General features: G+C 46.3%; 3 protein-coding genes across 3 annotated transcripts; 2 read left to right on the forward strand and 1 right to left on the reverse strand.

Moving 5' to 3' along the window:
- Positions 1 to 16592: 16592 nt before the first annotated feature.
- LOC119406985 (uncharacterized) lies at positions 16593 to 27451 on the reverse strand. Its single transcript, XM_037673804.2, has 3 exons — positions 27194 to 27451; positions 20682 to 20765; positions 16593 to 17180 (listed from the first exon to the last, which is right to left on the reverse strand). Exons 1-3 carry the CDS (start codon positions 27197 to 27199, stop codon positions 16884 to 16886), a joined length of 387 nt encoding a protein of 128 aa, XP_037529732.1. The 5' UTR covers positions 27200 to 27451; the 3' UTR covers positions 16593 to 16883.
- Positions 27452 to 27567: 116 nt separating this feature from the next.
- On the forward strand, positions 27568 to 56410 carry LOC119406984 (F-box/LRR-repeat protein 5). The gene is made up of 9 exons (XM_037673803.2): positions 27568 to 27894; positions 28874 to 29011; positions 34934 to 35131; positions 38614 to 38755; positions 40131 to 40325; positions 44146 to 44405; positions 46389 to 46471; positions 52322 to 52819; positions 54883 to 56410. The coding sequence occupies exons 1-9, from the start codon at positions 27811 to 27813 to the stop codon at positions 55109 to 55111; spliced, it is 1827 nt and encodes a 608-aa protein (XP_037529731.1). The 5' UTR covers positions 27568 to 27810; the 3' UTR covers positions 55112 to 56410.
- A 12766-nt stretch (positions 56411 to 69176) lies between these two features.
- On the forward strand, positions 69177 to 104504 carry LOC119372331 (uncharacterized). Its single transcript, XM_049419848.1, has 2 exons — positions 69177 to 70159; positions 103940 to 104504. The coding sequence occupies exons 1-2, from the start codon at positions 69177 to 69179 to the stop codon at positions 104502 to 104504; spliced, it is 1548 nt and encodes a 515-aa protein (XP_049275805.1).
- Positions 104505 to 116560: the final 12056 nt, after the last annotated feature.

Genomic DNA, 116560 nt, shown 5'->3' on the forward strand with positions numbered 1-116560 from the left:
ACAATGCAATCCATTCTTATCGACAATGGATCACGCAGACACCAAATGAGTCTATTAATATAAACCTATGACATCACAGCGAGTAGGCGAGGGAACTTCGAGGAGTCATCGGCAGCTGTGTTTTTCGTTTTGCCCATTTTTGCTCCTACCAAGTGGCGTAAATAAAAAAAAAATATGACAAATGGGGGGGGGGGGGGGCATACATCTTCCTATGACGGCCATTTTGTTTATAAACATAGCTTTCATTTTTATTTATGTAAAAATAAAAAAAAATCATGCTTGAAAATAAAATTTGCTCAGAAGCCGGTCGAACGGCAGTTGCGACTTCAATACGCTCTCGCACAGAATAGATGTGTTGAACTCAGGTGCACTTTAAAAGATAAACAGGCGTGGAAATAGTTGAATGCGCTATACTTTACTGTCAAGCAATTCGAATATGACGTTTGGAAGATAAATGTGACGGCTGGACACCCCCAAAGCTTGAACACAAAGGGGGTCGGACCCCCTGACCTCCCCGTGACTTACGCCAGTGCTCCTACAAGAAGTGTTCTAGCGGTACTCGCGGCAAGCGTGGTGTATTTGGCACTATGAAATGATGGGTTACCAAGCCGTGAAAAATCGTTGTTCTCTCTTAATGTGCATAAGCAAGAACAAAATAACAATCAACACAGTAAAAATTATTTATATAATCCAGTATCGCTGCAAAACAAAACACGGGAAAGGAACGCAATGTTAAGGTGTGTGCATTCGATGGTGTTCTTTTTTTTTTTTTCGATTTCTAGGAGCGCCTTTAACAAGACGAACGAAAGCTAACCAGCGGCAGCATTACCCGTGGCAGCAACGCTGAACAAAAGTACTAGGACGTGGCGGCACCTAGCGACGGCTAAGTCAACGAAACGCCGCCGGTTTCTTGCGGCGGCGGTGAGGTGGCAGTAGCCGTAAATGGCCACCTGAATAGAGACTTGGGCGCTGGGCTTCATCTACAATACAGTCCCAAGAAGAACTCTAAATAACCGTCAAAAATGCGTTATCTTTGTTGGAAATACGCAGTCACACACATAATCCACTGTACTCACCTTCTGCTATTCCGTACGCCACCAAAATATCCACAGCACAAAACAATAAACGAAGGAGAACTTAACTAAAAAGCAGACGCAGAAAAAGACATTAGATTCACGCTAATGCTTTTTCTACAAACTACATACATTCTATTTTAACAAATGAATCTTTACCACAACACAGCAGCGTATTGCGGTGAAGCAATTTATTCCAATCGTGCGTTGCGGTCAGACTGTCACGCAGTCGATTACACGTACGTTATGTAGTCACTTTTTTTCGTTTGCATTCTGTAATTGTTCGATTACTCCTTTTGCTTGATAACGATCACTTTAATTCAGTCTCTTTCCTCTATAAGGTGTTACATGTAATCAGTTAGTTCGTTCGCAAGACAAGCTAGCTGTGAAATAAGATGAAGCTGCTAGTATATGCAGCTGGCGCGAACTACTGCAGCACGCTCGCAGTCGTGAAATGCGGCAACCTCACAGATGCGCATGCTTTGACAGGTAAACCTGAGAGCTCTGCGTGTGTTTGCTTATATTACGCGCAGTTCGCGAGGCATGTATTGTCGGTACCACATCTGGCTTCTAGCTGTGGTTGCTGTTTTCTGTTGCCATTCGAATCAGTCAGTCAGGCGAACTTTATTAGTGTCCTGAGGAGGGGCTCGTAGGAGTCCACCGAGGGCCTCGCCTGCGACAAGTACGGGAGCCAGAGGCTCCCGACCGCTTCACAGGCCCCCTGGACGGCCCTGAGTTGGTCGACCGAGGCAGTGCCAGAGATGCATTGGTAAACGCCTGCCTCGGTGACGCCGTGTCTTCTTCTTTTGTCGCGTAAGCGAGGACTTCGCCACATAGGGTGATGGAATGTAGCCACTTATTAAGGCGAAAGCCTTAGATGCCCCATCAAACGCGAAATAGACCGTCGGCGTCCAGCGGCGTCGGGGACGAGTGATGCAAAAAATCATGATCATGTGATGGCGTCACCTTATGACGTCATTACATGACCCCCCCCCCCCCCCGGAAGCTTTCTGCACCTCAAGTAGTGTTGCACTACCTGCGGCATTGGCTCGCCTTTGACCAAACGACGACACCGTGTGATGACGTCATCATGTGACAATTTTATGAGGTCGAAGTGGCGTCACTAATTATGGCAGTCTGTGACGTCTTCTGCGATCACGTGATACTTTTTGGACCACTCATTTTGACACCGACAGTCCCTTTTCGTGCTTCACGAGGCACCCAAAGCTTCCGCCTTAATGCAAAGTTGATTTTATTCTTGTTTGTTTTTATTTATTGCTCCGCCCAATCTGGACCCAAGCAGAGACGTTCCGTACGTTCCGCACAAGAATTAACGTAATAAGCGTTCCTATAACTGTACATAGTGCCCACCTGCGATGGTCTCAGTAGACACTGGCAGTATTGTAAATAAATAATAAATAACATTCAGCTTAGTGCACATATGCGCACATGGTCGCGGGGAGACGCTGCAAGCGTTCACGTGCGCAATGCGCGGCTCGAAAGTGTGCACGAACGACATCTCATTCGAGCGTTTCAACACGCGCACGTCTTGCTAAGCCATGGCCGCGCAGGACGGAACGCTGCTTTGCGTTCCTCTAGCGCGGCCGTGGCCGCTTGCTCTATGGCCAAGCGTGGTTTTGGAGTTCCGATTTCAAAAAAAGAAACTTCGCGCACACGCACGATTTGACACCACGATTTTGCAATCATAAACGAAGCCAGGGGCGTAGCCAAAGGGGGGGTTGGGGGGGGTTCAAACCCTCCCCCCCCCGAAATTTTTCAGTTTTGCTTGCGTATATTATACACGCACACATACAAACGCACGCACGAACGTACATAAAGTATGGTTGAACCCCCCCCCCCCCGAAAAAAATTTCTGGCTACGCCCCTGAACGGAGCAAAACGGGCGTTTCCAGTGGCCCGAACAAGTTCATCGCCGGCGTTACGGGTTCGGCTGCTTCACATCATTGCGTCAATAGGCAGTTTTAGAATAGCGTACGCAAAGCTTTGCGTTGGCTTTTCGCGCAACTGCGCATGCGTCGTACGCTAGCCGCTTGCGGGCTCCCGTTAAGTGACGGAAATAGCGGGCCGAAAACGCTAACTTAGCGTACGCTATTCTAAAACTGCCTAATCGGGAGCTTTCGAATAGCGTACGCAAAGCTTTGCGTTGGCTTTTCACGCAACTGCGCATGCGTCGTACGCTAACCGCTTGCGGGCTCCCGTTAAGTGACGGAAATAGCGGGCGGCAAACGCTAACGCTAACTTAGCGTACGCTATTCGAAAACTGCCTAATGCTAAGCGTAGTGGTTAGGTAACGTCGACTACAACAAGATTATGATGCCTTTTCCAACCCCGACTCACCTGAACCAACAGATGCTCGGGAACGCCTATACTTGGGGACAACTTTCTGTGACAATGAAGAGAAAGCTACAGAGCCACAATGCACGTATTTATATCGCTAATGAATGTAGTCCCACAATTGCGTCCGTATTTTCTGCGTGAGATATATAAAATACTCCTTCATTTTCTATCTAATACATGCTTTTTGAGACGGAACGCAGCGCACACAAGCGAGATATTTGTATTTCCTTTACTTTATACGTTGTCACTTTGCGTTTTCGCGTGCTTGAAAAAGTCGCGCCTTTTTAGACGCTAAACAGTGTTTGCGTTGAAATGCAACACTAGCCATCACTTTCCACGGCGTTACGAGACGCGCACCAAGCCGGACTACTTCGCGTAGCAGTACATGTGCAGACGCGACGCCCCCATAGCTTTCCCTTCATTGCCACAGAAAGTTCTCCCTTGCTGCCTGGAAGAGAACGTGGTGTTTTGTAACTGAACATTCTTCAAACAGCGCAACGACGACGAGGACGAAGAGAAAAGAACCACAAACAACAGCGATGGTTCTTTTCTCTTCGTCCTCGTCGTCGTTGCGCTGTCTGAAGAATGTTCAAGTACGGTCACCAACTAGCCCAGCTTTCAATCCTTCTACAGTGATGTTTTATGCCTTTTGACGTCAGCCTTGCCTTCCATTCAATCAGCTGTCAAACATATAGTGTGCCATGCTCTTTTAGCCACCGTCACTACACTTGCACACTCACAGCATTTAATACGATTGTTTTAGTGCATCGGGGTTTTCACCAATGAAGCATGGGCATGGACACTTCACTGATTCTAAATGTCGGTTATATTACGGTGAGCTAGAAAGGTATGGTCACGTGTATAGAACCAGTACAGAGCGCGGCGATGCGGCTGTCGCAATGTGCGCCAGTATACATCAACGCCGCTTATTTACTCCTCATATACAAATAATACCATCTTGCCTTGTTCATTACTAAGAACCAACAAGTTTACGCCACGGGCACCATGCCAGCTACGCAGCAAAGCACTACCGGCGACTTTTCAATGTACAAATACGGTCCTCGAAGCAACAGTATTCAACAGAGACAACAGCTAGACACGCTTTCGTGACTACATGCAGACTACATGCATCTGACATCACGGCGAGCTCACGAGGGAACCATGACAGTCAAACAAAGCGGAATCAAGCGCTCGCCGCGAACTGAAATAACGCTCAAACGACCAAACGACGCAGACAACTGGCGATTGGTTACAACGCGTTTCGAACACTCACCGTTAGGCTTGAAGACGCTTCGGACGCTTGTCGAATTCGTTTAATCCGCTACAAGCAACTGCTTGCGCGGATTGCTTTCAAATCTTGAGAACACTACGATGACTACGACACTGCCGAAGGCTTCCCTAATTACATGCCTAGAACGTCGCTCTCTCGGCTCTGCCACCGCGCAATCTCGGAGGCCATGCTTCCTGCCGCGTGTCGTGACCAGGCGCCGTGGGAGAGCGCTCGCCACCATCCCGCTTAACCACGTGACCTAACTTCTGGCAGCTGCTCGGAGGCAGTTGTGAGCGTTGTGAGAGCTGCGTGTTTACATGAAGCAACCGCCAGAGGCACTCGCTTACGTACCAGAGGGCTGGGGAATAGGAGATGGTTAGCGAAGGTGTTCCGGTAATTGCGATGGATGGATGGTGGAACTTTATTAAATATAGTCCTGAGAGACGCGACTAGCGCGCAGTGGGCTTCTCCCACGTTGACTCAGGACAATTTTATGTGGCAATGAAGGGAAAGCTACGGGGCTGAGCGTCTGCACATGTACTGCTACGCGAAGTAGTCCGGTTTGGCGCGCGTCTCGTAACGCCGTGTAAAGTGATGGCTAGCGTTGCATTTCGACGCAAACGCTGCTTATAGCGTCTAAGGTGCGGGCGAAAGGCGCGACTTTTTCAAGCACGCAAAAACGCAAAGTGACAACGTATAAAGTAAAAGAAATACAAATATCATGCTTATTTGCGCTGCGTTCCGTCTCAAAAAGCTACATGTAGAAAATGAAGGAGTATTTTATATATCTCACGCAGAAAATACGGACGCAATTGTAGGACTACATTCATTAGCGGTAGCATACGTGCATTGTGGCAGTGTAGCTTTCCCTTCATTGCCACAGAAAGTTGTCCCCGAGTATAGGAGCTTCACCAGCAAGTACACGGCTGGCAGTGTAAGCTATATGGCAACAAAGAGCGTTAAGCGACAAGTCAGAGAGGCGGAGAGAATTTATTGTATAGTAGCGATGGGGAAAAAAAAAACCGGCTCTGAGTAACTACGGAGAAGGCAAAAAAGAAATTAGGAGAGATGCATTTTATGATTGTTCAAAAGGAAGCGTTTTACAGTTTGAAGCGAGGTCGGGTTGCCTTAGAACGCGTAGTTATAAGGCGAGATTCAGCAAAGAAGAAAAATGCACATGCTGTGGGGAAGCTAACGAAACGACGGAGCATGTTCTCCATGAATGTGGAGATATCCACCCAGGTGTATGTTTGGGCACGAGCCAACGTGAAGCCGAGGGACAACAATGGAAAGCTGAACACGTCCGCGATAGAAATAAGTAAGAGACGGTTGAAGTATTGGTTGTAGAAAAGTATAGAGAAATGACAAAAATAAATAGTGGGGCAAATAAGGGCGTTCTGTCGTAAGGGTGCAAACAGCGGGGCTGTGAACTTTTTGATGTGAAGCATCTTATAGCGGAGTTCAATCCGGTGGTGGTGGTGGTGGTGGTGTGCGGCGTGACCACCCTTACTGCGCATGCGCAAACCCTCTGCGCAAACCCGGTGGTGTTACTCGGAGATCGGTGGTACATCAGCGTGTTTTCGTTATCACTAGTGTTGGCTAGTGTGCCTCGATGTGTGCGACAAAACGCGCAACAAAACGCACATCAAGGCACCCTAGTGTTGGCACATCGCTAGCGCCTCTATGAGAAGCGCGCGTGCTGGTATGCAGTCGAAGAAGAAGACGACGTTGATGAGTGAAACTCTCGTGCTGTTCGCCTGTGTGGCGTCGTGTAGCCTGTGGGGCATGCGAGTTTTATTGTGTTTACAGTAAATTACATTTCTTTATTAGAACTTCTCGTGACTTCTACGACACCCGAAGACAACATTTCAGAAGTGGGATTACCATCCAGTCACCACCGAAAGTGTAAACGTGAGTTCAGTGCACCGAACTGGTTAACTCTAAATGGAACCGGCCGAAAGAACAGCCAACCCGACCGGCGGTGGAGCCACTGACTCTGGCCATGGAGATACGATCACGACTCGCGACCTCCTTCAAGTCCTCCAAGAAAAGGACCGACTCCTGTCCACACTGCTCGAACAACTGACTGTAGCCGGCGCGGCGCGGCCTCAACCGGCGCCAACGTTCCAGGTGATCCCGGACTTAAGCCAAAACATCAGTGCCTTCGACGACTCCGAGGACGCTTCTTCGGCGCGTGAATGGATCGACAACATTCGCCGAACTTCGATCCTTCACGGTTGGCCTGCTGCCCACACGCTGGAAGCTGCCAAGGCCCGATTGGTTGGAGCTGCCAGGGACTGGTATCGTTCGAGGAGCTCCCAAATCACGTCTTGGGAAGAGTTCGAGGTACGTTTCCGTCGGACCTTCGTGAGCCAAACTCGCGTTTCGGAACGATGGCGCAGAATGCAAGAGCGCGTGCAGCAGCGTAACGAGAGCACGACCGCCTACTTCCATTCCAAGGTGCGTCTTTGCCATGAAGTTAACCTCGATTTCAACGATACGCGAGAACAAGTTCTCACGGGGTTAAGGTCTCGCGAACTCTGCACCATGCTCTTGGGAAAGACGCATGACGATGACGACGACCTCCTCACGACATCCTGGAGTTCGAGCGCATCGACCGAGAACGGCGGGAGGTTTTTTGGTCCACGCAACCAAGGCCTTGCGTCATCACCAGGTTCGGAGCGCAGCCTACCAATGACAATTAAGAGAATTGACCAGCGACGAAACCCAGGGAACAGACCGACGCCTGGGACTGCCACCCTTTGGGAGGGATATATGGCTCTGGGTAGGATTAGGCCCCCGCAGCAGACGCAATCAAAGCGAGCCGACCAATAGCATAGCGCTTGCCTGACCAGGGCGCGACCTGGTCAGGCAAGTGCTATGATGAACGTGACCAGGGTCTATTTCTTTCTTCAATTTTACATGACTAGGCTTCAAATTGCCACGTGACGCTCACTCCTAGTGTTTCCTTCCTCCGTGCCAGTGGGGTTGCTCCGGGCGGCTTACGTCCGTTTCTGCCTTGACGGGGGCACGGCGCGTGGACAGGGATGGAGACGGGTAGGGGAGAGGGCGGAAAGAGTGTGGCGGATGCGCTCGAGTCGGCTTAGTGTGGTGGCGCTGCTGCAGTATGACGTCGACCACTGCGAGAAATCAGAAATGTCGAGACTTCACGGCGCGCTTACGCCAGAAGAATAAGTGGAGAGGCGTCTCCACCGAAAACGCTCCAGGAAAAGATGTTTGATCTTCTCCCGCCACCCTCCGACAGCTTTCTGCACCTAATGTGGTTTTCCATTGCCTCCAGGATCGGAGGCATTGCAAGCTCTCTGCACCGCACCTGTTTTTTTTTTTTGACAAAGCGACGATTTCATGTGATGGCGTCATCATGTGACGTCATAGTGGCATCATGATGACGTGACAAACTTTGGTGATATGTGGCGTCATGACGTCATATGGTGACGTCATCACGTGATGATTTCTTGCATCATTGTGTTGACGCCTACTGTCAATTTTAGGGGCGAAGCTCCTCTAAGTCTAACCTTGTCACGTCTCCGTTGTCCGGCGTAACCACCTTTGCAAACTGCCTACTACTTCGTCTTTGCAAACATCCCACTACGACCCATCACCGATCCTTTGCAAACTGCCCACTACTTCGTCTTTGCAAACATCCCACTACGATCCATCACCGATCCATTACTTCACCGACCATAAAGCCGTTATAATGAAGGGGGAACGGAAGCCACCTTTGCAAACTGCCCACTACTTCGTCTTTGCAAACATCCCACTACGACCCATCACCGATCCATCACTTCACCGACCATAAGGCCGTTATAATGAAGGGGGAACGGAAGCCACGTCTAGCTACCACTTACGATTAATAAAATTTCTTGTATAAATATATACAGTGTTTGTCACGTCTTTGATGATGTACTGGGCTATCGCTTTGATTACTGCTGGGCGAAACCACTGAAGATTTCACGGTGTAACCATGATTGCTTCAGGAGCTTCGCCCAAGCTCTTCATCAGTCACCCGTGGATATGCTGTGAATTTTTTTTTTGCGTTTGATGTTTCATGAGGCAGGCATCCAAGGCTTTCGCCTTAATACGGCTTCACTGGTGGTGCGTCCTATGTAAATGTTGCGGTTCCATGAATTTTTTTTTTCTCTTGAAAGACATCTTTCGATATCTTCCGTCGTGTTACCGAAGTAAAGCAAGTCGATGCACCCACAGAAAAGAATTTCATTCTTAATCACGTCATTTTATTTCCACTGAGTCCATCACAACACATTAACAACCGCAAGTGAACACAAGTGACACATACTGTATGAGTGCTGTAACCATGTTTGTAACGTTAATTATATCGGATCACAAAAATATATATCATGAAAACATTATAAGAACACTGCACTTTTTTTTTTCTCAATGACTTCAGATATCGAAAAGGAAACCTATGCTTTTACAAAATCATGTTCTCATGACTGTACATCCTAATCTCAAGTGCATCTTCATCATTCGAAGTGGTACGTATTATTCTTCGCAAAGAAATTGGTTCTGCGAGCCGAATCCGGTTTCTTTTTATCACTTCACTTTGAGCTCGTTCAAACCTATCACGTTTTTGTTCCTTTTTCTCGTTTTTAAAAGTAGCCGTTTTATTTTCCTTTAAACGTTTCACATAAATTTCAAATTTACTGTGTAATCTTCACAGAATCGTCTCTATTGAGGTACTCTATTGAGGTACTGATTACGTCAGCACCTTTAGACAGTGACTGAATATCGTCTCACTGTTCAAAGCGAAGGGAACCTTCCTCGCTATGCGGATTCCAAATGCTCCTCAAAATGAAGCAGTAAAACAAATAAGGTGCAGGGAAAAATAATTAGGAGTTGTAAGACAATGAAATAACTAGGTTCCATTCCCTTTGTCTACATTAGTCCACCTAAGCGCTTTTCATACGCAAGTCAAAAGTAAACAAGTGCGTTTGTTTCTTATTATGTTTCCTATCTTTTCTTCTACGTTGTCTCTATGTTGGACGTAACACTGTTTGGCTGTACAAGAAAGGGGGAGAAAGGCGACGGAAAGGCAGGGATGTGAACCAGCTATAGTATTGAACACTCTTTATTAGGTCCTGGCTAAATGCTGGCTATATCCAGGAAACTAGACGAAAAATGTCCGGTTTCCTGACTATTGGCCGCGAGGCCCACCACTGGAAACGGCGGCGCCACTGTCGGCGTGACGTGCTTGGCAGGATCACGTGGTCTCAGCGGCCGCATCGGCTGCTTGTGGAGCGCTGCAGCGTGCTTTGAAAACGAGTTTCAAATCCCACATGCGCTGCGGTCTGTTCAAATACGGAAGTTTTCTCGCATTTTCTACTCAATCGAAACCGTTGAAATAGAGTGGCTGCCTCCGAAGGCGACGAACATGGGGCTCTACCGCTCGGTGCCGCAGTGCCAGGCTTACGCAACGGAGCCCAGTCAGGCTGCACCGTTAACTGCGGGACAAGAAACTGCGTGAAGCATGGATTCTAAAGCTAAGAACGGCAAGTAGCCATCGGCTGCGAGTCTTGTGTACAACAAGCACTTCCGCGACGAAGACTTTCGTTACTGCGTCGGGCCAGCGACGTTCGTAGCAGACAGCGCGCACTGAGACGATGGCTCGTGCGCGCTTCCCGCCGGCAAATGATGCTTATCTGCCACAGGATGGAAAAGCCGCTACCTTTTACCACGTGCGATACCATCTCAGAACCCTCCCGCGCGACCTCTTGATCGTCGGCCTCATGCTCAGCGTCCACAAAATCGGCTGCAGAAGCGCAAGTCATTGTTTAGATACGTTGAATTAAAAAAAAAAAAGGTCCCTTATGCATTCGCCAAAGATGACTAGAAGGCGAAAGCCATCTTCTCGTCAATCGATGTATTTATTCTCCTCCCCCCCTCCAAAAGCGTTCTGCACCTAACGCGGTTTTTGCACGGCCACGGAGGCAACGCAAAGCGACCATGTCATGTGAATACGTCATCATGTGACATCACGTTATGTCACGTCATGGTGATGTCATAATGAAGTTACAAATTTAGGAGATCTGTGACGTCATGATGGCGTCTTGTGGTGACGTCATCACCTGACGATTATTTTTTGTTTCACTCGTCTTGACGACGCCGCCGGTCAATCTTCCCGTTTGAAGAGGCATCTAAGGCTTTCGTCTTCATAAGCTACGCGACGTTTGCTGGTGGACGTACTATCGCGCTCAGTATGAGCTACATCGTGCGAGCGCGTGGCCGAGCGCTTGGCAAGGTTGTACAGTGGCGACGATCGAGGCATATTTTCGAGTTATCGGGAGAGAGTTTGGCTGCTCGAGCAAGCGCGCATCGCCCCAACTTGCTTGCTTTCACCCTTCAAGCTATCATTTTCGAAGCTGATATCACGGCAGGGAAAAACTAGGGCGAGGGTGAAAGCAAGAGGAGGCGATGCGCGCTCGCAGGAACAGCCAGACTCTCTCCCGATAACTCGAAAATATGCCATAATCGGCGTCACTGTACAACCTTGCAGAGCGCTCGGCCACGCGCTCGCGGGATGTAGCTCATACTGAGCGCGATAGTACATAGCGAGAGAGTCAAATGCTGCGGCTGTGTGCTGCATTTATGTCGGCAATAACATTTTTTCAGTTAAGCTTGCATTCCTATGACGCAAACTCTATGTACTTTGCCCAAATTTATATGTGCCGCTCTCAAACTCACGTTGGGCCTCTCCAACCCCATGTATTTTCTTGGAGCCTCATTTATTTACGGGGGAAAGATGCCGCCCTATTTGCGTTAGACATGACACTGCTGCCAAAATTGCTGGGGTACTCGCCAAATAGTTGCTATCCTGTTTTGCGGCTGCTGGTTGCTGCAATAACTACTATTTTATTCACCGCTATTTCAAGTTCATGTGGGTTCTAGTTCACAGCGACGTTTGCAGAACAAGTACGGCAAACGTTACTGTATTTTCTTTCTTTTCCTTGGCGTTGCATGCTACTACATGCTAGGTCTCGTAGACTGCTTCTTCTTCCACCAGCAATCTCGAAGTGGTGAAGCTTTGGTCTATGAATTTGTTGATGACAGAGAGCGAGAAGTTCACTGGAATGCAAACGGAACGATAATTAAGGAGCATTAAAAAAAAGGCGTCGCATTTGCTCACGTTTTGTGTGAGCACCAAACGAAACGAATGCACTGAATAAAGAAACAGAAGCAGCGGCATTTGCCCGCTGAGAACACCCATCAATCTGAGAACACCCATCAATACGGAGTCCACTAGGAAGAGGTCATCATCATCATCATCATCATCATCATACGCAGTGCAAGACAACTTGTCAAATGACATTGAAACGTACACGAACTTAGACCGAAAAAAAAAAAAACACTAAATCGTCGGGACGGCACATCACAAAGTTGCCATGCGCACCGAAGCCGTAGTTGTAACGAAATTGTTTTTGAACTGCTCTGATAGCGTCCGCGCAACAGTAGTTGTTTGTGTACTCACAAATTCCCATATTTTGCGGCCTAAAGTTCACAGCGCGGCGCCAAAACGCGCTCGTAGCAAAAGCGAAACAATTAGTACGAACATACATGCAGACGCCCATACATGCAGAGTCACCGTCAGTCGTCGCGAACCCGTGAGACCACTGGCTTGAGGCTTCTTTCTGTTATTCTCCGTTTGGTTACACAGGCAGTCTACTCTAACGAGATATTTCACATAGTTTGCACTGAGCGAGTGACTACCTTTCACGCAAGAAGCCGGTTGAGAGGTCTCCAACGCGGTGACCGCGTGAAGCGGGTGCTCGGTTTTCCGCAAAGAGACAGCGACTGTAGACTATCTTGTGCTTTCAGGTCGTCGAAAATGATTATTTTGACAGTAAAGAACACATTTCTTTTCGCAAGTACTTACAGAAATGCCCTGGAGGGCTTCCGCGAGGTGTTTTTGTAGAGCGCCGACAGCAAAACCTATGGCGAGCGCGCCGGCGGTATCCTACTTAGCACGCAATCGAGGCGCGTCCGATAGAGGGCGACTCCGTAACTCCTCGCCGCCAATATCTAGCACTTTAAGCGGGACCCGATTAAGGGTGTTGTGTAGTGTACTGTGGTGCAGTATATAGCACAGAGTGTGAAATATGAAAGGAAAACGCCAATATGTAAGGAAACACGGGAGTTGTGTTCAAAGCCTTCGATTTTCCTTCGATATGCTCGTAATTTAAAAAGATAATCATTAGCGAGGGACTTCAACAGGAAAACGACGTAAGAAATAGTGGTGAGCGAGGACCTCAGATACTACTCGCACGTTTGCAAGAATATCTGTTTGACCAAAGCTGAAGTGCTTCCTCTCACGACGACGGGGAGTGTGAACGTAGCTTATCGCACCACAATGCGCGGTGCAAACTTTAGTGATAAAAAATTACAAGCAAACGGCAATCCGACGATGGACTATACAGAGTTATGAATGGTTGCTTGCTAGGCCAGTTGGTTCATTGCAACTCATGTAACAGCGCAGAGAAGTGGAAAGGACAACGACAGAGACAGAGTGTAAAGAGCGCTGATAAATGTAGTTATCACTACTACTTTTTCGCCACTCAGTGAATACACGCGGAGTATGTATATATGTTGACTCAAAGTGACTGGAGGCTCGCGCGCAGCACTGAGTCTTCTGTTTGTGGACGGATGGCCTGTTTACCTGACAAGGGCTACCACTTCCCTTTTCTAGAGAAGTCACGTGCACGCCGGACGGCTGCTATACAGATGCGCTCGGTTACAGCAGCCTCACACTATGCTTACATGGATCGTGAAACTGCTTCCTTTTGAAATTATGTGAGCGGTTAAGCTACACTGGAGCTAATCATCAGTACCATAGCTTAAGTGAAGAACTTCGTGTCAAGGCAGCTGCGGGCGATTAAAGGTTAATTTCCCCCCAAGCCGTGCTTTTCCCCCTACTTCTTCTCCTAGCGGACGGGATTAAAAACATCGGCTTTTGGTTGATCTCTGCGCCGCCAGGTGACGCCACATGCCCGGTCGCTGACGCTTTCTTCGGTGTAAACGCTAAAAAGCCAATCAGATCGGTAGCATGGACGGCTAAGAATTCGAATAACTGATGCTATCGGTTCAATGGACTTGTTCACAATCGTCCAAGGCATTTAAGGGCCGTTCTCATAAGCGACAGAAACGTTTCGGGCATTGAAGGTGCTTTATCACAGGTTAGCTCACAGCCTAAACCTTCATGTCACATTGCAAGAGGACTGATAAAGTGAGTTGAAAGGTCAATAAGTTAGGGAGTAATGTGACAAAGACAAGGCAGTCGACAGTTCACAAGAAACTTTGTAAACAAAGTGCTGCAGGGCTCGCTTGCTTAGATTTTCTATAAGTTATTTTTCTTGCACGATGTACAGACGGGTCCATTGTTAAAGGGAACACTTGCGTGCGGGGCATGTTTGGATTTCACTCTCTTGCAAAAACATAGTGGCTAAGATTTCCATAAAACTACTGGTGGTTGACAGTCCTGCCTCTTTTTGACAGACTCGTGCAGCGCATGAGCAATGTTTCCCTGTCCACTTGCTGCTTGAGGGCCAGCAAAATGAAAGGTGCTCATTAGAGTGTTCCCTTTAACAGTGGACCCCACTGTAGATATGATGTTTCTTCAGCAGTACGAGATGCGATGAAACGTGGAACAAAGTTTAGAAATTGTGCTGCTTTGTATAAGGATACAGTTGGTGCATACGACATCTATCTTACGAAAGCATTAACTGTCGACGTGAGGCTATATATTAAAGGGTTTATGACACAACCACGACATTACGACTGCAGGCATTGCGTTAATTCTCGCCAGCTCGTGAAACTTTGACTAGGCACGTCAGCTGTGTGGAGGCTCGGTATAAGCCCGTGACATCGCTGTGACTGTATACAAGGACGCTATAGGTGAACACGTGACATGTGTATCGTTCGAAAAAGGGGGGTGTACTTGTTGTGGATATGCGAAAAGCGACTCATTGCTACCGGTTACACTTTCGCACGGAACAGAAAAGCTGCGAAGGACATGAGACACGGACGGATATGTTTTTGGTCGCGCAGTACGGCACGCGATAAGATAAGGGTGAACAAAGAGGTCAACACCCCGATTACGTAAGCGACACGTACGTGAACCCTACGATGCTAAAATCACCATAGTGTGGACAGGAAATATAGTGTGTGGTGCTGTGAACGTGCGACTCGAACATGCAATTATGGGTCCATGCAATTATATGTGAGTTGTACAATAAAAAAAGACGAAACGTTTCCGTGACAGAGCTCTGTAGGGAGCAAGGACAGACAGTGGGGTTGCTTCAGCTTTCAGATTTATGCCGTCTGGACCAACATCGGCTCTCTGTGAAGCACGAAGCACGTTTGACTTGTGATAACAGCCTAAACTGGCATCCGGTGGTTTAGGGTACCTTCAGCGTAAGTTGCTTTCGTGTAGTAAACAACTAACCCTATCCAAAACTAATTTCGTTAGGATTTGCGGGAAAACGCTGCAGTAAACTAGCGACACCAAGCATTTGCCTACAGCATGCCCCATATTCTATGCTCTCTAGTCTTTTTATAAGCAGTCAGAGCTTTTTCACACCATTGTACAAAGAGCAGCACACTTGATAGGAATTTTATCACTAGATTCCTTCCTTCCCCGTATTCCTCTTGTTCTTATGTACTCCTTCCTCGCTCACAGAGGCGCGGGCAGCCATAGCTTCCTTGACGTGATAGTAGAATCTGTCACGCTCCGTCACAAGGCGTCACGCAAGGGCGCATCGCTGCACAAAGCGACACTCAAAGCGCCACGCGACAGCCTGTCACTACATAAAGTAAATATCGGTGGAAATGACACTAGATGAACTCGAAGCTCCGCGCACTCTGCCGCGAACGTTTAGGAGCTGTTCGTCATTGAAGCGTAGCATCCGAGATCGCACCGACAAAGAGGTCTTTGTCTGTTTTTGGAGTAGCCGCTCCCACAATTTTTTTTTTTCAACTTCGCTGCCCATCCAGGACCTAAGCTTTTGCACTGATTCCCTTTCGAGGTGCACAGAAGAACCGCGAATGTTGCACGAGGAAGTGTGTCGCATTCTTGTCACTTTTGTGCGAGAGGCTGGACTAAGTGACACGTGGTGAAATGTGCGACGTGGAAAGAGACTCTCACGCTGCGTAATGCAGCTTTTTCATTTTCCTGTGCTGCCCTCTGCCATTTTGACAGAGTGGCGGAGCTTTGCCCGGTGATCCGGGACAACCGGGATCGCCAGAACAAAAGCCTCCGAGATAAAGGGGTGTTTCGCGACCTTTCGCGACAAAGGCGGATTGCCGGCCAGTTCTACCAGGATAACGCAGCCGGTATCATCATACCCACCACCCCCACCACCACCATCATCATAAAAACAACACTTATATATATTTGCACAAACCAGACGCCCACATACGCACGACACGAAAAATGCGGACGAAAGGCTCAATCTGTCGTTATGTACAAGCCACAGGAAAGCTAGCCGCATTCTAACTGTTTGTTTCTATCGGCTCAACGCTACGGGTCGGGATGGCCGCCAGCTGTTTCCGGGTCACTTGCCAGATCAGCGGCGACACGCACCCTTGGATATGGCATATTCCTGAGAATTCACGTCTCTCCTCTCTATCGGAGTTGTGTACACGTGAACATCGCGTGAAAAGAAAAGACATTGCCCGGGTGAGGCGGCTCGGGAGACATAGCACCTGAGATGTGTCGAAGTAGCGATATGTGCACAGAAGTTGACGTGAGAATATTACAGGGTGTGATCGCCTCTAATAACGAACGCCGATACCGAGAATGCTAAAGAAAAGAAATGAAGGGAGAGGGGGGGGGGGGGTTCAGGCTGAAACAGCTTAGGTTGTTGTCTATGTTATATGCGAGAGCATCGTTGATGTGAGATTTGATAACAGCGGATACCCACTGGCCAGTATTACCGAACACTTGCACTTACGAAAACAAATGTACCACTAGAAATATTTATAGTCGTCAGCCAGAATTAGCAATCATTAAACCAAATTAGCCAACAATAACCAACACGTTCTCCGATGTTAGCCAACGCTAACCAGTGCTGGTGTGTTCCAAGAAAACGCGTGGCGAGTATAAGGGATCATTGGCACGCTTGCCGAACCGACGTACACCTGCAGAACCCTCAGGCACTGTCACCGGACTTCTCTGTAGTAGATATCGTAGGAAACTCGGTAGACGCTTTTGAACAGACGCTACCATCGTTGCACTGTCGTGGCTCGATGGCAGAGCAGATTGAACAGGCGACGTGTTTCCGCACATCGGTGCGTGATGGACAGTGGACATCGCGGGACATCGGGAATCCTCTGAGACCGGAGGTGAGGTGCCGCAGCGTGGGCCTGAGGTGGGTCATGCGCTGGGAGGCAGCTGTGCGGTGGACGGCCTCCACGTGTTGACGGGTATGAGCCGTGTGCTGTGGATCCTGCGTGCCAAACAAAGAAAACGAAATTAAAGGACCCCTAAACCACTCCGAGTCCAAAGACGAGAGAGTGATTTCTTTAGGGGCTCGAGTGGACAGTAGTTATTGTCGTAAGTTAAAAGTGCGGGTGTAAGCCCAAGTTTTAATATTTGCGGATACTCAGAACTTATTGGCAACAACGAAGGCCAGAAAGAGTGCTCGTCGTAGTGAAGCAACATGCGTCATTGTTCTATCTGTGCAATCGCTTACCTTTGCGAATATTTGCGCACATACAACTTTGAACAGTGTCACTGTTCATGAGTGTTTCCTCGCGTTTCTTGGACTTCCTTTTCCCTTAATGTATGAAAGCCACCTTGCGCGAATAACCTTTCAGTTGGCAATCAGTACTTCGTCCAGTCTTCTTCATTCTTAGGCCTCATTCCCAACGCTGTTCCATTCCCGGTTAAAAACGGGTCACGGCGCCTGACAGCTTGTTATGACGCCGTTCATATTGACAACGTTCCTCCATTGTCTTTCAGCCGCGGTTTCTTAGCAATGATAATGCCCTACTGTTAAGCACGAAGGTGCGGTTTCAATTCCAGGCCACGGCGGCCGCATTATGATGGAAGCCAAGTGCAAAAGCGGTCTTGTACTCACATTTAAGTGCGTGCACGCTAAAGAACCTCATGCTGTCAGAATTAGCCCTGAGTCCTCTGCTATGGCGTGCTTTGTAAACATGTAGTAGTTTTGACGCGTGCAAACCCACGCTTTCACTTTAATTCCTCGTCTGTAAAGATCGTAGCGCTTACGGTGCTCGGCTGCTGACCCACAGGTCGCGGGTTCGATTCCCGGCCGCGGCGGTCGCGTTTCGAAGGAGGCGAAATGCTAGAGGCCCGCGTGCTGTGCGACGTCATTGCACGTTAAAGAACACCAGATGATCAAAATTTCCGGAGCCCTCCACCAAGGCGTGCCTCATAATCACATCGTGGTTTTGGCCCTTAAAACCCCAGATATTACTATTACTGTCTGTAAAGATGGACGTTCTATATTCAAAAGGAAAGTTGCTATTTCGGCGCACGTTTCAAGAAATAAGTCTGGTCTTGACTTGCTAGAATATCGTAGTAAACTTGCATCATGAAAATAACGGAGTTAAGTTATACTAAGAAATATTTTATCAGTCTAGACTGCTTTAGTATTTTCCTTCGGTGTACCCTTTAGCTTACATTACGTTTAACTGAAGCTTATCGTCCTTCTCGTTGTACAAAAATGAAATCGCTCTATTTTATTATTGAGAGAGGCAGCGTGGAGAAATACACGCGAGAAAGGAACGCGGACGCAGCGCTACGCCCGCCTTCCTTTCTGCCGCATTGAGATTTATTGCCACTGCTTGCCCCTCGAGAATGAAATAGCATTGCAACTCGCCAACCAAACCATCCTTCTAGTGTTCTTTTCCGTTCTCTCTCTGGCAAGCAGAAGGAATAGCGATCGCCATGTATCACATGTACTGCAGTCTCCTCGAGAAAAAGCGATGTAAGCTGTCTGCTGTGTTCGACTATGTGCTTGCATTTCTCAGGTCTTTCGGATCATTAACTGAATGACTAGGCATGCTATGATAAATATTGGCATAGCCAGGAGGAGTGCGGGATGGAGGGGGCTCTATCCCCCCCCCCCCCCCCCCGGCCCCCCGAATTTTTAAAATTTTGCATGGGTATATACACACTCACACGATCAAATACACGCACAAACATACAGGGTGATTCCCACTCCCACTTGGCATCAATAAAGCTTATTCTGTTAGCAGTGATTAAACAGCACAAGAGACAACGGGCGGATAACAACTTCGTACAATCCCGTATGAGGCTGAAGTGATGAGCCACAGGGGTAGGACTTGGCTTCATCCGCACAGCAGCTGCTTTCCGCAGCAGCGTTTTTATGCAAGCCTAGCTTATTCTCCGATGCTACAATAAAGGCGAGGGAAGAGAATAAAACTCTCACGCTTCCTCTTCCCACCTTTTCCTATTTTATTAATTTTTGAGGACACAGAATTGAGTTACCCTTCTATGCCCACAAGTATAGACTCCTCCTCATTTACTTAAGATGAGGAGGAAGAGGAGCGAACTTAGCGAAGTGGTATAAAAATACTGGACGGAGCATCCGCATGCCGACAAATCACGTAATGTTACACATTCACCTTGAAAACAGCGCAGCAACACGAGGACGAAGAAAGAAACAACGGGACGGGCGCTGACTCGTAGCTAAGGGGTTTATTAGAAAGAACACATACTTTTGTGGCGACACACTGCGCACAAACCGGCGCAGACACCGCCTCGTCATTAGCCAGCTCGGCGTGACATGGTCGCATGCTGCACCACGCCTCCGATAAGGGACAGCGCCACCGCAGCGTCACCGGAGGCTTACGTCACCGACGGCGGTTATAAACCCGAGCTGCTAAGCTCGGAGGTTATCATTCCTTCGCCACCCGACTAAGCGCAGCGTCGCTATGCTCGCCCCGCTGCTACTACTACGTTAAATAAACAGTCGTTATGTTTTATGTTGGGATGCGTCCTTCCATCGACACGGCATCCCACACTTTTATACATGAACATGTCACGTGGACACCAATACCGCTAAGCAAAAACAAGGGTGAAAACCAAACATGTGCATGAATCCCGCATGGGCGTCAACACCATGTGCGCGTGAACGCCTAATCACCAAAAGATGCCTGAAGATAACTCAGCTTGCTCTGTGGCGACGACACTGATGGGTGACTAATTCACAAATCTTTTTCTTCACAAATGTGATACCTCGATGATTTTTCTTATTAGTTGATTCTTATGACGGTGAATGATAGTGATTGTGATGAGGGGCGCAGCCAGAAATATTTTGCGGGAGGGGGGGGGGGAGTTCAACCATACTTTATGTATGTTCGTGCGTGCATTTGTATGTGTGCGCGTATATATTCGCAAGCAAAATTGAAAATTTTCGGGGGGCGGGGGGGTTGAACCCCCCCCCCCCCCCCCAACCACCCAACTCCCTGGGCTACGCCCCTGGTCGCCGCTCTGATTGTGATTCGTCCTCGTGTTGCTGCGCTGTTTTCAAGATGAATCCCAACCAACTTGCCCAAATATCTGTTCTACTAAATGTTACTCATTATTCTCTCAGATTAGGCCAAGAAAACTATGGGTTCTGCATAACAAGAACTGTAACAAGGCCGTGAAAATGTGATATATCGAAGCTCCTTTATTTACTGGACGTTCAGTTTATGCTCTGCACCAGCTGTGCGCACAAAATGTACGTAGTCGCTGGCCAAACATTACGTTTTCTTCGTGTCTTCTGTAATTGACACCCTGTCCATATGCAGTACCGAAGCGTTTTATGCACCATCATACAGCTTCAGTTGCACCATACGTTTCCTGTCAATCGTAGTGTGACACACAACGCATACTCCTCAGAACAAACGTGACTCATACTAGATCGCACAGGTGCTGTTTTGCTCAGAACAGTCTAAACGAATTTAATACTCACTCGTGATGGCGTAGCAGGTGCTTTCTCTTGGTCAGAGCCGACGCCTTCGATTCCCGGATCCCAAGGCAGGCAGACGATGTCAATCTGAAAGCATGCGTGTCAGACAAAGTTCGTCACTGTGCATCGTTATTTTAGCGCATACTTTACGAACTGTTTTGAAGCAGCCGTCTGTGATGTCTGAGCAGTAGCCAGACCACGCAGTCTCGTACACTTTGTTAATTCCATCATTAATTAAAGCGAACATCCTGCACTACACACATTCGTCTTGAAAATTTGCGCCAAATGCTTAATGTCCTCAGAGTGTAATAGCCTAACACAGCTCTCGCAGGTTCATACTGCCATTATTAAGCAGAAATAAAAGCACTAAATAAAATAAAATAACAGGAGCACGTGATACGAAGCCTTGCTCACTATAACACACGAAGTCACATCAGGTATAAGGTAGTAGGAGCATGCACAAGCATAATGTATAAACGCTCGCATTTCAGCAAAGAAATTTGAATGCTTAAAGTTGTCTCCACAGCTCCCAATTTTGCAGACCGGCGAGTCGTAATACGACAGATAGCCTCACATAACACTATAGAACATGGAATGTAATATACCTATCTTAAGCTTTTGTGACGCATATAAGTCTTATATCCTCTTCAGCGTAACGCTTTTGTCTGGTTGTCCATTATATGTATGCATTACACACAACGCGTTACGCGATCCTAGCGTGTCTACTTTTACATTTGGCACTGTTCACCATCTCACGTTTGCCCGCACATTCACTCGTGCTCATTTTACGCGCGAGGAATATTCGATCGCGAATTCTTTGGTATCGGATTTTCTACGTTCTAGCCTGTCTGTTGAAACGTGACAACCCGGACATTCTTCAGTGCCCGAACCGCTTCAAGCAAGAACGAGGAAAACTAAAAGTGCAGCCTGCTGCATTTGGATGCACTGATTGGTTGATTCATTGATTAATTAGCTTACTGACTGAGTAATTTGAGCGAGTTTTCATTTGTCCTCATACTATATAAGCATCTTCATTACAACCAACAAGTTTAGTTTAGTTAATGAATGGACTGATGAGTGAGTCATTCATTCACTGCTATGAGCGCAGTTACTGTTGTCCATATGTAGAGGCATGGATGTTAGTGCTCATAAATTCGAGTGTAAAGCTACATGCAGCGATAGCCATGGTTGGTACGTGGTCTTTAGTTCTGACGCAAACTTGTAGGCTTTGTTTCAGTGGTTGGATGGCGTTGATTAAGCACGGTCTAAGTAACTTCCGGCTAAAAAAAAAAAGAAAAAGTTAATTAATTATAAAATCTGTTTTAAAATTTAAAAAAAAAAAAAACTTCGAGGACGCTTGAACTTCGCCTTCAAGAGTAGAACGCGATAGCGTAATCGGGCCTCGTGCGCAGGCCTTCTCAATTCCTAGTCTGGCTTCGGTTCTCGGTGGATGCCTCAACCGCGCCTCAAGGAAACGAGCGTCTGTGCACGTAACGTTGGCCGTTTCAAACTATCCTAGAATGCCTACTGCAAGTACGCGTCAGTTGCGCAGTGCCCACTACGCTTTAATTCTTCCTTTTGCGAAACAGAGAATGACCCACTAATCGTCCGTAAGGCGACACGTGAACCTACGCATCTGCTCACTTTATTGATGCTTTTGCTGATGATGATTAATTATGTCTAAGAGCTTTGTCAATGGCTAGGCCTTTAAAATACCCACTCGTCGCGCCATTCACATGTTTTGACGCCTGGCGCGATTCTACGCTTCTGCCACGCAATTTCATATAGCTTCTGCCACGCAATGATATTCATATAGTGTTTTTTCCGGAAGAAGTTTCAAGCGAGCAGAATGAACATATTAGCTCTATGTCTGTATTGAATTGCCCTCAAGTGCCATGTCTATGTTGAATAAATACCGTGAAAGAAAGGAGCAAACAAAAAGATCAATGGCGTGGCTCTTTGGTAAAACACCTGCTCGCCACGCAGAAGGCCTGGGTTCGGTCCTCGTGCACTCAAACTTAAGATATTTATTTTATTTACATCTTTCTTGATTTTCGCTAACGGACAACGCTGATTTTTCGCTCACAACCAACGACGCCGACACCGACAACGACGCCGACACCGGAATTTCTGCGAAACGAGCTCTTTAATCGCGTTAAAATATTGGTTTGCTGCCAGACACTGCAAAGCAAGGCAGTGAACTCAAAAAGATGTTAAACCTCCGTGAATCATTGGACGAGAATTCACCATTCCGAGCGTGCGGGCGCAAGCGTTGTGTTCTAGCTGTGATAACAGTTGATGTGTGCAGATCGAAGATTAGAAGGACATAACAAGAAACGCGTCTATGCTGATTACATGAGGCAATTTTCGCCGTCATCGAAAGAACGCCCCGACATAAAATTTAGGCTCGCAAATATATTGAACTCCCGGGAACTGTGTGGCCACCTACCCCAGAACTCAACTTTTTGTTTCAAAACTGCCTATTTACGATAAACGGTGATTCCATAAAATTGGAAGTGTCATGGTGTCCTTCTCTACTTCGTCCGTGTATTCTTGTACGCTGGAAGGTGCACCATAATGCAATTCACATCCAAGTCGCCGACGCTTAACTACGCCTTAACATTTTTCATGGAAGCTGCGTCTCGTAAACTTCTGGGCAACTGTGACGCTTAACTACGCCTTAACATTTTTCATGGAAGCTGCGTCTCGTAAACTTCTGGGCAACTGTAAATATTCGCCCTTCTTGTGCGTACTTGTAAGCTCCTCGAAGAAGGAAAAAAACGAAAGAAAGAACCCCGTCTCTTGGCCACGACCTCTCGATTTCAACAACGAGCTACCGGATTTTGTGGTGTACTTATGGCTCGTAGGCATATTTAGTCTTTCTTACAAGAGGCTCTGTAGCAGTTGGTGAAGTGGGGTGAGGCTTGTGTTTTGAAGTGAGGCGATAGCTCTAACGCGAGAGATAAGCGAGTTCCGATTGACACGACGGTCGGCAACCTCAAAAAGAGAGCGGCGGCGACAAACAGGACATGGCGGTTATCTTGCTGCAATCATGCAGTCCCCTCATTGCGAGTCGGGTGGGACCTCAGCTGCTATAATCAGCAAGCGTTGGCCAACAGCTTCCGCATATGCGTGCTGTGAGATAGCGCGCGCGGCGTCTTCTTCCTTCGGAAGGAGGTCAGAACATGCAGAGTACGGCACACGACGCGATAAGGGCCTGGTTAACGCTTGTCGTTTCGCAGCCTGCTGATAAAGTAAACCAGTGCAGCAACTCCTGTACCTTGAGTACAGACTTTTGGGCTAGTTGGTTCGGTACATCCAATGAGGCCGTAACGCTGAAAAGCGCACGTCCTGTCGCCTTCTTTTGTCCCCATAGGCGTGCGCATGGCAGTGGGGAAGGGAGAGAGAGAGAGGGGGGGGGGGGGTTACGACGTACAGGTACTCAGGCAGACCTGTCCCGCCATTGTGTTTATAAAGAGCAGGGTTATGGCCCCGCAGGTTTTTGCCGATAATGGCGGCCCAAAAGGCCACTGGTATTGCCTTCCAAGAACTGTTTACATCCCATATCATTACTTCCGCAACCCAGGGACCAAAGGCAGGCTATTTTGAGAAGCACGTCACCGCTTAATTTTCATTTTTTTCATCCATTGTGAAGCATGCATGTCGTCCTTTGGACTCGACCAGAAGAGGGGCGCCGCGATGCGACTTAGTCCCTTCTTATTGGGAACGCTGCGCACGCCTTTGTTTGTCCCTGTCTTTGCAGCGCTATGATCTCATTTCTGCAACACATTTCTTGGAGGGGGGGGGGGTGTAGGTCCAGAGAAGCGTCGAATTGTAGTCTATACTCGCATGTTCGCACTTTCGCTGTTGCCTCCAGAGTCGATTGTGGAGGCGCTTTCCACATGTGATTGTCTTTTGCTTTAAATGAAGGTCTACGCACTACGCACTCTAAATTTTAGGGGAACTGCCGATTGCGCCGAAGCGCCCTATAGATAGATACGTATAGATAAATGACGTACCAGAGATAGATGACGCCCTATAGATAGATGACGTACCATTAGGCTCATTACGTCATAGTACGTGACCTCATGAGTCTCTCTGGTACGTCACAGAAATCAGATATATGTCATATACCTTGAATAGCATAAGTGAATATGGCCGCATTTAATAACGCATGTACATCCAGGAGAAAGTCCGTCAAAACAAAACTTGGTGGTGGTGGTGGCGGTTGTGATGTTGCAGCAGGTGGGGTTAGTCTGGCCTACATGGCCGGCAATTCTTCCGCCTGAGCATCGGGCTTTTGAAGATGTCATTTTTCCTGAAGGGCCCGCGGCAACTAGGAGGAGCGTGAAACGAATTTTGATGGCCTTCCTGCGAGACACTGGGCTGTTCAAAACAAAAATTGTTTTTGAAGTTTGATTGAGGTTTCTGTTTCACTGTTTGGTTTGTGGAAAGGCACCATACCAGTTTGCATATAACAAAATCAAACGCATAACTTAATTATGATGCTACTATAAACGTCGGGGAAGAATTATCTTCAAAAGTCACCAATATTAGATGAATATATATAATGGGAGTATGAGAATGAGACTGGGATTTATTCCGCTGCGTTAAAAGACTGTTAAAATAAAGCGCGTCGTAAAAGTATGTTGGGATTGTACAGTCCTCGTCGTGTAAAACATTTGGATCAAAGAAATAAGTACGTGTACCTCGTTTTATTTCTCATTTCTTTCATGTCGCTCTTTGTTTTCTTTTGCCATTTTGCGAAGGAAAAAAAAAAACACTGGGTATTCACTACATTCGAAGCACGCATGCTCTTCAAATATAAGCGTTTCATTGGAAACTTCCAGTATTTCAGCGCACGAGAAGAAGAAAATAAAAAAGAAGGTCTTCAAAACAAAATAGAATTACACGAATGTTCTCACTAATGCAAACTCCCTCTACACATAGTGCAAAAAAGCCTGGAATGAGGGTTGTAAAGCCCTCTTCCCTCTTAAGCCTCGTGAAATCCATACCAGTTGCACGCGCCCAAGGCAACAAACGTCGCCATGACAACGACGGAGACTCTAGCCCCCCGCTCTTTAATGAGACGTGACCACCTTTGACGGGCGAGCGAGTCAGCGCCCTTATATCGAATGCGACCTCTTACATATATGCCGTGGAAAGAATTTCCGAGAAACCCGTCCGACGCACGGTGGCTTCTTTTTGTGCCCGTGGAAGCGCTCGCGAGGAACTAATCAATGCGGCAAGTGATGTATGCAGAGCGGTTTCACTTAGCTGAAGGCAGACCGACTTTGGTAGAATGGTGACAAAGAGAACAGGCAAACTTGGACGAGCAAAATGTCAAAACGCGGTTTCGTATCACCGTCGGAAGAATCTTTTTTTTTTTTTTTGCTGCACAAAGAGTGGGTAAATAAAACAACAACATCAAACAAATAGGGTTGCGCTATCAAATATATGGGAACAAAGGCAACATAAGATTGTCCTTTTTGTATACATCTCCACGCTCATAGATTTTGGTGTAATCGAAACATTAATTTTCTTTTTTTTTCAAAAGATATCACAGCACTAGCAGACATGGGCGAGAAAGACACAACAGTCTTCGTGTCTCCTAACGATATGATACCTTTTCATATATCTAACAAACTAGCCCAAAAAGCTACTTCGTGAATTTTTTTGTTGCGTTTATTTCATTAGTGCGCTGATTACCGCTCACGTGCTGTAAGATTTTGTACTTATCAGCCGGTTTGGAAACATTCAGCATCACGTCCGCGATCACCTTTCGAAGTGCGTTCATACCTCCTGCAACAAAACATCTTTGGCAATGACTTTAGTTAGTAGACTTGTATTAGTTTTACTTTTCGAGTTCGTGTTATTATGGACGTGGCACGTAGAAGCGATAGGCCTTTCTCAGATGGGTGGCGCCATTAGGGAGGTTGAACCATCTTTCTCATGGTATTTGCACCTGCCAGGAGAATAATTATTGACGCCGCCCCCTGCTATCTCAACACATCAACGTAAGTTAAGAAAGAGATAACCGTTTGCTTTCTTTATCAGGTATTATTCATTCTGTTTGAGTTTAACTATTTTTAGCGATGTCGACACAGACTCACACGATATGAAAGAGCACGATAAACACGAGCATTACTTTCAGGTGAGCAGTATGCTATCTCAAAGACACCATGCAAATTTACGTATACATGGGTGATGTCCGTAAAGCTACGTTGCAATGCAGGTGAATTGTGAACACTGATAATGCGGTACAAATTGTGAAGGTCAGCTTCATTTATACTCACAGTCAATAATCAGAGGAATAAAAAAGAAGCCTCGTAAGTCGTATGTTAGGTTTTTATAGATGTTTCTCGGCCTCTGAACGAACGTCACAAAATGCAGCTGTATAGACCGTGGCTAACGATGCCCGCATTTTGCCTGCGTGCACCCAATATATTTTAAGCGAGAATTGTAGTACAAGCCTTGCGAACGTATCCACCATTATTCGCTGAGAAATAACTTACCTGCATGGCTCTTTCCGGTCCTTAATTCACCGTGCGATGTCGATTTCGAACGGAGAAATCGGTCGCGACTTGGGGATCTTCGATATCGAACTAGTAGGTCGTCCTTGGACCCAAATAGCCTCTCGTACAGCGGTGACCAGTCAATGAAACCACGCAGCTCATCAATATCCGCACGAATGTTTTCTGCTACGCTTAACGTGTTCTGGAAACGGCACAATGAAATCGTCAAAACCGGGGCAGGCAACGCGCGCAGCGCGCGCGCGCGTTGCCGAAACAGAAACTGCCTGTCTGTTGCCATGGCGACCGCTTTGTGCCGGTGCCGCCATCCCTCGACGAATCGCGGCAAATCGAAAGTGCGTGTGTGCATCGCGGCTGCTTCAATGAAAACTGCCAGCAGCTGTCGTCTCTCCAGGCCCCTGCGCTCATTTCTTCCGCTGCACTGCACTGTCTGGAGCACGGCTCTAGAAATCTGACCTCTTCGAGGACTGTAACCTCTCCGCGACATCCATCTGCGATTCCGGCGGCAGTCGGCCAGCCTGTCGCGACGCGAATCGGCATCAAGGTTGTCTAGTTGGGCGCGCATCGAAACCCCGCCGCATCTTCTGCCGACGGTCAAGATGGCGCCTTTCCCCGAAGAAGTGGATGTGTTTTCGGTGCCGCATTCGAGGATGAAGCGGCTCGTCGAAGTGTACAACGAAAAGGTAGGATGCATACACCCGCACGCGACGTGACGCTAGTTCTCGCCTGTCACGCCAGCGAGCTTCGCGATCCGCCACTTGCCGAAGCGCGCACTGTGGTCGCCTCGTCGGTGCGCCAAACGCAAATCGCGCCTGAAAACTGTCACAGTCGGAGCTAATTCCTTGAAAACTCGGTTTGTGCACTTGAATACGTATACACTGCCGCTAACGAGTGATCCCTCACTGCGTCGTCCTTCGTAGCGTGTCCAGCAGATCGTCGCCCAAGCGCATGTTTAGCTCTGCAACGGATGCTAGTTTTCGAAAGCGCGTCGCCGAACGTCATTACTGCATTCTACGTAACTTTAATTGCCCTGACACCCAGTAACGATACGCACTGCTTGGCGAGCACGCTTCGACTACACCGGCCGCTTGCTCCGCACGGAAGAATTGTGCCGGTGCTCAACAGTCCTCACCTTGCATTCGATCACAACATCTGAATACACCGTACCATATGCAGCCTGTTCATAGTTGTGTATACGTGCAACCTTGAGTTGAGGTGGGAAGCCTGCATATTCCAGCATTCACGGTCTGAAATTTGCGCATTCCGACGTTGACGGCGCCGTGCGCATGTTTGATAGCGGTACCGTTATCGTGAAACAGTTTACGATACGTAGCCGACATAATTCTGTCTTTCCGCTTGGGATTTGTGCAATGTTTGGGCCACGGTTCGAGGAAGCGAGGTGTTGTGCAATTGCCTAAATTACCCCTCAGTTCCTGGCAACGCGACCTGCGTAGGCGTGTCGACTTGGCAGCAATATAGGCAAGCGCAGTTCGAACATGCGTGCGAGGCTTTTTTTTGTTTTTTCTTGCTTTCCCTCCATCCTCTTTTTTTCAGTGAGCGTGCGCTGAGGCACGTACTCCAGTTCAGCAGTCGCGAGTTCTTTTCTTTTTATCGCTCGGATGTGTCTTTGCACGTTTTTTTTAACGACGTCTTTCTCTGCAGCTGGGCTGCACGGATTTCGCCGACTACGGTGCACTGGAGTCCCTCTTGCACGAGTTGTACCAGACCTTCCGCGAATTCCGGTGCCACGAGCAGATCGAGAACCAACTCATCATGACCAAGTTGAAGAAAAAATTGAAGGTGCGGTTTGGTGTTATGATCATGCCAGTAGTAGTCGCACACTTTATTTTTGTTCGTTTTGTTTGTGAAGTCCCAGAGGGTGGAGCTCTCAGTCACAGGGACCCATTTGCTGCTGCTATCCGACTTAGTCGTCGCTGGTCGTCCAGGGCTGGGAAAGAGTGGCTTCCCATTGAGAGGGGAAGGGATTGGATATTCTAGGCAGGGCCGGGCGGTTTGAGGCATTCCCACACGGTATGGTACAAGTTTGAGTGTCCTGCACAGAAAGGACATCGATCAGGATACTGTGTAGGGTAAAAGTGTGGCGGAATGCAAGGTTGTGGAACGTATTAGTTTGGAGCATGCGCCAAGCAGCAGCATCTGCACGGGTTAGCTTTGCGTGTGGTAGAGCAAAGGTTCTACGGGATAGTTTGTAGTGCTGAAATATGTGTGCATATGTGAGTGGTATCGTTTCCACCATGTATGGATTGGGCTGGCCTTCTGCCAGTGCCTGGACAGGAGCCACGTCAGTTTATGACCCATTTCCTACTGTGGGATTGTGCCATTGACATATTAACTGCAACAACAGGAACATGTATTTATGTCACCTGGATTTTTGTCCAGTTTCTCTAATGTGAGGATGTGCCGTGATGAAATGAAGGTAGCACGAAACAACTGAGACAAAGTTACACAAGACACCACAAGAGTTTCCGTGGTGAAGCCGTACCTACTAGTCCAAATTTCAACATTGCTGATAATGTGCCATCTCCACAGAGGAGTCCAGTCATCTACATAGGCGTGCCTAGGGGCTCCCCCCTAGGTTGACTGGGGGGGGGGGCATGTTCTACTGCAGGGCCCCCCATCCCATCTGTCGAATCCTAAAGAAGGAAGAAGCTTTGCAACGAGTGCAAAAATGAAAATTTTTGCACTTGTTGTGCAATCAATGAGTTCAAAACGGCGGGCCTTTGGTACCCAGCTTTCGAGGGGTAAATATATACACAGTTCTGCAAATGCAGCATCAGGGGCTCTTGGCCACCATTGTTGCCAAAAACTTGCGAGGTCATAACCCTAGACATTAAACAATGGCGGGACAGGTTCAACCGAGTAAAAGTATGGGGCAGACTTGTCATCCTACTTTGATGGCTAGGGTAGGCCGCCTCCCCCCCCCCCTGCACCCTCCTCTCTTGCGCGTGCCTATGCTCATCTATGCACTGCATACAGAGTGCAACCTGATTCTTGGTCAATTTCCTATAATCGTATTGTTTAATGTCTGTGAAGGCAGTAGTAACAAGAATGTAGTGGTGTAAGCGTGCTACCTGGTGCAGCTGTTAACAGTTGCGTTTTGCTGTTCATAAGGTCGTGAGGTCTGACTGTATGACGAAACTTGAGGTTATGAAAATGCAACCATAGTACATGTGGGAAAGGAACAACCGCTCTGAGATAAGGTACCAGACTGCAGGCCGAGACAATTGGACCAGCTTTATTTCACTTATGAAACAGTCTCTCAATAGACAGTGTCCATTACTGTGCTCACACACCCAGCCTAATGTTTACATAGCAGACTTAGGTGTCACACTGAGGAATCTTTTGTTTTTCTCTTCATGCATTATGCGAGCAGCTTTGGTAACTTGTAATCTACAATAAATTGAATTAACTCTTACTGCTAACAAAATTTTTGTCGATGAAGATTGGCAGTCTTGTGTGTCGACGAAACAAAGATTAATATGATAAAACATCACTGTAACAAAGATAAGTGGGTAGTGGCATTTTATTGTGCCCGTTAATTAGTTGAATGAATGCCTGCCATCACAGGCGACAGTGAATTCTAAAAAGGGCAGGGATGTGATGTTAGTTACTAATGATATAAAAGCCCTCCATGCACAGCGAAGGGCAGCAGGATATTATTTTCTACCATGCCTTCATCAGGGTAGTGACTGTTGCTTTAAAACAGTTGTCAGTGCTAATTCCGCCTTGTCATTGCGTTCATGCTTAAGTGGTAGTGTAACGGGCTTTAATGTTTCATCAATGCGCAAATGAAGCACTGCAATGCTTTGATTTCTTACAATCCTGGTCACTGAATGCTGGTGAAATCTTATCTCTTTGTGCTTGAGCTGGTTGATAGGTACAGTTCTTGCTAGGAACCAGTGGCTTGAAATGTAGCTCATCAACATGAATTATGTTAATGAGCTAAGTGATCACTGAGAACATGAGTAGTTATAGTTTGTAATGCCTTACGTGTAACTGCTGATTTAGTTACGTTGCAAGCAACATCGCAATTATCTGTAAGAACAGCTAAAGAAGCCTGTACAGGAAACAGCCGTAAAAAACGACACATACAGCTTGTACATGTGCACTACTTATGATAGTTTATTCTTGTCACTATGTAGCAACCAATGTACACCCTAGTTATCAGTGCTAACCAAGCATGTTGGTGCACATTACGAGAAAGGCTGACAGTATTTACAAGAGACCAAATCAGTGTAACAAATGCTGATGCTCCAAAAAAGTAAAGTTGTTTTGCTATTAGCATAATAGAAAGTATGCTTACGCAAAATTCATCAAGTCTTGCTACTATCTTTCCCGCTTAAAGAATCTCTTTAGTGAGCTCATTACTGCTTTAGCCAGAAGTTTAGCAAGTGTCAAGCATATGATGACAGCTGTACGTGTTTCAGTGCTTTGCAGAAAAACCAATAGCAAGGTTACTTTTACATTGTCTGCATTGTTGTATCGATCAAACCGGCCATTGTCTGAGAGAGAGCACTACTATTACAATGACTCATTGCTCTGTGCACAACTGGATGCAGGATAAAATTTTTGTTCTTTCTAGGGAAGCTTTGTTCTACAATTTGCGCTGTGAAACTTCATATGTTGCCGTTGTGAGGATTCCTGCCAGCTTTGGAAACCAGCCTCTCTAAGCATTTTCATCTTCACATTTGTATGAACTTTTGCTTTTGTGAGCTGCACATTTATTCCAGCTCTGTGAATACTTACACAAATGAACAGAAGGTCTACTAGTCATTTTTGTCTGAATTGGCAGAATATTCGCAAATTTAATAAATTGTGTGCTCCAAGGCAGAAGGTTTAACCATTTGTGCAAGCACAGATGTTCAGAGAGAGTATATTTTTGTGATTTATTGTACTGGACACAAAATAAAGCCTGATATGTGTGCATAAAGGCAACGAGCTTATTGCAGAATAAATTTTTATTCTGCAGCCATCACATTTTAACACAGATAGGCATAGGCCACAGCCTCTTTCTGCTTTCTCTGTGCTAAGATTTGAAGTTACTCGCATGTCTGCTTCAGACATTATGCATAATATTCTTGCAAAAGCATTCAAACTTTGACTCATTTTTATGACACATTGTATGTATGCAGGAATCTTTTTCTGGCAAGGCTCCACCTATAGTTAATCAGTAGGGCCCCAAAATTTATTTCATTAACACTCTCCAATGCAAATTTTCGTGTTCTCACTTATTTTAATTTTGCATGAAGCAAACATATAGAAGGTAACTCGAAAGGCTGTCTCGCTCAAAAATCTAGCCTGTATGTCTTGCCTTTTATGTTTATATTTATTTGGCTTGTCATTTGGTACAGGAACATGTTAGCTGCTCTTGTGTACTGCATAAGCCAGAGATAGGATTCTTAAAATTCATTAGTCGCTTAGCTTATTTCAGCTTCAATGAGTAGTGTTGATCTTTCTGCTGTGATTGCTGCGTGGGTGTTTTGACAGCGGTCTAGCACTGGTGTGTGTTTTTGACTAGATATTGTTTACAGTGTCAGGTTTTGTTTACTTCTAGCTGCATTAACCTGCCCTTTTATTAATATCTCTGGGTGACCTTTCAAGTTATCACATCATGGATGGTACCACGTTGTTTAACTAAGAAACTGTTCCTTGGTAGTCGTCTATGAAATTACATGTTGACCGTTTTAGATCTGCCTATATTTTTGACATAATGATATAAAAACCGGCTGTGGTATATTGATATAAACTACGAAGAAATAGTATAAAACAGCTTTCATCAAAATCAAGCCAGTAGTGTACTGAAAAAAAGTGGGACGCATATCTCCCACTGACTCATGAGAGTGTTTTCAAAAAGTGGGAAAACATTGTCCCACTGTCTCACGAAGGCACCATCTCGCAATTTCATCAATGGGTATTTGGGATGAAACAGCCGAAGCAGGTGGCCTAGAGTATCACTTTTCAAATTCTGCTGAGGAAAGTTGTGGGGATCTCAATCCAGCAGTAGAACACCACCTGCACCTGCGCCTCTTGTGAGATTTCATAGCGTTATGGTCGGTTCCTGTAAAGCTTACTTCGCCGCATGCACCAACCATTTTTTTTGTATATTTTCCTGTCCTTGCTTTGGCTGTCGAAATTGCCGAGTACGGCTGTTGGGCCTGAATAAGTACCTACTTTCCAAGAGGTATATGATATGAAGAAAAATATTTCCACGCACCAATATCCGCAATTACGCTGAGGGATGAATGTGGTAATTTTGCAGGGGATTGTGTTTTGATGCGTCTATCGCTCAAGTTATTGCGCAAATGTACGAAAACACGTGATGACTGGAAGCTTAAATCACCGCTCTGAAAAACCAGAAAAAGAGGAAATTATCTGGCATTTTGAATGGTAGGTTCTTTCTATCTGAAGAAGAGGAAAATTCAGAAGCTATCATGAAAACTTGATCGAAATTCAACGCCATTGTAACACTACTTGCGCTCTTCAGAAGTGTGGTAAAAGAATTTTCCTCGGGATCGCCAAGGCTTAGGTAAGATACGAGTGACTTGGTGTTGCGCTAATTGCAACAGGTGATGTGGGAGAACATTTTTTCTGCAGACGGAAAAGTGGGACGTATGTGTCCCACTGTCACACGAAAGGTTAAAAATCAGTATTGGTAACTTTATGATATGGCTGCAGAATTTAGTGAGCTTTGGTGACATCGCTGACATCTTCACCTTTTTGGGTCACAATGTCCGCCTTTGGGGTGCACTGGTTGCGGTGCTCGGCTGCCGACTCGAACGTCTCAGGTTCTATCCCGTCCGCGACGGTCGCATTTTGATGGAGGTGAAATGCTAGAGGCCCGGGTACTGTGCGATCTCAGTGGACATTAAGGAACACCAGATGATCAAAATTTCCGGAGCTCTCCTCTACGGCGTCTCTCATAATCATATCGTAATTTTGGAACTTAAAGCCCTAGATATTGTTATTAGTCTTGGGTTTCAACCTAGTAGCACTGTCCAAGAGAAAATTTTTTAACACTGCTTAAAATGTGCAAGAGTACAAAATATGTATACATAGGTCAATTACCTACAGGGGAGCCTAGTAACGAAAAAAAAAATTATCTGAAGAATAAGGATGGGCTGGAGTGCATACGGCGGGCTCTCCCACATGGTGACAGGCAATCTGCCGCTGTCCTTAAAGCGAAAAGTATACAACCACTGCATACTGCCAGTTCTAACATATGGGGCTGAAACTTAGAGGATAACAAGAAAACTAGAGAAAAAATTAAGGATGACACAGCGTACAATGAAATGGAAAATGATAGGCGAACCATTAAGAGATTGGAAGACAGCAGAATGGGTCAGAGAACAAACAGTGGTAGCCGATATTCTGTTGGCTTTAAGTGAAAAAAATAGACATTGGCCGGCCATGTAAGCCATAGGACAGACAACAGGTGGTCAGTTAGAGCAACAGAATGGTCATCAAGGGACAGGAAATGCACTTGAGTAAGGCAGAAAGTTAGATCTTGTGATGTAATCATGAAGTTCGCAGGGATAAGAGGTAATCTGCTTGCTCGGGATAGGGTAAGTTGGAGATAATTGGGGGAAGCCTTCATCCTTCTGTCAAAATAATACATATATGCTGATAATGGTGACGATAATGAATGAAAGCATTATCTACAACTTTAATTTTTGGACCTGTAGATATTTTTCTTTGTCCCAGGCGCTTTCTATTCACGATTCGGCTGTCTGCAACTGCCACAGCGACAACCGTCTGTCAGATATGCTGGCCTTGGTTCGTGACGGTTACTCTTGCACCAACAAGTCGGCAACGGAACGTGTCAACTATGGCCTCAAGCTTCAGCACGCCCTCATTGAGTTCACCGAGAAGTTCTTGCCTCACATGAAAGAAGAGGAGGAGGTGAGTATCCATTTTACAAAACACACACAAAGATTCAGTGCTTGCAAAATGTAATCGAAGTACTAGGTGTTTAGTGATGCTCAGTGCTCATGGATGGAAACGTGACATTTTTTTAGTATAATGACTGCTGTAAGCAATTGCTCATGATAACCGCATCATGTCACTGCAAACCTAGCTGCTATAAAGGTAATGTTGCCTCTCATGTAAGTGTTTGAGTCAAAATAGTACCCAATATGACACGAACTGTAGATACTGGAAACGAAAGTATGTGTATTACTTAGCCCTAAATTTTCATGTTTCAATCCGTGAGTACTGTACATTAATGGTCAAGATAGGATGCTTCAGAATGTTCTGCATTGATGTCAAACTGTTAGGTGGAACACAAAGCATTCCATGAGATTGCATCATGAAAGTGCAACTCTGTAAAGCTCTTGACGGTGTAGTAATAACATGAATGTAGGCATTAAAGGAACTCATGGTACTGAAAAGCAGGCGCGCAAATATGAGCACAAATTCGTGGTGCCCATTTTGTTCCTACTTCTGTTTGTATTTGCGCTGGAAAATTTTGTACCATGAATCCTTGCAATCATGCTCAACTTTCAGTCATTAAAGTAAATGTTAGTGTAATATTGATGTAACATTAGGCTGGTTGAACATTCTTGGACCATGATCGCTCTCCCATGAGTTCTCGGCTGGTACTGAAGCGTGCATGAGACTGTCATAATTGGCAGGCAGTTTCCAGATCCTCCATCACAAAATCTTGCGCTTACTAAAGGCGCGATCTTGACACGTTCCATAATAGAGTGTTCGTCCTCGATGCATGCGATTGGTTGCTCATGAGTGCATCTCCCATTCCTCGTTTATGTACGTCCCCTGTTTATGTGAGCCTCAAATAGTCATGTGCGACGAACGTCCTATTATGGAACAAGGTCAAGATCTCATTCCATTTGTGCGGTTTGATTGCAGTGACCTTGAGCAGGTTGTGGCACTGCACTGTCTAGCTATGTACATTCATAAGTACGAATTTATACCTTGTATAAAGTGAAGTAATACTTTTTCAGTCTTTCTCATGAGTGCTGGAGTCGCAGACTTTGCTGGTCCTACACAACCACATCGACATAAATAATCAAGCTGGCATAGCTGACATTAAAGCTTACACTTTATTTCGAACAACGTTGGTGATACTGTGACCATGTTATTATTTTTTTGGAATAAGATTTCGCTTTTCTTCTACAGAGGTGCAAGTGCTCAAGCCTCATGGAGCTAAATGTTTGGAAGTTGAAGAAGGCGACATCAAAAAAGTAACATTAGTTCATTTGCCTCCACTGCTGCGTTCTGCATAGAGTCGAGAACTTATGGGATGACCCTCATGGAAAGTTTTGCAGCCTTTAAATGAGGCCTCGGTGTCAAGAGGACTATTGTAAACATTAAAAAAGGGCAGGAAAGGATGCTAAATATGAATGTTGACAGATTAAAGCAGTAATAATTATGGAAGGGCTCTTTCCATTTTGGATTGGTGGAGGCATAATTGTAAGTGACGAAGATCATTAGATGAAACGAAAACCCAACAAACAAAATATTCTTTTCACTGTGTTTGTTCACATGAGGGCTCACCTGTTGTCTGCGTTACTCCTGCGTTGGGCCCTCTTGTATTACACGGTTATGTTAATGATAATAATTTGCATGAAGCAGTGCATATATTTCCTTGTAAATCCAATGTAATACGATAGCAGTGTTATAGTAGTTTTTTATATCTGTAGAACTGCTGGTATCTTTCAGAAAGTGAATGACATGAAGTGCTGTGTTACCATATGGAGTGGTTCCTTTTGGCACTTTTCACTTCAGTAGAGCCATTTTTCTTCATTGATATGATGCAAGGAGTTGTCGGTGCACGAATAAGGCACTGGCTGCTCCTTAGCTCATGAAGGGATCGAACATACAAGACACAAATTTTTTACAGAGATAAATTGGCGAACATGGGATGTCGCTGGAACCGACGTTCTGACAAGTGGACGTGTCTTCTTCAAGGCTGCAGAAACGTCGGCTCCATTGACACCCTGTGTTCACGAATTTTTCATCTGTTCAAGCTTCCATCCTCCCCTAAATTTCTTACAGTGGCAGAAGAACCAACAGAACATGGCGCTATGTATGTCCTAGTTATTATGATGTGTTGTTTGTTCTGTTATGTTGCTCGCATATGAATATTTACGTCCATAATGACTAGAGATATTATTAGGGACATTATTAATTGCATTTAGAGCCACCTTGATTGATTGTGATTGCTGCTTACACAGACTAACATTTAGACATTCCGTCTCACTTCTGTCACTAATGATGTGACGATTGCGTTCATCTGCTACATATCATAATGTAGTGCATCATGTCTCTGTCCAAAATCTCTAAATCCACCACTTCACTGTACATTTGAACCCCTCAATAACGAAATCGCTGGAGAAGAGATCTTTGTTCGTTCTCATGAGTATTTTGGTGTCACGAAAATAGAAAAATACGTACACCGATTACTTTGCACAACCAAAATTTATTTAAAGAAGTCGCTGATCTTGCTCTGTTTCAAGTTGCTTTGAAGGAGCTTGACGACTCGAGTCTTGCAGCTTAATAAGTTTTCGAATGATGTCAAAAGCATCAAGAACTTCGCACGAACTTACTTGCCTTTCCTGCATTTTCTTGCTATCCTCACTCTCGTCGTCGCTCTCATATTCTTTGCGCTTACTTTCGATGACAGTGTTGTTGCTGAATTTTTCGTGCACGATCAGTTCGGCGTTAGCACACAAAAAGTTGCGCAGTTCCACAGCGTCTGGTATCGCTCCATCAACACGATCCCATGCTTCAGGTAGTGGCTGCAGGTCATCGATGCTTGCAGAAGAAACGCCCACTTCCATCTCCGACAAGGCTGCCGAGGCGTGCAGACAAGTCACAAAACCGCCGTGCTTGAAGCACTTTTGGGTGACGGTGGAGGAAGTGACAGTCCATGCCGCGGCAAGCATTTTCAGGGCCATAAATCTGACTGAACGTAAACAGCAATGATCGCACCAATGCTTGTTGGCGGAGGCGTATCCGCTCGTCTTGTCGAGTGAGCTGTGCTGCAACTTTTGAGCTTCTAGGTTCCGAACTAGCTCATGGGTTGAAAAAAAATTTTACGGATCACTACATGGAACTTTCGTTATTGCAGGCGTGCTTTTTAATATTTCTTTGCTGTCGAGAGGGGGCAAATACACTGAACTCTGTGGACGTTCGGCGGGCATGCTAAATTTCTTTGTTGTCGCGAGAATTTCATTCTTGAGGGTTTCAACTGTATCACCTTTACAATCAAAGTGAACTTTACTTGCACCTTCTATGTTACGTTGTCTCCATCTGGATTCAGACTTGCTGAGTCATGGCCAACAGCAACCGTGGAACTGCAGGTTGTATTTCTTTGCCTTCTTGCATGGCACTGTGAATGGCATGCCTTCTCTGTGTCTCAGGTCTTTCAGCCCATGCTGATCCAGTACTTTGGGTATGAAGAGCTCAAATTGCTGAAGGAACGAGTGATTCGGGAGCACACCAAGTGGCAGCAGCAGTGTTCCCAGGAGAAATGCCACATAGAGCTTGAGAATGTTGACCAGAGTGAGTTATTATAAGCTTATCTATATTGCTGCAAACAGCATTGAGTGATAAAATTGAAGGGACCTCAAGAATGTTTTATAAATCATAGCTTCTTTGAGAAGTAGAAAGCATGCTATCAATAGGGGATGTTTCTACGACAGTTGCGCCAAAAACATCGGAGGCAAGGAAGGAACACGAAACAAATGCAGTCTTGTGTTGCACCATTCCCGTGTTCCTTGCTTGTCTGCAGCGGTTTTTTTTTTCCGTGCAATTTTCTTAAGAATGGAATTCCAACTCGTCCAGCACTCAAGTCTTCCAAGAGATTTTGTGAAAGCTTGTTGAGCTGGGATACTAATTGAGATAATGTATTTATTTCATTTATAAGGATCTTGAGTTAGTCAAAGTTATTATGACATGGCATACAAAGCACAGTAGGTGTTGTTTTGTTCACGTATACACACAATATAATTTTACATATACTAGTCGATAAGCGAAGGTGCAGTCACTGCTGAACCTTACTGCTGGAAGGGTAAGTCACACACATGTGTCCTATCAGAGATGCAGGTTTGCAAGCGTGTCATTTCACAGCTCTTAGCATTGGTGCTCGTTAACATTTATAGCATCATGTGCAATAACATTTATGGCAGTGGTTCTCAGACATGAATATTTCGGGGGCCCCTTGTGAACCAGTGGAAGTGATGGGGGCCCTTGTGAACCAGTGGAAGTGATGGGGGACACCTTGCAGCTAGAGAATGGGGGGGGGTGTCATAAATTAACACAACGTGCAGAGGGAAATAGGTGCCTTTTATTTCCCCCTGGCAAAGAATGCTCAAACTAAAATGCCACGCCATTTCGATCTCAACAGCTTGTCAGTAGGATGTGTGGCCTGCAGCCGCACTAAACCTGTTTCTAGCTATGTTTGCTCTTCAAATATGCAAGCCTGGAAAAAGTATGCTCGAGTGCATATGTTGTACAAAACTGCAACAAAAGCTTTACAGCCATCTCATGGAGAAGGGGAAACATTAGTCAGCTCCATCGCAATGCAAAAGTAGTATGCGGTGAAGCATACAAAAGATGGAAAGGTGTCGCTGTCACGGCACACAGTGTTCCGTGACATGTCTTCGCAGAGCCTCTGGGGTCCGTGGGCCCCCATCGAACCACTGATTTATAGCATCATCTGAGAAAAACCATCGAGGTGAGGGGAAATGGAGAATATGGACATCGCTGTATGTCTGCTCATTTTAGGCAATTATAAAATATTTATATGGGAACATATGCCTTGAAGGGCTTCATACTCACTCCTGCATATTAGTCTGCTTTCAATAAAAAGTGTTTCATGACCCATTAAACACCAGCAATCAAAAGCTATGAAACACGTTTTGTGTCTTGTACCCAGAGGCAGACAGTGATGAAGATGACACTGATGAGCTGCCATCGTGGGCTGACATGCCTCAGGAGATTTTGTTCGACATCTTCTCGCGTCTGAATGCCCGCGACCTTTCGATCTGCGGCGGTGTGTGCAAGAGTTGGTATGGCGTCTCTCGCGAGCCGGCCCTCTGGAAGGAGCTGATGCCCGTACACTGGGCTCTGGGTAAGCCGGGCTACAAGCACCAAAGTTTTGCATTTGTTCTGCACTACTGATCATGTTGGCAGGTATTCATCTAAGAGTAAGTGTGCTAGACGATGATGATAAAACACTGGTCTGGAGCAAGTACAGTCGCCGACGGATTTTTCGGGCTCCAAAAATTTGGGCTTGATGGATATTTCAGACTTCATAAATGCACTGTCAAGGTTCCCATAGAACTAATGCATTTTCGCGACTGATTTTTCGGATGAATTTACGCCCTAGAGTTTGATTTTCCGGACTAAATCGCTCGTTTCAAGCTACGCTGCTCGATTTTGAAAGCCACCATGTGGTATTTTCTGCTGGCTTGGTCAAGTTAACTTCCAGTGGCCAGTTGTGTAGCCTTAGAGGCTAAGAGGGTGCGCAATCTTGCAGTTTCGGAGGCCATGTCTGCTCTTGGCTGAAAAAATGCCTTTGGGGTGCCACTTTTTCTTTTTTTTTTTTAATCAGCTTTATCGTCATCATTACTATGGCGGTAGCTGTTTTTTGCCTTTTTTCTGTGTGTTTGTTTTGCTGGTTGTCGTTCCGCATGTGGTCATATTGGTGGTGTGTGAAGTGTGTTTTTGAGATGTTGTGTGCGTCAGATTTTCACTGCCATTGTGTTTTCTCGGTGGTTACGGTGTTCGGCTGCTGGTCTGAAACACGCGGGTTCGATCGTGGCTGCAGCGGTCGCATTTCGATGGAGGCGAAATTCTGGAAGCCCATGTACTGTCAATGTCAGTGCAGGTTAAAGAGCCCCAGCCTTTGACTACTGCACCGAACCGAGACACTGTGTGCATCTTTCTGTGTCTGGCTTCAAATTTTGTGTGCTTGGTGCCATGGGGTCACCAACTGTGCTGCCTGCAACGGTCAACGGCAGTGATCGCCAACGCGCTGACGACATCACTGTAGCCCAAATGCAACGAAATCTTTTCGTCCCCAAGTGTATCATGCTGCAGGGCATTATTAGAGATTTTTTGAGGCTGCTCTAATCCAAATAAACTGTATTTTGAAGTCCTAACAACTTTTTCGGACTGTTAGATTTTTCGGACTATTTCGCGGTCCGTGCCAGTTCTGACAGATTGGTCGACAACTGTAAATTGTCTTTTCTGGGCAGCCTTCTAATTTCGTGAATCTGTGGGGTTTAGCCACTGGCTGAGTCCTGCTCACCAGAGCTAGCTGGTCCTCAGGGCTTGAACTGAACAGCAGGCCTACTGGTGCTCTTAGGTTGTTATGTGCTTTAAGGGTATTGCAGGGCCTGTTGCTATTATTATTATTATTATTATTATTATTATTATTATTATTATTATTATTATTATTATTATTATTAAGGCTTAAGCCTTACATCTCTCTTGAGTTGAAATATTGGGTGTAGTAGGCATCAACACAGAAGAGTCACAAAGAACAAAATGTCACACGGCATCATCAGGGGCATCATCTGATGAATCGTCACACATCTTCTCCTGGCCAAACGTGGGCTGATGACAGAGGTAGTGCAACACTGGGAGAGGTGCACAAGGCTGCGTGGGTGGGGCAAGAGGATGATGCAACAGAGTGAGAACGTGCAGGTAATTTATTGAGTGTCTCGTGAAAGCATATGCTGTCGGCTGCGCTCTTCATAGAGTTGCCTAAAGGGGCTGTCACACTGTATTGTTATGTGTGCTACAGTCACGCATCCCAGCGTTTCACATTTTTTAAACAAAAGATGGTAAGGAAAGGATCAGGACACGGACTGACTTGCAGCTAAGGTTTTTCCAGCGAAAGCTGTTATGAGATCGCAACAACGGCTGTTTTTGGCGCAGTAGTTGTCTCCCGCTGCCGCCGCCGGTGTCCGTAACTGCTAGTGCGTGAAATAAGAGAAAATATCCAGGAAGGAACGGTGTCCAAACCTGGGCCCTTTGCGTGGGAGCCCAGTATTCTACCTCAGAGCCATGCCGGTAAGACCCTATACAGGCTTCATGTCGGGAAGGAGCCACATTAACATATGTGATATAGCGTGGTAGAAGAGTAAAATAACAACCAGGCGTCACACAACGCGAGCTTGGTTGTGTGACCGCTGCGGTGGCTACATGGTTGAGCGTCCGCTTCCAATGCGGGAGGTACCGGGTTCGATTCCCAGTGCCGACCGGGAACCTACCGGTTTTTCCAAAGGGGTAGAGGAGTACACCTACCTGGCGCTCGGTTGTTTCTGGGTACTCATCTCGAAAGGTGGCCCCATAAGGTTCTGCAAGGACCCCTGGGCGCACCTTAACCCACCGCAGCCTTGGTGAAATAGTTGAGCATCCGCCTCTGCTGTGGGAGGCAGAGAATTGCTGCCGCCGGGTACCTACCAGTAAAATAGGGACAAGCGCACTTCCGGCCTGGTGCTCGGCAGAACGAAGTTCAAAGTCGCTTGGGAGGGCACCCACCCTGTGGGAAATTGGCGGCACGGGACCGCCAGACCTAAAAATAAGGTCACCCTCTTTTACCGCTGCGGTGGCTACATGGTTGAGCGTCCGCTTCCAATGCGGGAGGTACCGGGTTCGATTCCCAGTGCCGACCGGGAACCCACCGGTTTTTCCTAATGGGTAGAGGAGTACACCGACCTGATGCTCGGTTGTTTCTGGGTACTCATCTCGAAAGGTGGCCCCATAAGGTTCTGCAAGGACCCCTGGGCGCACCTTAACCCACCACAGCCTTGGTGAAATAGTTGAGCATCGACCTCTGCTGTGGGAGGCAGAGAATTGCTGCCGCCGGGTACCTACCGGTAAAATAGGGACAAGCGCACTTCCGGCCTGGTGCTCGGCAGAACGAAGTTCAAAGTCGCTTGGGAGGGCACCCACCCTGTGGGAGATTGGCGGCATGGGACCGCCAGACCTAAAAATAAGGTCACCCTCTTTTTTTTTTTCTTGCGAATTGCGCAATGAGTGCGTTGTTGAATGCTTCCAACCTATTGCAAAGGGCTCTGCCATAATTCTTCATTGTCATCAGGCACTGCATCAAGAAAGTGCACATAATGCTTTACAAGTGTTTAGCAGGTACCACAGTTCTCCGCAGAATGATGAAAAATGGCATAGCGGCTGCTTCCCTACTTCACAAAAATGATTTATAGCATAGTGGATTTCTTGCAAGTGCACTTCTATTCATTGCCAAGGAAGCCCCGCAAGGCCCTCATAATCCATTTCCTCAGGGTCTCAAGTTATTTCGCTCTGTCTCTCTTTCTTTCTCACGTTAACATATGTTATATAGTGTGGCGGGAGAGTGAAATAACGACCAGGAGTCACACAATGCGAATTACGTAACTAGTGGGTATTTTAAAGCATCCAACCCATTACAAAGGGCTCAGCCATAATTCTTCGTCATCGGCCGTCACATCAACAAAGTGCAAATAATGCCTTACAGATGTGTAGCTGATACCTCGCTTCTCCGCAGAATGACGAATAATGGCGTAGTGGGTGCTTCCCAACTTCACAAAAATTATGATTTATGGCGCAATGGGTACCTTGCTAGTGTACTTGTATTAGTAGCCCCAAGCGAGTTTATAACCAGCTCTAGAAATGCCGCTCTTCCAGCTTCTGCTGTGACTGTGCTGCGCTTTCCGCGCAGCACAGTTTTATTGGAGAGCGGTAACATTGATAAAATTGTTTGAACTGTAATGGGATAAGATCGTTTGATGTTGTGCACCGATAAGTCTTGGTAGGTATTGTTACTCGTGAATTTACTGGTGGAAACACTGCCTAGTAGTTAGTGTCAGCACTGTTGCCGATAACACTCACATAGTGTGAGCATTTGCTGATTACTGAAAGACTTACCTGATGGTTAATTACAGGGTTATGGGACCACGTTCCACTATGGCCAGACCCTTATTACGAAAGCAAGAAAGGCAAAGGGCATGCTGATGAAGACGCAGATTTCGATGAATCCAGCGGGAGCTCCTCGGACGAAGATTCACCTTCAAGTCCTTCCGCAGACACCTTGAGAAAGGAGGCGACTGTGTTGAATTGCCTTGTCAAATATCTCCTGCCCGTCGTTGGCAACGGAGTCCGAAAAGTTGTGCTTGCCACATCTCATGCCCTCAATAGCCGCTTGGTAGGTGGTCCCTGAATTTAGCAGTCAAGGACCGATTTTTTGGGCATGCATGATAGTTTGGACGCCTTTTTGGCGCAGCCACGTTCCATAGACCCTGTGTACAGTCATGCGCAATATGAGTTGCAATGTGCCGTCTGTGGTCAAAGCGGCAGCAACACTGCACAGTGGCGCCGGCATAGAAACAGTGATGTAAACACTGTTTCGATTGCTGGTATTTGCAAAAGAAATATGTTTACCGATGTTACAGTGTAGGCTTAGGGCCCTTTCAACCATGTCAGCCGCGTTGCAACTCGTATTGAGTGCCACTGTACAACCTTGCTATTTATTGTAATTACGCGCGAGCGTTGACCCCTGGACATGGTAGCACCTAATATAGGCAAGAAGTAACGAGATTTCTTACATGATGCGCAAGCACAGAGAGCATACTCGTGTTGCTACGCTGTTTGCTTAGATACGCATGCACATCATCAGCTTCAACTATGTGATCATGTGTTCAGAAAGCCAGTGTGATGCTGATTGTCGTAGCGCTGATCTCGTTGCTTCTCGCCGATATTAGAAGCCACTGTATCCTGGTGGTAGCACTCGTGCAATATTATTAAAAAATTGCTAGGGTGTTCACCTGCAGAGGACAAAGGTTAGCACAAGTTCCAAGTAGTGGTGCAGGAACACTGTGACACTCAGCATCACTTGCTTGAGGGTGCCAGAATGCGAGTCGCAGGCGCGATACATTTATTAAAGTGGGAGTGGCAGTCGTAAAGTAGCCCTTCCAAACTACGGGTAAACAACGCTACAATGGGACAAAGAAAGAAGGGACAGGACCAAGCTCTGTGTTGTAGCGCTGTTTACTCGTAGTTCAGTATGTACCAACAAACCCGCATTAACACTCTGTATTAGCCCTTCCAAAAGCCCCAATTTTGAATGCTAGTTACTGTTTTGATTCTCCAGTCATCAGTCACTTGTGGTAATCTTTATAGCGGCAGTAGCTATAAGGATGTCTGAAGTTTCAGATTCTGATAGACTTGGCCGTTGAAATCCATTGGCTCCAGCCAGCACCTTCGTGTGCTGATCAGCTGGCAGCCGTATCAATTCCCAAAAGTAAACCTTGCGATGATGTAGAGGTGTTAAGCAGTCAAGAATATACAACGTAAAAAAAAGATTGCAGTTAGCTTACCTGGAAAGATACCACTGTGATGGGACGTAATTAGGGATGTGCAAATAGTAAATTTCAGATTCGAATTGAATAGTGATTTTAATGAATAATTTCGAATTGAATAGTTCAAATAGTATATATCACATATTATAAAGAAAAATGAGCATATTTGTCATGACCCAACTAACCTGCACAATATTTTTTTTTAATTGGAACAAGGCATATGTGAATTTTATTCATTTTGGTTTGGAAGTGAAGTGGGAGCAACTTTGAATACATGCAGGACTTGAATTTGAGTAGGATGCAAGTGATAACCAGTAAAATACGTTAAGTTTTAAAATTCACTATACTTACAGCATATGAGCCTGTACAAAAAGCCTTTAAACCTAAAGAAATGGGTAATCTATGTGAGGGTAATGTGTTCATTTAACCTCGTAGTAGGGCTTTGCCGCATGGCGGATTTTTCTTGGATAGGTGTTTTCACAGCACAGTACTCCTATGCTGCAATGAAACCACCTTTACAGGGGGTTACATGAGGTCTAATATACGCTTACTCGTTCATTTCGAATACTTCAAAATTTCGAATAATTTAAATTCGTGTCGAAGCGAATTCGAATACTGTAATATTCGTCTGAATCTTCGAAGTGCTCGAATATTCGCACATGCCTAGACGTAATGTGTGCCTTAATTATACACGTACACTCCCATTATCTCCTGTTTATTTTTGTAGGTTGTCGTGTTTTGGTAGAAAGGGATGCTTGTGTTGCTGAGTCATACTGTTCTAACCAGGTGTTCTTGCTTGTTAAGAAACGATGCTGATTCTACATTTGCAGCTAAGATCCATTCTGAAGCTTTGCCCCAAAGTTTGTCACCTGGACATCTCGTACACTGGCATTGGGGACACATCATTCAAAGGGTAAGCTGCTTATGTACTGTTTCAATGTAGAGTAAAACCTCGTTCATTCGGATTTCACAGGACTGCAAAAACTGTCAGAAATAACCAAATATCAAGTGATCGAATGTATCAAGAAAACAATAATAAGTGCCTACTTCAGCAACATACGTTTATTTACTGAATGAATCTGCGAATTCTGTTCTTTTGTAGAATAGCAGTGTGGAAGCCAGAATTTTCATCACCTGGCGACTTCATTCACAACATGGCTGCAGTGCTAGGCCTATGTTAGAATGTCAGCAGATTGTCCAGTAATCGTGATTTATCCTCTGAGTTTTAATGCCTCTCTAGAGGCCACAGTAGAATTAATCTCCGTTCTTGACAGCTTTCGCCATGTTTATGGCATCGCACGCTTGTCACACTGAGACAAAAACAACTTGAAGCTGCATCGGTTGCAGATGAAACTGCGGTTGCTATTCATGCCATAATATACAGTAGACTCGTTAAACGGAACCTGAAGGGACCAGGAAAGTCTGTTTTGATTAACAGGAGTTACGTTTACAGAGAGATGACCTGGAGTGCAGAATTCAAGTATGAAACCAATAATATCAGAGGCAGTTGTTTCATTTAAGCAGCAGTTCTGTTTAAGAGATTTCCATTTACTGAGCATCTACTGTATTGCACGCACGCAGTTCAGAGCTCCCTTGAAATTGTCTACGGATGTGTAGTGTGGTGGAGGCTTGTACTCTATAGGGCCACGAATCTTAAAGGGGTACTGACACCTTTTTTCGAAGGCGAGTTTACTCTGCCATACCAACCTACTGCATGCAGAGACGGCTCTGAGCAAGTGTGAAGCTCAGCAAATGCTGATAAGATATTTTAATTTGATATTAAAGTCAATTTTTCCATGGCGCATCTACTGACATCGACACTAGCTTGACGTCAGGCTACAGTACAAATTCTGGTGACTTCACGCAGTAGTCTGTCTAGTTGTGAAGACTTCAGGTACCAAAACTTCCAAGATGGCCGCTTGTGCGTCATGAAAACTTCCAAAATGGCCGCTTTTGCGTCACCAACGGAGCCACGGCGCGGAGCGGCCGTGGCAACGTCATTATGTATTGTGCGAGCACGTGACGAGAAGCTCATACCGTGTTGTGACGTCAGGGAACAGTAGGAACCGAAACTAGCTTTTAAAAACATACTGTAATTACTATTCCAGGGCGCAGCCGCGCTTAGCACTACCTTTTCCAGGCTCTTGGGGGCTTGACCTTTCATTTGACGCAAAATAACAACTGAAAATATTCGTGTCAGTACCCCTTTAACACCCAAGCTGACTGATGCATTTACTTTTAGAAACATTGTATACCACTGGAATAAACCTTCTATAAATAAACTTCCATGTTTTGGTCACAATGACAGACTTATTTTGTGTGCCTCTCAATGTACAATTAATTTATCTTTCCCATTCTTCTTAAAAAAATGGGGAAGCTACAGCTCTGTTTAAATATATTTATTTCCAATATCGTCACATAAGACTAGACGTTACACGTTTGTCAGATATACAGTCGAACCCGTTTATAACGAACTCGAAAGTGTCGCGAAAGTGGTCGTTATATCAGTAGTTCGTTGTATATGGACTCGCCCTTAAAAACGTGCGCTTAACGGCCAAGTCGTTTTTTTTTTCTTCGTGCACTTTTATTAAAGTTCTATCAACCCCTTCGGTGACAAGCTAAGCCTTTTCGCGTCGTGAAGCGACGCCCGCTGCGTGCTCACGAGTGAATTAACCGCCTCTGCAATGAGCTGACACAGTTTCACCGAAGCGCGGTACCGCGACGTGGAGCCGATCATCCCTGGCTAGTTGCGTGCAGCGCGTCGCCTACTCGGGTCGCGGAGTCACTGCCGGGCCGCTTGCTGTATGCCGTATGCGCGCGTTTGTACGTTCTTCGTGCTTGCTTCACTCCGGACCGTGCACGGGTGCGGCGACTAGCCTCTTCGTTCAACGCGGCGAAAACAAGCATTTTCCAAGCAACGCGTACTCTACGTCTCCGCGATGCTCTCGCGGCCCTGCACGACGATGCGCGGCGCACTTCAGTTGTCACCAAGTCAAACACGCAGTATACGCTCGCTGTCAGTGCATCGACGTTTCTCGGTGCCCGCGCCGCTCAACAACAGCTAATTTCCTTTCTACAAAGCAACGCGCACTTTAAAGCGGTCTCGCACGACGCGGCGACGCCGAACTTGCGAACGGCAGCATGGCTAAGCATGATGCGCTCGTACCCAACGTTTATAGAACTTGTTTCAGTTGCCAAACTCCCCGCCTCCGCCGTACTCTGAAAGCGGCGCGCAACCGACTTCCGGTGCAGGTGGCGCTACTGCAGCAACAGGCTCTACGTAGCAGACGGCAAAGCGCGAGTGAAGGCGGCGGACAGCTGCGATTGTCCGCGCAAATACTGAATTGCTTATCAACACAGTTGCGAAAACGACTTATTTTTCCGTTAAGGTAATCGTGTTAAATGGTACCGTTTAGCAACAATATCTGAGACCGGGTCTGCTCGTGTTCTGTGTTACGCGAATGACAGTAGACACCGTGAGCATGACCGTCGCTGCTGCTCTCGTCATGTTCATTGATATACATACATTAGCGTTGCTCACTGGCTAAGTGCAATAGTGAAATACCAGAAGAGCTGATTTCACTAACCTTTTTTTTTTTTTTTGCCTGGCTATTAGTAGAGTCTGTAAAGGTTCTTGTAGGTACTATTTGGAAACAAATACCTCATTGCATAATTTCGTCGGAAGCTCGTAGGAATAATAACATTTATTGCTTTCCCTTCATGCAATCCCTCCTCTGACAGCCTTCACTTTGCCCAATTACAGGTTTTATTGCAATTCGAATTACTGATCATGTGAAGTGCCCAAAGAACGGCAAGAATACCGGGAAACGTCACTGCACATTGCCGTTATTCATATCAGTATAAAGGAATGTAGTAGCCACCGTAATTGTATAGGGCGCAATTGCAGAATTTCAGTCCCGCCAGCGCGTGATACGGAAAGTTATTGACGTGCCACTCAATGAAATGTGATCGCGGTGAAACGGGATCAAGATCAAAGCTGTCAGTCATGACTGACTCGATCATTTGTGCAAGTTGCGGAAAAGAGCTAGTCGCGCTCGATGAACTAAGTTCGGACCGGCGCGACTAGTTAAAATGCTCGGTGCCCGTACTTCGCTACTTCGTTGCTCGTTAAACAACCCCAGGTTTCCGAATTAAATTGTCCGCGGCCCTCCACTACGGCGTCTCTTATATATGCCTGAGTAGCTTTGGGACGTTAAACCCCATAATCAAATGAATAAACGTTTCCTGCAATTATTACTCGCATGTTACCTTGACTGTGAATCAGTGGCGTAACCAGGGGGTGTGCTCGGTATTTCTATGCCGCCCTCTCCCCGGGAATTCAACTTCTCACCAAGCCCATGCTTTCAATACATCAGTCTCTCCGAACTCTGTGCTTTAGAATTAGCCGAACACTATCATTAAAATTCAATTAATGAAAGTGAGAGGTGGTAGATTTATAGATTACATTACGTTATGTCAAAAAATGCGCATGAATCACATGTTTATTTGAAATGTTTGCGAGGTTGCTTCAGTATTTACGATAATTACACACCTACCTCTGAAGATTTTCAGGAAAAACGAGCCATTTCCTGGATTTCATGACTTGCTTATTAATGATACTTGACAAAGCCAGCGAAAAAAGACGCATACACGAAGGAAGGAATAGACAACACCACGCTGGATTTACACTGACATATGATTGAAAACCGCACTCCATAGGCGTGCTCAGAGGGCGGGGGGGGGGGGGGGGGTGAACGCCCCCCCCCCTCCCTAGTCACCTAAGAAGAGGGAGGCGCAAAATCTGCCCCATACATTGGTTTATATCATATTTTTCATATTTATTTCAGACAACCAGTATACATAGTTGTCTAGGGGATCCGCGTAAAGGCAAAGAAAGCCTGACAAAGCACCGATCACCAGCGTACACACACGAATAACCAGTCATACATGACATAACAAAACTGAACAAAGGGTGCAATCAAACATCGCGTTTTTCCCAGAATTCAAGTTAGACTCAAAGATATGTAAATAATTATGAATAACACACAGAAACATAAAAAACGAGAGCAACTTATACACAACAATAACCACGAAAAAAAAAAAAAACAGGCACGTGCAGCATATGCAAGTTACGTAACATAAGAAGAGGAATCGAAAGTGGTGTAAGTCTGTTTGGATTTTTAGAAGGAAGGCGTGTATCTTTTTTTTTTTGAAGACATGAACGGAGGAGCTTTCTTCAATTAATGCCATCACGGTGGGGTGCTCGTTAAGGAAGTGGAGAAAACATGCACCATGCTCTCAGCAAAAGTACAAAAAAAAGGATATAAAACATCAAGTTTGCCCTAACTTAACGTCTCCTTCTCTTTTCACGGTTTTCTCAAGTTCAGTATGAAGAACTGGCTCAGCAAGCTGCACTGCTACAGTACATTTGCTTATTAAGTTGCGATTTGTCTGGCCGCCTTTTATCCCGCCTGGTCATGCTGAGCCCAAGAGTGCCGCGGTCATTTGTTTGTCCTATTGCCGCTGTGCAGCCCGGCACAGAACATGTCGACATTGTGGATGTGTAACGTGTAATCTATTTTGCTGCGTATTACAAAATCTGGACTATCTGTTCGTCGACACAACGCAGTGACGCATCTGATCCGGCGTGCCGATACGATAGCAGCCGTAGCAGCGGCCGCATCGGCGCACCTCGCTGAAGCCTGACGCGACTACAGCGCCACTCGCCGCCTCCGCTTGCGGCGGAGCCGCGCAACAGTGCCGAGTTTTCAAACTGAAGTAGTTCTAGAAACGTTGCTCGTACCGCCGTCAACCCGCAGTGTACGGCGTAGTACGCCACACGCGCAGCCGAGCAGATATCTACGGATGACTGTGATATAAGGTTGTCGGCTATAAGTCATAATGGCACGCTCATCGACGGCCGCCACCTCGCCTTCGCTCTTTTCTGATGCTTATCCGCGAAAGCATCGCCGCAATCGCGCGGAAGTCGTAATCACCGATCGACCGGTCTCTGCCGTTACCGAAAAGACGGACGACCTTTTGCGGCACATTGTGGCGTCGACAAGTTTAGGGACGCAGTGAACCTTTTTGCGATGGAAAGTTATCGCGGTTATCACTTCTTGCATTCATGCCTTCTTGCGTTCCAAGGCATTGTTTGGTTCATCGCAGGCGGTCGTAGCTGCAGAGAACAGCGTCAGGAAAGGTTACTGTGCGAAAGCTGACCGCAAGGCTTCATGCTGCCTACTATTTTTTTTTTCCTCACTGCCATTGTACCACTGAAGAAACGCCTGAAAAGTGAGCGACCTCGCTCGCAGCGTCCGAAATCTGCGTGCGGTGCTCGCCGATCTGGGTATCTTAGTCGCGAGGATCGCGAGTAAACTGGAGCGGGCCACGCGCGAGCGCGCGCCCCTCTCACTCAATTTAGGAGGAATGTTTTAACTCTTTTTCGCTTCGTATGCGCCATATTTTTACCGCGACCGTGTCTGAAGTGTTCGTTGTAAAAGTAGGAGGCTTTCAAAAATGTTCGCTATATGTGGACGCAGCTTCAATGGTTAGCATAGGAAAATCGTAAGTGCACCCAAATATGGTCGTTATAACCGATAGATCGTTATATGTGGGATCGTTGTAAGTGGGTTCGACTGTATATTCTATTTTGATGTTGTGTGCAAGTTAATTGTAGTGAGAGCCGATTGTACGATGCGCTACAATTCTTATGAAAGCAAATGTTGAGGTGCTGGTGTTTTTGTGCATGCCCTTGTTGCAGGCTCGAAGAACATGGCGCATGCTCCCAGCTTGAGCACGTTGACTTGTCCGGTTGCTCCATGCTGACGGATGTTGGCCTCTCTCGGCTGGCACAGTGTCTGCTCCAGCGGCGGAGAGCCTCGACAAACGTTTGCCCTGCGAGTTTGTGGCAAGACGCCCTTACGTGGCATTGCGACCGGTACAACATCGGCAGTTCACCGTCCTCAAATCTGTCTTTTAACTCCCTGGATGCATGGGACACTCCCGCAGAGGCCGTGAGCCAGTCCACATCTGTCGTTGTACATGGCAGGAGCCGATTTTGCGATGGTTGTCCATTCAGAAGCCGTTGCAATGGCATTGTTAACGTCTTGTCGGAGTTGGACCTCTCCGACTCTGATGGTGCAGCGTCCCTCAACCTGTCAACGAAGCAGGATCCAACGCAGGAAGGCTCAAGCAGTCTCGGTGGATTGAGACACCTGAATCTTTCAGGGTGCTTCAACATCGCAGACAGTGGGCTCTTGTAAGTTTTTATTCTTTAGTTTTTTCTCCAAATGAAAGTAAATATTAACTGCGTGCTCTTTTGAAAGGAACAGCCAAGGTGTGAACAAGAATAAGGTTAATGCATAACTGGAAAATATCGGCATTGTCCCTAATTTCTGATTTACTTATTGTCTCCTCTGTAATGTTTGAATCCATCTGCCGAGCTTTTTGTTTTGTGTTTTGGTCATACAATAAGATAGATTTTCTTTGTTTTTTATGAATCCTGAAGTAACTTATAAAGTGCATCATAGTAGCAGCGCCAGTCTATGTCGTTTGTGTGTCTTCTCTTGTCTACGTTTCATTGCGCTGCACATAGTATATATCAATAGCATCACATGGCACTTGCCAAGCAATCAAGTATGTGTGCAGCATTAAAGAAAGATTTTGTTTAGCTGGAAAAGTTGGCTACAGGAGAAAATGGGTGCCTGTTAGACAATACGCTGCACTCAAGTGCCTACGTACTGTTCATAAGGTGCTCTGTCATTACATTTGAGTTTGGACGTTCAGAGTAGCAGTGGTGCTGGAGAATGTGACTCAGCTCGGTGGTAGGCAATGGCTATGGTGGCTGCGAGCACTCTTCCTGCACTAAACTGCAGCTGGGCCTTCCATGCTTGCAGTGATGATCATAGCAGCTGAGTGCATTGGCTGCCAGCACTTGCCATCTTGCAAATAACCTGCAGTGGAATCTTAGTGTGCGCTGTCTTCCGGAATGTCTGGTATTGGCGGTCACCTTTTCTCAAAACTTTTGGAGACACGTTTAAATGAGGGAATGCAACATTTTCTCAAATGCGTTAGGAGCGAGAAATTTTGATCGCAATTCCCGCAGTTCGAATTTTCAAAAGTTTCTTCGTATACAAATATAAACTCTGCCCAGACAAGCCATGCAGCTTGAATTACCAATGAATTTAAACGAATAAACTTCAAATTATCGAGAATATACTTAGTTACTTTGTGAATATTGTTGTTTGAAGTGATGAACAGCAGGTAAAAACCCGGCATTGATATAGCCGACTGAGTTGTTCATTTTTCGCCAGCACTGCATCACTCTTTTTCTGCAAACATGTGTCTCGCTTATATTCATTCTTTTTAGGAACAAAATTTAATTTTAGGGTAAGCATTTGTGTTTTTCTTGTTTCGTTAAACCCTCTATATTCCTTCTATGCTTTGGAGTTTTTTCTTTGACGCCTCTCGAAGTCAGCCATACTTGCGACATTTATGCTCATGGTATGTGCTTTTTTTTTTTTTACTTGCCATAAGTATGTAATATAACTTTGCTACCTCGTTGCTGCCTGGTTTCATGGTGTGGTATAGCCATAAAAAGCTGGCATTATGCAGCTTTTATCACGTCATCTCCTCGACTACATGTTTACACCAGTAGTGTACTTACGGGGCCAAATAAACTACTTATTGCAAATTATTTCTGCAGAAGTCAGCATGAGTAGCACTAGTTGTCAACCAGTTTTCAGCACAAAGCTACAAAGGAAGTCCTATCAGATTTCTCAAAGAAAGCGCAGAAGTTGGCAAAAAATCTCAGTGTCCCTTATTGCATCCTAAGAGTGCGTGGCCATGAAAGCCGTTACTACTTAGTCGGCCATCATTTTTTTTTGCTAATTCGTCACCTTTTTTATTTGCATTGTTTTTCTGTAGCCATGCATAATTTTTTTTTGCTTAGCTAAATACATTTTATTTTATTTTTGCTGAGTCATTCACTTTTGTATTTTAGTTAATTTACTTCCAGTTCACTCCTAATTACTCCTAACTACTTTCATTTACTCCCTTTTCCGGGATTCAAACCCTGGACCAGTAACTTTCTGGGGGGATCGTTCTACTATCAGGGCTGACGAGGATGCTAGCAAGTTGCAGCCGAGACCGAATTGATGACTCAAAGCACATGGGCACTGAACATGGCAGATATAGCTACTTGCGCATTAGCAAAATATTCTGCTTGTGTGTTGCGATTGCTTGTGGTGTTCTTACTCTTTTCATGCATAGACCTGCTTACACTTTTTGAATGCTTTTGAACATTTGGCACTGGCGGTGCAGATATCTGGCCAACTGGGACCTGCTGAGTCACCTTGAGTACCTTGACGTTTCGGGATGTTTCCAGCTGACTGGTGAGGGCCTAAGGGAACTCATGCTGGGCACCCCGCGCCTGCAACCTACGAATCTCTTCTACTGCGACTACGTTGACAACGGCCCATTCCAGGACACCGCGAATGGTTGCCAGAACCTGCAATGCTTTTCGCGAGCTTGCTGTCAGTCAGGAGAGTAGGTCGCTGTGGGAGGGGATCCACGGGAAGTGGTAATCTGTTTTAGCCAAAGCTTTAAATGTGTTGTGAAGAAAAACCAAGAAATTGGCAGATGCGATACAACTTTCAAGTGGCACTGCGCAGGCAGCCAGAGCCGGTGAACAACTTTGGGAGCTTAAGAAGAGCAGTAAAGTTGTAGAATTTGTGTATATTGGCTTTAAGAAATGATTAGCAAGCAAAAAATATGTTCAAATATGGAGATGCTGAACATGTGACAAATGACAGTTAAGCATAAAAGCAGTATTGCTTCCAAGTGCTATCCAAGCATCACTTCTTCCTCTGCACCCTTATAAAAAAAAAAAGACGAATTTGACGATTTCATGATTGTTAATGCCATTACATGACAGATAATTTAAGTTGTTAGGCGCACTAGCATTCGACAGTTGCGTAAACATTAATTGACGAAAATTTTATTGCGCATATGAACACTAGGCGCCCAGTTGATACATGCTCGCGCTTTTATGTGCCGCTCCTATGGCTACCTGCATATTTTAGTGAACCTGCAGTTGTTATACAGAATATGTTTTCTATATTCCTTCTCCAATTTATCATTTGTTCATGTCGCATTTCCAGACTGAACTGGAATGCTTAGGTGCGAGGTGATGACAAGGTGGTAACGGAACTGAAAAGTTGCGCTAGATGGGGCAAGTTTGTTGTGCGAAAAGTCCACGTTAAATTCAGCAACCTATAAGGACAGTAGAAAAGTGCTAACCTTTGCCAGAGAATTGTACAGTTTGACTAGAGTGGTAAACAGAACAGTTCAAATCAGTCTGTTGGAAGTGGGATGCAAGAAGGATGACACTGTATATTGGAGAGTATTTTGTATGCCTATGGATGGAACATGGAGACAGGTGTAGCTTCTCCGCAAAGCTTTCTGGTCATGAAGGATGTCATTCAGCATTACTGAATCTTAAAGATACGGCAATTCTTTGAAACTCTCCTCTTCTGTACAAATCACTTATTTATGCTTTGCTGCAACCTTGCTAGACAAGTTGCAGAGCGAAAAGGGATAGTTTACAGTAGTGAAAGCATTTCAAGGCTATTCATACATTGGCACGTCGCATGGGATAGCTATGCGTAACATGCTGATGGAAGGAATGAAAATGTACATTTTTGAATTGTTGTGCACTGTCCAAGGAAAAGTTATTGGGATTATAGGGCTTAAGTGACATCGAGAAGAAAGACAACGAGGATTTGCTCTAACATTGAACTCAAAGTTAGCTGCCATTCTTGTCTTTTCCAAGTCACTTCAGTGCTTTTAACCATCTAGCCCGAAGAGTTCTCCTGGATTCCAAATACACAAATGGCGACAAATGTTTACCGCACAAAGTCCAAATAAAGATTGAATTGTTGATCTTCCCATTGCTACCGCTGCATTCAGTCATAATCAAAGAGGCATTCATGGCATGTTCATGACTGTTTGCTAGTACCGTATTTACTCGAATCTAACGCGCACCTTTTTTCCGGAAAAACGAGTCCAAAAATCGCATGCGCGTTAGAATCGAGTACCGAAAAAAAAAAAAGAAACTCGGTTATCGTATTGCCATCGACATTTCAAAATGGCCGCCTCCTACGCGCCTTGCTTGGCCTTGGCCGTTTCTGCCATTTGTTCAGTTCGTACGTGTGCTGAGGAGATTGTCATCCCGTTCTGCGTTCGCATCAACGGCATGGAAGTGCCGACTCCAAATACTCGACGAGTGTACCACAATGCCGCATTTAAAAGAATAGTTATTACATGTGCAGAGAGACGGACGGAAATCTGGCCGCATCGCGGTCGTTCGGATATAGTTCGGAGTTCCCGAAACGTGCGTGCGAGACTGGCGCGAACAGCAGATGATTTTTTACAACAAAGCTTCACGAAAAGGTTTCAGTGGACCAAAGCAGGGCCGGTTTCCCGAAATCGAAGAGTGTTGACAGCGACAAGGAGTTGTCCGACAGCGACGAGGACTGATCCATTACGCGACTCGTATCGCCGCCGTAGTGGTGACAGTTTTAGCGGCAAGGCCCGCTTTTTGACTGTGTTTTACTTTTTTGAAACTTCAGTTCTTTAAAACCCAAATACTTGTTCTTCTGAATGTGCGAAGTTTGACTCCTACGGGCTTTTTTTGTTCTCTTCTCTCAGGAAAAATGGGTGCGCGTTACAATCGATGTATTACTTTTTTTTTTTTTTTTGGTCGCGGAAAACGGGTGCGCGTTACAATCGAGGGCGCGGTAGAATCGAGTAAATACGGTAAACAAATTTCATAACCGGGTTGATACCGTGACTCAGTGGGCGATCGTGCGGCGACGACCATTTTTCTTGGCTTCCTTTCCAATTGTTGCCACCCCATCTGACTCATTCCTAGTCTCTACCGATGTGTTGCTTTCGTGTCTGGTCATTACCTGTAATTATTTGTGCTATGGATGGTGCCTGAGTGTGATGGTATAGCCGGAGTTTTGGGGTGCGAACCTCAGAAGTGGGCACCAAGTCAAAAAATTTTAGGGCAGTGTTCAACTTAGATGACATTGCTGTACTTTGGCTACATGGTGCTCAACTGACATTGTACTCTCTGGAGAGGTGTAAATTAGTTTTTGGTGTATTTTGCAAACCTATGGAGTTATCTTTTATTTGGTATTGGAGGGAAGAAGCAAATATTGTTCATATTGCATCAGTGCGACGGTGGAGTAGTAGGATTTTGGAGTAGTCATCCGAAAAGTGTAATGGCTACCTTGCTGTTCATGTGCCATAAGCTACTCTATTGTCTTAGCTGGTATTTGTAAGAAAATGTGTTGCACATACGTTTTTATGCTTCAAAGCTCAAGTGGGCCTTGAAATATCATTCATCACAGCCTTAGCTTCTTCGTCTCTGCAACATTCCTCTTGACTCATATTGCTTTATCATGGTGCGCACCTGAAATGCAAGGACAGACAAAGACTGGGGATAACACTAAGTATGTGTGTCATGTGTCCTTTATTCATGTCTTTCAGCATTAAAATATATTCGAAATTGTTAACCAAGCGATCCAAGTTCCCACCTCGACCTGTTCAGTGTGTCTTCACGGATACAAATTTTAGCGCGCTGTAATCTTGTTACAAAAAAGTTGCTATTAGTGGCTGTTCAGTTTACCGGTAGAGCAGAGAAGACAAAATATTATGAAAGATGGAAGCAGTGGACAGTGTTGGTTATGGAACACCTACATATACAGGCTGCATCGCATTTAAGGCTTCATTCACTCTTATCGCAGCATTTGCGTGTCTTTGTTTAAGTGATACTTGCCAGAGATGCAAGTTTTCTCAAATCACTTGGAAGAATGGAATATTCTGAACCAAGAAAATGAACATGGCTTCATATCTCGTAATCTAATCCGCTTCATATCTCCTAATCTGATCTCTCAACAACACAGGCTTTTTTAAACTAGCTAGGCGATACACCTAGATTTTGTCATTCTGGACAGTAGTATTGCACACAACTCGTGTGTAGTGTTGCAAGGCAATCATTAATCATTTTTCTCAGCAATAAAGACATACCTTAGTGCAGGATGTCAACAGTTTTTTTCTAGAGCTCCAAATGTCCACACAGTGTAAGATGAACTCATTGAGCAACCACTCTTGCAGTGTTTTTCACTGTTTCTGATTCACTTGATGGCAAATGGGACACGCATTGCTCTGTATGCACTTTTGTAGTGTAGATTTTTTTTAGCACAGTTAACTTTGTCGACATGCAGTTCACTGCAGGCTGCTGATAACTCAAAGTAAATGAGACTCATTAGTTTATAATGTGGCCCACATTAGGTATTTCTTGGCAAGTTTCATATTTCAGCATGCTTCATATATTGACACAAAAAAAAAGCAAACAGGTCAAAGGTAGTACAAGTGATCGTAACTGCTATAACTTTGCCTTTTTGTTTTGTGAATGTAAGCATGAATATTTGCCACACTGAATAGTAAAGTATTGCATCAATTGACCGTCTTTCAAGTCGGATTCGAGGCTTATTAGCCGCCTGCAAGGATTTTCACGTTTTGTTGCTTGTACAGTGTTAGTAACATGGAACGTTCCGGCATTTACAGAAATGTTGCCCTAGTCTATGCTAGTGAGAAGTTTCTCTGTGGAAGTCTGTCTCATAGAAAGCCCAAGACCAAACTTTTCTAAACTTTCCATACTGATCTTAAGTCTCTTTTTGCTGTACATAGTGTACATAGCAGCGCTAACATGTTATGCGCTTTCTCGGTAGTCTTTGTGTGGCACACGTTTTGTTGAGTATGTTCTGTGATCTGTTAGCGTAATTCTCACAATAAGTATCTGCTGTGCATTCGCTCTCTCTCCCGATCCCTCTCTTTTAAGAATTCGGCTTGATTTAGAATGCTCTTTCGTACATGCCATTCGTGATACTTACTTGTACATGTGTAATGTGAGTACTTGTAATTAGGGCCAGCATTGTAAAGCACCTAGCACCTTTTTGAACTACGCTATTGTTACAGTGCGACAGTTTCTCTTTAGTTCTGTGCAGTAGGCCGAGCCACGAGGAAACTACATTCGACGGAAAAGCCAACCTCGCAATAGAAGGTGAATATTGCGGGCCGAACGAAAGGGAATGTGTTTGTATGGTGTGGAGGATTCTAGCTGTGAAGAAAAAAAGCTTTTCTGGGGATATATGAGCAGTGTGATGAAACGTCAGTGGTACACACCTTCAATGTTTTGTATGCAAATGCAGCTATATCAGTGCATACTCTTGCGAAGAGGGATTTGCACTTTTGGGGGCTATCTTAGCTCACTGATCTATTACTGCATTGGCTGGAGCAGCAGCACATGCATAGTAACGAATCACAGTAATCGATTCCATATCGTCTATTGTAGCAGGTGCTTTTAAAAGCTGTTACGGCTGCATTGTGCTTCATTGTTCAGTATTTTATTCTTAATTGTTTCTTCTTTCTGTTAGCAGGCAGGAGTTCTTGCTTCTCATTGTATTCTTGGTATGCTCTATTTGGACAAATATACTAGTGCTTTGCTGTTCAGTACTCGGAACAAAATACTTTACCCTGCTGCGTCCCATACGATTGGCCAATAAATGGAACCTTATATAACCCGCTGGTTAGGGGTCACATTGAACCCTTGCACTCTATTGATGGATGGATCGACATGGCTTTAATTGTACTACAGGGAGATATAACCACCAAATGCGACTAATGTCTCGCTATAGTTGCAAAGAGCCTTGTAGATTGTTGGATTTTTTGGCAGTGTGGCTTTATCTTTTGGCTACCAGTGTTTCTTACAGATTGCCTGAATTGCTGTTGAACACTGATCTGTTATGTGACCACGGTCACCATTTATTTGGCCTCTCAAGACCTGTCTTCACCTCAGCCTGATTTGTGCTAGACCTATGGTGAAAGAAATGTCTTACAGGAATTGATAAATAGGCAGTTTGACATGTGACAAGACTTATAGCATTGGAAATCATCATAGATAGGGATGACAGTGATAGCTTGACATGGATGTGGCCACTGTCAGGGTACAGTTATGGCAAGATGTACCAGCAGCCTTGGTGCCATAGCCAACACATGATGCTGTCCTCATCTAAATGGAGTGACAAGCTTATTGTGGCACAAAATTGCGGACCTGTACCATACCACGAAATGTGGAATACTATTCTGTGTTGGTTCTTCCTGATTAGCCATTATGGAATATTTCACGATCCCCCTGTATAGGCAGTGCCAGTGGCACAAAGCACGATGTGAAATATACGGAATAGTATTCCGTATTTAGTGGTACGGTATGGGCCCGATGATCTGCTTAGTAAGAAAAGTAAATGGCTTGGCAAGCGAGTCATTGCTGTGTAGTTACTCTCGCTAGTTTCCACTCGAGAGCAGTTGTGCAACACCACTATTTACACAATATGGTTGAACATAGGCATCCAGTATATTTATCACCACAGTACTTTTGCTTTAATTTAAAGCACTGCTTACATGGTTATGCGCATTTATTGAGGTACAGTACGTTGTTTTATTAAAATCTTTTATGATGCTTATCAGGAGAACCCTATCACTTGGGCAGCTCAATTTGTGTTGCCATTGGCTTTTTTTTGCTGTATGAGGCTTTGGTCGTAACTTAGCTGCAGCTCATGGGCCATTGTTTTATTTATTGATTGAATGGGGTTGTTTCTGTCCAAAGCTTGTGATGGCCAGCAAGCTCCTGACTGGATTATTGTTACTCAGTTGGTTCATTAAAGGCCATATGCAACCTTGTATCTCTTTTGTTGAATTGGTTATAAATGTACAGTACGTACACCTGAACTGATATTGCTAAACAGCAGGGAGAGTAATTATATAAATTCATTATTAACTACTTTTGAATACTAGCATCCAACTCTACAACATGTGCACATGATGGTTAGTGCCTATGACATAAGTTGCACATTCTAATTTGTGCGTCGCTTTTTACGAGCAGTAATGGTGATGCAAATTTTTTTTAGTATTGTTATCAAAAGAAGGTATTTTTTGTGGCCGTTCATGGGCATGAAACTTCACGCAGAGGCTTCGCTAAATCTGCATTATCTTAAAATATTTTTACATAGGCCAAAATTTTGTTGCAGTTAGCCTCTAAAAAAAAATTGTTATAGTTTAGCAGCAGCTATTTTCTTGCATCCCCTTGTGTAAGTTGCTGTTGGGTGCCAGAAAAAGGCGCAATATTTTCATCTTTGTATTCGGGGCACTTTAGTTTGAACACATTGCTGGCATGCAGCTGGGTTGTACTTTGTATCTTTCACTGCTTCAGTTTTACAATTCCATTGTTTCTGTGTGTTGTGTATGCACCACTTAGTTATTCATTATCCAAATAGACTACGGTGTTAGTAATGTACCTCGTGTTTTACAGATGGCTCTGTTTCTTTTTTTCACTCTGTGGAAGGTCTTTGTTATGCCCCCTCAGTGACGGTCTTCCAGACTGTATTGGATGTGCCTCTCTGCTTGCTGTTCCAGGAAGAGAAGCATGGTTTTTAGGGAAGCACGCTGGATTACTTTCACATTCTGGTGTCTGTTTTCATGTCCTGAAGCCAAGGATTCTTGATGTGCTGTGGAGAAGGTGTGATATCATTACATGAGACACGGTTGCCCTGAAACACATAGAGAAATGTGTTGTGCAACTTGCGCTGTAGAATGGAGACATTGACAACTTGAAATGAAGCAGGGCATTCGGTTGTGCATTTGCTGTCTGGCAACACCGACTGCTACTGAAGCTTGCCAGACAGTGTGTGCAGAAACGCTTGGTCATGGCACAGAGTTTGATGCTGGTTATTGCGTGTTGTTGGTGTAAGTTACAGAGGGCTTTGTTGTGATGCTTTTGTGAGACCTTGTAACCTTTTATGAGTTTCTTCAACTGTTGGAATAAAATCAAAATTGATGAGCAAAAACTGGTCCCTTGTTGTGAAGTGAATGCGGTCCGGAAGTTGCCACAGATGGCTTCTCACGTGATGAGACACCGCTACCTTCAATATAGCAAATGGTGCAGCTTATGCACATACGCTTATCCATACGACATCATGATCACTTTTGCGTCATTTGAAATATTCATACAGACGAAACAGCACTGCTTTGGCAAGTGTGATAAAACAAGACATTGAGTCTGATGACATGCATGACATGATATTCATGTCGTGACCTGTCATTTATTTTTCTTCATACACTCATGTCATGCCATACCAGTTTTGGTAAACGTCAAGCTGATGGAACGGCCAAAGGAACACCATGACCTTGCCATATTGTACATAACATATGATATTCATGACTTGTCGATCATGTTATACACTCGTATCATGCCGCGCCAGTTTTGGTATATATCAAGTTATGAAGTGGCCGCTAAATCACCAAGACCGTGTCATGACATACTTGACGTGATATTCATGACTCGTCATTTGTTTGTCGTACACTCATGTCATGCTAATTTTGGCATATGCCAAAAACTACACATACTAAACCTTGACCGTAACCTTCCAAAATGGATTGAGTCGTTCCTTGTTAATCGTTCCCAGTTCGTAACAGCTAATGATCACAACTCACCCCTTAGTATCGTTCAATCCGGAGTGCCACAAGGCTCGGTTCTGGGACTGCTTTTATTCCTTATTTATATCAATGACTTGACTTCGGCGGTAACTTCTAATATACACTTGTTTGCCGATGACTGTGTAATTTTCAAAGAAATAACTACCCCACAAGATATCACTACTCTTCAGGCCGATCTTAACATCTGCAAGTGGTGTCAACAGTGGCGTATGGAGCTTAACATTAACAAATGTAAATTTATGAGAATATCTAGATCGAATAGCTGTTTGCCCCCATATATCATCTTAATAACATTTCTTTGGAAGCTACAAATTCATATAAATACTTGGGCGTACATATAACATCTAACCTAACATGGAACAAACATATTGAGTACATAACTAACCAAGGCAACCGTTTCCTTGGTTATTTGCACCGTAACTTTTCTCGCGCTCCATCGCCATTAAAATGACTACTTTATAAAACATTGCTAAGGCCGAAGCTAGAGTATGCATCAGCTATATGGGACCCCTATCGCGACAACCTCACTCATTCCATCGAAGTAATCCAAAACAACTCTTGTCGTTTTATTCTTTGGAATTACAACCGAATGGCAAGTGCATCCTCAATGAAATCACATCTCGGTCTTGAGTCACTGGCTACACGCCGTAAAATTTCTCGTTTATCATTTTTTCATAAACTTTATCACCATCCTACTCTACACCCGGAATTCACGTCACGACCATATTACTTATCTCACCGCATTGATCATCAGCACAAAGTTAGAATTTGTGCTTGCAGGGGCGTAGCCAGAAATTTTTTTCGGGGGGGTTCAACCATACTTTATGTATGTTCGTGCGTGCGTTTGTATGTGTGCGTGTATATATACGCAAGCAAAACTGAAAAATTTCGGGGGGGGGGGTTGAACCCCCCTTGGCTACGCCCCTGTGTGCTTGTAACGCAACATGCTTTTCAGAATCATTCCTCCCTTGTACGTCACGTGAATGGAATGACCTTCCGGCTGATATTGTATCTATTGTTAACAACGAAAAGTTTCGTAAAGCATTAGCTAACATTGTATAGTAACAATCACTTGTATCAACTAATGTTACCTGCCCGTTTATATGGTGCGTTATTATTGCTACATCTGTCAGTCTCATTATGTCTTAAATAAAAAGAAGCACCTACAGTCTTGTTTTCCAGGCTGTATTTTACATGTCCAGCTAATATTGTATAATAATCAAATAAGACTCACTTTATTTTTTCATCTTATTTATTTCTTTTTCTTCATTTCCTCGTACAATATATCGACATACTCAGCTGGTATTGTATAATTAACAAATATTGTATTAATCGCGGTGTTTTGTTACCATTGTTATTATTTGCTCCTTTCCAAGTATTTCCTCTGTAACCCACTCCCCTCTGTAACGCCGAAAGGCCCTGAGGGTAAATAAATAAATAAATAAATAATGAAACGCCCGCGAGATCAGGAAGACGTAGACGTAATACGTCAGTGCAAGAAAACTACTTTCAGTTACGCAAAAAGAAAAGAAACTTTTTTTTTTTTTTTAACCTGAGATCCGGCGACCGTGGCTTGATGCTGCGCCACCAAAGTTCTCTTCGAGGCGGCCGAATGGCACGCGTGAACAAAAAAAAAAAAAAAAAAAAAAAGGGAGTCCTACGAACTGTCGTAATATATATGATAAGCGTTCGCAAAAAAACGCGTGCAACTCGACCATAATTCCACTGGCCCCAGCAGAAGTTTAAAATTTATCGCCTCGGGCCGCGCTGAAACTTCGTTATATCGAGATCAACACGATTCGTTATATTGAGATTCAAAACACATGGTGTTATATGACCCGCCACGGTGGTCTAGTGGTTATGGTGCTCGACTGCTGATCCGAGGTCGCGTGATCGGATCCCGGCCATCCTGGCCGCGTTTCTACAGAGGCGAAAAGCTTGAGGCCCATAGATTTAGGTGCATTTTAAAGAACACCACATGGTCGAAATTTCCGGAGCCCTTCACTACGGCATCCCTCATAATCATATCGTGGTTTTGGGAATTAAGTCCCCAACAATTATTATTGGTGTTCTACGGACATGAAGTTGTGAAAAGTGACATACATTGTCATGTCAAGAATTTCGTTATATCGAGGTTTAACTGTATGAAATCAAAAATTTTTGAGCATAAAGAGGATGTCCAAATGTCCTGAGTCTTCCCGCTTTAAAATTTGCGTGCGTCGCACCCGCGCACGACGGCTGACAAGCTCACGAGGTACTTCCGGGCTGTTATTTTGCTTTGGAAAAACAAGAACAGTTTGCTTACATTTAAAGAGAATCTTATGAAGTACTGGTCCTCCATATCGTAGCACACCAAGCAGACCTGCATATTTTACCCTCAAAATATTTCTTTCATTCCTTTTGTGTCTAACCAAAACTGAGAGTGCTCGGTTATTGGTCTCCGTATGCCTCAAGGAAATCAATTGTACGGAGCTCAATACAGAATGAAGTACATAGTTTGCTTAATTGAATGTAAATGCTTTGTATCAAGCGAAGCTTCTTATGCCTCATAATTCGGTGGCGGCCTCGTTCGCGAAAAAGCAGGCGCCGTCGAGCTTACATAAACGCGGCCCTCCAAGGTGCCCCGCGGTGACACGCGTATTCGTATGCGTCGTTTTCCGATAATTGATGCTCTCTCGATCGTGGGTTTGTGGGCAATCAGTCGTTTCTGACATTGCGATCTGACCTTTTATCGAGGTCACGTGTCACTTCACGTTGCCACATTTCATTGTTTCCTGGATATGAACGTATGACCGTCGTTGTTACCAATAACAACTGAAGTGTGGCGTTGCTAAGCACGTGGATGAAATTCAAATTCCCGGCATTGAGGAAGGGAAAATGTTAGGATGAAGCATTGCACAATGCTATAAAAGAAAGAAAGAAAGAAAAGTGTCAGGCGCATGCACACACGCGAAGTTATTATTATTTATGTAAGTATCCTGCACTCATCATTAAAGGCCGGACTTTTAGGCATTAAAAAGGCGTGGTTTAGGCGCCAAAAATAGGCAAAACAACGTTTTAGGCCTCCAACAATAAATTTATACATAATGCCAATATCTCCAAAACAAAGATGTTCGCGACCTGTATCTACGCAGGAAAGCAAGAAATGTTATTTTTTTATGATAGCACAAAGGCGCCAACAGTTGAACATAGCCGTGCAATAGTCTTTTTCCCGCACGGTTCGCAGAACACGATCTCTCCTTTTATTCTGTAGCATATGGTGAGTCAAGTGTCCACTGTCGAATCAAGACACTCCTGGGTATCTTTCTTTTTGACGTGGCTGGGAAGGGCAGGACAGCAGCAGATAGCCAGACCGCTAAAAGACCACATTGGAAGGATGCCTCGTATTGGCCGGGTCGAATCGCGTAGGGACGATCAGGGCCGTAACTAAGGGAGGGAGGGGGTGAGGGGTTCTGACCCTCTCCCCCTTTTTTTTTCATACTTTAGCTTTTCGGGTGATACTACATTAGCTGTTCGGGAGTTGTCACAGTCAGCCGTTCTAGACACAACCCCCCCCCCCCTCCCCGAAAAAAATTCCTGGATACGGCCCTGGGGACGATTTCTCCCCCGTCGTTGAACACCTTAAAAATTGAATTAAAAACAAAACAAAAAGGTGCGTGCAAACTACGTATTTCTTTCTTCCATTGCTCTCTTTGCGGTTTCGCATTCGCCAACCGATCGAAGTGTATCGGTTGAGGTGTCCTCACTTGAGAGACAGTTATCGTGCACTCCACACCCAATTTCCATTTTCATTTCCTTCTTCCTTTTAAGAATCACCTCACCCCCCCATATCAGCGCCGCGGCGTACGCTGGCCGGCGCGTCCCATTTTTACTGCTGCTAGCGGTTGTTTTTCCGGAAGTTGGTTGAACTAGAGGACTAGGTTGAACACCACAGAGTTCCGAACAGTCAGTGTTGCCCCGTAACATGAATAACGGTCTCAAACTGCACTCGGAAGCGAAACTTGAGGCTAAATAGTGTTCATATAGGCCCCGATTTTGAAAATAGCCATTTATAGGCACTTACGGGCATTTAGGCACAAACGCCAAAAATATAGGCACCTATAGGCGCTATAAAAACAATGTAAAATCCCTTCTTAACAAAGTGGCGCGATAGGAGCGAAAGGAACAAAATAGGCATTTGCCTAAAATCTGGTCCCTATTCATCTTCAATCGCCAACTCAGTCAGACACCCCGCTTTTGGGAATGTTCCCTAAGCGAATATTTTTGCAAGCGTGTTTGAGTCGTCGGTATGTATAACAGAGCGGGTGGTTATTGAGCGTCCAATGATGTGAAGTGAGCGTCCAATGACTGTAATGATTGCTGTGAGCCCGGCCCAGTGTGTTTATCTAGCTAGAACACCTAGCTGCCAAACTTCATAATTTCGGCTTTGAAGAAACTCACCAGGGAGGTTCAGGAGCTGAGAGCCCTGAAAGCCCAACCATTTTTCTCAGTGTTTTCTCTGTTTCTGAAATTAATCCGTTCACGAGTAGGATTTGTTAAATTACTAGGACTTGTTAAGTACTTTGAACTGTTTGGCGTACAAAATATGGGCTTGACTACTGGGGATGATGCAGGAGAAAGTTAAGTAAAATTTAAATATTTATAGGCATAGAGCTGGTCTGGCTCTATCCCCTCTGTGTTCATACTGTAGTCAGGACGAGTCATTAAAACACATTTTCTTTTAACACGCAGTCGCTTCCGTTTACTCAGCGGAAACAGCATTAAAGTAGCATCTAATCGAAATGGATTGGATCTCACTATACTTCAAATATTCTGTCCTTAGAAGCCTTCTCATAAGGCCATTGTCTCAGGAATGTGTGCACCGCTCTAGAAGAATACTAAATTGAATCAGGGCGGTTTTAACCCTAAAATTGTAAATTACCATAATTAATTTATATTGATTATTTTCAACTGTCTCAATATTCATGCAATTCAATTTTCCACATTTAAAAAATTCGTTTCTTGGTCAACTATCCAGGGTGGGTGGGTGTGAGGCAGTAACGTAGGACATCATCAGCACCATTAAAACGCGCTTTCTCTACCTCAAAATGAGTACGTGCCACTAGACCTGTGGATATATATATATATATATATATATATATATATATATATATATATATATATATATATATATATATATATATATATATATATATATATTTCTTCATCTTGCTTTTTCGAACACCTTGAAGTCATTGTAGCTTTACAGCTTGGCCGCAACCACAGGAGAAATTGCGATGCTATCATCGAGCATTTTATCCCCAGCGTTACTAGATTAGGTTCAATCTAGTCTAGTACCGTTGGATTATCCCTACGTGCTTTATCTCAAATCTTCTTCAGTTGTTACCTTTAGTTTTCTTGTGAATGAGCACAGACTGCCTTTTCTTTTTGAAAAATTATGTTCAAATTCTTGACACCACTATTGCCGCTGATATATGTGTCGGGTTTAAAGAAGTCCACATCGTCATCATCATCATCAACAGGCTCGCGCCTCGAAGAGAATGACGGGGGCCTAAAAGATTTTTACGGGTCTGGTCTACTAGCGAAATAGCATGTAATGTAATTGCAGTATTTATTTGATATGTTACCTAATATTTCCTCTTTATTAATCTTTTTTATTATTCCATATTGTTCAAATTAACTTCTAAATATTAAACTGGGATTTCTTGGCCAATTCACAGAGTGGGTATGTGCCATAGTGCTGAAGGAAAAACAAACAAACAAGATTGGTGACTTCTTGGCCAATCCCCCAGAGTGGGTATGAGCCATGCAGTAGAGGCTACTACTACTATTACTGTTACGGAATACAGGAGGGGCCACGCTCGGGAGGCCCCGCGTTAGATTGCTGCTGACCATTTCAAATTTCGTGTGGACACTACGTGGTAAGTAAAAGCGCGACACGCATCGCCCGGGCAAAGTGTCGGAACTTTCTCGACAGCTGTCGAATCGAGTTAGCCATGGCTTACGACCCGTCGCGACGCGAGGATATCGGCCGCCTGGAGGGTCAGATCAGTTGCCAGTCTCTTCAGCTCAGGGACATCGTCGACAACATCTACCTGCGCGGCCAGAGCCACGCGAGGCCTCCCTCGGCTATCCCGAGCAGTCCTCCGGGATTCGCGGTGCATCAGTCGGTGTCTGGAGGCAAGGGTGGCGGTGGCCGAAGGGTCTCGGCCGCACCTCAGATGGGCAAGGACTTCTCCGTGAACGCCAAGGTGACGACCGGTTGGTTGGTACGCAAGGGCTTGACAAGCCAGTTCCTGACGGTCCAGGTGCCCGTCTCGATGGCGTCGCAGTTCATGGCCACGCAGAAGCTGGACGTTGGCGAGCTCAGCGCTCACCAGTCAGTGTCCTCGGTGAACACCGACGATGGCCCCAAGATTCCCACGACGAGTCACATATCTCGGAGGCTCAAGCCTCGGCCGCCTCCCAAGCCGAAGGCGGAGGAACCGGAGCCCGCGCATCCGCGGCCATACGAGGACGACCCCATTTGGGAGATGTGGGAGAGTAACACGCTGCGCTTGACCCAACTGCGGAAGATGCTGTTCCAGGAACTGCGCTCATTCTCCGAGTATACCAAGATCGACGAGCCGACGCTGATGGCGGCCGCCGGCGTGGTCGGGAGCGGCGTGCCTCTGACTGAGGTATCGGCGGCGGACGCGTTCGCCACTAAGGTGGCGGCCATCAACATCATCGGTGGGTTATGCAACCGGGAGAATGTGAGCAACGCGCTGCACAACCTGGCGCCCTTCCAGCAGCTTTACGCGCCGCGGCCTCAGCTGAAGGAACGGTCGTCGACGGATCATCTATCGTCGGAACCGGTCCTCGAACACACAGACCTGAGCATTTACTTCAACACGCTGGCCTCCCAGATGGAGGCGCTGACGCAGGCACTTAAGCCTAACCCCTTCCCGCCGCACACCGGAGCTCCCATGGCGAATAGGTACGATTTCCTATAATATTGTCAATATAGACACCTTTTTTGCGAGTATCTTTTTCGATTACACCCTCTTCAGTCACCTGTACTAAGTTCGTTCATATTGTCCCCTGAACATTGCGCCCTTGTGATGCCTTCTATTGTAGTCCATTTCCTGCCGCAATGTGGGTTTGGTGACGAGCAGACTGTACCGTAATTACGGAGTAAGCACAAATTGATCTATCGTGCAGTCAACTGCAGTATTTCTTCAAGTAAAACATCGAGTCGCTGGCTAAAAGCCAATGCACAACTTCATGCCTGGCTGCAGGAATTACTTGATAGGGAAAAATAGACTCGTTATTGTTAAAGGAACAAGCCATGTTGAACACCCCAGCACTGCGGTACGCGAGGCACTAGGGATATACGAGCCCAGATGCTCCCAAGCATCATACAGGCAACTCTTGATATGTAACATATTGCGACGTACGGGTTTTTATGCGATTGTCGTATGTGTCTAGTGGAATTATTGAATACGGGGCATTCGGCCTTTTGGCGAGCTAAGGTTATCCCTTTCTTAAAAAAGGCCATATCCGGAAAGACTGTGTAACGTAGAGAGGTGGGTGAGTTTCCAGTCGATGCGTACTTAAAAAACCACCGCGAAAACGTCGGAGAACAAAGAGAAAAAGGACACAAGACGAGTACCGTCCTGTGTCAGCGCTCGTCCGGTGCTTTTGTGTGTTTTCCGTCTTTCTCGCATTGGTTTTTCAAGTATTCTGGAAAAGCCACTGCGCAGATGAGGAGGAGGAATTCGCGGTATATACGCGACTCACGTGTGCACTGTCTAAAATGTTTATGCCCCTCATTTTATTTATTTCCTTCGCCCTTGCTCCGTAGGCTGATCCCCCTCGAGGAATATGTCGGCCCGCTCGCGCACAATCTCGCGGATGTCTCGCGGGCCATCACAAGACCCGTTGACCCACTCGATGCCCTGATGTCGCCTAGGATCGGAAGCCCGGCCAGCCAGCCGATGCAAGTCCTTGCCGAGGCGCAGGTGGACAACGACGAGGGCGTCAGCATGGCGAACTGGGTCAACATGAGCTTCCAGATCGACAGGTCCACGTCTTCACACCCGTCCTCCTGGCATCCGTCGTCTTCGGCTGCCAGCGGCGGCAAGGGCGCTGGAGGACTGGTACAGTCCGACACTATTTCGTCACTCGTGGCGAACGTCAACCAACTGTCGAATCACATGACCCAGGTGCAGGACCTCTTCCGGCGTGCCGCGGGCGCCAGACCGGTGCCCAAGAGGAAAGAAGGCCTGTCCATCTCGGAGGAAGAGGACCTGTGCTGCTGCGTCCCCAATCACACGGACAACATGGCGAAGATATCTCGCGATCTGAAGAAGACCCTTGACGAGCACGCCGTATATAGTGCCCCTGAGCCGGCTCGTCGACGATTTGGATGAAGAGACGGAAGATTGCTGAGGGAAGAAATCTCCGGGCTTTATGGACCCGAGTATTGCATAGTGTAGCGCCGAAACTGCTCGCTGACCTGAACAGCCTTTGTTGTTCTAAGCGCTGAAGCTGAAGCCTCGAAATTGACAAGATGGGCTCCGATATCTCAGGCTGAGTGTTCGGCTGCTGTCCCGCGGACCTCCGTAGAGTATACCCCCCAGCAACGAGTGCTTTGCGGCGCGATTATGTCGATTAAAATATTTCGCGGCTGAGATCTTCATAATTAAATAAGCTTCGTTGTGCAATTAGCAAAGATTGATCGCTTAATGTGTAAGTTGTACAGTAGCGGGGTTTCTTACGTGTGCAACGCTATTTACCGTGTGAGTACAGCTTATAATGCTTGTATTTAAAAATGTTCAATTATGATAAATGCTGCATAACGCAGCTTTTCGGGCCCTACCTACCCGCTAAATTTGAGAATAAAGCAGGGTGGCACAGCTATATTATGTATAAAAATTCCTAGGAATGCAAAAAAGGTATATATTCCAACTTGGAAAGGCGAACACAAGAAAAAGCTTTAGAGGCAACAGGAAGCATTTACAAAATGAGTTTTCACTTACGAAAAATTTTTGTAACGCTTCTCTCTGGGCTGCCCTACTCCCAATGTGTGAAATAAGGCACGTTCGCTTAGCGCACTATGCAAGTTTCTTTATTACAAACTTATCGCGAAACATTTTGGTATGCGTACGATGGACGCCAGAAGATGTAACTTTAAAGAGAGTGACAACTAAACAACCATCGCTGTAGAAAAAAAAAGCCGCCAGATCCCACGCATTGTGGGAATCGATGTAATGCGAAGCAGCCAGCAAAGAGCTGCATACATCGTCTTGTCTGTTATTGAGGAAAATGCGTGCCACTCATGTTATTTATGTTCGTTACACAGTCACGTCGCGCAATATTACCGAATTCGGGGTAGACCAAGCTAGCGAAACGGCCGCCAGCGCACCATGAGCGTGGCACGTAAGTCATGCTGTACATGACATGGTTTCATGATTGTCATGTTAAGTCGTGTTAATTATGTTCGTCACACAGTCACATCGCGCAATACCGATTTCGGGGTAGATCAAGCTAGCGATACGGCCGCCAGCGCACCATGAGCGTGGCACGTAAGTCATGCTGTACATGACATGCTTGTCATGATATTCATGTTAAGTCTTGTTATTTATGTTCGTCATACAGTCATGTCACAAGATACCAATTTCGGTATATATCAAATTAGCTAAACGGCCGTAAGAGCACCAAGACTGTGGCATGTATATCATGTCGTTCATGACATGCATGTCATGATTTTCATGTTATGACTCGTCATTCATGTTCGTAATACAATCATGTTAAGCCATACCAATTTTGGTGTACATTCGATTAACGAAACGAGCAGGAGAGCACTAAGTCGTAGGCGGCTAGATAGATAGATAGATAGATACGCTCAAAGTCGCAGAAGTTCGCTAAGAAATGCTTCGCATTTAAAAAAGATTGCTGATAGTTTGCACTAAGTCGTGCAAAGCTTGGCACAGCGAAGCACGGGCCCGTCGCCGCTCGTACACACCATCGACCGACACGTCTAGCATTGCGATGCGCGGCCTCCTCGGGAGTGCGCAGCCATGCTATGCACTATAGAGCGGAAGCTGCGCGCGATGTCTCCGTCGATGGGTGTGCCTTAGCTACTGCGCATGCGCGGCTTGGGTAAATGGTACGGCATCTGGTCGCTAGACGATGCGATGCTTGCTTCCTCTTTTCTATCTTTTTTTAAAGAGCGAAGCTGTTCTAGCTCGGGGTAAAATGTGTGACAGTGCCCGAAAGCTATCATTATCATGAACGGGTATTTGCCACAGGATTTGGGCAGATCCCACTACTCACCGCTACGGCGTGGCCTGCGATAACCCTGAGAACGAGTACAGAGAGAGAGAGAAAGAAAGAAAGAAAGAAAGGAAGGAAGAAAGAGAGAAAGAAAGAGAGAAACAAAGAGGGAGACGGAAAGAAAGATATAAAGAAAGAAACATTCTTGTTTCTCTTTCTTTAGAGAAAGAGATGTGCCTGCAGCAAATGTGTCAAATCAGAATCTAAAGTTAGAATATGATGAGATTATCCCTTCTAAGCCTAAATTTCAATCATACAGGGTCTTAAATAGCCGGCTGCAAGATTATCTTGCACACGTGGAAACAAATAATATAGTTGCCACAGACGCTTCAGTAATACACGGAAAGGCAGGCGTAGGCATTTACGCCCCTTCGCTTGGCTGGTCATTTTCATTAAGACTACCGAACTTCAGCCCCGTTTTTGAAGCTGAACTCTTAGCAATTATTCGAGCACTGCGGAAGCTAACTTTGTACGACCACAGAGCAATAATAATAGCGGACTCCCCGTCAGTATGTACGTCGCTTACAGCTTCATCAAAATCGATTGCCTTAAAGGAGTACTGGCACGATTTTGAGACATCGCAAAAGGGACATTTTTCGTTTCCTTGGTAGGCAGTGTCAACGCTGTCCAACCACCGGAGTCGGAGAACAGGTATAAAATATTTTATTTGACTTTGAAGTTTTCGTCGCTGAGCATCTGCAAGCCAACCCCACTACAATGGACATTATACTGACGAGTCAAGACAGTTCCCCCGAGTTGGCGAGTTCTGCGTCCTGCATGCAGCCTAAATCGTAGAAATCACTGTCAGTGTCACTGGACGACAATTCACTCATCGTTGTTTATGTGCACCACGAGCAGATGACGGATTTGCCGCTAGTACGTCGCGAGTTTCTGTATCCCCCTGACGTCACACTACTATGAAACGTCACTGAAATGCCGCCCCCTCGGTATCGAAACCGAAAGTGTCTTTTTAAGGTAGCGGTAATTAAAATATATACGATGCAATCCCGGGCACCACAATACTCGTTTTAGGTTTCTCGACACCAGTACTTTTATTTAGAGCAACAATCCGAAAATTTTTAAAATTCGTGTCAGTACTTCTTTGAAGATGTTCCTTACGCTAGTTCCGCCACAACTGATGCTCTTAAAATTATTATGGTTACCTGGTCACTGTGGATTAGAATTAAACGAAATGGCTGATTCACTAACGCTAGCTGCATTGAATGGTCCAATACTTTCAGTCCTTCCTGTAGTGGCCAGTATAACTGCGATCAGATATAGGAAATTTCCACTTCGTGCAGACGCCATAGAATTAATAACATCATCGACAGAATTTGGTCATTTAAAATTTCCGTGGAAAATCCAGTGGTGTCCTGTTAGACAAGTGGAAGTCATAGTAACTAGATTGCGATGTTGTGTGCCCCCGTTAAATCTTTATTCACACAGGGCTGGTCTGGCGATGTCGCCCCCTTGTCACTTTTTTAGAAATAGAATCAAAAGAGCACTATTTTTTGTCATGTCGGCGATACAGATTACCGTAAGAAAAATACTTCTTGTTATCCCATCGCTAACCTGGGGTTGAACTTCACAATTGACAATGTACTTACCTTCGGTGCTTCAGCTCTGGGCTTCAGCTATAAAGAACGCGTTTGATGCCGTTCGTAGTTACCTTCACGAAACAAAAGGAATATGACTTTAATTTCCTACTTGTACAAGTATTCTTATAATAGTAATGACTTAATTAAGAAAAAGAAAAAAAGCAAGCATTTTATTATTATTATTATTATTATTATTATTATTATTATTATTATTATTATTATTATTATTATTATTATTATTATTATTATTATTATCATTATTATTATTATTGTTGTTGTTGTTGTTGTTGTTATTTCTATTCGGTATAAATATTAAAGTGTCTGATCTGAATGGCTCAAAAACAATTATTACACTCTTTCTTTTTTACGTACGTCTTTATTTTTCTTTATTTTTTCTTTTTTCTATCAATAGTCAAAATACCTTTAAAAATTCGTAAGATCAATTCTTGGCCAATCTCCCAGAGTGGGTATGAGCCATACGGCAGAGGTTACAACACGCGCTTTCTTCATGGTCAATACACCATAATGTGTATGTGCCAGGCCCGTAGCCGGGAATTTTTTTCCGGGGGGCGGGGGGGGGGGGGTGCACGTGCTGGAAACCTTCACTATTTGAGAAAGACACCTATTTTTATTATTTATTTTTGGTAAAAACACGTATTTCACCAAAATTTCGGGGGGGGGGGTGCCCGGGCCCCTAGATCCGCCCCTCCTGGCTACGGGCCTGGTATGTGCCGCTGTAGGCCTATGGATATACATCCACATATCCTTCATATTTAGCGTCAAACAGCGTGCCGAGACGGGACAGAAAACGAAAAGAAGCACATATACACAGCGCTGTGTATGTGTGCTTCTTTTCGTTTTCTGTCCCGTCTCGGCGCGCTGTTTCACGCTCAGTATGTACCAACTGGCCCGCCAAGAATCCGTGTTCCCTCATCTTGCTTTTTCGAAGACTGTTTGAAACCATTGTTCGTAGCTTTACAGTTTAGCCGCAACTACAGGAACAGTTACAATGCTATGATAAAAACATCTACAATTTGCCCTTACTAGGAATACCGGTACTGCTGATGTTCATTTCTGTCAAATGTTCTTCAATTGCAACTTACCTTTAGTTATCTCGTGATTGAAGACCGGCTGTCTGTTCATTTTCTTTAATGTGTTCAGTGTAGTGACACTGTTGCAGCTGCAGTAATTTCATGTCTAGAGATGTGGTCAATTAATCCACGTGGGGTTCAATCTGTCGGGTTCAAAGAAATCGACATCATAATCATCAACGGGCTCGCGCCTCGAAGAGAATGACGGGTGCCTAAAAGATTCTTGAAGTACACAGGAGGGGCCACGCTCGGGGGGCCCCCGCCCTAAATTGCTGCTGGCCACCTCAAATTTCGTGTGCACACGACGTGTTAGTAAAAGTGCGACACGCGTCGTCCAGACAGAGTGTCGGAACTTACCCGATAGCTGTCGAATCGAGTGAGCCATGGCTTACGACCCGTCGCGACGCGAGGAGATCTGTCGCCTGGCGGGACAGATCAGTTGCCAGTCTCTTCAGCTCAGGGACATCGTCGACAACATCTACCAGCGCGGCCAGAGCCCCACAAGGCCCCCCTCGGCTCCGGGATTTGTGGTGCGTCGGTCGGTATCGGGAGGCAAGGGTGGCGGAGGCCGAAGGGCCTCGGCCGCTCCTCTGATGGGGAAGGACTTCTCCGTGAACGCCAAGGTGACGACCGGTGGGCCGGGACGCAAGGGCTCGACGAGCCAGTTCCTCACGGTCCAGGTGCCCGTCTCGGTGGCGTCGCAGTTCATGGCCACGCAGAAGATGGACGCCGCCGAGCTGAGCGCTTGCCAGTCCGTGTCCTCGCTGGGCTCGGACGAGGGACCCAAGATTCCTACGACAAGTCACATATCTCGGAGGTCCAAGCCGAAGGCTCCTCCCAAGCCCAAGGCGGAGGAACTGGAGCCCACGCATCCCAGGCCCTACGAGGACGACCCCATTTGGGGTGCGTGGGAGAGTAACATGCTGCGCTTGACCCAGCTGCTGAAGATGCTGCTCCAGGAACTGCGTTCAGTCTCCGAGTATACAAAGATCGACGAGCCGACGCTGATGGGGGCCGCCGGCGTGGTCGGGAGCGGCGTGCCTCTGGCCGAGGCATCGGCGGCGGATGCGTTCGCAACCAAGTTGGCGGCGAGCAGCATCATCGGGGGCATGTACAACCGGGAGAATGTGAGCAACGCGCTACGCAACCCGGCGCCCTTCCAGCAGCTTTATGCGCCGCCGCCTCAGGTGATGAAACAGTCGTCGCCGTATCCTATGTCGCCGGAACCGGTCCGCGAACACACAGACCTGAGCATTTACTTCGACAAGCTGGCCTCCCAGATGGAGGCGCTGACACAAGCTCTTAAGGCAAACGCCTATCCGGAGAACGCCGGAGCGCCCACGGCGAATAGGTATTCTTTCCCGAGTATCTTTCTTGGATGATATCCCCTTCAGTCACATGTACTAAGTTTGTTCATACTGTCCCCAGAGCATTGTGCCTTTCTAGTGAAGCCTTCTTTAGTTCTGTGGATCTTCTGCCGAGTCGACCGTACTATGATTCAGTGACGTAGACGGGGGGGGGGGGGGCACTCCATCACATTTGCCTGCCCGACCCCCACTTTGGATGAAGGATATGCTCCCCCCCCCCCGAAAAAAAAAAAAAAAAACGTCAGGCTGCGCAGAAAGCGCAGCACAGTCACAGCGAAACTGGAAGAGCGGCATTTCTAGAGCCCGTTATAAACTCTCTTGTGGCAACTAATACAAGTACACTAGCAACGTACACACTACGCCACAAATCAAAATTTTTGTGAAGCTGGGAAGCGGCCACCCCGACATTATTCGTCATTCTGCGGAGAAGCGAGGGATTAGCTGTAAGGCGTTATGTGCACTTTGTTAAAGCGACAGTTGATGACGATGAAGAATTATGACTGAACCCTTTGTAATGGGTTGGAAGCTTTAAACGACCCCCTAGTTACGTAATTCGCATTGTGTGACGCCCGGTCCTTATTTAACTCTGCCACCGTGCTTTATAACGCACGTTAACGCGACAAAGAGAGAGAGTGAGAGAGAAGATTAACTTTATTGAGACCCTGAGGAAATGGACCATGGGAGCCTTATGGGCTTCCTTGGCAACCAATAGAAGTGCACTTGCGAGGAACCCACTACGCTATAAATCATAATTTTTGTGAACTAAGGAAGCAGCCAATATGAAATTTTTCGTCATTCTGTGGAGAACCGTGGTACCCGCTAAACACCTGTAAGTAATTATGTGCACTTTGCTGATGCTGTTGTTGAGGACGATGAAGAAATATGGCAGAGTCCTTTGTAATGGGTTGGAAGCATTCAACAGCCCGCTCGTCGCGCAATTCGCATTGTATGACGCCTGGTTACAGAATTCGGTTTTGTGTGACACCTGGCTGTTATTTTACTCTTCGAACACACTACATTACATATGTTAATGTGGTTTTGTCCTGAGATGAAGCCTGTATAAGGTCTCTTTGGAAAGCAGTTTCAAGCACCGCCATAGCTTTACAATAAAGGAAAAAAAAAACCGCCATAGCTTTGCGGTAGAACACTGGGCTCCCACGCAGGGGGCCCAGGTTCGAACCTCGTTCCAACCCTGACATTTTTTATTTGATTTTTTTTTCTTATTTCGAGCGATAGTGGTTACGGACACCGACGGCGGCGGCGGCGGACAACTACGACACCAAAAACGGCCCTTGTTGTGATCTCATAACAGCTTTCGCTGTAAAAATTTCTGGCTACGCCTCTGCTATGATTACGGAGTATTTGCGTATTGAACTGTCGTGCAGTTAACTGCACTGTTTCTTCAAACAAAACATCTAGACCCCGGCTAAAAGCCAGGCTGCAAGAATTGCGTGAGAAAAAATATCCTCGTCATTACTAACAGAGCCAGGCATGTCGAACACCTATAGGCGCTACGTTATGCTGGACACTAGATATATGAAAGACCATGTACTCCCCTGCATTACACGTGACATTTTCGATGTGCGGCATATTTCGACGTGCGGGATTTGATATGATTTTCTTATGTCTAAAGGGATTATTGGATACCGGTTGTTCGGCCTTTTGCTAAGCGAAGGTTGTCGCTCGCTTAACAAAAAGCTGTATACGGAAAGGCTGTAAATGAGAGAGGTGGGTGAGTTGGAATCGATGCATACTTAAAACCAGCGCGAAAACGGCGGAGGACACCCAGAACGAGGACACAGGACGAGCACTGTAAGTTTTCTGTGTGTTCTCCGTAGTTTTGGCGCTGGTTTTTTAAGTATGTCGGAAAAGCTACAGCGCAGAAAAGCAGGAGGAGGAATTGGCGGTACATACGCGACCCACGTGTGCGCTAACTAAAAGATAAAAAATAAAAATAGAAACGATATTTAGACCCTTCCTTTTATTTATTTCCTTTGTCCATGCTGCGTAAGCTGATCCCTCTCGAGGAAAATGTCATTATGAAACCGTTAAGCGTACCAACTAGCTCGGACCCAGCCTCTCATTGAGGAATATGTCGGCCGGCTCGCGCACAATCTCGCGGATGTCTCGCGGGCTATCGCGAGACCCGTTGATCCACTCGATATCCTGATGTCGTCCAGGGCGGGAAGCCCGGCTGGTCAGCCGATGCAAGTCCGTGCCGAGGCGCAGCTAGACAATGGCGAAGGCGTCAGCATGGTGAACCGGGCCAACGTGATCTTCCAGATCGACAGGTCTTCGTCGCACCCGTCCTCCCCGCGGCCGTCGTCTCCGGCTCCCGGCGGCAGCAAGGGCGCAGGAGGAGTCGTAGAGTCCAAGACCATGGCGTCGCTCGTGGCGAGCATCAACCAACTGTCGAATCACTTGACCCAGGTGCAGCAGCTGTTCCGGCGCGCCATGAACGCCATACCGATGCCCAAGAAGAGAGAACGCCTGTCCATCGCTGAAGAGGAGGACCTGCGTTATTGCGTCTCAAAACTCACGGACAACATGGCCGAAATGGCTCGCGACCTCAAGAAGACCCTGGACGAGCACACCGCAGTGCCCGACGATTTGGATGAAGACACGGAAGATTGCTGAAGGCAGCCCAGTCAGGACTTCATTGGCCTGAGTTTTGCATAATGTTGGGCGCGGTCATACCAGAACAATCTTTATTGTTCTTAGTGCGTAAGCCTCGAAATCGACTAAATAGGCTGCGATATCCGAGGCTGAGTGTTGCCGCGGACATCCGTAGAGCCACTACCCTCTAGCAACGAGTGGTTAGCGGTGCAATTATGTTGATTAAAATGTTTCGCGGCTGATGTCTATTATGAAATGAGCTTGGCAGAGCAATTAACCAAGATTGATCACTGCGAGTTGTACAGTAGCGGGATTGCTTACATGTGCTATGCTTTTTGCCGTGTGAGCACAACTTATAATGGATAAAAGCTACGTAACGGCAGCTCCACTGACGTTACCTAGGCGCTAAATTTTAGAGTAAAAGAGGGTGAAATAACAGCTGTATATTAACAAAATGACGAAATGACGCTAATATGCACACATTTTAACACACACATGTTAAAGAGCCGCATATGCGTTATATAACCAGTTTACAGTTGGGTAACGCTGCCAACAGCAACATGGTTATTACCAACACCAGCTGATATGTTGTGCATATACTTGTCCATTATGACGAAGTACGCACGCACGTTTTGCTAACCTGTGCGCGTGTGTAGAAGGGGTTCTTGATGGTTCTTGAACAATGTCATCATCACCGTGATCGTTGAGCACCAGCAGCTGGACAGGACTTATTTCGAATCCGTTCGTGATCGCGTCAATGAGGGGTCTATCTGAAGTGAAGTATGAGGTATAGTACAGCTGTTGGAAATCGTGTATGCCTCGGTCGTTTCGTCGACAAATGGTGTCGGTAGAGCCGGCGACATGTCGGAACCTGAAGTCACCCTTTGCGTCGGTGACCTATAGGCCATCGAGACTGGTGGCCCTGGATAGTGCTACGCAGACCAACATCAGTGGATGGCGCTTATCGTATTCGTAGACTACCTGGGCGTATGTGGCCCAGGTAGTCTTGCCTACAAAGCGGTTGTCGATCAATCTGACATCATCCTCGGTCAGCATGAGGCTAACGCCATGCCTCGTATAGAAATGAAGAGAACACTGCGTCGTTATGGCGGACCGTGTGCATGGCATCAATGAAATGGAATGTCTAGGGACCACGTGCCAGCTGTTCGTGTGCACGAGCTCCGACCTACGGGCAATTGTATGTGGTGAACATTATTTATGTAATAATTTTTTATTTATCTATATATTTCGACATTAATTTATTTATCAATATAGCTAATTACGAAGTGTTGCAAGAGCGGGTAGGCAACGCTACAAACACAAGTGACGCTGCACCACAGCTGTTATACTCAGAGGGTGATCGTGATATCAATTCTCACAATGCGTGGTATCTGCCAGAATTTTCAATGTGTATGTTCGCTGTTACTGTGTTGATTGAGACTGTGAATCACTGTGGGCCATATCCGCAAGACGTGAGCTGTGGTATGCGGGTATGTGCCACACGTGACTGAGACAAATGGTTTCATGGCGCACGCGACAGGCATTTTGCGTTATTCATGTCATGACCATTGAATCGTGTTATTCATGCACTGATCGCGTCCAGACGTAGGCGGATAGATAGATAGATAGATAGATAGATAGATAGATAGATAGATAGATAGATAGATAGATAGATAGATAGATAGATAGATAGATAGATAGATAGATAGATAGATAGATAGATAGATAGATAGATAGATAGATAGATAGATAGATAGATAGATAGATAGATAGATAGATAGATAGATAGATAATGACGCAGAAGCACGCCCGAATGTCCTTCCACAAGCCGCTTGTCATGATGATGCCAAGGTTGTTGGTGCTCTTGTTCCACAACGGATTTCCAGCTGCCTACGACAAATCAGTTTTACCACTGAGAGCGAGTTAAGCCTGGGGTCTTATTCAAAATAATGTGAACACAGAGTAGAAGCGTCAGCTGGCGTTATCGAATGAAGAGCGTGATAATGCAATGCATTTCGTCTAGAAATGAGAACGTACTTGGTATTCAACTCGGTATACCATGTAAATATTTTTCTGTATGTGCGTTCAACTGAGCTAAGAAATTTCGCATTTCGTTGTATTTGTACTCGCATACGGTACTGAAGAGAGTCTAGCTGTACTGCTATTATTTACAGCTAAAATAGTGCATCAAGTGGCAGGAAAACAACAGCAGCAACAAGAACAATGGCGATGATGGCGATATATAGTTGTAACAACAATTATAACAGCAACAACACCAGCATCAATACAACAACAACAACAACAACAACAACAATGGTCACAACAACAAGGGTGACAACAACAACAACAACAACAACAACAACAACAACAACAACAACAGCACAAGTAAAACAACGACTGTGACAGAAACAATAGCAAATAACGGCAATGCAATGACAACAACAACGTCACCTACGGCGCCGGTGAGCGACTTCTTGCAAGCGTAGTCATTGTTTCCCGGCACCATGCAAAGCACGTCTTCTCGCCACAAAAACTGCACAATAATTTGTGGCATTTTTTTTTTCAAAAAGAGCCAAATGCAGAAGCCGAAACTTAGCTAAGTTTCACGGGAGCGTTAGAGCGCGCCGAAGTATATTTAACTTCTAAAACAGTTGGCATCAAAATGCGGCAATTCCTGGTTGTAACGTGAACTCAAAATGGCAGTTTCTAATCAAAAGTGAGCGAAACCCGGTATCTGTTTTAATCAAACTGAGCCACATTCATTAAACCAGCGCCGCGTCAACAATCGTGACCAAAACAACCAACATGGTCTCATCCAATCTGTTTCATTTGTGTCCTAGTTGCTTCGCTATCGTGTTTACGTGAGTGAGGGAGTGAATAAACTTTATTACAAGATCCGGCACGTTTGTGGCCCGGGCTAGACCGCACTGGTAGACACCAGGAGACCTTGTCTCCCTATAGCCTCCCTGGCCTGCTGGATAGCCCATCTTTGGTCTTCGACCTCCGAGCTGAGCAGCACTAGCCGCCACCGCTCCCGGAGTGCCTCAGGAGAACTTGTTGATACGTGTTTACGTTCCACAATTAGTTTTTCTAGGGCGAATTGGCTCTTACTGAAGGACATGATGTTGTAGAGTAAAACTCGAATATAAAGAGTAAGAGGCCGACTTTCCTACCTTTTTTGCCTTTTAGTGTTTCTTTTCGAGTCTAGCACTACAGTATCATGTCCTCCTTCCTCTCCAAGACCGTATCTTTGAAATAAAGGACATATGAATTGAAGATATTGGGCACCGATCTATTCCTTAAAGAAGAAGTGATCCGAAATGGCAAGACATAAAACGAGCTCAGAAGAAGAAGAAGAGCTGGAGCACTTTTCTGGCCTTCAGTAGATGCCAAGAACAAGAAAACGCTGCCGACAATCCAGAATTGTGCGCCTTTTGCCAGGAAGGACCACTCGCGCGCCAAGTCTAGTCATCGCCTTTACGCCCATGTGACGAAGGACGGCACCGACGAAAGCACAAGGATGAGGTTAATTTTATCGCAAAATATTTCCATACCGAACATTGGAATCGTTTTAACTTCTTTTACGAGCTAATTCAAGCCAAAACGAAATGTTCCAATCAATAAGAGCGAGGTACAAATTTTCCTCCTGAATACCGACGATATATATAGTGAGCTATATAGATTTTAGTCGCAATATAGATTTGAGGTATTTAGGGGACAGGAACACACTGGCAAAACATTGTTGGAGCAGGCCAGATCATATCGTCTGTAGGAAAAAAGGTGCGTTTTTCTCAGTTTCAGTTAAAGTGCATTTGGTTCTTGAAAAAAAAATACAAACAAAAAAACCCCGCCACGTTTCTTTGTACATTACTGGAGATGCACGCGGCCAGCTGACGGTCTGTGGAGACGTTGCTCCCAAAATCGGAAAGCCCTGCAATACTTTACTGCAAAGTTGCGAACGTTTCGAGCGTGAAAGCACACCTAATCGGAACAAGTTTTCTTTGGATAACTCGATGACCATAAAAAATTATTTTCACGTGCGCAGCTTCTCGTCTCCATTCCCCGTTTCCTATAGAAGCTCCTGCGCTTATCTATTGCAATGACAGAAATAGTAGGATAGTAATTATAATTTCGTGTGCCGCTAATCGGTAATGCATCACGGACTTGGGTCAGTGGGCAAGTGACCGTTCTTGAGACAAACAGCAAAAAATTGGCCGCGTATCTGCGTGCTTCGCTGCAAATGTCGTGTAAAGACGATAGAAGAGGCGCTGTGTGAGATACGGACGCCATCTGGCAATACGTCGGGAAACATGAGTGCTGTGTTGCGTGCTGGTAGTCCCGGCGCAGCAGCAGGCGAAGACCGGCGGTGACCAACGCGACCGGCGGGGACGCCAGCCAGCCCGAAAACGCGGTTTGGCGCGAAGCGCTGAAGCAGAGAAACGTCCGCACTCAACGAGTACTCTCCACACACTCTTTTATTTACACGTCGCCTGGGTAAAACAGGAACGCCAGAGCGGCGCCCACAACCGGCAGCCTGAAGGCCGCCCACAACGCTGCTTTTTCATTTTTTAAATATTTTTTTCACCTTCTTGGCCTTCTCAAAACTAAAGTTTTTCAACACCAACCCATGGCATTCGTACAGTGCAATACAGAACCGAAACCGAAACACAACAATGAGCTCGTGCGAAGGGCACGGAGGAAGGCAAATTTCAGCGCAGTCGCATTTTCAGCTTTGTTGAAACAGCGCTCACTACGACGACGAAGTAAAAGAAGGCACAGGACAGGCAGCGCCTGTCCTGTGCCTTCTTTTACTTCGTCGTCGTCTAGTGAGCGCTGTTTCAACAAAGATGAACGCATACCAACTCGCTCAAGCTTCCATTCTTATGCATTTTCAGCGCAGCTTAAGAAACTAGGGTCCTTAAAATTACGTATGTATGCATTTTCTATTAAAGGAACACGCCACCTAATAATTACCTAGTGATGTTGCACCTCAGATATGCATGATATTTACTTTTTGATCGACAACGTTCACAAGTATGAACAGCCGTACCAGTTCAAGACGGCTGGCCCTTGGGCAAGTAGTTCAACTTTGGCCGAGTGGCTGAATCGAGTGACGTGCCGACAAACAGAAAGACAGACAGAAAGACAGACCAAAATTTCTGCGTTTAAGTTCCCCAAGAAAGACTATCGTCTTTAAAAAAATACATACCTGCTTTAAATACAAGCAGGACAATAGCATTCAGTGGCATTGGATATGTGCCACTAGATATGTGTCTGGTGGACAACGATGCAGGAAGGAAATGTGGACAACTTAGGTCATTGCGTGTGTTCCTATAGATTCTCAATGCTCAATGTACTTTCAATAATAAATATACTACGAATCAACACCTTCTCCAATGAAATTGCAGTAAAATTTCGATGGCCAATTTTCGATAGGTGTCAACAGCGTGCTCCATGATACTTCAATGGACGGACAATTGTTTTCAATGCACCGTGTCAATATTGACTAGTGGTGTTTCAATAATTTCTAAATTTTTTTTCTAAGGGATATGCACCCTCCTTGGGGACACTCTGAAGGTCCCAGTAAGGTACAGACGCGAGCACATGGAAAAAAGAAACGCACAAGACAAGCGCTGGACTTGCAATCGAAGTTTATTAGATAATTATTCTGTAGAACCCTGTCAAGCATGCGTAAAGAACCAAATGCACTAAAAATGGTGCAGAGACTAAGTCCCCCTCCCCCTATTTTTTAACAGGGCTGAAGGCGTGCAATGCCTGGTAACAGAGATATCTCAAGAATTCAAGTTCTTTATCGGTGAGACAGACCGAGGTTTCATTCACAGATAACGGAGCGCCCAACTTTCTGATATGTAAAGCTTCTTATCTTTTCTTTCTTGTCGGCTACTCTCTCTCGCCACAATCGAAATACTGGCAAAATTTGGTCGGCAACCGCACTTCGCAAAATCCCTCCTGTACAAGTTGGGAGCGGATTGCGATGACGACCGGATTTGGTTCTCTACGCATGCGTGGCGGAGTTCTACAAAATGCGTTTCTAATAAAGTTCAGTTGGAGTCCAGCATTTGTCCTGTGCGTTCCATTTTTCTATGTGCTCGCGTCTGTACCTTGCTGGAACCTACACCCGATCACGTACCAACTGGCCCTGAAAGCCGCACTACTCAGCTGCCCTTCCTGACAATTTCGGTATGACCCATTCTTGTCATTATGTTTCTACAGTTACGTCTCAATATCGTTATTGCCCTTAAGTATATACTCCGTTCCTGGCCGATGTCGTAGCACTGATGTCGCAGAATCGGTGTCCGCGGACATGAAACACGGGGGAAGGTCGCTCATGTAACGATGACACGTGTTCCCAATTTAACCATGGACCATGCTGCACGAAACGCAATGGCTTCTGAAGCCGCTAATTGTCTCCTACGCTAACTTACATAATTAATGGTGGCAAGCACTGCAACTACTCTATGTAGCAGCTCGGCGGTGGCTAAAGTGTGTGTTGCTCAAAGCAGGGGCGTAGCCAGAATTTTTTGTTTCGGTGATGGTGGTGGGTCAACCACGCTTTATGTATGTTCTTGCGTAACTGTTGTATGTCATTGTTTCGAACATGGATGATTCTCTCACCATTTTATAAAGCCACTATGTTCTTGGGTAATCCCACACAGTGGGTGTGAGCCACAGGTATAGGTGAATAAGAACAAGAACAAGACTCTTACGGAATGCAGGAAGGGCTACGCTCGGGAGGCCTGCGCCCTAGATTGCTGCTGACCACCTCAAATTTTGCGTGCACACAACGTGGTGAGTAAAAGTGCGACACGCATCGCCAGGGCAGAGTGTCGGAACTTTCCCGATAGTTGTCGAATCGAGCTAGCCATGTCTTTCAATCCATCGCGAAGCGAGGAGATCTGTCGCCTGGCGGGCCACATCAGTTGCCAGTCTCTTCAGCTCAGGGACGTCGTCGACAGCATCTACCAGCGCGGCCAGAGCCCAGTTAGGCCTCCCTCGGCTGCCCCGAGCAGTCCTCCGGGATTCACGGTGCATAAGTCGGCCTCCGGAGGCAAAGGTGGCGGCGGCAGGAGGGCCTCGGCCAGTCCTTTGATGGGGAAGAATTTCTCCGTGAACGCCAAGTTGACGACCGGTGGTCCGGGACGCAAAGGCTCGACGAGCCAGTTCCTAACGGTCCAGGTGACCGTCTCTACGGCGTCGCAGTTCATGTCCACGCAGAAACTGGACGCTGGCGAGCTGAGCGTTCACCAGTCCGTGTCCTCGTTGGGCTCCGACGAGGGCCTCAGGATTCCCACGACGTGTCCCATATCTCGGCCTCCTCTCAAGCCGAAGGCGGAGGAACCAAAGCCCGCGAATCCGCGGCCCTACGACGACAATCCCATTTGGGACGTGTGGGCGAGTAACATGCTGCACTTGACCCAGCTGCTGAAGATGCTGCTGCCGGAACTGCGCTCCGTCTCCGAGTATAACAAGATCGACGAACCGACGCTGATGGCGACCGTCGGCGTGGTCGGTAGAGGCGTGCGTCTGGCCGAGGCATCGGTGGCGGACGCGTTCGCCACTAAGATGGCGGCGAGCAGCATCATCGGTGGCATGTACAACCGGGAGAACGCGAGGAACACGCTACACAACCCAGCGCAACAGCTTTACGCGCCGCCGTGTCAGCTGCAGGAAGAGTCGTCGACAGATCATCTGTCGTCGGAACCGGTCCGCGAACACATAGACCTGAGCATTTACTTCAACAAGCTGGCCTCCCAGATGGAGGCGCTGACGCAAGCACTTAAGCCTAACCCCTTGCCGCCGCACGCCGGAGCTCCCCTGGATAATAGGTACGTTTTTCTATAATATTGTCAATATAGACACTTTTATTCCGAGTATGTTTTTTCGATTACATCGCCTTCAGTCACCTGTACTAAGTTTATTCATATTGTCCCTAGAGCATTGTGCCCTAGCTTCTAGTGGTGCCTTCTTTTGTTGTCCATTTCGTGAAGCATTGCGGATCTTGTGCCGAGTGGACTGTACCATAATTACGGAGTAATCATATACTGATCTATCGTGTAGTCAACTGCACTGTTTCTTCCAACAAAACATCGAGCCCCCGGCTAAAAGCCAATGCACAACTTCATGTATGGCTGGAGGAATTACCTGAGAGGAGAAAATAGCCTTGGCATTGCTAACGGCACAAGCCATGTTGAACACCCCAGCACTGCGGTACGCTAGGCACTAGGGATATAAGAGGTCGTACGCTCCCAAGTATTATACAGGCAATTCTCGATATGTGACATGTTGCGACGAACGGCTTTTTATGCGATTTTCGTATATTCCTAGTGGAAATATTGAATCGGCCTTTTGTTAAGTTAGGGTTATCCGGAAAGACTGCCGTATCCAGAAAGACTGTAAGGTAGAAAGTTGGGCGGGTAGGAAGTCGATGCGTAATTAAAAAAACCAGCGCGAACACAGGACAAAAAAAGGACACAAGAGCGCTGTCCTGTGTCACGCTCATCGTGTGACCGCGCTCGTACGGTGTCGCTTTTCTGTGTGTTATTCGTCGTTCTCGCATTGGTTTTTCAAGTCTTCCGAAAAAAATACAGCGCAGAGGAGGAGGAATTGGCGTTACATACGCGACTCACGTGTGCACTGTCTAGAAGATAAAAAATAAACATAACAAAGACATCTATGCCCCTCCTTTTATTTATTTCCTTCGTCCTTGCTCCGTAGGCCGATCCCCTTCGAGGTAAATGTCGGCCGGCTCGCGCACAATCTCGCGGATGTCACGAGGGCCATCGTGAGAGCCGCTGACCAACTCGATATCCTGATGTCGTCCAGGACCGGAAGCCTGGTTGGTCAGCCGATGCAAGTCCGTGCCGAGGCGCAGGTGGACAACGGCGAGGGCGTCAGCATGGCGATCCGGGCCAACGTGAGCTTCCAGATCGACAGGTCCACGTCTTCGCACCCGCCCACCTCGCATCCGTTGTCTTCGGCTGCCAGCGGCGGCAAGGGCGCGGGGGGACTCGTACAGTCCGACACTATGGCGTCACTCATGGCGACCGTCAACCAGCTGACGAATCACATGACCTAGGTGCAGGACCTCTTCCGGCGCGCCATGGGCACCAGACCGGTGCCCAAGAGGAAAGAAGGCCTGTCCATCTTCAAGGAAGAGGACCTGCGCTACTGCGTACGTCTCCAAACTCACGGACAACATGGCGAAGATGTCTCTCGACCTGAAGAAGACCCTCGACGAGCACACCGTATATAGTGCCCCTGAGCCGGCTCGTCGACGATTTGGATGAAGACACGGAAGATTGCTGAGGGAAGAAATCTCCGGGTTTTATTAACCCGAGTATTGCATAGTGCAGCGCCGAAACTGCTCGCTGACCTGAATAGCCTTTGTTGTTATAAGCACTGAAGCTGAAGCCTCTAAATTGGCAAGATGGGCTCCGATATCCGAGGCTGAGTGTTCGACTGCTGTCCCGCGGACCTCCGTAGAGCGACTGCCCTCCAGCAACGAGTGGTTAGCGGCGCGATTATGTCGATTAAAATATTTCGCGGCTGACGTCTTCATAATGAAATAAGCTTCGTTGTGCAATTAGCAAAGCTTGAACGCATATTGTGCAAATTGTACAGTAGGGGGTCTCCTTACGTGTGCAACGCTATTTGCCGTGCGAGTACAGCTTATAATGCTTGTATTTAAACACGTTCCATTATGATAAATGCTGCAGAATGGCAGCTCTTCGGGCCTATACCAAGGAGGTTTTAAAAATATTCTGGAGTGGAAGCTCTCGCAACGCCTTGCCAGCAAAAGTGAAGCCAGCTTTTGCCCACCAAAGAGCTCGGAAACATGCTCTTTTCTGGTGGTGCCCACTCAGAGATCAAATGGCTTTGATCTGTTAGTGTAAATACTACGTTAATTATGAAATAAAAGATCGTTGTTGCCGACAAAAGTAACCCGTCCAGAGGAGTATGGGCGATTGATCTACAATAAAATTTGCCATGACTTTGAGGCTTATTTGCGAAAACTAGTAACGCAACGACACACTTGGAGCAGTATCTGACCCCTAAAATTTGCCATATTAAACTCGGCTAGCGTGCGAGGAAAACGCTGACTTTCGGTCGCCAAACGCCGATGGTTCATCGTGCCCCTACTAAGATGGCGGGCGCCGCCGCCATCTCGTGGTGGGTATGGCTTCACTCTTGCGCAATAGTCGCCACTCCAGCAATTTTTTGTTTAACCTCCTTGGCCTATACCTACCCGCTAAATTTGAGAATAAAGCAGGGTGGCACAGCTATTGTATGTACAAAAGATCCCTAGGAATGCAAAAAAAGTATATGTTTGAACTTGGAAAGGCGAACACAAGAAAAAGCTTTAGATGGAACAGGAAGCATTTACAAAATGAGTTTTCACTTACGAAAAATTTTTGTAACGCTTCTCTCTGGGCTGTCCTACTCCCAATGCGTGAAATAAGGCACATTCGCTTAGCGCACTATGCAAGTTTCTTTATTACAAACTTATCGCGAAACGTTTTGGTATGCGTACGACGGACGCCAGAAGATGTAACTTTAAAGAGAGTGACAACTAAACAACCATCGCTGTAGAAAAAAAAAGCCGCCAGATCCCACGCATTGTGGGAATCGATGTAATACGAAGCAGCCAGCAAAGAGCTGCATACATCGTCTTGTCTGTCATTGAGGAAAATGCGTGCCACTCATGTTATTTATGTTCGTTACACAGTCACGTCGCGCAATATTACCGAATTCGGGGTAGACCAAGCTAGCGAAACGGCCGCCAGCGCACCATGAGCGTGGCACGTAAGTCATGCTGTACACGACATTCGTGTCATGATTTTCATATTAGCTAGTGTTATTTATGTTCGTCACACAGTCTCGTCGCAAGATACCAATTTTGGTGTATATCAAGCTAGCGAAACGGCCGCCAGCGCGCCATGAGCGCGGCACGTAAGTCATGCTGTACATGACATGGTTTCATGATTTTCATGTTAAGTCGTGTTAATTATGTTCGTGAACGCAAGAAGAAGCTTCAGAGGCAACAGGAAGCATTTGCAAAATGCGTTTACACTTACCCAAAATTTTTGTAGCGCTTCTTTCTGGTGTGCCTTACTCCCAATGTGTGAAATAAGGCACATTCGCTTAGCGCACTGTGCAATTTGCTTTATTACAAACTTATATCGAAACATTTTGGCATGCGTACGACGGACGCCAGGAGACGTAACTGTAGAACGGTGACAACAAAACTATCGCCGCAGAAAAAAAAATCAAACCTTCCGCGTTGTACGGTGTGGCAGCCGCAATACTCCAAATAAAAAAAGGAGAAAGATGGCTGATTCCTCCGTCATAGGAATCGGTATAACACGAAAGGAAACGTGTCTTTACAGAAGTATTCCTTATTGTGTGGTGATATATGAGAGCTTGTACAATGTCTATTCGTGTTTGGCAGCTATAGCACCGTTTGACGTGGGTGAACCCATGTTGACGCCTAGTGGCATCTCTCCATCGGGACGACTAACGCCCACGATCATGATTAAACCGTTGTGTTAGCTGAAGTTGTGAACATATATTTGGTCACAGCGAATCGTAAATTGCGCGTAAAGATGACATCAACAAGCTCATAATCAACACTGGTACCCGATATGCATTTCTTCAAAACGTCGTCAATTAAGGAGACAAACGACGCGGTGTGCGCTTTCTAGTAATGGGTAACTGACGCCTTTGCTCATGCACACACTACCACACTGCACTTCAGCAACACGGGAGGCAGAGGTTCGTAGCTTGAGCCGCAGACGCGTGCGTCCCGCTGGCCTGTGTCTCGCTCCGCGAAGGCACGACATTCGGCCGTCGAAATCGTGTCCTTTCTGCAACGCGTATTGCAGCAGTTTTGTTAGTTGGTGCCCTCGCAATCGAAGTAGTCGGCGGTGGAGAAATCCCGTTGGTGCATGTGGAAGCTGTACTGCTGCGATGAGCCGGCGCACGCTAACACGAAGCGAAAGGCAAAGAACGCAACTGCGTCGTCTAGGGTGCCTCGGCGACGCCAGTGCGGCCAGTGTCCCTCGCTGGTATCGAGACGCTTTAACCATGACCTCCGATATCGCGCGCAATCTCGGAGTAAGCGCTAGTAAGTGTCGATCCTGGCGCTTTACTTCTTTTCACCTCTCACAGACGGCGACATCGCCCCGCCCCGCTCCGCCCCGCCTACCTACACCACCAGCAGAGAGCACCGTGCGAGAGAGAATGTGTGAAAGATATAAGGCGCATTCGTGGTGTGCCCAGCCCTTGCCAAGGTAGCTTAGTCGGTTTAGCGTCGGGCGCTTGCCGTTGCGGCCTCAAGGTCGTGGGTTCGATTCCCAGCGGGAGATCTTTTTCTTGGTTTTTTCTTTCTTTATGCCATAATTACTCTAAACATACAAATAATATCCCATATACCTTCCTTAGCTTGATTCTCTGTTGGTTTTATTAGGCTGTGCGTAGCCGTCAGTATGCCGAGCCACGTGAACGCACTTTATTAAAACTTTTTAGTCATGCGAACGCCGCAAACAGGAAGTGAACGCGCCCCTCGAGCTAGAGGCACGGGGCGCGCGGATAGTCATGTGACTTTTTGAACGATTTGAAGTCGAAGTCAAGCTTTCGCTCAAGACCACCTTCACATGAGTCAATAAGGCCTTGATGCCAATCGGTACTGAGCTATCAGTAAACGAACTCCGCTCTTCACTACAGAATAACGGAGTAATAAACGTCATGCAGCGCCTTCGCGAATTGAGCTCAGCCCTAAAGAGAGACATGCAAGCCAGGCTTAAAATAAAACGTATGTCCGGAACAATGCAAAAGCAGAATCTTTTACAAAGAAATTTGAGCAAGCGTGTGCAGACATGCTCCCTCCTACTTTCTTTATTTTATTCTCTTTTTTCTCACTGCAACTACACGGGCATCGTGCTCTTTTTGCCGTCGCACAGTAATAGACCGATTGACCCATAAATTGGTTCCAGTGAACGAAGTTTGAGGCTGGCGGCATTGGAAGTGTCAAACGATCCCATCGCCTTCATGAGAAAACGCTTTCGGAGGAAAAGACATTAGGACTAAGGCCCTATTGTGTTTCCTAAACTGGAAAGTCGAGGCCTTTCGAGTGCTCGTGAACACTTAGCGAGTACTGTGTGTGTTCACGTGAACCGCCCTTTTGTAGTCTTTTCCAACTTATCTTTCTTCTCTATTCCTACCTAAAATACCGACTCTCCTCCTCGCATAGAAGTGTAACTAGCCGAGGACGGGACTGGTTAATGTCCCTGCCATTTCCTTTCGTCTATCTGTTTCTCTGGACTGGCACGTCAGGAAACTAGTAACAAAAAGGTACTGAAGGGATTCGCCATGGGAGTGTACATGCACTACCGCTTTTCCGATTGCGGTTTGGACGGGCATAGCGCGGCGTTCATTACGGGCTTGCAGCCACACATCGGCGCTTAAAGCCCCACCGATCCGCGTTTGTACAGACGCATACGCTACGCGCAGGAAGAGCTGTGCGGGTTTTATCGACATTTGTGGTTTCACGTGTGGGCGAGTCACTAGTTCTCCCGATATCGGTGGCCGCTGAATATGGCGAAAGTGCGTTCAGGCAGGCCTGATTGCCTCATCACCGGTTCTTTCGTTCCTTCCTCCGGGATCATAAGACACGACGCCTGAGTTATTTGCCCGTCATCAGTACGTTCGCGCTTGCTTGCACAACAGCTAGCAGATTGGGAACTGTGAATACTTTCTATGTGATATTTCGGATAAATTGCCGCGCTTGTACGTCCCCGTATACCACTTTTCACGCACGCACACTCGTGCACACACGCGGCAACACACAAGCGTGTCGTGCTTGTGTACGCGCGCACGCGGCTGATGATGTCTATAGGGTTAGTTTGATGTTCCCAACCACCATTTGTAGTGGATCTTTCCGACGCTTCAGCAACCTATTCAGGGCTTATAGACGAATTTAGTAGACATGTAGCTAACAGTGAACTGTCTTGGCACCCAAACAACAATAAGTTTGATGTGATAAAATTGAACCTATATAATTAGCCTTCGAGAAGTGCCCGTCCAGCTTTATCGCCCTCTGCTTCAATGCCGACGTATCATTGAAGCAAAGGGCGACTTGATGACATACCAAGTAGGCTTACCAAAATGCTTTCCTCTCACGATGGTCTGGAGTGAACATTAGTTAGCACAGCAGTAAGCGATAGTCTCTGTGTGCCGTATCGAGGGCATTAAGTCAGACGAATATCCTTCAAGAATCGTTTTACGACCACCTCATTACACGTTGTACTGTGCGCCATAATTACAATGTGGAGATTTCCTATTTAATTAGGTTGAGTTCAATAGCGGAAAAGCACCCGCCGCGGTGGTGGGACGGTTACGGTGCTTTACTGCTGACCCAAAAGTCTCGGTATCGAATCCCTGCCGCGGCGGCCGCATTTCGATAGGGGCGAAATGCTGAAGGTGCGTGTGCTTCGATTTAGGTGCGCGTTAAAGAACCACAGGTGGACGAAATTCGCGGAGCCCTCCACTACCGCGTCTCTCATAACGGTATCGTGGCTTTAGGATGTAAAACACACACAATCGCAAAACAGTCAGTCGCAAAAGCGACTTAAGACTATCCTGCGCCAGTCAGACATAGTGAACAGGCCTACAAGGAAAAAATACGTGCAGAGCTGAATGCAGAAGACAGTAGGCTTGAAGACCAAACTATTGAACCATGAACCCATGAACGCGGGCCTAACGTCGAGTAAAAAAAAATTCCGCGGCTTCTTTTCTTGTTTTCCACGCATTCCTACACATATATCGTTCGAACGAAACTTGTCAAGAATGCGGCGAGCTCCGTGGTATGCGTGCGTAAAGGGGAGTCCGTGCGTGTGCATGTTAGGGTGCGTTAGGATGCACAGGGGGGGGGCCACGCACTGTGGTGAATGCACAACTACTTCAGTTCTCCCCAAAGGATCACATCGATCTTGAGACTCGCATTCCTTCATCGAACACGTCGTCTTGCACCGCGTCGTCGAGTTTGAGTTTCGTAAACACAAAGCTCGCGGACGAAACATCTCGCTTTATTATGTATGTTCCTCAGACTAAGCTCAAGGAGCATAAAAAAGCACTGAAAGTTCTACGAAAGATATGAGTTACAAAAAAGAAGAAATTTTAGCTGGTAAGAAAAATCATCTTTCGGAAGTTCGTACCTACTATCAATATTAATAATTGTTGGGGTTTAACGTCCCAAAACCACGATATGATTATATATATGTATACTATATGCTATCAAGTTGTACTCGACAGCGAAAGAAAAAAAAAGGATAGATAGATAGATAGATAGATAGATAGATAGATAGATAGATAGATAGATAGATAGATAGATAGATAGATAGATAGATAGATAGATAGATAGATAGATAGATAGATAGATAGATAGATAGATAGATAGATAGATAGATAGATAGATAGATAGATAGATAGATAGATAGATAGATAGATAGATAGATAGATAGATAGATAGATAGATAGATCCGGCCTTGCACTGTGTCAGTCAACCTGACACAGTGCAAGGCCGGTACTCGTAGAGCTTGGCCATACTTTAGAACAACCGTAGCGCGGAAGCACCAGAAGTGCTTGTGTGCTGCACAGTTATCACGGGCATGAGTGTGTGCCGCGGCGGTGGTCTTGCGATTACTCGTGATCGTACCATTACTGTACCTTTTTTGTTTTGTTTTTAAATTGTGTTGAAGCAGTTTATTGAGAGAGGCTTTATTTCTGAGAAATCGGTATGGATTTCCTTGTGGCTTCGTGCTACAAGTGGGTGGTTGTCTATTTTTCCTTTCTTAACCCTTCCGGCACCTTGTAGGATTCCGCAGAACTGATTTTCAATAAGTGTTTTTATCCTTTTTTTTCTTTTCTTTCCCATTTTTTTTACACCATGGTGCTTGTTACGTCTGTGCAGCCACTTGTGGCTGTACGACGATTTATTTTACACAAGGAAACATGAACACGTTAAAAAGCGCAGCTTAGGCGTTGGAGTCACATATGGCTAACGTTCGACACCAGAATCACGCTCGTGCCACAGCGCCAGTGTAGTCACGCGCGCACTTCGTCGTCGTTGTCTTCAAGCGAGACATGTCAATTCTTCCCCCCTTAGACGAAGTCTCCATAGCGGTCTGGAGGCCGCCTAACCTCTGGTGGTCGCAGTTTCCGGGTGGTTCCTGCTTGTGACGTCGAGGTCGACGGTTGCGAGGGAGGGTTGTTTTGCATGTTGAGCGAGTCAGGCCGTTGATCAGCAGAACTCGACGGCGTCTCTTCTGACGTTGTGTCCGAGAAATCATCTGCTACGCTCCAATCTGTCAGTGATTGGGTTGTGTGTCCGGTCTGGCTCGTTTTCCTCATATGGTTGAGGTGACGCCGAACCTTTCCGTGGTTGCTTTTTACAAGCCAGCATCGTGGTCCGACGCGGCGCAGTATTTCGCCTTCAATCCAATCTGGCTTTTTCAGAAACTGTCGGATGAGCACTCTCTCTCCTACTGCGAAACGACGGGATTTCGTCATTGTATCCTGGCTGTCAGGGATGTGTATTTCCGTCTCCCGTTTTAGAAGATCGAGAGGACATAGAAGCTCTCGTCCAAACATTGCTCTCGCAGGTGACATTCCTGTAGCAGTGTGAATGGTTGTGTGCTGCCGATACAGGAATCTTGCAAGTCGGCACTGTATTGACTTGTCTGTATCCCTCAGGAGTGCTCTTTTCAGCTCTGCCACATAGCGTTCTGCCTGGCCGTTTGTGGCAGGATGGTAAGCTGGTGATGTTGTAGCCTGTATGCCATTTGTCGTATAGAACTGCCTTATCTCGTTCGAAATAAAGGCTTTTCCGTTGTCGGAGACGACCTTTCGGAGAATGCCAAACGTAGCAAAGATGCCTCGTAGCACATCGATGACAACCGCGGATGTTGCTTGCGTCACGTGCCGGACTTCCACCCACTTTGTGTGTGCATCCACAACAACCAAGTAGGTGCGCCCGAGTAGTGGCCCCGCGAAGTCAACGTGCACCGTGTGCCATGGTGTCTTGGGACGGTCCCAGGAGGGGATAGGAGCTTTGGGTTGGCTCTTCTGCGTTGAAAGGCATTCACGGCACTGTCGCACCGTTTCTTCGATCACCTTGTCGATTCCGGGCCACCATACGTAGCTCCTTGCGCACGTCTTTATGGCTACCATGCCTCGGTGACCAGCGTGCAGAAGTGCCAGAACGTGGGATCGTGCTGAGCTCGGTATGATCACCCGTGAACCAAGTGTCAGGCACTCGCGATGAATTGCTAGTGCGGTCGCTCGTCGTCGGTAAGGAGTGAACTCATCTCCAGTGAGTTTCTCCACTGTGCCATCCTGCACTGCCTTGTACAACCTCTGCAGGATGCTGTCTTCTTGTGTCAGACGTGCTATCTCTGTAGCAGTGAACGGAGGTCTCGACAAAGCTTCGAACAATAGTACGTCGCCTGGTGGCCAGGGTTCATCGAGACGTTCTGGTAGCGGCAATCGGCTCAACGCGTCCGCGTTTGGTGGTTCTTGCCATGCCTGTAGACGATGTTGTAGTCATACGCCGACAACTTGATGCACCATCTGGTCATCCGTGGTGAGAGGACTTGAGCCGTTGGCTTCCCTGGACCCAGTATGCCGAGCAGCGGTTGATGGTCTGTGACGAAAGTCACCTTTCTTCCCGCAATATACTTGTGGAACTTGTGTGCTGCGAACACTACAGCAAGGCCTTCTCTGTCCAACTGAGCATAATTGCGTTCCGCTGTCCCTAGAGTCCGAGATGCGAAAGCGATTGGCGCCTCTCTATTCTGGCCATCACGTTGAGACAGAACAGCTCCTATGCCATACGGTGAAGCGTCGCATGAGACGAGAAGCTCCTTCTGTTCGTCGTAGTGTGCCAGTACGGTCTGATCTAGAAGCAATCCCTTAAGTTTATCGAATGCTTCTTGATGCTTTGTCTCCCATCTCCACGTGGCGTCCTTCTGCAGGAGCTGGTAGAGACAGCTGGCAATTGTTGCCCTGTTCTTCAAGAACCTGTCGTAGAAAGTCAGCATTCCAAGGAATGATTGAAGTGCTTGCTTGCAGTTTGGTGCTGGAGCCTCCGTTATTGCTCGAACTTTCTCTTCGTTGGTGTGGACGCCTGTCTCGTCAATTCGGTGTCCCAGAAAAGAAACTTCTCGCACTGCAAAACAGCACTTGTTTTTGCCGAGACGAAGGTTGCCATTGCGTAGCCTCTTTAGAACTTCTTCCAATCTCTCGGCGTGTTCCGTGGCGTCTTTTCCACTGATAATCACGTCATCTAGGTATGCGCAAACGCCGGTGATGCCAGACAGCATAGTCTCCATATAGCGTTGAAAAATGGCTGGAGCTGCAGAGATTCCGAAAGGCAATCGTTTCACCTTGTAAAGCCCTTTTAGCGTGTTCAGGGTCAGTATCTCTGCTGTCTCTGGCGTTACGTGAAGTTGTTGGTAAGCCTGTGCCAAATCCAGGGTGCTGAAGACTTTGCCTCCCCTCAAGTGGCTAAGGACTTCATCAGTTGTTGGAAGTGGGTAGTCTGCCTCCTTCGATACCTGGTTCACTGTGCAACGGTAGTCGCCGCATATTCGCAACGAGCCGTTTTTCTTGCGAACAAGTACGAGAGGCGTTGCCCAATCCGAATGCTGCGCAGGCTCGATTATGCCTTGACTTTGCAGTCGATCCAATCCAGCTTCTACAGCTGACCGCAGCGCGAAAGGAACCGGTCGTGATTTTAGGAACTTTGGTTTTGCTCCTTCCACGAGTTCAAGTTGTACCGCAGGACCGACGTGTCCTGAGATGTCCTCGTCGAACACAGACTGGTACTTGTCTAGAAGTTTCGAAACATGTTTGTCGTCTGATACGGCCTTGATGCCCGTGATCTGTATACCCAGATGAGGAAACCAGTTTCGTCCGAGGAGGTTACAACCTGCTCCTTTGATGACAACAAGCGGTAGTGTGAAATTCTTGTTCTTGTGCTCTACATCCAACGTTGCACATCCGAGAACTCGGAGGGACTGGCCTGACCATGTGCGTAGGAGAATGTTGTCTGTTTGAAGCTGTGGTGGGTCATCTGTCCACGTAGCTTTGAACGTGGCCTCACTGATGAGTGTGCAAGCTGCACCCGAGTCGACTTCGAACTCCAAGGTCTTGCCATGTATGCGCAGTTGAGTCATGACCTTCTGCGTGCTGGACGCGTCGATTAAGGTGTTGAGCTCGTAAAGTGCCACGTCTGGTGAATCCTGTTGAGTCGTGACTGGTGCTGAGGCCACTGTCGAAGTTCCTTGTCGGGGACATTCGATGTTGTTGTTCTTGTTTGTTCTTGCCTCTTTCCGCTTTTTCAGGCAGGCCTTTTCAACGTGTCCGCGTTTCTTGCAGTAGTTGCAGGAAGCTGTCTGAAACTTGCAAGTGTCAGGACTATGCTGCGCGTCACAACGCCAACAGTGTTGTTTCTTCTTTTGGGCAGAGGCACTCGAGTGACGTTGATGTTCTGTCTTGCAGATACTTGTGCAGGCTTCGTGTATCTCTTTGAATTCCGTTTTCACGTTTTTCTGATCTTCGACGGCGTTTTCAGCTCGCAGTGCAATGTCAAAGGCTCTCTTGAATGTCAAGTCCTTTTCTGCGAACAGCCGTTGCTGGACCTGCTCGTTCCGAAGACCGCAAACGAAACGATCACGCAGCATTACATCAAGAGGCAGCATTGTTGGATTCGCCGCAGCGTCTACGCTTGTTCCAAAATTGCAATCTGCTGCTAGCTTCTTGAGCGCCGTTACGTAATCACTGACCGTTTCGCCATGCCGTTGGTCACGACGTTGGAAGCGTGCCCTGCAGAAGACCTCAGACGGCTGTGGATCGAAGTGCGCCTTGAGCATCTCGACTATGTCATCGTAGCTCACTTGGTTGGGCTGCTTGGGTTGAACGAGGGCACAGACGACGTCGTAAGTCTGTTCCCCGCATAACGTTAGCAGATGAGCACGTTTCTTGGAAGCGTCCGTGATGCCGTTAGCCTCGAAGAAGAACTGTAGCCTCCCATACCAGAATCTCCAGGAGCCGGAGCTGCAGCTGAATTTGGGTAGCCGACCAAAGTCAGGCGTCACCATCTCGTTCCGTTCCTTAACGTCGGTGAAGTGCCGGTGAGTCCAGAGTCTTTCTCGTCGCCAACTGTTACGTCTGTGCAGCCACTTGTGGCTGTACGACGATTTATTTTACACAAGGAAACATGAACACGTTAAAAAGCGCAGCTTAGGCGTTGGAGTCACATATGGCTAACGTTCGACACCAGAATCACGCTCGTGCCACAGCGCCAGTGTAGTCACGCGCGCACTTCGTCGTCGTTGTCTTCAAGCGAGACATGTCAGTGCTGAAGCCAACAAGCGAGAGCACTTTGTATATATTCCAATAAAGTTTTCAATCAATCAATCAATTTCTGTCTTTCGGAAATTTATCCGTTGACAAGTGTAATCTAGAACTTGTCGAACACACAATAGATGGGCTTGACTGCCGATGACGAAGAAGAAAGTTCAGCAACACGCGCTTTCTTATGATCAATACACCATAATGAACTAGGAACTTCCTTCCTTCAACTAGGAACTAGGAACTAGGAACTAGGAACTAGGAACTTCCTTCCTTCTAGGAAGGAAGAAATACAAATTACAAGGCTACGCTGTCGAGTCCCACCACTGAACTTTTACCTTCACAGGTCGGGTCTGGCTCAGTCACCGTTATGCCTCCACTGTAATGAGAGGGAATCTCTGGAGCACTTCTTTTTGACGTGCCGAAGATTTAAAACACAAAGAAAAAAGATTACTAGAAGAACCCCTGCGGAAGTTGGGCTTGAATTTGTCACTTCCGGTGATTCTTTTCATTTGGGGCAACCATATTTGGTTTTAGCCACAGGAGCGTTTTCAACGCTGTCTCTAATTTTTTACGAGAATCCAAAAGAATTGAATGTTGAATGTAGCCTCAGTTGTCTTATATGCAACTGTATAAATATATATATTTTTTTATTGTTCTTGTTGTTGTTTCTATATAGGCGTTTTTTTTTTCTTCTTTTTTCTCTTCTTTAAATCTTGCGAGTTTATATGTAAAGGCTAAACATTTCATTTCAGCTTTTTCCTTCACGAAGTGAATTAGTTTCCGAAGCAAAGCACCGTCCGCTTCATGGCCTATCCCCCGCAGTGGGTTGAGCCAAAGTACTGAGGAACCAACCAACCAACCAACACCATAATGCGTATGCGCCGGTATGCAGGCATATGGATATACACCCGCATATTCCTTCCCCTTACTTTTGTGAACGCTCTCTGAAATCACTGTTTGTAGCTTTACAGTATAGCCGCAGTTGCAGGAAAAGTTACAGTGCTCTTATAAAAACAACCAGCACGTTGCCCGGTACTGTTGATGTGCTATTGATGTACCGGTACTGTTAATGTTTCTTTGTGTCAAATGTTTTTTCAACTGCAACTTACCTTCAGTTATCTCGAGATTGAACATCGACTGTCTGTTTATTTTCTTTATTGTATTCAAGGTAGCACTGTTGCAGCTGCAGTAATTTCATGTCTAAAGGTGTAGTCAATCAATCCACATGGGCCGGATTCAAAGAAATCGGTATCATCATCATCAATGGGCTGCCGCCTCGAAGAAAATGACGGGCGCCTAAAAGATTGTCTTGTAGAATACAGGAGAGGCCACGCTCGGTAGGCCCCCGCCCTAAATTGCCGCTGGCCATCTAAAATTTCGTGTGCACACGACTTGGTGAGTAAAAGTGCCACACGCGTCGTCCAGGCAGAGTGTCGGAACTTTCCCGATAGCTGCCGGATCGCGTTAGCCATGGCTTACAACCCGTCGCGACGCGAGGAGATCTGTCGCCTGGCGGGCCAGATAAGTTGCCAGTCACTTCAGCTTAGGGACATCGTCGACAACATCTACCAACGCGGCCAGAGCCCCGCGAGGCCACCTTCGGCCTCGAGCAGTCCTCCGGGATTTGTGGTACGTCAGTCGGTATCGGGAGGCAAGGGTGGTGGAGGCCGAAGGGCCTCGGCCGCTCCTCAGATGGGGAAGGACTTCTCCGTGAACTCCAAGGTGGCGACCGGTGGGCCGGGACGCAAGGGCTCGACGAGCCAGTTCCTCACGGTCCAGGTGCCCGTCTCGGTGGCGTCGCAGTTCATGGCCACGCAGAAGGTGGACGCCGGCGAGCTGAGCGCTCGCCAGTCCGTATCCTCGCTGGGCTCGGACGAGGGCCCCAAAATTCCCACGACAAGTCACATATCTCGGAGGCCCAAGCCGAAGGCTCCTCCCAAGCCGAAGGCGGAGGAACCGGAGCCCGCGCATCCCAGGCCCTACGAGGACGACCCCATTTGGGGGGTGTGGGAGAGTAACATGCTGCGCTTGACCCAGCTGCTGAAGATGCTGCTCCAGGAACTGCGCTCAGTCTCCGAGTACACCAAGATCGACGAGCCGACACTGATGGCGGCCGCCGGCGTGGTCGGTAGCGGCGTGCCTCTGGCCGAGGCATCGGCAGCGGACGCGTTCGCAACCAAGGTGGCGGCGAGCAGCATCATCGGTGGCATGTACAACCGGGAGAATGTGAGCAACGCGCTACACAACCCGGCGCCCTTCCAGCAGCTTTACGCGCCGCCGCCTCAGCTGAAGGAACAGTCGTCGACGGATCTCCTGTCATCGGAACCGGTCCGCGAACACATAGACCTGAGCATTTACTTCAACAAGTTGGCCTCCCAGATGGAGGCGCTGACTCAAGCTCTTAAGCCTAACCCCTTCCCGCCGCACGCCGGAGCTCCCATGGCGAATAGGTATGTTGTGCTATTATACAGATGCTTCTTTCCCGAGTATCTTTCTTGGATGATATCCCCTTCAGTCCCATGTACTAAGTTTGTTCATACTGTGGCCAGAGCATTGTGCCTTTCTAGTGAATCCTTCAATAGTTTTCTATTTTACGAAGTGGTGTGTATTTTCTGCCGAGTCAACCGTACTATGATTACGGAGTAATTAAATATTGAACTGTCGTGCAGTTAACTGCACTTATTCTGCAATCAAAAGGTCTAGTCCCCGGCTAAAATCCAGGCTGCAGGAATTGCGTGAGAGGGAAAATAGCCTCGTCATTGCTAACGGAACGAGGCCTGCCGAACACCTAAGCACCCATTACGCCGGACACTAGATATGAGAGACCATGTACTCCCCTGCATTACATGTGACATATTCGATGTGCGACATATTTCGACGTGCGGGTTTTGATACGATTTTCTTGTATGTATAGTGGGACTATTGGATACCGGTTGTTCGGCCTTTTGCTAAGCGAGGGTTATCGCTCGCTTAACAAAAGGCCGTATACGGAAAGGCTGTAAATTAGAGAGGTTGGTGAGTTGGAATCGATGCATACTTCAAAACAGTGCAAAAAACGGCGGAGGACACCCAGAAAAAGGACACAGGACGAGCGCTGTCCTGTCAGCGCTCGTTCCGTGACAGCGCTCGTGCTTTGTAAGTTTTCTGCGTGTTCTCCGTCGTTTTGACGCTGTTTTTTAAGCATGACGGGAAAGCTACAGCGTAGGAAAAGGGGGAGGAGGAACTGGCTGTACATACGCCACCCACGTGTGCACTGTTTAAGTGATAAAAAATAAAGATAGCAATGACATTTAAGCCCCTCCTTTTACTTACTTCCTTCGCCCGTGCTCCGTAGGCTGATCCCTCTCGAGGAAAATGTCGGCCGGCTCGCGCACAATCTCGCAGATGTCTCGCGGGCCATCGCGAGACCCGTTGACCCACTCGATGTCCTGATGTCGTCCAGGGCGGGAAGCCCGGCTGGCCAGCCGATTCAAGTCCGTGCCGAGGCACAGGTAGACAACGGCGAAGGTGTCAGCATGGCGAACCGGGCCAACGTGAGCTTCCAGATCGACAGGTCTTCGTCGCAGCCGTCCTCCTCTTACCCGTCGTCTGGGGCTGCCGGCGGCGGCAAGGGCGCAGGAGGACTCGTGCAGTCCGACACCATGGCGTCTCTCGTGGCGAGCGTCAACCAGCTGTCGAATCACATGACCCAGGTGCAGGACCTCTTTCGGCGCGCCTTGGGCGCCAGACCGGTGCCGAAGAGGAGAGAAGGCCTGTCCGTCTCCGAGGAAGAGGACCTGCGTTACTGCGTCTCAAAACTCACGGATAACATGTCGAAGATGTCTCGCGACCTCAAGGAGACCCTTAAAGAGCACACCACAGTTCCCAAAGATTTGGATGAAGACACGGAAGATTGCTGAAGGCAGCCCACTCAGGACTTCATTGACCTGGGCTTTTCCTTAATGTAGCGTCGAAATGGTTCGCTCAGACCTGAACAGCCTTTATCGTTCCAAGTGCGCAAGCCTCGAAATCGACATGATGGGCTCCAATATCCAAGGCTGAGTGTTCGGCTGCTATCCCGCGGACATCCGTAGAGCCACTACCCTCCAGAAACGAGTGCTTAGCGGTGCAATTATATTGATTAAAATGTTTCGCGGCTGACGTCTTCATAATGAAACTAGCTTGGCTGTGCAATTAACAAAGATTGATCACTGCGAGTCTTACAAAAGCGGGGTTGCTTTCGTGTGCTATGCTCTTTACTGTGCGAGCACAGCTTATAATGTAGGTATTTAAAACGTTCAATTTCAATAAAAGCTACATAACGGCAGCTCGACTGGCGTTACGTATAGCCGCTAAATTTTAGACTAAAGCAGGGTGAAATAAATGCTGTATATTAAAAAAGCTTCTAGGACGCTTGAGTTTCGCCTTGAACACTATAACGCTATATCGTAATCGGGCCCTCGATCTGCGCATCGCCTTCAACCGTGCCGTGAGGAAAGGGACGTTTGTGCGCATAACATTGGCCGTTTGAAACTGGAATGCCTAGAATGCCTATGCTAGAATGCGTAGTGCAAGTAAAGTTGCGAGCGAAGTGCCCACTATGCCCTAATTCCTTGTTTTGGAAATTTGCGAAGTACTCACTACACATCCGTAAGGTGCCAAGCGCGCGAGTGCAGCTGCACACTTTGTAATGGTGCGCAGCTTTAAACCACCCAGTCCTTGCGCATTTCACATGTTTCGATGCCTGGTGTGATTATACGATTCTGCCACGCAATACAACATGGGTCGAGACTGCTCCCACTACATGGCATTACTATAGCGTTTTTTTTTATAGCGCAGCTCTTACGCGCCTGTTCCTGCGTTGAGCGGCGTCGCCGTCGGTGGCGTATCCCGTATGCATGAAAAGGTAACCGATAGACACACAAAAAAAATAAAATGAGAAAAAAATATCCAGGGTCGAATGGGATTTGAACTAGGGCTCTCTGCGTGGCAGTCGAATATTCTACACCAGAGGCAAGTTGGCGCTTGAAGCGCATTTGCAAAACGACCCTATACAGTCGTCATGTTGGGCAAGTAATCGCGTTAACCTATATTAATGAGAACTAACAGACAATAATGCCAAGGAAAGTATAGGGGATGTTTTTAGTAGTAAATGTAAGGTAATTGTGAAGAAAGAAAAGTGGACGAAAAGATAGCTTGCCGCGGGCAGGGACCGAACCTGCGACCTTCGAATAACGCGTCCGATGCTCTACATGTAGAGCATCGGACGCGTTATTCGAAGGTCGCAGGTTCGGTCCCTGCCCGCGGCAAGCTATCTTTTCGTCCACTTTTCTTTCTTCACAATTACCTTACATTTACTACTAAAAACATCCCCTATACTTTCCTTGGCATTATTGTCTGTTAGTTCTCATTAATATTGTGTATAACAAAGAAAACGAGCCCTTGAAATTAACACTTCTTTCCCGCGTTAACCTATGTGGTATAGCGTGGCAGGAGAGTAAAATAACAGCCAGTCATCCCACAATGCTAATTGCGCAAACAATGCGTGGTGTAATGTTTCCCATCCCCTGCGAAGTGTAGAGTAGAGTTGAGTAGAGTAGATCCTAGAAACTCTGACACACACCCACGCTGGGGGATTGGCCAAGAACCGGATAGCTTTAAAAATATAATTCATAAATTAAAGCTCAAAATTTTTCCATTTAAGATGAAAGAAGTAAAATTAAAACAACAAAATTATGAATAGTATGCATAACGTTAAGCGCAATACTGAATCGACGAGGACGGGACAGGGAGTGACACACACACAAGCGCTAACTTTCAACAATGGTTTATTGTGAGCCGGATCACTGCATAAATACATGAAAATTGCGGACATCAGGCATGCGCAAATGTGAAGGATCTAGAAATGACAATTCTTTTCTGGACAATGATAATGAAGGTGCGCTGACACAATCTCGTCGATTCAGTATTGCGCTTAACGTTATGCATATGTCGCACCAACAAGGCCAAAGATCCACCCTTGCTATGAATAGTACTCGCTTATCCGCAGAAAGACGAACAATGGCGTAATGGGTGTTGTCGTACTTCACAAAAATTGATTTAAGCCATAGTGGATACCTTGCGGAAAGCCAAAACTTCAAACACAGTTGGCCTTGCCCCAACACGAAGCTACGCTCAGAATTCGCATTAGGCAGTATCGTAATCGTCGGAGGAGGAGGAACAAACTTTATTGAGAAGCAGCAATTTGAGTGGCGCGGCCTAGGCTTCCCACGTGGGGACGTCGAGGTCTTGCCTCATCGCCGCCTCGCGGGCTTGCTGGGTGGCCCATAGCTGATCGTCGAGAGGGGAGCTCGGTGAATTTTTTTGTACGAAGCAGTTTCAAGCCCTGGCTTGGCTCCGTGGTAGAACACCTACTCGCAACGCAGGAGGCCTGGGTTCGATTCTCACACGGACGGACAATATTATTTATTTATTTGCATCTATCTCGAATTTTCGCTCACGGACAACGCCGATTTTCGCTCACAACCAACGACGCCGCCGCCGACACCGACGCTGACACCTAATTTCTGCGAAACGAGCTTTTCATCACTATCGCGTTAAAAAGCACTAGGAATGCAAAAAAGAATATATTCCAACTTGGCAAGTCGAACACAACAGAAAACTTCAGGGGCAATAGAAGGCATTCACAATGTTTTTACAGTTGCCCGAAAGTTTTGTAGTGCTTTTTAACACGAAAGTGTTCTATGCCGGGGTCCACCAAGACTTCAGTGACATATTTCCGTCACGGAAATGACGTCGAAAAATTTACGCGATCAGATGGCAAAGAAAAAAAGGTCCGTCAACGGGCGTCGAACCCACGACCGCTCGGTCCGCAACAACACATGCCGGGCACGCTATCCACTGCGCCAGGGTCACAGACCCTACAGGCTTTACAAACACGCCTTTTATATCTACCACTCTCCCAGTCGGCGGGGTGGTGTTGCCCTGTGGGAGCGGTAAAGTAAAGTAATTCGTCATTACTGTGGCCTCCGCGATTAGCACCTGCAACGCATTACCCGTCCGTCCCATTCGGCGCGTTTTCAATACAAGTTCAATTTTGTCAATGCCTCAAGACACCGCGAGGTGGCGACCTTAGCTCAAGCGTCGTAAATGCGTCGGCCTCGCTCATAGGGAACCCAAGCTCAAGTTTGCGGCGCGACGACAGCGCCGCGCCAGCCGCGCTGCGGCTCTGTCGGAAAGCTCTGAACCGTCTGCGCGACCGACTCAGCCCCTTTCATGTTAGCGGTAGCGCACGTGCGCACGCGTTCTTCTCTCGTTGCGGGTAACTGGGAGGCCGTCAGCTGGGTACGTTGAACCGAGAGGCTTGCTGTGCGAAGCTGCGCATTTCCGCGATGGCAGAAGCGACCCCGCGGAAGCGCAAGCGTGGTCCGAAGTATTGCGGTTTAGCGGCCAGCCACAACAGTGCAGAAAACACCAAGGCATACGATTCACGTGTTAAACTGTATCGTTTCCCGGGCGTGTCGTACGAGAAATAAAGGCGGCAAGCGTGGATAGCTGACAGCGCTGTCTCGCCTTCTATTTTGGCTGTCTGAGTTCATCGCTTTCGTTCGTTCCGACTACCTGAATCGGTAAGTAACGCGGCGCATGCACGCAGCGACTACATTAATGATTACTCGCTGTCTTTTCGTATTGTTAAAGTCCAGTTACGGTTGTAGGTGAAGCAACTTTGTGTTTTGATTCCCCGTGTTGCGAGACCTACCCGTCGTTGTTGAACGTTCACATTCGCGTTATACCGTTGGTATTGCGCGGTTGGTTGAATTCAACTGAACTCGGCACATTGTCAGAAGTTCTGCGCCTGGATTTCACGCGTCGGGAAGGCTGCTTTATCACGCCGGAACGGACGTCTGTGCATTTGCAGCAAGCTTTGACATCGTTCTGCAGGTTTGCTTTGTTTTTGTCACTTTATTAGGGTGATATATATTTAAGCCGCTAAATATAACTGGCACTTAATGCATGCTTTGCAATTGCAACCTTGAAGTATTAAGTAACCACCTTCCGACTTTGTGCGATTTTCTAGCCGCGTTCACGCAGCAGGTTTTATACGCCTGTCAAGTCGATATCATAAAAAGAGACTGCAAGCATGACGCGAGAGCCGAAAAAACGAGGCGAGTAGTTCATCTTGCTTCACAGTGTTTAAAGCTCAGCTAGCTGCCTCGCGTCTTAATCGGCGGGTGATTCTCCAGCGGCACGGAGGACTTGACTCTAACCTTCTCAGGAAGCAGTGCCATGGCCGCATAATCTTTTTTTCGCACGCCGTAAACGTTTGTTCACGAAAGTACACGTCTGCTACTGTAAGCATGCCATATCAAAACAACAATCATATGATTCGTAGTCCACGCCGCAGAACATCGATAGCGTGTACAGCTTCATTTCGGAGTGCATGTGGACCATTATTCATCTTTAACATGACAGAATGAGACTTACCTCGAGGTATACCGTATACGTCCTACACGGTGTAATCGCGACTTGGGGAAATGCATTTCGCTTTGAGTTGGGCGTCGTTGTTGTCGATCGTCTGCTCTTCACCGTTAACGTGATTGACGAGCCTTTCTCATTTTATCAAGTTCGCTTTTCGGAAGTGCCAGTCAAGCTTGAAAATCCTTTTGAAGCCGCACTGCAAGCGGTACATTGTGAGGCGGCGCAAGTGCACCGCGAGAGCTCTGCACGTGCAAAGCGAGCGGCAACGCGGTGGAGAGAAGAGAAAACGCGCGCTGCTAACACCCCAGTTTCTCTTTTTCTGCCAGAGATGGCGCTGCCTGTCAAGAGCAGCAGCGCCGCTAAGCGTTGCTTGGGAAGCCTATAGTAGCCACCCTACCTATAGACCAGAACACAGCGAATTCCATGCACATCGCCATATTTGCATTGCGCGTCGCGCCATCTATCGCACAGACGACGAAACAACACGCGCGGGCTGCCACGCCAGCAGACGCTACACAGAGCAAACGTGAAACTTCCGAAACTCAGCCCGTCGGAGAGCGTGTTTCGCGTCTTTTCTAGCCTGGACATTTTCGCTCATTTTACTGGAATATCAAGAACATCTTGCTCATGCAAGTCCACAATGTATACAGTACGTGCTGAGTGGGCTGCAGAAGCAACCTCGTCAGATACGTACGCTGTTACATTTGTAAAAAAACGTTCTCGCTGTAGTACGCGTGAATCATAATTGCAGTGCAGCTCGCGAAAGAGTGAAACGATGTTTTGTTGCCCCATATTACAAGTTGTGCGCAAAGTTTTCTGAAAGCTCATCATTTCAGCATGCATCGCGTAATAATTAGAGTACGCTTTACGGGTAGTTTCGCGGAATGTAATTTTTGTTTCACGGGCGCTCTTACAATAATGCGTCTTGCTCACAAAAGCGTGCTATCAGAGAGTATAATAACCTGATGTATCGTTCAGCGATCCCTTTTCGAAGCTACCTGCGCTATTTTATTCTTGTAACGATGGTGCTTTACAAGAAACTGTGCTACTCTTAGTTAAGCCGGTTAGCTACGCCTGCGACGTAAAGGACACTGGCGCGAGTACTGTTTATTTACGTGCCGATATATGTATTATGTGCAGCTGGATGCCTCGTGTCCAAATAAATTTGGGGACATCAAACACTGAAATGAAAGCACGAAATTCTGGCCAGCTGTTGAGGAGCACCGTGCCATTTATTAACTTTTGAAGACGAAATCTCGAAGGCGTGGATGCCATCAAAAGCACTAAAGCTTAGTACTACGTTGAAAGTGGCAAAGCATGCTGATTGCTTGTGCTTGAAAGCACTACCTTGCACTAGATTTTCGTCAAAGGAAACGCTCAAAGGTATGAAGTGCACCCCCACACAAAGCTCACGCCTACCTTCAACCCAGCTGCGTGTCACGCAAATTAGGTTCGCAAAATGAAATAGGTGGGCATCACACTGCAGAATACACGCTGTTAGTGTACTTACTGGCGCATTTTCACTCGGCTCCTAGTTTTTTTGCTTGAATCACAGTTATTCACTCGCGGCGAAGCTGAAAACACCGCACCGGCACTATTTCCGTGGCGCGTCGTAATCGTCGCAGACAACGCTAATATCCTCTTGTTGCGCTGCTTATTTTGGCATCCAAAGACGACGCAGTCGTGCCCAGACGAGCTCTTATACGCTGAAGCGGCGTGAACGGGTACTTTTTCGCACTTTAAAGCCTCAGAACTGCAGCTTGCCCTGTTTACTTGGTGCAGCCCGCGAGCGCCTTGGCAGCCCCGGTCAGCCCGGCGTCTGGGTGCGAGAGTATCCGCTCGGCTCGCCAGCAGCCTGGGTGCGAGACAGGCGTGCTCTGGTGTATAGCATCACGCTATTCCAAACGAAAAATAGCTCTGCGATGCGCCTGTCTCACCTGGCTGTAACACCGCGTTCCCCGCTCACGCGCTCGCCCCCAGAAAAATCGCGGCCGGGCTACCGGGGCGGCACGACGCGCTTTGCGTTTCCCTCTAGTCCGGCGCTTGGTGTTCAATCACATTTTAGCATGCCGCGGGATGGCGACCAAGGTTTGCGTCCGATATGCGACGCTCTTCTCTATCACACCTCGTCCTCTGATTACACTTTCACCGTTAACTACTGCAGCTACCACGAGGGTTTGTTTATTCATTTAACATGGACGTTAGTCGTCGGGATGGAGATGTACCACCAATCATCAAAGTGGGTGCATCCACGTTAAACGGTGCTATAGCTGTCAGACATCAATATACATCGTGCAACCTCTCTTATATTCTTATTCTCTTATGTTATCTTATATTCTGGTTAACCTCCCTGCCTTCCTCTGCTCTTTCTCTCTCTCTTATATCAATGTACAGTAAACATTCAGTTACTTCTGTAAGGGCACGCTTTACTTTCGTGTTATTCCGATTCCTATGACGGAGGGATCAACCATTTTTTTTTCTGGAGTGCCGTACTCCCAATGTGTGAAATAAGCTAGATTACGCTATGGCGTTTTGCTCTTGAAGGCGAAGCTCAAGCGTCCTCCAAGTTTTGGAGAAAGGGATGCTTCAAGATTTTTTTCCTTCTTCATTGGGGGCATGGGACCGGCGACATGGCAGTGGCCCTTATCTCTCTCTTACTGCTTACGCAGGCATGTGTCGTCATCAAACCCTTGAACAAGGATGCTGCAGCTTATTCCATCGACGGCAATGCGTGCGACGTTCAAGACATGGAAACAGTTTTGCGGCAGCTTCTTCCAGCTTCGATGGATCTACAAAAATGCGCGGCACTGACGGAATCGGACTTTTCATCGCTGTTCAACTGCCAACAATGGACGCTGGGCGGTGCCGGTGCGGCTGATGACATTCGGCTACAAATGGACCACGGCGGCACATCTCCGACGGGGCATGGGACCGGCGACATGGCAGTGGCCCTTATCTCTCTCTTACTGCTTACGCAGGCATGTGTCGTCATCAAACCCTTGAACAAGGATGCTGCAGCTTATTCCATCGACGGCAATGCGTGCGACGTTCAAGACATGGAAACAGTTTTGCGGCAGCTTCTTCCAGCTTCGATGGATCTACAAAAATGCGCGGCACTGACGGAATCGGACTTTTCATCGCTGTTCAACTGCCAACAATGGACGCTGGGCGGTGCCGGTGCGGCTGATGATATTCGGCTACAAATGGACCACGGCGGCACATCTTCGACGGGGCATGGGACCGGCGACATGGCAGTGGCCCTTATCTCTCTCTTACTGCTTACGCAGGTTGGTTCTTCAAACCATATTTCTAGTTGGTGTCACTCTGCTGTGCCGGTTCCGCCCCACTGTTCTGTTTTTTCGCCTTTGAAGTGCTCACGTCGCGAGGTGTGCAGAGTGATTCGCAGACGGCAGTTCATGATGTTCCGTAGCGCTGCCTTTTATTTGTTAATTTTATTGCTGTGTGGGGGCGACGTTGAGCGAAACCCGGGGCCGACACAGATGGAACGGCTCCTTGAAGGACAGGCTACGATTCTTTCTAAATTGTCGGCAATCGAGGATAACCAAAGACAGACTAATACTGATATAGCTGAACTGAAAACACGCCTAACTTCGCTAGAAAAAAATATTCCAAACATAGAGGAATTGCGACTAGCAATAGATAACATCAAGGACAAACAGAAAGAAGACCGAGAGGCTATGTCCCTTGTTCTCGGGAAATTAGATGACTTTGAAAATCGGGAAAGGCGTGTGAATTTGGTCTTCTACGGATTAGAGGACTCAGCGGCAAGCGAGACTAGCGCTCAGGTTGAGGAAGTGATTCTCAATTTGTGCCGCACTCAACTTGAACTCACTTCCGTGAATATAGAGCGTGCCCATAGAATAGGGTCATATCATGCAAAAAAACACGGCCAGTAATCGTCAGATTTGCTTCTTTTAAGATGCGTCAGCAAGTGTTGACGAAAGCATATAAACTAAAAGGTACTGTGTACAGCATATCTGAGGATTTTTCACGTACAATCAGAGAAAAAAGAAAGAAGCTTTGGGCATTTGCAAAAGATAATAGAAAAGAGGGAGTGAAACCTGTCCTAAGATTTGATACTTTATACCTTGGTGATAAGCGATATCGAATTGAAAGTTCTACGGGTGACGTAATTCAAACGTGACCGTTGTCGAAATCAGTGGTGACGCATCAATTAAGATTACTGATCGTCAACTGTAGAAGCCTTGGAAATAAGGTTGATGACTTCCATTTACTATTAAGTTCTGTTGAACCTGCAGTGGTGTTAGGCACTGAGTCTTGGCTCGATGCTACAGTGCATGATAGAGAGTTGTTTCCTATTGGTTATCACTGTTTTAGGCTGGACCGTGAATCTAGGGGAGGAGGCGTATTTCTTCTTGTAAGATCAGACTTACCTTGTGTCCAAGTTGATCCTGGTTTGGAATGTGAATCGGTATTTTGCAAATTGCGTGCTGATAATGGGGAATGTTTTCTCATTGGATCTTTCTATCGACCACCTGGCGCCTCCTGTCAGCCGTTCACTCAAATGACTGCTTTTCTTGAGACTGTTAAAAGCGAACACATTATATTGGGAGGTGATTTCAACCTTCCCGGTATAAACTGGGGGTCGAGTAGCTTGCTGGCAGGCAGTCCAACAGGTGGTCTATACACAGCGTTTTTTGAGTTTAGCAAGAAAATAGCTTGCATCAGTTGGTAAGAGACCCTTCTCGTAATGACGACACTGGCAACGTTCTTGACTTGTTGTTATGCGATGCACCGGACATAATATCAAACATACGTTCTTTGCCTGGCATAAGCGATCATAACGTTATAGTTGCGGACGCTGCCTTTCGGAATGTAAAGGTAACGAAAAAGGCTCCTAGAACTCTGTATGCATATAACAGGGCCAACTATGCTGCACTAAATTTAGCACTTGAATCCTACTTTCCCACTTTTGACACATTGGCGGACGAATTAAACGCGGAGGAGTTGTGGGGGTTACTTAAAAACAAACTTTTTGAACTGCGAGATCGATTTGTTCCCCTTGTAACACTCTCTTCCAAAAGTGCGAAAGATAAACCATGGTTTAACAGACAACTACGTTCGTTGTTGCGGAAAATCAGAAGAATCTATAGGCTCAGCAGAACTAAAAATCGGGCAGTCACTGCATACAGCTAGTTGAGTTAAAACGTAGCTTTAGGGAGCTCGCCAAATCATCCAAGCGCACCTACTTCGCTAACTTGGGCCAGAAGTTGGTGAATGATCCTAAAGAATTTTGGAAATACGTTAAAAAAAACGGTAAAGATGACACTTCCGTCCCACCCTTGCACTGGGCCGACAGGATTTTTAATGATGATCCAAGTAAGGTTGAAATTTTTGTTAATTATTTTTCTTCGGTATTCCAGTCTAATCTTACAAATACTAGTGGAGTTAGTGCTGTAAATTCTGTCCAGGTCGACGAAATGTGTCAGGTTGTATTTAGTGCGACGGGAGTCAAGAAACTATTGCAAGTCCTGAAACCCACAAAAGCGAGTGGTCCAGATGACATCCCCGCATCGCTTCTTATAAACTGCTCAGGTGTCTTATGTTCTTATTTAAGTCGTTTGTTTCAGGTTTCTTTAAATGATAGCACTGTTCCTAATGACTGGAAACTAGCGCGTGTGGTGCCAATTCATAAAAGTGGACAGAGGGATAGAGTTGAGAATTATAGGCCAGTATCTCTAACTAGCATTGTGTGTAAAGTTATAGAACACGTGATTTATAGCAGCATCATGGCTCACCTCGTTAGCAATAACCTTCTTCATCCTAGTCAGCATGGGTTCCGGCAGGGTTTTTCTTGTACGACACAACTGGTGGAATTCACTCATGAGCTTGCTTTAGCTGTCGACAAGAGCCAAATTGTTGACTGTATATTTCTGGATTTTAGAAAAGCCTTTGACGTTGTTACGCATAGTCTCCTGGTTGCTAAACTGCGACACTACAAGTTAGATACCAAGGTTATTGAGTGGATATCTGAGTATCTTCGATCAAGACAGATGTATGTGGCTCTGAACGGTTGTTCCTCTAAATATGTTTCTGTAACCTCTGGTGTACCACAGGGGTCAGTTTTAGGACCCCTTTTGTTTTTGTTATTCATTAACGACATCACTTCGGGTATCATATCATCATTTAGAATGTTTGCAGACGATTGTGTGGTATATAGGGTCATCAGTAGCGATTCGGACAAACAAGCACTGCAAAACGATTTGAATTTGATTGCCACATGGTGTGAAAGATGGAAAATGTCATTGAATGTGAAAAAAAGTGTCCACGTCACCTTTACTAGGAAGCCCTCACATTGCAGCAATCGTTACACAATTAATAATGCCACTCTTCAAGAAGTCATGGAATATAAATATTTAGGTGTATATTTCACTGCTGATCTGAGGTGGAACAGACACTGCACTCATGTCAGGAACAAGGCTATAGGAGCACTGAACTTTCTGAAACGTAACTTCAGTTGCTTGCCACAGAAACTCAGAGAGCAGTTGTATTTTACACATGTCCGCAGTATACTCGACTATGCGTGCGTCTGCTGGGACCCCTATACAAAGGAACTCATTACTAAACTTGAAAGAGTGCAGAACAGAGCAGTCCGTTTTGTCATTGGCAATTATGAAAAAATGCTTAGTATGACGGAAAGCAAAAAAATATTGAATTGGCCTCTTCTGGAACATCGTCGTCGTAACTTCAGATTAAAATTTTTCCATAGTATTTACCATTCTAAAACAGGGATAAACAGGCGATTGTATTTTCAGCCACCCAGCTATGTTTCTCAACGAAGAGACCATCAGCTTAAGATACGTGAGATACCTTTTAAGGGTGACACTTTTTGCTACTCTTTCTTTGTTCGTACGATACGAGACTGGAACACCCTGCCAACTGAAACTGTCTGTATTTATTCAAATGACGTTTTTTTCCATGCTTTATGAATGTATTGTTATGTGCTTATTTATATGTAATGTACCCTCCCTGCTGTAATGCCTCTTGGCGAAGCAGGTACTTAATAAATAAAATAAATAAATAAAATGTGAAAGAATCGGCATTGCTTGACATTGTAAAAAAACGCGTAAGGACGTGAACAATATAACGGTTCCATGTATTGCATTAACGGATATAGTACTAAAATTTTGTTCGCCTCAATCTACTAGCGGATGCGAATTTCTCTGTATATTAACCAGTTTTCGTAATAACGCACTATCGCACTGCCAAGAGTGCGTTGAAACAAGATCTCAACGATAAGTTTCATGAAATACTTTGTGATGCAGAATTAATGAGAAATAATAGACAATAAAATACTTGGCTTTATTGTCTGTTATTTCTGATTAATATTGTGTAACAAAGAAAAACAAACTTTAAAAGTTATCTTCTTTCCTTTGCGAAGCAGAGAACGATTATAGTTTATTTTATATCGTTTACAAGTAAAACATAATATAAAAACCAAACGATAACGAGCTTG

This window comes from Rhipicephalus sanguineus, chromosome 10, assembly GCF_013339695.2.
Source record: "Rhipicephalus sanguineus isolate Rsan-2018 chromosome 10, BIME_Rsan_1.4, whole genome shotgun sequence".
Taxonomy (NCBI): Eukaryota; Metazoa; Arthropoda; class Arachnida; order Ixodida; family Ixodidae; genus Rhipicephalus; species Rhipicephalus sanguineus.

Coding starts and splice junctions, on each gene's coding strand:
- LOC119372331 (XM_049419848.1), top strand. CDS start 69,177: ATGGCTTACGACCCGTCGCGACGCGAGGATATCGGCCGCCTGGAGGGT. Junction 70,160..103,939: donor GGAGCTCCCATGGCGAATAG/GTACGATTTCCT, acceptor CGTGCTCCGTAG/GCTGATCCCTCTCGAGGAAA.
- LOC119406985 (XM_037673804.2), bottom strand. Junction 17,181..20,681: donor CACCTGCTACGCCATCACGA/GTGAGTATTAAA, acceptor TTTGGCACGCAG/GATCCACAGCACACGGCTCA.
- LOC119406984 (XM_037673803.2), top strand. CDS start 27,811: ATGGCGCCTTTCCCCGAAGAAGTGGATGTGTTTTCGGTGCCGCATTCG. Junction 27,895..28,873: donor TCGAAGTGTACAACGAAAAG/GTAGGATGCATA, acceptor CTTTCTCTGCAG/CTGGGCTGCACGGATTTCGC. Junction 35,132..38,613: donor ACATGAAAGAAGAGGAGGAG/GTGAGTATCCAT, acceptor TCTGTGTCTCAG/GTCTTTCAGCCCATGCTGAT.